The sequence below is a fragment of the Athene cunicularia genome (assembly GCF_003259725.1).
Source record: "Athene cunicularia isolate RWA chromosome 12 unlocalized genomic scaffold, athCun1 chr12_part1, whole genome shotgun sequence".
Lineage (NCBI taxonomy): Eukaryota > Metazoa > Chordata > Aves > Strigiformes > Strigidae > Athene > Athene cunicularia.
This window is the reverse complement of record NW_020799116.1, coordinates 22,415,700-22,542,393: the sequence shown is the minus strand read 5'-3', so window position 1 is coordinate 22,542,393 and position 126,694 is coordinate 22,415,700. Positions and strand designations below refer to the sequence as shown.

Genomic DNA, 126,694 nt, shown 5'->3' with positions numbered 1-126,694 from the left:
GCACCTGCGGCGTTTCCTCAGCCCGCGGCGGGAAAGCGCGACGCGGCGGGGTCTGAGCGCTGCCCCCCGGGGCCGCTCTCCCGAGGGAGCCAGCAGCCAGGCCTCCCCTTGCCGGTTTCACGTTACTTGGGGTGTTTTTCGGAGTGGCCCAGCGGTGTGGGAGCACAAACGGAGATAGTCGCTGAGGAGAAAGGCTGGGCTGTACAAACCATCGCTGGTGTTTTTTCTACAGTAGGGATGAAGCCCGCTGGAGGGGGGCTGTAGCGGGAGGCCGGGGCTGCCGAGGCCCTGAGGGGAAGATCCTCCTGTGGGGAGGCTTCCCGCCATGGCTGGGCGCCCCGCATGCGCCTCGCACCCCACGCGTGCCCACCCTGCCTCCCCCCTACTCCACGCGTGTGTGCCCGGCCCCCACACGCCCCGTGCGCTCACCCGGCAGCCCCAGGCCCGCTGTGCCACCCCACACGTGCTTGCCCCCCTGCCCCACGTGTGGGGGCAGCACCCAGGGCTCACGCTCATGCTGCTGGTGTAGAAGCAGCGCTTCCCTCGCTGGGGTCAGCAATGGAGGACCGGCGGCTTGGAGTTTGGGGGGTGGATGTGGAGAAGGAGGGATCGAGTCGCACACCTAGCTGAGGTGAGAGCCTCTCGGTGCTGCTGTAAGCTTAGGCAACACCCTAAGCCTGTCGCCTGTGGAAGATCAAGTCAAGTTTTTAAAAGATTATATCTTTCCTGGTTTTCTTTTGGAGGCCTTAGAGCTGAGCATGTGGGATGAACTCCTGGCTGGCAGCCCCCGCCCGTCTCACGCAGGGGGGAGGCCTGTGAGCTCACAGGAGGCAGGTCTGGCTTGCCTTGAGCTTTGGGGGCTAAAGGCAAATACCACAGTGTGTGCAGATTTAGAAACTGTGTTGTTTCTGTTAACACGAGGTTGTGAACTTCATGTTAAACAAGTGTTACCAAATCCCCATCCTTAACATACCAGAATTGTAATTTGGATCAGTAATGAGCAGGAGGTACCCACCTGAAATAAAAGTGGCAGTCAAGATATGTTTAGGATGATACTTCCATATGTGCCAGATGGATGCGTGTAGCAGTTTTCAGTTGTTGTTTTGTGGCTGACAGTTACTGAAATACATCTCACAGGGCTGTGTTTTTTTCTATACCAGTTTATTTGACTGATGGCCCTACACTTCTCATTCTGGGGCTGGTTACAAGCCTTTGATCTGTGACAACTTGCACACTTGAGGGTGTTAGCATGCAAGAGCAGTAATCAGAGTTTCTTCTAAAGTTGGCAGAAGTGAAATTACTAGAGGAACTGCTTGTGATTGTGTAATTTAATTTTTATTTGGGCTATTTTAGTGAAAATCAAGTATGTTTTTTTTCTTTTTCCTTACTCTAATCTTTAAAGGCAACTGAGTCTTTAAAAGGATTTGGTTTATGTGGTAAAGTACACTGTATGAAGCTAAAGACCAAACTTATCAAAGCACTAGTAAAATCCAGGAGGTGTAGACTCTTTCCTATTTTGCCAGCGAACTGCTAGGTGATGCTGAGCTGGCTGCAGCCACTCCTGCATGTGCCAAGTGCTGTCCAACTGTCAGAAGTTTGTAGACTTTTGCAAATCTCACAGAAATCTACAGATGAAAGGATAGAAGATTGTACTCCAGGGAAATACCAGATTTGTGTTTCTCTAATGAGGGTGATTTGTAGGCACTTTCAGAGCATGTTATATTGGTGCCAGTTGCCAGCCATGGATCGTATCCCTCATGCAGATAGGCTTCAACATGCTTTTCTATCCTCTCCCTATGTCTGCCCTTCAGAGATTAATTTTGGTTGAGAATTAAGGAAACTGTACCAACTTCATACAGAGCGTGTTGTCATTTTTTGTGCCGGGGTTGTAAACGTGTATTCACTTCTGCTTTGCAGGGACTGGCAGGATGTGGGTGGTAAAGCTCAACGTGTGCTTACAGAAGCATCAGAAGGAAGCAGTAGCTGTGTCTTTGTGTGTGACTGAGCAGAAGCAGTAATGCTCGTCGTGGTGCTCTGAGCACATTTGCTAGATTGCATCTGCAGCACTCTCCCTGTACATCCTTGCCCCTGTAGGCCTCGAACTGTAGGGTATTAGAAAGAAGCGTACTTTGGAGGGGCAGGCAACTCCACAGCTACTCGCTGACAGGTTTCCTGTACTTTCCTGTTAAAACTGTCTGTAATAGTGATTACTGGAAGGAGACCATTAAACTGAAGAAGGTAGGAAGTATCAAATGTAATGACTTCAGAAGTAGTGACTGTTCCTCACCCAGAATTTATAAAATGATGGGTGGGTTTGCATGCAGGAAAGCAGGGATTTGGAATGGAGATGATACGATTGAGGCCCTTTGTGTCTGGAGAGGGGATTGAGGTTGTGTAATACTGGTGATTGAGAGGTTGGAGGTAGTGTATGAAAGCTGTTCTAGTCTTACAGCAGCATCTGTCTTCAAAAGACGTCCTTTGAGTATTTGAAGGACTGCATTAGTCATGTCAAACATTCAGAATTACAATTTCATGAAAAGTCAGTCTATGGCATGTTGTGACCTTATTTCTTTCCAGTTTCCCTTTGGGGCTTCAACTTTACCTCTGAAAGCAGGAGATTTTCAAAGTGATTGTAATGGTGCCCGAAAATTCCAATGATTCAAAGGGAAAAGGTCAAATTTTATCATCATCCCAGCAGATTGGGAGCAATGACAAAATTATAAGCATGGATTTAAAGTATTTACTGATTTTCAAGATGCTCATGCATTCTGGAGTTTGGGTTGTCTTCATCTTAAAAAATTATTTTTTGGTGAAAGCTTTGTTTTCAAAGCATGCAGTGTTTCCATCTGTAAATATTGTACATGGTACTATCTTCAGGGATAAAACACAGTCTGCATGGATATATTTAGCATTTAAATTACATCTGTATTTATCTTTTAATTACCTTAATCCAGAAATTACACCTGGAAGAATAAAAGCATCAGAAGCAGAATTCTCTCCTTGAAATCTGCCTTACCATAATAAGGAGGGGGGAACACACAAAACAGAAAACCATTTTCCCCCAAGGTATACAGCATGGCACAGGGTATTTATAGTAGAAATTATCTGTAGTCTATAAATATGTTTCCATGTCTGTAGTGTTGTTTCATATCTTGTAGAATTGCAATAAATGGTGAGAACTGGTGGAAAGTTTAAACTTCAGAGTTAGTTTTGAGAAATAGTGACTGACTTTGAACCATTGACCATTCAAGTCAGAGGTTTTGCTATGGAAACGTTACAGCTGTAGAAAACTATTCAAAGGTAATAATGGCCCTGTACAATATTGTTTATTGCAAATATAATGAAGGAGAGTTTATTGCCACATTAAATAAAAGGGTTTGTGTGTGCTGCTGAAGTCCTCACTGAGGAGGTTACGTAACGCTAATTGCCATAGGGAGAGGAGCAGGAGTGGGAGACCAGTCAGTGGCTGAGTGGGTTTGAGCTGTGCCATGCACAGGTAGTGCCAGAGAGCCCAAGCCCTATACACCCTGCTGCAGTTGTAGCTGGCTGGCAAGGCTTATTTTCTAGCTCCTTCTCTTGTCATGTTTCTGATACTGGTTTGTAAATTGGTTTTATCACTCCATGGGATACATGTGGTGGCTTACGTGTTTTAAAAATATATATTAAATAGGGTGTTGCTGATCAGGGTCTGTTACTTTGCTGTAAGATTGACAATCTTATCTCTGATAATCTGGTCGTTTTGTTGTTTTGTGGATTACCTGTTTTACTATGAGTGTACAAAAATCCTGTCTTTGACTCTCACTGAAAAATGTTTTGTGTGAGATACTGATTGTTAATTTCCATATTATGAAATTACATCTTAAATAATGATTGTTATCTCCTGCTGTCTTTACCCCTTCTTTGGTTCTGCCTATAAGGCCATTATAGCAGCTAGTAAAATGTTCGCCCTCTCCCGGAGGTGCCTGCACTGCTCGCTGCGGGGTAGGCTGGCTGCTTTGCAGCCTGTGCTTTCCCACCGTGCCTTCAAGCTCTTGTTGATACCAGCACAAGCTCAGAATTGGGCTGAGATAGCCTTGTGGGTAAAGTGAGACGGGCTGTGCTGCTGTGCCTCGGGTCTGTGTTACCTGAGTATGTTGGCTCCAAACCAGAGCGGATAGTGAGTCTGTGGCATAGATGTTTTGTCAGAGTTGAGAAGGCAGAAGAAACAGTCATGTTTTTTCTCTTAGCTGATGTGTCAACCTTCAGTGCAGGTTTCTGCTGAAAAAAACTTTTTCTGAATCTGAGCGTAACTTGCCTGGGAAGGAGGACAGAAAGAGTAGGGACTGCTGTTGATTTTGGGCAGCTTTCATTGCTGAACACCGCTGAAATGTTTTAAGACTGTTGCTCGTTTTGGGTGTGTGTCTGATTTTATTAATTGAAGCTTTAAGGGTGTCTGCACGAGAGGAGGTTTAACAGAGTAGATAATTTGAAATAATGCAAAATGTGACATAGGTGTTTTGGAAGTAAACTGCCATTTGTTAATTTTCTAACTTGAAATGAGGCTAAGCTCATTTCAGAACAACTTGTGTAGACCAACCTTTATTTATTACATTCTCCTAGTTGTAAGTTGACTGTCACTAGTGTGGCATGCTATTTTCCTTCATGCAGCTAGAAAAGTTACAGAGATAAGCCCTTATGGTAAAATGCTTTGGGCCACCAGCTGATTTGACAAAATATCCAAGTTACAGTAGGGTTTCTGGGTTGGATTTTTGAGAACAGTTATCACTGTCATCTGCTTCTTCTGAGGTTAATGGGCATGCCAGCTGATCACTGTTGTAAAATCCCATGGGCAAACGCTTCATTCTTGTCTCATTCTGTACTGTGTGATGTTTCCATTTGCTTTTAAAGCAGAACTGTATGTAGGATTTTTTTGCTGCTTTTTGTTTTCCCAGTACAATAAGAAATCTCCTAGGAGAGGACTGAGTGAACAATAGAGAGATAATATGCCACTGTGTTAAAAACCCTGAAGAGTTGAGGGAGCTCTGCCAGGCTCCCTGTTTCCTTTGGAACATTTCCATTCCCATATCCTTGGTTCTTTGGGAATCTATTTATCATACAACTACAGCTGCTTGGATGCTGTTCTGGCTCTTGACATACAAAAATGAGAAGAGAGACAACAGTGTTGAGTCCCAAGAGTGACTGGAAATAAGGTACCTAATGTATTGGTCAATCCAGTCTTACCAAACTCTTTGAAAACCTTTACTAGCCAGTTTCCCTCTGCCTATATATCTGCCTTCGTGCCTGATAGAAATTATAAAAGGTTAGATCAACTGACAGGCATGGTGCATCTCTGCAAAGGTTGATATTTGCTAATTTAGTCAGTTGAGTTTAGTCTGAAGAGCTGACAAAAAAATGTAAAATGCTGAGGCAATAAGAATCAACAGATGCTAGAGTGAGGGAGTAATACTTGCCTGATGTTTAAACCAGCTGATAAATAAATTAAATATAATCCTTGAAATATTTCCATGTGATATTTATTACAGAGCAATCAGTTAAAAAAAAAAAAATGCAGGCACAGGTTTGAGTAGACCTGTAGATACAATCTTGGCACACAGCTTTATGTCCAGGAGGGGGCCGAAATCAGCAAGAGGACTGGCTGTCTTTATTGTGAGTGCCATTAATTCCTGAACAAGTAGGATTTTATTCTGAGGGAGATAGATATTGCGACTCTTGTGAATTCTTTTTCCTCGCCTCCTCACTCTTCTTTCCAGTGCTTCCTCCCCTGCCTTGCTCCTTCTAGACGCTGGTATGGGATGGAGAGCTAGTGCCAGAAATGCTTCCCATTGCTTGCTTCCCAGGATCTAATTTTGACCTCTGACAAGCCTAGCTCTCAATATCACACAATGACGTGCTGCTGAAGATCTGCTGTAATTGAGAGGTGATATAAATTGCAGTCTTTGATGTCATCTTAAAGCAAGAGTGTCTTTCATGTCCATCTAGGACACAGCAGCGATCCCTGTGTGTATTACAGCAGAGGAATGCCACCATAGTGCACAGCCTGTTCGATGAGTGCCTTATCCTTTCTGTACTTGACTCTGAACTGCATGTAGCTCTAAACAGAATATGCTTTTGCTATTGCCCAGTGATACTGAGAGGCCATTAAGAATGTCATATGTTATGGTGCAAAAAGCAATAGCCATGCAGATTGTTTTTTAATATAATTTAATAGTAAACCAAGCCTCAGAAAGGCTGTTTCACCTTCCCAGTTCAGATAATTGCCTAAAATAGCAGACATCCTATTGGTAATAAAACTAAAAATGTGCTTGTATTTAAAAAAAAAAAAAAGTAAGAAATTCACCTGATATTCTTACCTCCTATTTTAAACTACCGTTAGAGGCCAAATACTATGTAATCTCAGGTTCCTTACTCCACTGACAACTAAGAGTTAACTGGCCTTCAGCTGTAAAGACTTAAAAGTTCCTTCATAATTATGGAGTGTATGTAAGTTTACAGCTGAAATTTAATGCAAACTTTTAGTTTGTCTTTGTTACTTCCTTTTTCTAGTCTGAAAAATATCTTGTAATTAGATTTAGTTTTACAGCACTGCTGTTAGTACAAACTGTAGTGGTTACAGATTGTAATGCCTAACTGTATATTAAAAGAACAAATACAAAACAGTGAAAACCCCGTTGTGTTGTAAACATAATCAATTTCAAACTGTATGAATGCAAAAACCTCAAATTAATAAGAAAAAATCTAATGGCAGAAAATATTAAGTAGTGTAAAGAACTAAATAATAAAAATAAATTCTGTACATGTAATGCTTATTTAAAGATGCCTGCCACATGCTCAGCTAAAAAAACCCAGCCAAATAGAGGAAAAGCCCTACTGGTTGTGAATACTAACATTCTTTAAAAAAACTTCTTAGATGCTGGAAAACTCTTCTGTGGTTGCCAAAGAAGGGACAGAGTGACAGGAAAATAACTAATTCTTCATTCTTAAATTAATTGCTGTATAGTGAAGTAAATTGTACTACTAATATAGAAAATGAATCATATTATATTATAAACCCTACTATAAAAAGTATGCTCTCATTTGTGTACTTTGCTTAGGTATCTGGAATATAACGAACAATTTTCAGGCCTAAGCTTCTAATTGGTGTTTAAATTGTCCATTGAATACTGCTGTGGGTTGTTTTTTCTTTGATCAGGTAAAATACTCTGGAATTTTTGGGTTAGCAGTTGTTACTGTTGTTTCAGAATCCTTTACAACTAGTCTGTGTAAGCAAAACAGTTAGGAGCACGCCAATATTATGAATTAATAATGCGTTGAACTAAGGAATTTTGCCCAAGACACAGCTACCATACTGCTGTGCGGTGTCTAATGACCTGTACGCTGCCATTAGCATGCACAATTCAGAACGTTCTGACTGGGGGTTTGTGCCTTCAGAATGCAAGCTTTTGGGGCCTCATTGTTTGGACAGTGTAGTGTGATGAAATCCAGACCCCCACGTAGGGAACCAGAGAGCTGACACAAATGTATTTTTGTTTCATGTGAAGTTTCTGTGAGAAATGCAGTGTTTGCTTTCTTACTGACTGCTTTGAACCAAAGGGATTTTGGTGTCTTGCACGACTGGATTTGTCTTCAGAATTGTGCTTTTTTACTACTTAAGGTTGAAAACAGTATTTGGAGTTTTATTCCAGTGATTACAGCCAGATTGGTCCGTGCTGAGCTGGACTGCAACCGCTAACTCAAAGACAGCTATACATCTTGTGTTATGTTATTTTTTGAAATTAATACAATTTTAGTGAACAGGAAATTTTGTTCTTCACTATTTTGAATTGGTTGGTTCTTCCAGTAATAAAAGCAGGTAAAATCTACATCTGGGGAGAACAGCATGCATGGTATTACTGTTTGATTGAAACTTTCCCCCAGCTCCTTGCTGAGTTAGAAGGTTTTCCCCATAGATTACAGGGAAGTGTGTTTGAACATCCTCCAGAAGAAAAGTCTAAATCAATCCAGCTTCACCATTTTTTTCCAGGTGGGGATCTAGTACAGATAATGCAGTGATTTCATCAGAACTGCTGTCATCATCTGGAGAATGAACAGCTTTGTCATCAGTGCCTTCTTTCATTGCATCCCTGTGAAAGAGCTTTGCCTCAGGATCCTTGAGCAAACAGCTGTGCCTGTTTCAGGTGCTTAATTCATTAGCAGCTTAGACAGGGTGCTGGGCTCTGAGTTGGAGTCCAAGCAGGCTGCCTTTCTGCCTACTCTGCAGTAACTCCTGCAGGTGTGTAGCATGAGTGAGCAGTCTTGTAGAGCAGCCACGACCCAGTTTTCCAAACCTGTTAGTCAGCAGCTCATCCCAGTTCGGAGGGGTGAGGCTCTTTAACTATGTGCAAGAGGTATGGCCTGCTTCAATATTTTTATTGCTTTGAGCACTCTACATTCAGTCTTCAGATGTCTATTGCTGGTATCTGAAATTTCAAGAGACTCGGTTTTTAGTGACTTTTAAACTTTTTTTTTCCTCATCTTGATATTTTTGGCACACAGGAAATGAGAACTGGCTTCCACGTCCATCATGAGCTTCCCACAAGCTCATTTCTGAAGCAGTTGACTTTAGAAAAGCCATACAAGTCAGAGCAGGAAGTAAGATGCAGGAATTTAGGTCTAAATTCCATGTAGGCTTACGTTTCACCAAAGATGATTATGCGATTTTGCATGTTTTAAACAGTGTTCAGCTAAACAGACTAAATCAATATTTTTAGTTTCTTGATTGAAATATGTTGTCTCTTACTTGTTGAGAGCCTCTGCTATAGCAAACAGGTAATTATGATGTTCTGTCATCAGGGAAGACGTCCATTTTTTTCAGAACTTAGTTTCAGACTTGTTGAAAAATGCAACTACAAGTGGCGAATGGAGCTTTAGTTAAAATTATTTTACTTTATACTTCAGTATTCTGTATGTGGTTTTGCTTGTTCCATGTCTCTAAGCTAATAAATAGTCAGGCCAAAAGCTTTGTAACTTCTTTAAGTAGGTGAGTATAGCTCTGAACTGACGGAATTGCGTTCAGCAGTGTCCATGCTGTGGTAGAGGGCATGCTGTGCTTGTCTGCCTGGTCTCTGGTGGGCTCTGGTCTGTGCTTTCACCTTTCCTCAGCCTGCACTTGCTTTTGCTGAAGTCCTTGAGGAGCTGTTGCAATCCAGCTCTTACAAAAGTCGGGTCCTGACCTTGTAGCATGTCTTATGTAAATTATTTTGGTGGCTTTTAAACCAGACCTTTGATTTCTGTCTAGCAGTAACTTAAATCCTGCTCATGCAACCACGTAATCTTGTAGGTCCTCCACCAGGCCGGAAGTAGCGAGCATAGAGCTGGCGGATCAGGATGAGCGCCAGTGTTCACAGAGAGCTGTTGTCCAGGCACGGTCCTCCCAGCCCACACGTCTGACAAGTATCATCTTTGCTGAAGACATAAGTAAGTTTAACTTTTGTAAGCACACCACTACTTGCTTATGAGCATCCTGGCATCCTCGGGAAACAAAGTAGAGAATTAAAAGTGCACAAACCAAGACATTTCCATTCATATGCGTAGTCATTTTAAACTTTTCATGGGCATGGTTTTTAATAATTTTTGTTAAAGGCCTCAAATAAATGTTAATGATATTAATGATACATCCAGGAAAATGGGTAATTCTTTAAAAAAAAGGGGGGGGGGTGTTGGCTGAAAATAATTTTTAGTAATACTTTTTATGTAGCACAAATTCAGATGTGGATTTTGCCTTTGAAAATTGTCTGTCTGTCATACAATATACGTGGTTAGTTTTTATAATGACAGGCAAAATCAGATTGTCTTGCAGTCACTAAATGAAGAAGTATATACGTCTGTCTGTGGGTAACAGTCATAGTCTAGGACATGAGCCATGTCTGACAGCTGCATTGCAGAAACTCTCAATATGTACTGAGAGAAAATGTCTGAACTGTTTGTGCAGACGAAAATCACAAGTTTTTAAGATTTATTGTAAAGTTCAGTGAGGAAGGGAACTGCTTTTCTTGCTTGCTTAGCCACAGTCACCACTTGACCAAGACTTTCTTAGTCAAGGTCATGACCTAGTTTCAGTTCCTTCAGTGTCTTGTGTCATTAGCTAAATTTGAGGTGCATTTTGTGTTGGTGCTCTTGATGAGCACGTCCGGTGTTGCTGATTTCATGTGTTCTTTCTGATGTTTCTTCAAGAGACTGGACAAGTGCTTCGTTGTGATGCTATAGTTGATATAATTCATGACATTCAAATTGTGTCCACAACAAGAGAACTGTATCTTGAAGATTCACCACTGGAGCTAAAAATTCAGGCTTTGGATTCTGAAGGTAAGAGATATACTAGTAGGAGGTAAAATATATATCAAAACCCTTAATTGTCTGATCTGTGCACTGGTTTCATTTGTGACACGGTTGAACGTTAGCAGCCAAGCTGATTAATTTAAATGGAGTTATCTGGATAATAGATTGAGTAACATTGTTTTTGTTAAAGTGTAAAATCTAGATACCATCTGAATAGGAAGATCAAACACTGATTTCCAACAACATTTGCTTGTCATTTATCCTTATTGTTCCAGGAAACTTAACTGTAGTGCTAAGGGTATTTTTAAAAAACAGAGTTTAAAATAATTAAAATAAATGTGTCAGCTCTTCGCAATTTTACATCCAGGTCAGGTGTAAGAATGTAATGGAAAAAGTCCCAAGACTTGTCCCATTGAAACGTCCCACCAGGATTTAACTAGGCTGAGCAAGGCTACATGGGAATGTGAAGTAGTCTGCTCTTTTTTTTCTTCTTTTGAGATGAGATAGTCTAAAGAATTTTGCAAAAGGACGTTTTATCTGGGTCCAATCAAGCATCCAACAGGATATTCAGAGATGTATCAAGAGCAGTGTGGGCAGCAGGTCAGGGAGGGGATTCTGCTCCTTCTACTCTGCTTTCATGAGACCCCCCTCTGCAGGGCTGTGTCCAGCTCTGGGGGCACCAACATCAGAAGGACACGGATCTGCTTGAGTGGGGCCAGAGGAGGCCACAAAGATGCTCAGGGGGCAGGAGCACCCCCCTGTGAGGACAGGCTGAGAGAGTTGAGGGGGTTCAGCTGGGGAAGAGAAGGCTCCAGAGTGACCTTATAGTGACCTTCCAGTACTTAAAGGGGGCCACAGGAAAGGTGGGAGGGACTCTTGATCAGGGGATGTAGGGATAGGATGAGGGGTAATGGTTTTAAACTGAGAGAGGGCAGATTTAGATCAGATGTAAGGAAGAAATTCTTCCCTGTGAGGTGGTTGAGGCCCTGGCACAGGTTGCCCAGAGCAGCTGTGGCTGCCCCCTCCCTGGAAGAGTTCAAGGCCAGGTTGGACGGGGCTTTGGGAAACCTGGGCTGGTTGAAGGTGTCCCTGCCCATGGCAGGGAGGTGGGACTAGATGAACTTTAAGATCCCTTCCAACACAAAGCATTCTATAGTTTTATGATGTTGAAGACCAGCCACTTACTGCTTGGATTAATATCCCTTAAAATTATTACAGAAACACTCACTTTTGGGAGGTACCGTTTAGGCTTATAAAAGTCAGTGCATTTGGACTGAATGCATAATTATTTAATAGGAGCAGAAGACTTCTTTTCATACTGTTTGTAGCATCAGAAAAAGAACCATGATACTGGTAAAAACTTCATGCTTTGGTTTCAACAACTGATTTTTTTATGCACACGTCAACATTCACACAAACCAAGTGATTTTTAGGACAACTACTTGGCTGAAAGGGAATTACATGTAAAGCATCTCTAAAAGGTTGAATTGTTTATTTTGGTAGTTAATGAGCCCATCCTACGTTTGTTTGTTTGTAAACCATGAATGCCAGGTTATGTATGGAAATATCTTAATAATGAAAGGTAATTTTGTTTTCTTGTAGTATTCATAGTACCATATTCTTGACTTGGCATTTCTGCAAACTCTCAAGCATGCTCAATGGACAAATTTTCCTTGGAAGTCACCCAAGGTAGAGTCTGAACAGGAGCAGTGGTGCAGAACCTATGAAGAATGTTATAATCTGCATCACTGAAACAGGTTGTTGATTAGAAGCTGTAGGACTAAACTTTGCAATCTAAGTTTAGGGTATCAGGATACACTTAGCTTTGAAAATGAGTTCCTTTTCACACAAATAACTTTGGGATCCACCCTTGGGAGACCTTTTGACAAATTGAACTTGTGGTGATCTGTCTTGGCATGCTTTAAAAAAAAAATAATTCAAGAGCAGTGGCAAGTTTATTGAAGGACATAATTGTTCAGGTAAAGTCAGAGACTTGAATAAGGGATTTTTGCACAGTTTTCTTATAGAATTCAGAAGGTGAAAAAATCAATATAAAATAATTATCCTGTTTAATGAATATTTGGAAAAAATCTGCTTAGGTTTGTGAAAACTTGCACAAAGCACAGCTGCCAAGCCTGTCACTGCAGTCTCTGTGAGAGAGATTAGATGCATTGTATCAGCTGTTGTAGCTTTTTCCCTGGTATGTAAAGTTGTTAACTAGGCCCTAGGGATGTACCAAGTGTGATTTGTTTGGGGCTGATAGTGATTATTGCATCTTACATTGCCAGATCATTGCATCTGGTGTGGGTCAGACCATTCATTAATGTTGATTATTCTACTCCTGTGAGTATCAAGATATCTTAAGGAATATTTTCTTTCCGTGTTCCTTTTCATACTGTCTGGTTATTATTTTCATAAGCTGTATTTTTTAATCAGTTACATCATTCAGATTGCTTTTTGTACATCTTTTTAATGAGCCACTCTAAATACAAACTCAATCCCCAAATACTACTTTTCAAAGATTACTAAAACTAGAGAGGAAGATGAGCATGGGGATCTTTGGCTAAATTAAGTATAGAATATAGAAGGGGGAAAAAAAAAGTCATGGTATATATTGTTTTCTTTTATCTTTTGAACTTTGCTCAAGTTATTTTATTATGACTTAACTAGAGGGAAATTAAGTAAGAGAAAGACCTAAAGATGTGAGTTTTCATTTCTTTGGCTATGAGTGTGCAAGGAACACTGGCTTCCTGCCTCAGTGATGGAGCAGAGCGCAGCAAGACAGGTCTCCATGGTAGCTGGGGTTTGCTCCAGCCTTGCCAGGTCTGCTGCCTTTCTGCTGAAGCATCCCAGCGGAGCAGCTCTGGGCCGGGTGACGGCTGTGGAGCAGGAGCACGAGTCACTGCCTGTGTTGCCACCCGCAGAGCCTGGGCAGGTAATGTTACAGCTGGCCAGGACACCTGTCTGCAGCTCCGGTGACAGCTGCATGATCCTGCAGGGAGGCACAGAGACACTATACAGTTCATGACAAGCGCTGTATTACCTGTCTGCTGCCCTGGGGGCTGCCTCTGGTAGGCTTAACCTGGAGAGAGCTGCTGCCCTTCGTGCTGCCGAGATAGCTGATCCCATCTTGAACTAGTGAGACCCTGCATCGTCTGGGGAATGCCTGTGATAGTTTGTCTTTGATAACCTGACTTTGCCTTTGTAGTGAGGGACCCCAACAGGAGCCAGAACATCCAGGCCTCAGGGTGGTTCAGAGGCTGTAAGAATAGTTTTGTGCTTTTGCTACCAGTTTGCTGAGGCACTGGCTGTGTCTGGGTGTAGCCTCTCCATGGTGTCACGCTGCGCCTTTCTCCACTGGCCTTGAGATTGTCAGCTGGAGCAAAACAAAAGAGTGTAATTCATCTTTGCAAAGCTAAAGCATGCATCATTAAAGAAAGTTAGACTTGAGTGCATGTTAAATAATCCAGTCTCAATCAATTTTAATTGTCTTGTGTGTTTAGAGTTTTGTGTTTAAAATCCTATTTATGTGGGAATTGGAACTATCTGTAGTAACTTGTATAGAAATGGGAGAAACAACTTAAGGCTGTGCATTGTGTTAACTTGTCTTAATATTTCTGTGGCTTAAAAATGTCAGATACCTTTAAGCATAAAAATTCAATAATAAACTTGCTTTGATTCTTAGTTTATTTAGATATAAATGTTAAAGGGAGTAACACAAATGAAAATATATTTTAAAATATACTGGGATTTCAGTTCCATATTTATTTGTGCTGGTGGACACTGCAGTTCAGAGCAAGACTCATCTTGAAGATTGTAACATCTTTCAGATTAGCAGCTCCTTACACTTAAATGTAATCATGATAAATCTTTGTTTTCACTCTTTCCTTTCTCTTTCTTTTTGTTCCTTTCTATCATTTACAATTTCTCATGTTCTAGTGGTTCACGGTTTCTAGAAAGAAGGTGCTCAGTTTGAGTTCTTTGAGTGAGGACTTATTCCTGTTATGGGTAAATCATGGTTGTGCTCAGAACCAAAACAATGTATGGTGAAAGTGCAGTTCATCAGTGCTGTGAACTCAAGCTACTCAAATGATATCTCAGATCCCTGTGCTTCAAAATGAAAGGTTGTTTCACAGGGTTTTTTTAAGTCCTGTTAATATCTAAGAAGTAGTAAGGCTGTTGTGGTCAAGGGGAAAGGAACTGCTGGCTGCTGAGGGTATCTTAGGGGCTGACATGTGGAGGATGGGTGGTGGTGGCACCTGCGCCTAGCTGGTGGGCTTTGTGAAAAACATGAAGTGGGATATGGTGTTGCAAAATCTGAACAGAAAAGCCAGTTAACAGAAACATCTTAAATTTGCTTAAGTCAGTAAAGCAAGGTAGATTGTGGGTTTTAACTAAATACCTACAGTGCTTCTTTTAGGGATAAGATAGGGAAATTTCCTAGGGGAAGAAGTCCGTTTGTGTTCCAGGAAGACTGTGCTTGTTACTTACTTTTGTTTTAATCTGATTGATTGATTTATAGGAAACACTTTCAGCACATTGGCAGGGTTAGTCTTTGACTGGACAATAGTAAAAGACACAGAGGCTGATGGCTTCTCAGACTCCCACAATGCGTTACGGTAAGTTCATTTAATTTGTCCTTGAAAGTCTTGTGTCCATTAAGTTTGATGTATATAAATATTTCCCAACATCTAGCAGTTCACTAAACTGATGCCTGAGATGATAATTACGGGTCAGTTGTTTCAGGAATTTTTTTTTAAGTGGCTACTCAACAGACTGGGCACTCTTACCCTGTTTAATTTAACAACCAGTAGTGTTAATGAACAGCCCAGGTAGCTCTAGTGCAACAGATAGAAATAAATAGATGCATTTGTTGATCTTTCTGGAACATCTTATGCAAAGGAAATATATATCTCATGATTTCAGCAGAGACCTTTTTTTTAATAGTGGTGTTTTGTTTTTTGTTTTTTTTTTTTAAGGGAAAAAAAAGTCCTCTTCCATTTCAGAAAGGACCTCTCTGAATGTTTTGGTCAACACTTAGTTCAGGTTTTGAAATAGCTTTTTGAAAGGTTTTTTGGAGTGGACCAAGTACCTGCTTGTTAGCTAGACAGAGCTCATGAGGCTAGGTGAAATAATTCATTGAAAGATATTCAGTGAGGGTATTCAATATGTGAGTCTTTCAGACAAAGCAATGAATGGAAAGCACTTGCTTGATAAGTAAGCCATGGTACTCATTTCATCATCCGTACTGACTCAATAAGTTAACTGGAGTCTAGAAATGCTGTATTTTGTGGAAATGTATCCAAAGGTCTTGAAAGTGCTTTTCACCTCACTAATGAGATAAGTGTTTTTCAGTGTTTCTTATAATAAAGAAATACTCCCTCTATTTAATGGAGGTGGAGTTCTTGCCCAAAAGTCAGAAAATTCACCTGTGGCAACAGTAGGAATAGAATCCAGATTGGTTTGGGGTTTTTTCCTTCTATATTTGTCACCAGATCATCTGCCAGCTCTGCTGTTTTGGTGTTGTTTTTTAAATTTCATTAAGCATGTAGTTTTCCAGTGATGACTTCAATTGCTCTTCAGTGGCTTCAAACAGAAATTTGAGTTTCCACCATTATTAAACTAACCAGAATTGAAGGCTACTTAGAAATACCTTCCATGGGATATTTTTCAAGTTGAACTTTCAAGAGTTTCATCTTTGCACTGGCACCAACTGGTGTCAACCCACCAGGATCCTGTTATTTAGCAGTATTATGTCAGTATTCATTGTATTATATGCCATGGTGAATGTTGGTAGAAAAAATGCCTCCCTGTAAACGTGACTTTGACCAGACTGCAAACACTTGAAGCATGCTTTTTTCTCACAAAACAGGTATCTGTCAAGAAGATAGATACGTCTTGAGTACAGCTTTAGTCAAAGCCTCCCTAACATATAGTAGGCTTGTAAGATGAAATACATTCAAACTCATGCACCAGACGCTTCAGTTACTTCAGAAGACATGTTCCAGCAAAATGCGGCTAGATTGCAGGACATAAACTAATGTAGGAAACTGTCTTCCTTGAGAGAACATGGCTTTGTTGATGATTCTATGACTAGCATGCAGGGAAATGATCTCTCTTAGAGAGCAGAATGTTTTAACTGTTGACTTCCATCCTCAAACCTATTCCAGATACATTGGAAACAGAGTAGGGGTAGCGAACAAGGCTCTTTGCTACTGGGTAAACACAAACTCCAGTTTTGCAGCTGTGGAGAAACAAATGCACAGCATTACCTGAGGAAAGCCCGTTAAGCCCATAATCCACTTGAAGCTGCAGGTATAAGTGTATTGCCCCTGCGTACAGTGAGAGCCAGGGAGTGTGCTAATTGTTTCGTGGGACTTACGATCCAAGTCCTAGTCCATATGGAGCTGCTTGTTTCAGTATAAGTATTTGCTGGAGATGTGATTTTAACCAAACTGTTAGCACAGATATAATAGCTTAAAAATGTTCCAATGGTGTTAGCTTTGCAAAACAAACGATAAACTGTCATAAATATGTTCATATTCATAGCTGCTCTCAATATGACTTTACTGGTTTTACTGTGAAAGCACACATAAAGTCAACAGATCATGTGCATACAGAAGCTGGCAACCTTTAAAACATGGTCCTCTTTCAACTTTGTCCTGTCATTTACCCATTCGTGGCAAATTTCTTTCTGTTGTCACATCTCATTGAAATTTCTGACAGTTACTGCAAGTATTCTGCTTATAGAATTTTTTCCATCATCATTTATTAAGTGCATCGTAGCTTGTTCATACAGGTTGAAGTATGTTCTGGTTTGTTAAGCTGTTACTTCTGTTACATAAGCTTCTTGGGTCTTCCACATCACTTGTTCCACAATAATGTAGAGAGCTTTTGCAGTCTACACCACTTTAAAAATTGGAGGGATCTTTACAGACAACATGTGCAGTCTTCTGATATCTCTTGAAAGCCAACAACAAGCTTCAAACAAACTTATCAGTCACAGCAATTAACTGCAGATATCTTGAAGAATTAGTAAAATTTGGATATCTGGTCCCAGGCAGACATCTTAAATTTTCTTTAAAATGGAAATAGCTGGGAATAGATGCTGCTACTGTTTCTCTGTGGGTTTACAAACATTGGTTAACAATTTTTCATTCACTTTTTGGTTCATCTTTCAGTATACTCAAGTTCTTAGAATCCACTTATATTCCACCTTCCTATATATCAGAGATGGAGAAAGTTGCCAAGCAAGGAGATACCATTTTGGTGTCTGGAATGAAAACAGGGAGTTCTAAATTAAAAGCAAGAATACAAGAAAGCGTGTATAAGGTAAGGAACTTGCATTCATCTTTGTTTTTTTTATTATTTAGTTTTACAGTCCAATGTTACAGGAGTACTGCCAGTTGGCTCTGCCGTACTGTTCCCATTGTGGATGGCAGTGCTGCGTCTCTGCTGTACTGGATTGACTCTGCAGCCCATACCACAAAAGATGGCAGTGCTGCTTTCATCACCCTGAAAGGGTTGGGGCTCACTGCAGTTACCTAACCTAGGATGGTGCATGTGCCAGGGAGCATTTCTAGACCTAACTGACAAAAGGCCCTGTGGTAGAGGAATACACTTCAAATACCTCTGTACAATTTTATTATTCCTGATACTCATTCATTTTTTATATATATATATATATATATATATATATATATATATATATATATATATATATATAAATATATAAAAAAACGACCATCATGCTGGATAAGGCATTGGCCATTTAGCTCTTTTTAACAATAACCAACTAAAACACTTTAGGGCTCTCTTTTCAGTAAATAAATAGCTAGAACAAAGATTGCTATATTGGATATACCTTTATTTCCCGTTGTGCTTGAAATGAGTGTCATAGGAATACTTTGTTAGTATCTAATTCTACCTCATTGGATTCTGGTCTCCAAGGAGGGTCTTTGGGATTGGGCTGTCAATGCTACAAGGGTGTTAAACAGCAGTATTGGCGATCTTCCCAGCTGTTATGTAGATCCATGCTGTTGCTTTCTTTGTAACTTGTGGTGACTGAGTTTTTCATTTAACTCTTAGCAGGTTTTTATCTTAATAAAATTTACAAACGCGTGAGAGATTTTTATAGTTTATTGCTTACAGAAACACGTGTCATTGCGCTAGGATCAACTTAGTAGTGCACCTTAAACCTTCTGTAAATTTTTTTTTCTGAGGTTCATCTCATATTTGCAGTCTGGTTTTACAAATTTCTGTGTTTATATGTTTTATTTAATGTTTTTGCTTAAAGCAGAATTGCCTTGGACTATCTAACCCATACCTGTAAGAAGTGTTGAATGGAAATATTATCTAAATGTATGTAATATTAGTACCATGGCACAAAAAGTAGTGCATGTTAAGAATTGTGGTTTTGTTACGGTTCTGTCTAATTGCGATGGATATATTTATGTGATGAGTTAGTTTGACTTTTGTTCTTGAATGCTTGTAGCTTGCTTAATTTTCTGGTTTTTTTTTTCTCTGAATTAATTTTGAGCTGAAACTGTAAGTGAAATAATATTGTTCCATTTGCAGGGGTTTTTTATGGCTTTCTGGTTAGTAGTGCCTTTAAGTTTTTCACTGCTGCCAGCCTGCATGTTTTCAGTGAATCTTCCTCAGACAACTATAATAAAATTTACACAATTATCTGTTGTATTCCTAATTTAATAGACCAATGAGTTTGACACAGATTACTTAGTGAATTTATAATGGATATGTTGTATGGAGGCACCATGTTTTACAGTAGGGAAAATAAATTTCTGTATGTCTGAATAGTCACTGTACATCCGTCGCCAATTTTTCTGTGTTCTCCAGAAAACTGAGCCAAAATGATGTCCATACAAACTTGTGGGTTTTTTTTTCTTCAGCCTTGCATGGTAATCACAGGGCAGATGTCTCTTAACATTCATTGCCCCTTGTGTTTCCCTGTTGTGACAGAATTTGAGATGATAATAAAAACGCAATTACAGCAAGTAATATTTTTCACTTAATCTATAAGTTACTGCTGCATGGTCTGTTTCAAACAAATGAGCTGCTTTAAATGTGTTTTTTTTCTCTTTTTTTTTCCTCCTCAATCAATAGCATGTACACCCTGCTGAAGTCAGGTTGCTTATTTTGGAAAACATCCTTTTAAATCCAGCATATGACATTTATCTTCTGGTAGGAACATCAGTTCAGTACAGAGTTCAGAAAATAAGGCAAGGGAAGATTACAGGTTTGTCTTTTTTCTTTTTTTTTAAAAAAACCAACCACCTTTTATGTGAATTTTTAACTATGAAGAAATTTTAAATTTTGTTTAAACTACTTTGTTTAATACTGTTCTCCTAAACCACACGATGATACAGCTGTTCAGTTTTTTCTGTCAAAAAATTTGTGTCTATAACAGATATACTCTTGCAGATTTGTCAAGCACATGAAGGTAAGGGTAACTTAGAATAGGAGCTAACACGACAGTTTAGATGTACTCATTTATTTCACATTGTCTAAGAAGCTGTGTTTGACTTTCTTAGTTAAATTGAATTTAGAATAGTAACGTTTCTAACAGAAAATATTTAATTGACAAATGGAATGCTGGTTCAATACCCACTACATGAGCTAGTAGTGCAGAATGGAGTTTCCGAAGTCATCAGTAACTCTTAGAAGGTAATTTGACCGCTTTTGAAGCTGGGAATTAATTGGATGTTAGGTCTGAACAGTGGGATGATATTCATTGGAAATTGCAGCTTCAAAGAAATTAAAGTTAGGAGAGAATCTCATTTTGTGTGTGTGTGTGTGTGTATGTGCTGATATCACAGAAATGCTATTTCTAAAAGACATTAAAAATAGTAATTTAATGTGTGCACTAGGCATCAGTAAAAATTAATCAGCAATAATTACCAGCATCCAAACACCGACACACTTGCTTTTACTGTTTCATATGTTGTCTTGGTTTTTGTACAGAATTAATGATGCCATCTGATCAGTATGAACTGCAGCTACAGAACAATGTACTTAGTCCCGAGGGAGATCCATCCTGGCCAGTTGCCAAGCTGGACCAGGCAACGTCAGTTGTAACTGCATTGCAGCAGGGACAAACAAACCTCGTACTTGGGCACAAGAGTATCCTTCCTAGCTGATGCTTTTCCATCCAGATGTTCATGGCAGGAGACAAACTTCCCACCCTTTGGAGCATAAAAAGATAAAATTACTCACATATGTACCAGTAGTCTTGAAAATCAGGAGCACCTGGTGGAGTCATAGGAAGCAGCACGGTTGTGAATTTGGTCTCAACAGAGCTGCCTGATGCTTTGAAATGTTCTAGGAAATTAGGTTGGCAAAAGATCAATTAAATCATGTCTGTTCCCCTCAGTCAGTGTGGGAATGTGATGGGGGCTTTATTTAACTTTTATATTTAGAGCATTATGTTCTTTAGTGGAATCTCTCTAAAATGCTCACTGACTTTCAGGATAGTGGTGGTAACATTTATTTTCACTGTACAATTAGCTTTAAATATCCAAAGAGGCACAAGGAGCCCCAGGAACAAGCTGATCTTTACTTGACTTTTGTCAAAACTTTTCCTTTACTGAGACTTCAGGTATTCGCATGCAAGGGGTTTCCAGACTACCAAACAGCACTATCTATGTGGTAACTCCCGGATATTTAGGTTGGTACTGGCTGCAATTTTCCTGATTGTTTAATGTAATTTCTTGCCTTGTTTTTGTATTTTTCTGTGTGTATATACAACACTTACATTTCTTGTATTACTTTTCCTAGACAAGTAATTTTTTTTCGTAAAAGTAGCTCAATGTGAAATAGATTTAATAGTGTATATTTATTTTCTTTCATCTCTGTATTCAGCAGCTTAAAACAATGAATGTGCATCTTCAGAGTGTGGGCACCAAAAGCAAAATGCTTATATCCGTTACATAAAGAGGCTGTTGGTTTGTGCTGTTCAATATTTCCTGTTTTGTAGGATTTACAGTTCATCCAGGTGACAGATGGGTCCTAGAAACAGGCAGACTTTATGAAATTACAATTGAAGTGTATGATAAATCAAGCAATAAGGTGTATTTATCTGATGTAAGTTGAAATGTTGATGTATTTCTGAGTGTCTGTCTCCTAAACCCTGGCTTCCTTTGAAATAAGTTGAGCAGTTTCTTATTTACATTGTGTTAGGACATTTCAAAGCCTGTTGTTTCTCGCCTTTTCCTTTTTTCCCTTTGTTTAGTTGTTGTGGTTTGTTTGTTTTAAACAAAGCACTCTGGGTCTTTCATGTGAAAATGTCCATTAGAGTCTTAAGTGCTGTAGAAAAAAAATGGAAGAAGTTGGACAGTGCACCTCAAACATGTAGCTTAGGCATTGCACTGGAAATTGCAAACATAGTGTAACTATTGGAGAGCAGTACTAATACAGTATTTTATCCCCCCCATGTTTAGGGGGATCAGCAATCCCCCCAAATAAAAGTATTGTCAGTTTTAGAAGCAATCTTTCCTGTTAATGAATGAGGTGTACAGTAGGCTTAACACTCCTTGGGGAGCTACTTGTTTTCTTTTAGTTCATGATGGGAAAAGCTTAGCTGATCAGCTAGCATTAAAACACTTCACTGGTGGTTAAATAAGATCAATTCTAGATACCAAATACTCATTGCCCTAAAAAAAAAAAAAAAAAAAAAAAAAAAAAAAAAAAAAAATTCATTTGCAAGCAGAAAAAAATTATTAAATAATGCTTTTCAGAATATTGGGTTTCTGCGAGTGATATTTGCACTTACTTGCTTCCTGAAATACAGATCTGAGATTCAGATAGATCTCAGAAGGAATGTGCTGTTGGGGCAATATAGTTGCATGTTCTTCCCCTTTTTTGTTTAAGAATGAGAAAATTAAGATGCTACTGTAAAATATTAATTATTCAGTGGTATAAATATTGGTAGTTTTCATGTTAAATTACATGTCACTGATAATTTTAAAAAGTAAATATTTTCTGTGGAGTTAATGCTGTGTCTAAAAGATATAATCTTGCTGAAAGATTGAAATTTACATAGGGAAAAGTTCTTAATCCATTTCAGACAAGTTACTTCGAATTGTTTTTAAACAATTTTCTCATTGAATTGTTGCTAATGTGTTTATGGCTGTCTGTACAGTATTAATGTCAGTTACCTGTGGCAATATCTATTTAATATTCTGATTTTAGAATATCAGAATTAATACAAAGCTGTCCAAAGAATACTTTGAGGTGCTGAAGTCATCTCTGAATGGATCATATCATTATGTGAAAGCAATAAAGAAGGGTCAGACCATTATTGATGCTGCACTGACATCAGTAGTAGATCAGGTATGTTTTTATAACTCTTCTGCTTTACTGGTAGGCCTAAAAATGATTTACTTGTGCAGTAGTGACTTGATAGTAGCATAGTAAAAAGAAACCTGAGAATTAAATGGGTCTAAGCTGTCTTTGTTTAAACAGATTAAGAACCAAATTCTAAAATCCTTACTTCATGAAAACTGTCAACTAAGTCAACAGAGGATTTACTTGAGTAAAGGCTGTGGGATTTTGCTAACAGGTGTGTGGCAAACACCTGTTAAACTAGTGGTGCACAGCACTGATTTGTTCTTTTTTCATGGTAGATACTTATGTGGGTACATAGTGTTTCCTTGTGCTGGTGCAAAGGTCCTCTCACATTCTCTGAGTGAATTTTACAATTTATTGTGGTAGGATCATCAGTGTCATACCCTGGCCTTGTTCTGCATTCAGTTACATTTGGGAAGTTTTCTGTCATTTGGTAAGTGATGTTAAACGCTGGAATGAAAATCTGCCAAATGTATCAGCCTGCAAAATTCTTCAAATTAATATTCATTAACTTTCTGCTAGTTGGGCAGGCTGCTGAATGTATGGCTAACTAGGGCACGTGGTGTGAAAGTGATTTGCTTTTGCTTGAACCTTGGAAAAATTCAGCACTTCAACCCATTTGCTGTGAAATTGTTTTTATGATTCTTTGAGTAGGATGTACTAGATCCTTGTGTATGATAAGCCACGCTTAATCTCTGCGTCAGAGGTGTGCTCTGGAATGAAATGAGATTTACGGAGAGCTGTTAAAGTTTTCCTTCAGAACCCCAGTTAGAAATACTATGTTGTGCCACAGCGTTGTGGCATTGAAATTATGGCAAAGTTGTCAAGGCCGGTATTTCAGGATGGGTTGAGGAGTGAGTCTTTTAGGCTGAGTTTTGTCTTCACCTGCTGCGGAGTAAAACGAGCAAAGAATAAATGCAGGTGTGGAGTTACCAAATTAATTCTCCAGATGAGGTCTCAGAAACTAGGAGTAGTGAAAGAATGTATTTCTGATTGCTGTTTGCCTTTTAAATTAATGTGGGCACCTGTACCTCCATAGTAATATTACTTATTTAATACAATAGCACACTTTGCTGCCATGAGCTGACTATTTGCTCACAAGTAATGCTGTTCACAAGTGACCCTAAATAGTTGCTTTCCTTTCTGAGATGTTTTCAACAGCTTGTGTATGTGTAAGGACTAAACATTATTCCTAGGAAGTACCGTGGTGTCATTTATAATACTGTGCTGTTGCTTTTTGCAGGATGGAGGTGTTCATACATTACCAATTCCAGTGCGAAACCAGCAAGATGTTGAAATATATGTTCCCATAGTGCTTTCACCCAGCATTTTGACGTTTCCTTGGCAGCCAAAAGCAGGAGTCTACCAGTACACCATACAGGTATGCCAAAGAAGTATCTAAAGTATGGCCCAAGAAGGCACAGTAAGGCCTGTCGCCACTTACACAGGGTTGATTTTGGATCAGACACAGTGGTATCCAAAACTTTATTTGGAGGAATTTGGTTGGATATTAGTTGCAGGAATTAATGTGTAGTTTTAAAAACCTACACAAAACCCCAACAAACATAAAAATTCCACTGGCTTTCAGCTCTTGTCTTTCATTTGCTTCCTCTCTCCCTCACTTATGCACCACACATGTATGCACAGAGTGGTTTGAAATTACAGAAAACACCCTAGGTACAAAGTTTAATAGTAATAATTTGAGGCTGCGATTTACTGTAAAGGGATGGAAATATGGGAGTATGAATTGGAGTGTGAAGTGACTGCAGAAAGGGCATCACAAGATTGATGAGCAGTGCCCTGTTAGCCTCTGACGTCAGTATCCTTCACTCCCTGCACAGCTCATGCTTATGGTACAAAGTAATGGGAAGCCAAAGGCCACCGTTTCACTTACGGAATGCCTTTCTAAAGGCTCTTTTTTCTTTTATTTCTTATGTGTGTCTTTGCTCCCATGCTGCCATGCTGCCAATCTTTCCATACACTTCATGAAACAGCTGGCTTGTATTCCAGTATCCAGAGTATAGTCTAACTGGAGAAAAGAACATTGTGCTTCCCCAGCCCAGACTCTCACTCGAGTACAATGATACCCAGAAGCTGCACTCAAGTATTTTATGGACAGTTGCTACCTCTTCCTTTTAGCATGAATTTGTGCTGAGTCTTGGATCTGTCTTCAGGTAAAGAGTATACAGAAAGAGGCAGTGGAACACACCGTGTCTGAAGTAAGCAAATCAATCTCATAGGGTTAAAATTGCATTCTCTAGTATAAATCTGAAATTAACCTCATTGATTTTAGCGCTCTCATCTATATTTTTAATTTCTATGGGATTACAGTTTGGTTTAGTTCATGCTATACCCAACCATACCAGCAGAGTGTGGTAAAAATTCTTAGTACAAATATGCATTTTCAGTATTTCATCATAACTTCTGCTATTTTTCTCAGTAAGGGGAAGTAAATGTGATTTTCTGTTTCCCCTCTTTTACAGTTCTATTCTTGTCTCACCTTATCTTGCATATATCATCAGATATCTCACTAGAGAACATCCCTTTATGTTCCTCCAGTAGTCTGTATCAGTATTCTTACTTTACTGTGATTTTTTTAATAAAAAAACAAAAAACCCTCTTTTCTCCCAGCATTTAAATTAGCTTGCATTTAATGAAACTGAGAGCATTTCCCCAATCTGTCCATTCAGCAATACTAGTGGTTGTTTACAGTAGCACACAGCTTGACTGTTGTTCCTGCCTGTAGATTAGTGTTTGCCTCCTACTCGATAGTTTTGAGTCAGGCTATTTTAAATTGGTGAATAGACTTTTTCTGAAAATAAGTTGAAAGGGATTTTTGGATCTAGCCAAATTCTGTTTATAGCTAAAGTAACTCCTTCCAGATGGTATCAGAATGACTTCTGAGTTTTACTTTGTCAGCTGTCTGTTTTTTTTGTTGGTTGCTTTGTTCATATTTGTGCTAATAAGATGGCTTCTCTTGCAAGTAAAAAAGGAAAAAAAAAAAAAAGGATGTTTCCTTCCTTCCTTCCTTCCATGCATTAGGGAAGTACCATCTTTGTGAAGTTAAGGATGTGGAGGCAAATTTTTTTTTTTTTTTTTTTTTTTTTTCCCCCCTAGTAAGGGCATTACTGTTACTGATAATGGTTTGTGGAGTGAAGTTCAACTAACAGGCTGTGAGTAATGGTTAGACTGAAATAGAAGCTGATTTACCCTTTCTCTCCTCAGTGCAGACTTAACTGCTAGAGGGAAGCATGTCGTAATGCATCTGGTTTGCATGGCAACAAGATATGACTCCGTTGAATTATTAAGAATTGGGGATTTCTATTTTATGTTTTCTGCTTATTTCTCTGTTTTAATTGAAAGTATGTTTACAAAACATTCTGAACTTCTACATTCTTTAACTGTTTCTTGCTACATCCCATGCATCTCTGTCACACACTGTTATCTATTTATCCATTGTCTTTGTCCAGTGCTTTTTTTCAACTTGCTTTAAAAATGCCTTATTCTTAGTACACCTTTTTGCACAATATTTGTCTCATCAGACACTTCCTATAACTTAACAACAATGATGTTTAAAACCTATACATTTTACAGCGTGGTAATGATTATGTTTCTTCAATAACTACTATTGCACATCTAAGAGGACAATACTCTGCTTGTGCTGGCAAAACGTTTTTTGGCCTTTCAATTTATAAAACATGAATCTGCAGCAGATATTACCTGGACCATAATATCACGTAACTAGTTCTTACCTTTCTGTAGAATAATTCCACTCACTTAAAGCTCTTCTATTCATGAAACAACCCCTCAAGAGCTGAGAGCTCTAAAAAAAGGGTGGGTTTTTCTTTTATGTTGGTTTGGGGTTTTTTATGGGAATCTGCATAATAAAGCTGAGCTTATAGGTTTGAGAGTTACAGACTCCTTCCTTGAAGAGCCATTGTGGGAGTGTAGCCTGTACGTTTCACAGCCCCTTGCAGTGCTTGTGGCAAGAGTGGACAGTCTATGACTGATCAGTTGATGGAGCAGCACTGTTTGTTGAATGGCTGTGGGTAGACATGCTGATTTTTAGCATAAAAATAAAGAAGTAAAGCCAAGAAGAGAGAGATTTTTTTTCTTTTTTCCCCCTCTTACCTTCTTTTCTCCCTGCCTCTCATGTTCTTTTCTCTTCCCTTTAAGATCCCTTAACAATTCCCATTGAAAGAAGCTGGTAGGTACAGAGTGTCAGGTTAGCAGCTCTGAGACCCAAAATCAGCACTTTGTCAGCAACAGGGAAACAGTGGAACTTTTCAGAAGTACAGTTGTCCCACATGCCAGGCCTTTGGTATGCTGGTGTGTGAAATGCTCTGCTGACTCTAAGCACTATCAACCACTGGGAGATGTGAGCATCAGACTTCTGCACTGGGAGGAAGATACCTGGGTTAGCAGCACTGGTGAGCATGTAGGATATGTTCATGAAGAAAACTGAAATGAAAATGAATTAAGGGTGGTAGTCTCATTTCTTACTTCTTGCTTATTTGAAAGTTCCGAGGTGTTACTTTACTTGCATTTCCTCAAAGATAGCATTTTTGCTTAGCATCTCCCTGGTTTTCCTGCAAGATATTCAAAGGCTTCATGGCTAAGAAACATGAGAACTATATACTTTTTAAAATATTTGAAAGATTTTTCTCTCTGTATTCTAGGTTCACGGTGGAAGTGGAAATTTCAGCTGGTCCTATTCTAACCAGGCAGTTGCTACAGTGACAGTCAAAGGAATAATGACAACTGGAAGTGATATTGGTGTCAGCATTATTCAGGCAATTGATGTTCAGAATCCATTGCATTATGGAGAAATGAAGGTAAAACTCTTATTTTCCCTCGTCACTCTGAAATACGACTTTTGGAAACAGTGAAGAAGCTGAGAATGCCATAGGCATTCATGAGTTTCAGTTTGTGCATCTGGGGATTCAGGCTCTTTCCACTGCATTAACTTTGCCCCTTCTTGATTTCCTTGGCAAATCTTTTTTCCTTGTTGAAAGTTTTGAGTGCAAGAAGGAAATACAGGTCTAGCCATCTAAGCAGACAAGCCAAACTAAAAATGCATTCTGCAGGGTGAGAGGGTGGGTGTTTTCCCTCAAAATAAAAGGATGTCAGATATCATTGAGATATGCAAGGAAATTCCTGCCAGCAGAAGTGACTGAAATGGATACACTGCCACACAATGAATCTAGATACGAAAGCTGGCCAAGAGAAAAGAATCTTTCAGGAAAACAAGAAGAAAATGGGAATGAAAAATATATATCCCAAGATTTTGAGTCTCAGTGCAAATCATACCCCGTTCTTAGGATTTGGTTAGGGTGAGCAGTGTGGTTTGGAGTGAAGTTAAAATAGAGGAACTGTGTGCATGATGTCCTCACAGGGAAGGATGTCCAAAGATAGACGAAGAAGCTGCTCTGGTTAGCACTGTAAATCTACAGTCTTAAATATTTTTTCTATAGAATGTTACTGATTTCAAAATATCTCTTCTGTGCTTTGGACACAAATACATTTCCTTAATGACTTTCTGTCAAGCTGTTAAGAACTCCCAGACCTGTGACATGATAGTGTAGAAACTAGTATGCTGTGTATTTGCTACTGTGAAGTGGTGCTACTCCACTACCTTCACAAGTTGAGGCATTTTAATTTAAGGTTTTAACTTGGTGTCTTTTATAAAGAGCTAAGCATTGGAATGGAAACGTGACAGAGAAGAGGAAACTTGCTCATGACCTCGGAAAAACTAAGAGATAGTGTACTGAGCACGTGTGAGCAATCTGGGATCCAGAGCCTGTGTTTGTCTTAACTGCATGGTCATAAATGAAATAGGTTTGTTTATGCCAAGTGGATGCTACTGAGGCTGGCAAACAACCTCCATCTGGCTAAGGCTTTATAAAGGTGATAGTCTTTGTTTCTGAGGGCACACAGGTTCATTTAGGAAGCACGTCCTGCAAGCCTGGGGGCAATGCACCTTCCTTACAGGGTACATGCCTGTAATTTAGCAACTGGTGGGGAGCAAGCTGATTGCATCAAATATACATTAGCTATACAAAATACCTCATAATTTCTAAGTATTCCCATCTGCAGCACTGCTGTGATTGTTGTAGTGCACTTCTGTTGCATCAAGGTCCCTTTTGACAAAAGTGTTAAAAAATGTGTTTGGTCAAGACTGCCAAGTCTGTCCCATTGTGAAGAGAGCACTATGCAAGCAGGTATCTTTCCCTTTTTTTTTTTTTTTCCCCCTTTTTTTTTTCCTTTTTTTTTTTTTCTTTTTAGTATGTGTGTTTTGGGAAAGATATTTCTAACTAAAATTTACATGGAACAGCTTCATCTACTAACTGGGTTTTTGAGGGGCAAATCAGCTTGGATTTTGTGCTCACATTATTTATGTCAATTCTACAAAATGGATTTGAGAGGTACTATAAACTTCATGCATAAAATAAAGTCTTAAATGCTTAAAATGACATGAATTAAAATTTGTGCAGAATTTAGTTTACAGACTTGCCCTGAAATTATTCTCTGGACAAAACAGGATGCTGCTTTTCAGCAGTGTGACAGTTACCAGTAGGAGATACAGGAATGAAGATTTTTTTCAGTTAAAACTTCTTATTCTCAAGCATAAATCAAAGGCTGAAGACAGAAAAAATACTCCCCGTGTGAGCTTTCAGAGCAGTGTATTGCACAATCTGAATAGGTTATATTTAAATGCCTTTGTTCTTGTGTTAGAATTGCATTCTTTGTAGAATTAACTTCTGAAGAGTTGTATTTACTGACCTCAGCAAGCAAGTTTTAGGAATAGTTAACTTGTGTTCCACAAGGATTACAGTTTTAACTCTACCATAATGTTTGAATATTCTATCCTGAAACCATTTGCAGGTTGTTAGGAAATTAAGATATTACAAATGAAAAGATTTGATCATAGCAGTTGTTATGAAATATGTAGTCAGCCGGTGGTGGAGTCTTTTAACATTAATGGAAAAAGTAGCAAATCAGAATAATAAATAAAACAGTTAAGTCTTGTTCATCAATATACCAGCTATAATAGCACGGCAGATCTATTTCTGCTGCTCTTATTTCTGAAAGTAATCCTTTTGATTTCAAGAGTATCTCTCACATAAAGATTACTTGTTGAAGCAGAAGGTTGTTAGATTAAGCAGTAGAAACTTGTTCACTTATTTTAGGTATCTGACACATTACTGTGAGGAAATGCTGAGCCCTGGACACCTTTAAAAATGTTTTGCCAACAGAAATGCAAGAAAGAAGAAGAAAAAAACCCCAAAACCACAAACACAAAAACAACAAACCAAAACCCTTTAGGAAATGTTTTGGTCATTAGTTTCCTTAACTCCTGCATATCTGCTGCTGTAAGTGATGGAGGCTGGGGAGCCTTGCTAGTTAGCAAGGTCTAGCTCCAGTATTTATGCCGTGAAAGTCAAGGTTGGATAGAAAGTCAGTCTCAGTTGGTGCGAGTACCTCCTGGGAAGATTATGTAACTTAGTCCACACTTTAAAATCAGCAAAGCAGAAGAGAGAATTACAGAAGTAGCAGTAAAAGGATCACCAAGCTAATGTGAACCTAGACTGTTATGGGAGAAAAGCACTAAAATAGTATCAAGGTTTTTCTGGTCCTGTTTGATATTTTTTTGTGGCTGGTAAGCACAAAAACTGTTGAATCTGAGAAGAATTTTTTCCAGCCATCAGAGGGAAGTCAGGAGCTGGCTAATTAATAAGAGGAAACATTAAAATAAGGAGAGCATATTGAAGTCTGTTTGTGGTGTGTGTTTTTTTTCTGGTAGCTTTTTGTGGGGTTATGTTCATGCATCTCTGTCCTGTGTTTCTTTACCTCCTTCAGGTGTATGTGACGGAACCTAGTGGGATGGAGTTCGCACCATGTCAAGTTGAAGCACGTGTAGGCCAAATACTGGAGCTACCACTGAGGATTAATGGCCTAACAAATGTTGAAACAGGCGAGACAGTCCCACTGAGCGACTGCTCACACTTTGATCTAGTTGTGGAAGTAGAAAACCGTGGTGTAGTCAGTCCACTTAAAGGTGATTTGACCCCCTCCCTGTTTTGAAAGTTAAATTAAGATCTTGGAAGTTAAGTCACGTCACACATCTTCTTTAAATCACTGTTTCAGTTGCTGTGTACAGTATTCCCACAGAGGTGCTTAACTTCAGAGGTGGGGATCAGAGTAGTTTTATTTTGAGGATGTATTTACTTTTTTATGCAGTACTTCCCCTTGATATTTTTGATGTTTTGGGGGACTCTGAGAGCATTTTGGCAATTATTTTATTGGATAATGTGCAGTCTTCCGTACTATCTTCCTACTGGTTTAGTATTCCTAACATGCTTCTGTAACAAATCTGATGTGGACCCTACTCATGAGAAAACCCATATGTTGTGTTTTGAGGTGACGTTGGAAGACTTAAAAGAACACCAGGATTAACAACTAATTTGCCCAAATTGTCCAGCTGCTTTCAATTCTATAAAGACATTGTTCATTGTTTGCTCACAAGGAACTAAGACTAAGCTGCTTAAATTTTGTCAAAACTCTGTCATTGCTAAACTCATTGCTTTAAGAAATGCCTCTTGTCATGTTTATTAAGAGAGTGGATTATGCATTTTATTTTTAAAGATTGCCATTAACGTTGCTGGGCTAAGTGGACACTGAGCAACATGCTTGTTCCTGTGTCTGCTGAATTCAGTATGTTACTCAGATGTACCATAAATTTTTTCCAAGTGTCTCTTGTATGGGAGCTCTTTCCTGTGCTCTTGAGCCGGTAATACCAGTCTGCGTTGTACCATCTGTTTTCCCGAGAGGCAGCTATTTTAAATGTCACTGTGTAGTATGCTGTTGTACTGTTTGTTTTAAAAAAAAGAAAAAACTAGACCTCTCCCAAACCCCAAGACGTTATGTAAGCAGAGAAATGTAATGTAAATACCTTACCTTCAGCTAGAGTAATGATGTATTGCCTACATCAGTTCAGGTTGGTCTGTGCAGGAAGGCTTGTCTAAGCAGTGTGACTTATGTGCTTAAACACAAGCCAGTTTCACTTTAGAACAGCAAGATAAAAATATTCAGTAAGAGACAGAAGTTATATTAGTTTGTACCAGAGTAAAGACTCATGTCCTGTTTAGAACAGTATGAAAATAAAGAAGTTTGTGAGACATGGATACTTCGGTAAGTGTTGAGTTTGAGATGAAGACAGTAGTGAAGATTTTTACCCATTTGGTTGGAGAACACATCTCTACTTACTTCTGGTGGAAATGCTGTTGTTGAGAAAAGCTATGTTGAACTTGTATTAAAATGCCTGGGCATTTCTCTCCAAATATGTATTTATATATTTTTAATTTATCTGACAGGAAGGCTTAAGCCAACTGCTGATTTTTGTAGTGGAGTCAGAGTAAAGGCTGAAACTCAAGGATACACAACACTTGTCGTTAGTTACACTCATGGTCATGTCCACCTCAGTGCTAGCATCACCGTTGCTGCTTATCTACCATTAAAAGTAAGTGTTTTCACTGTTTCTGAAGCAGTCCATCACTTAAAATGCCTTTACATGACAAATAGCAAGTTGATAGTTTGTAATGAGTGTATTAAAAAAAAAAAAAAAGTTGTTTGGTGGGTCACAGGAGAAAATATATGGCCTGTTTGGGGAATTGTGTTTTAACCCTTTCTCTATGGGGCACGTATATAGCAGTTTGCCTACAAGGACATTGCAAGCCAACTACAGAGACGCGAGTAGTGTGATAGTGAACTAACAGATAGTTGCAACTTCTGAAGTGGAAAGTGAATTTAATATCCTTGCCCATTTTTCAGACTTCTGGCAGAAGAGTCACAACTGCTGTCATCTGAAGAATTATGCAGGACAGTAATAGGACTCAGCCCTCATCCCAGTGAGGATGTATATCTTGTTTTGCACAGCACACCTGAATTAGTAAATAACTTTTCAGCAGACTAGATGAGTATAAAATTATGTGAAATTCAAATCATTTGTTTCTCCATTTTAATTGTTTAACAATTGACTTAATACGGTAATAAGCAGGCAGTCCCAGTGCTGTGTCCATAAGAAGTAGACCTAGCTTATGATTTTCTGCTTTCATAGTATATAAACTGATTTTTGCAAGAAGGCAAAGCTGGCACCAAAAATGTATGCTTTTTCCCTACAAATGGGAGAGACTTACTTCACTGTTGGACAGTTCTCTGAAGAAAACAGGAAGAACAAATGTGAATACAGGGTCAATATATGGAAATATGAAACAGTATGCTTATGTTATGCTCATCTTCAGAGACCTAGCACTGAATCTGCAAAGCTGAAGTCTAATACCTTTGACCATAGCTTTTTTCCCCCAAATCTGGAACAAAAGTTTGTGCAAATCCTACAAATTTGTGACTGTAATAATGATTTTATTTTTTAAATATACTTTCTGTCAAATATTTTAAGTAGTTGAGTATAATCATTTGAAGGTGCTGAGACATCTTAAGTGTATTGTGTAAACTTTCTATTATTGTCAGTAATGTGAGAGAGAGGAATAGTCCCTTCAATTTTCCATATATATGGTATCATTCACATTTATTAGTAAAACCCCTTGAGATGATGTAACACTGCTTTTCATATATAAACTTAAATTAGTCTGGGGTGCTTAGCAAAGTCAATACATGGTGACAAGGAGGGTAGATTAAGTGTACTTAAAAAAAAAAAGGCAACAAAGAATCTGTGCTTGAATATCTCAGTGAAGAATTTATTTTTCTTTAAAGTGTAGAATAATGATTTACACATTCTTTTCTCTCCTTTCTCTAGAATGAATTATTTATGATGCCCAGAAATGGAATGCAGCATTTTTCTGTCAGATATTTATTTAAATAAAAAAATAAATTATAACATCAGAAGTGGGAGAAACATAAACAGGAGTCAAAGGGCAAACAGACACTTGATACGTAATCTCATAGCTTTTCAGTGGGTTTTTACCTTTTTATTATAAATATAACCACAGAATAAATGGAAGGAAAGAGGAACATTTATGCTAACCCTTGTCTTCTCTCTCTTCCTACTAAAATGCACCTATGGAGAGAATTGAACCATCCTTTATATTAGCTGCTGATTCTTCCTAAACCTAAGTAATATGTTGTGGAACAGAAGCTAGAAATGGTTATTGTATATTAAAATGCCAGGTTAATTTCTGTGATGATAAACAGCTCAGGCTTTCCTGGTGATGCACATCAATGTAGAATCTGTTGTGAAGGTTTGAAGTAAAAGTTGTGTAGGAGAATTACATGTGCAGAACTGTGCTGGAGAGAGCACTGTCAGGTGAAAATAAAATTTGACATTATTTCATTTATTTAAAGTACTGTCTGTTTAAAAAATGTAGTAGAATGCTGCCTCTCTGATGGTGTTCTGAAGAGTATATTAAGGGTCTTTCTCTTGCTGTAATTCTTCATGAAAGAGACATGATTAAAATATAGTTAAAACTTTTCTTTGGGTTTGTGGGTTCCATTTAATGTAATCTGACTTGACAGAATTCTTGCAGGTGATGCTAATGATTTTGGTACAAGTCTATAAATAACTATGTTTACAAAGCGCTGTGTGGGACAAATAGCCTAATCAAAGTAACAAAGATAGCTCTTCCATTAAGAAGGAATTTTCTTTTGCAAAGTATGACCAAACTATGTGTAAATAGAATAATTAATTTGTAATTAATTAACTGTTTCAGGCTATTGATCCTCCATCTGTTGCTTTAGTGACTTTGGGTTCCTCTAAAGATATGTTATTTGAAGGAGGACCTAGACCATGGGTACAAGAACCGTCAAAGTTCTTCAGGAACGTGACTGCTGAGGATGCAGAAAGTATTGGTTTCTCTTTATTTGGACCTCCTACATCTCGAAATAACATCCAGCATTGGGTTAGAGTGTCTTGCAGAAGCCTGGGAGAGCAAGTAAGTGCCAGAAGGTATTTGGATTGCCCTCCATTAGACACTTCAGACAGATTTATGATACCATATACCTTTTATATAACAAGTAGTTTTTCTAATAAGCCCATAAAGGACTTGGGTGTGTTGTTTATGCATTGTGATGCTGGTACAGGTTTTAGAGTGAGTGTTTCATAGCATTATGTTATGAAGTGGTTTATGATGGGTTTATTGCGGTATAAAGCCAAGTCACAGAAACCCTATGTTCTAGAATGTGTTAAGCAGATCCTATAAGTACAGCTTCAGTTTGCATAAATAGGATCATAGCAGAAGGTTGCTACAGTAAACTGACTCTTCTGTCTGACCTGCTCCTCTTAATCAAATTACCTTCCAGTGTGATTCTGTTTAGTCAAGCTCATGACAGCCATAAGAATTTACCGCTCTGATATTTGTACAGCCTTTGTGATAGTGGCTGTAGTCCTTTTCCACGTGATCTTGTTTTCTCCAACATGCAGAAGTGATTTATCTTGTGCTTTACTCGCCCTGGCCAGTCTGTAAAGCATTTAGCTTTGATTTAATGTTTTTCCTCCTGTAATTCTGCAAGGCCTAAGTGTTTTGGTTTGACTGCTAAATTGTTTAACTGATTTCCTCAGTGGACACTGTACAAAGTGTAGCTATTTCTGGAAATGCAAATTCAGAAGGGAAAAAAATATTTGTTGTTGTCTGTGACTGTGCATGCATTGGCTGTCTGTCCTCAATGTTGTCCAGAGCAGACCACATCTGTGTGGCTCTGGCGAGCATCAGTGCAAGAGTAAGGCAGGTAACCAGAGCTACCTCAGCAGGCTGGGATAGCCTTCCCTGTGTTTGTATCCACTTTTTGTTGAGGGCTAAAAAAGAAATGTAAAATAAAATGTAACATGTTCTTGAACACACTGAAATGACTGTACATATTGTCTTTGAGCTGTTCTGTTCTCACTGTGCAAGAAAAACACCTGCCTGTTAGCTTTTTAAGTTAGGAAAGATTTGTTGTTTGAATCAAGTTTGATCATAATAAACATGAATACCTAGCAAAAGTTCCCAGGAATAACACTTCGATAATGGAACTTTTCTTGAAATATGCCCCTCCTTTTACATCTTTCTTTGTCTTAATGGTTCTGTAAATCCCCAAGAATCATTATTTTTGCTTGTTCGTTCTGACATCAGCTTGAACTGATGTGTGAAATATAATATGCCTGAACTCAGTAGTCCTTTTCTCTTTCCTCACTTGCCTGTTTTCATAATTGTACAGGTGATTGCCTTAACAGTTGGAAACCACCCCACAATCACCAACCCTTTTCCAGCCGTTGAGCCTGTTGTTGTGAAGTTCATTTGTGCTGTCCCTTCACGACTCACTTTAACTCCTGTTTATGGAAGTCCTCAGCTTGACCTTTCCTGCCCTTTGCTGCAACAAAACAAGCAAGTGGTAAGGCTGAGAAGTGACAGGAAAAGAATGTGTTTATAACTTAAAAATCAGTGTTTGGACATCCACATATGAAATAAAACATCTGACTTCTTGTAAGAGTAGCAGTAACTCTGGTGTTAGAGGCCACACTGATAGCACTGTCTACTTGTGCAGAGAGCAGTCTGAATGTGAGTTTTCTACAGTGATCATTCAGACAGGTTTATAAAGGGATATACCAGAAAATAGGAGTATATGTAAAAGGATTTGGATTTGGGCTTCTCACAGAAGTGTCACTGTGAAGAAACCTTTCTGATTTATTTTGAGAAAAACTTATTTTTTTAATTAAAAAAAAAGGAGAGGGAAGTGGCTGTTTCTAGGGAAAGTACTTTCTCCCTGTATCACTTCATTCTAATCTAACTGTTCTCTTGGGTTTTACCAGACACGTATTATTACACAAGTGTACATTTGTCTTATTAGTAAAGGCACAAACTCTGCTGACGCGAAGATACCTGTGTAAGCATATACAGTGAGTAGTGTTCGGTGACATCAGATGTATCCAGCTTTGCAAATCTGAGTCACAGTAAATGGACTCTGCATATGTGCAGATTATTAAGCATAAAAAACTTTGTACTATACCCTGACGAGTGCTATCACATGTCTGCTAAGTAAACGTGTTCTGTCATGTTAATATTACCAGGCAAATATAAAAATCATCCTACTTTCATAAAACTGTAATGTGTATTGAGTTGATGAATCATTTTAAGTAACTTCTGTGTTACTTAAAGGAGATTTTTGTATATTACAAGTCACTTAAGAGTTCATCTATTTTCTTGCTCCATTATGTGTCAGACTACATCAGTACACTGCTATCACTAATGCATTTCACAAAATGAACACTAGAATTTTGAGCTATGTTTTCTGAGAAAGAGCGGTATTTTTCATTATTTCTTTGAATTCCAAAGATAATGTAGCTGAGCCATGTGGTTCAGTTTTTGTTTTAAGGTAAATCACTGGCTAAAAAACCTCACACCCTTTCACTCCCCCCCCCCGAAAAACCCTTTACAGTTGAAGTAGAGTTTAATGACTTTGCATTGATGGCTCATTTTAATGAACATTGCTCATGTGTTATAAATTTCATGGAACTTGGTATACTTTTTTTTCTCTTTTAATGATTAAAAAATCCTCTTCATCAGTTCAAAGTCTTAATTTGTTTTCAGGTTCCTGTTTCAAATTATCGCAATCCAGTATTGGATTTGGCTGTGTATGACCAACAGGGCAGTAAATTTGATAACTTCAGTTCTCTTAGTGTTATCTGGGAATCAACAAAAAAGTCCTTAGCTAATATTGAGCCTGATATGCCGATGGAGCTGACTCTGAAAGAAGATGGAAGCGGTCAAAAGAAAATGAACGGTATGAGTTAGTTTAAATGAGTGTTTCATTATTTGAAGGTCAGGATTAAATCTATTTGTTAATGTCTGAGTTTCATTTAAAAAATTACTGTAATCTGCAGTCATATTTCAGTTTCTCCTTAATATCCATTTCACATGTGTGCTATTTAAAAAAAAAAAAATAACAAAATCGCCCTCCTAAAACGCAAAACCAAACCCACCATACCCAGTGACTAGAAGCTGTCTTGAGAGAGAACATCCTTGTCTGTTTAGAAGGATAATGGAAGAAATAATCAGTGTACATTTAATCTTTTTCTTCACCCCAGTCAGATTTATTTGACTTTTTCTGTTTGATTCTAGGCTTACAAACTGTTCTAGTTCATAATGAGTCTGGGACAACTGCCATCTCTGCAACTGTAAAAGGATACCAGCAATCCCATCTCAAGGCAGCTAAAGCAAAAATACCGGTACTCAGAACTCTGTTTTTTTGTTGCCATTCTCCTCTGATGTTTAATAATGTACAGTGTGTCTATGTATTTATTTCCTTGGTGTATAGTAATGTAAAAATAAGGCAGCTCCATAGCTGATTCTGAAGACGGATTCATACCACAATATTTTTACAATGTTCATGGCTTTTCCAGCTTTGCTCTGCACTGTGTAGTGCTATCTGTATTAAATTTTTTTTTTTTTTTTTTTTTTTTTTTTAACCATTCGAGCAAGGGGATTACAAAGAATTGTTTCAGTTGGTTTTGTTTCAATTCAGGTTTTTTAATGAATTGGTGAATCTCTGCCTCTTGTTCTTCACTAAAGCAACCATGTGCTTAGTGCAGCTGTCACTGGGGAAAGCAAATGTATTATTTCCACTGCAAAACTCAGTAGAAAGGTTCTGCATGAGCAGAGCAAAAGCTGGCTGATAATTCTCATATGAACCATATGTAAAATCTGGGCTCTAACCAATGCTCTTGGTTTTTTTCTTCAGTCTCACATTGATTTTTACAGAAGAGAGAGACTATTCTTTTGTACAGTGCCAGCCATAAGCCTAGGCTCTAATTTTACAAATCATTAGCCACACCCTGAATTACTTTAGTTTGTAGATACTTGACATAGGGAAGAACAACAGCAAAATGGTGATGATGAACAGAGAAGGCAGATGTAAACAGATGGCAATTTTCTGTTCGTGTCACTTCTTTTTTAACTGAATATAAAACCAGGTTTCAGCCTTTGGAGCACCCTGACATGCATAGTAACTAACTCTTCAAATATCCTGCTTTGCTAAATTGAAGTTCTGTTTAATTTTGTTAAGGAAGATTTAAGTGGGTTTTGACTATATGCAGTTCTGAATGAAAATAGAGTTGAGACAAAGAGTAAAGTACAGAGCTAGAGTTTACAGTATTTTTAATTCAAGGCAGGTAGCAGATGGGCACGACTAATGTGAACTGTCCTATGGCCAAGATTTCTGTAAGAATGTCCACAGTTTGGCATCTGGATGGTAAATTTCTTTGGAAGATGATCTGTATTGCCGGTTGGTTCTTGTCTTTTCAGTGAGGTTTCCAGTCTGCTCTATTGGAAAATACAGTATAGGTGCCTTTACTTAATAAAAATTACTAGGTTAGAGACAGTTACTTTGTCACCCAAGATATTTGATTCTGTATCTTTTTTTTCTCTTAAAAAAATTGAATTGTAGTGAAAACACTTGATGTTCTGCAATCATTTTGTAAGTTATGGTGCTCTGCTTTATTAAAACAATATTAAATATTTTTTCTTACATTCAGAGATAGTTAGACAAGTAAATTCTATAGACTTTGCCTTGAGTTCAGAGAAGTTTGTTGTATTTCATTGTGGGATACATAGATGTAAAATGGCACCAGAGTTCTTTTGGTTCTAGTCTGTCTAGTAAGTTTGGGAGGAATCTCTGATAGTTGAAAAGTAGTTGTAAATACCACTTCTGGTACAGTTACTTAGGCTCATGTGTTATTTCTGTAAATTAATAATTTGTCTGCTGTTTTCAAATACATTAGAAATGGACTGCTATATTCTGCTTTCAAACCTCTCCGTACTTAAGCTTCTTTCTTACAGACAAAAATGCAAATAAAAATCCAATAGATGGTATATTAAGATGTCCTGATCATTGTTCCATTTTTAAGTGGAACATCTTATTATGTCATTAGGGAAAGATGACATCCTTTCTACATCAAGGAAATAATTCTACTAATTAAGTGAAATGGGTACATAATACTAACTTCCTCTAAAAACATTTTCTCTTTCTAAGCTAATGTTATTATGAGTAAATGATTAAGCTTGCATCTGGTCCAGTGTTTTATGTACTTTTAAGGAAGAATTTATTTTGGTGGCCATCTAGGAAGAATCCTAAAAAGATGAGCTTGAAGTAGAAGAAAACATTCTGTTCCTGTGCTTTATCATTTTGTATAAACTTATGTCTCTGAGTTACTATCCTACATATGTATGTTGGACTTGGTTAACTGATCCTGCTGAATCTTTAATGCCTAAGCCTTTCTCTTGGTCAGAGATGCAGAATACAACAGCATGTCCTGTGTATGACCTTACCTGTAGAAGAGAGCTAGCAGCTGAGTCAGTTACTAGATCTTGTGGACATTCTGGTAACCTAAACTTCTCCAGCTCTCGCTCTTTGTTCATCTGCTTTAATCATCCTTCCCTGCATATACAAGAGACTTGCACTGTTTTCTGACTCTTTAGTGTTTGCCGTAACAGCTAGAATTGTTTCTTTCAGTATGAACCTCTCCTACCAGTGTCTGCCACTATTGAACTGATATTAGTGGAAGATGTAAAAGTGAACCCTACTGATGTCTCCATTTACAATCACCCTGACATACAGGTAAGGAATTATTCTGCTACGTTCTAACTGCAGGGAGGAAATAATCAAAATTACATATAAGAATATCCATTTTAGCAATGTACTAGAAAGATAAAACCTAAATTTGGATGCTTTTTTGGTTCTGCAGGCAGAACTTTTCATCAAAGAAGGTTCTGGATATTTTTTCATCAATACTAGTGTGGCAAATATTGTAAGAGTGGCTCATGAGGAAACTCAAGGTATTGCTTTGGTGAGTGAAGTATTTTGTTATTTTGTGTCTTCTTTGGCCATCTGAATATGGTTCTGCAGTTGGTCATTTTCCAGTACACATGGATAGAGAGGCAGTAACTGAATCTTGGATGTGTTTGCCTGTCACAGTCAAGCTTCAGGCAGGGGTTCTTTACATTAGCATTTTCAGCTGTAGTTTCAGGTATAGGAAATTGTTTCACTACAGTTGTGGTGCATGTGTATACTCTCTACAAGATAAAAGCCAATACCAAGTTGTTTTTTAACCATTACAATTTTGCAGTACAATGTTCTTGATTTCATAAACACAAAATGATAAATAATGTGACAGATTTTTTCAGAAGCGTTATACAAAAGATTAATTGGTTTCTAGAATAATATTGGAGGATTTGTTGTAGGCCAGTACTTCTGAAATCTTCAAATTCTTCTTCCAGTGCTATTTCAGAATATTTTGCTGTCACAGCATTTCAACCTGATTTCATGAATAAGCATCTATTAAAGAGTTGATTTCTGATCTCCGTAATAAGTTTTTAATGCACTTTTCCCCTAGAAGATGCAACTAGACTACAGTTATGCTTGATTTCATGCAGGCCCAGGCTATGAGATGTGTTCTACAGTGAACAACAATAAAACTATGTATTTGCATTGTAGCTTTCATTATACAAGAATTGGTAGTGACACAAGTTGTTTAAAGAGGGATCTTTACAAACCTATGTTTTACAGATTTGTCTTGTAATGAATAATGTTGATGAAGTTGTGAAATAACGATGGTAAAGCAGGATTTTTTTTTTTTTTTTTTTTTTTTTTTTTTTTTTTTTTGTCACTGTTGAGAATATGGAAAATCTTGGTGAAGCATTTTGGTTGTGTCTAACTGTTGAAAATGCAAGGTGGAAATACTTTTCCAGTTGAGCCAGCTAGACATAGAGGTGGGGAAATATCATAAGAGATGAGCTTATTTTTGTACATTGTTTTAACTCAATTTTTTATTCAGATCTCCCTCGTGGGTTTAGCAGTGCTTTAACTGATGTATATAAGATAATTTCAGAATATAGCAGTGAACTTAAGTGGAATAGTGCCAGTACGATAGGCTTTGTGAAGTACATAAAGAGATTTATTTTAACTACCTGCCAGATTAAAGGAGTGAAAACTCCATTTTTTAACACATCTAAAAACCATTGGGAAAAAAACTCCAGAAGACCCCACATTTTCAAAGTTTGTTTGTCCTGTGTGTAATGTTTGTGTTAAATCCCATTATTGCCTGTGGATTTTACTTTCCATGGAAGCCAGTGGAATGGTCTGTGTAGAAAATCAGCAAGTTCATCTGATGTGCCAGGCTGATGCTATGGCAGGTATCAGTGGAGCCAAGCTGATAGAGGGTGGTTTGATAGTAAACTATTCTAAGAAAGTTAATTCAATCTATCTCGAGCAGTGATTCCCAGACTTCTTACAGGGGCTGCCAAGGATAAATTATATACCTCTTACTCTCCTTTTGACACAGCAGCCTTTCTGGGTGTGGGTGGTAGCATGGGGGAAGAATGAATAGTGTCAAACAGTGCAATACCCTGTATACTAGGGAGTCACTAGACACATAGTAGGAGATTAGAACTGAAGAGGTAGCTGGGACAGGAACAGTTTTCATAAGTTGTAGTAGCCCTGCTTTTCCTTTAGCCCTCCACTCTGGTAGTTTCTTTTTTTGGCCTCCCAGTCCAAACTGAGATCCATTACATTCTTCTTCCCCATGCTTGTGCTGGTTGCCTTCTCCTGGCCACATCACCTTCTCTGCCTTCCATGGCTGTGTGTTAATACATGGCCACAGCACCTGTATTAGCTACCCACTTTGGGAACTGCTACTATTCTGAAAGCTGACATTTATTAAAACTTTATATTCTTTTCTATTTCAAGGCAAAAGTAAGAGTGGTGCCCTCAAAGAACAAAATGTCAGCTCTTCCCACTGCTCTTACTGCTAATTCCTGTAGTGCTGCCAAGTAATGCTATGAATTATATTAAATTCCTTTGAACTGAGGGGCCTGGCTGTCCATGACCCCTTATTTCTTAATCCAGATGTACAGAGAATAGGACACCAAACATCTGTGCTGTCTCTGGCCAAAGGGAAGGTACCTGTGCAGGTGAAGAGAGTAGTTGGGATCACCCATGAATGTGGCAAGGCCTGGCAAATTGCAGGAGAACTGCAGAGGTGATGTGATCAAGGTGCAAATGCATGGCCTTGAGAACGTGTGTGGAGACAACCTTGGGATTGGTGCCTAGTTCTGAGGGCTGGTATTTGTCAGCAGAGGTCTCTTTTTCTTCATTGTTTGATTCTTGCTGTATTCTGAGAAGTGTAACAAGTGCCTCCTTTGGATAAAAAAATTAATAATAGTTGTATCCAAGAAACACTTCATCTGTCAATTGTCTTTTCCCAATTAGTTGGGAAAACCTACCACCAGATTTTCGCTATTCATTCAGATTAAAAGCCTTAACTGTAAAGTATGAATCTTGTAGGAAGAAATACCAATGCTTTATAAGCATAGTCTCTGCCCTTGATTTTTTTTTCCTTATTTTGTTTTTCACTTCACTAGGAAAAGTTTAATTGCTCTGAATGATTTGTTGTGGGTGTTTTGTCCTTCTGATGACAGAAGGAGAATAACAGGGTGCCAGACTGCTTCTAGATTATGATGTGTTAATTCAGTTGCTGCCCAGTTGCTGCTCAGTGGTATGATGCTTTTACATACGTTTTAACAGCTTTACTTTTACTTCGGTGGAAGAATTATCTGTGTCTAAGGCTTGGAGACTTCTGCATCCAACTGTGTCTTCCCTGAAAGTGATACAAATTTCATCCTATGAATGGCAGACAAATGAAAATAAGAAGTGCTGTAATAGAATTTTCTTTGGGCATTGCAGGTGCATCCTCTGCTTCCAGGATCAGTGACTGTAATGATTCATGACTTGTGCTTGGCTTTCCCTGCACCAGCTAAAGCTGAAATTTATGTATCTGATATACAGGAACTGTATGTCCGAGTTGTTGACAAGGTTAGTGGCTTTGAAACCAGCATTATTAGGTGATCCAGACTGCCCTGTTTCCTTGTGCTGATCATGAACATAAAGATGAGACATGTACAAGACAATACAATGTAGTGCTTAGGGCCCTCTGCTGCAGCTCTGTGACCTTAGAGAAGTAGTTTGATCTCACTGTGTTTCTGTTTCTCCCTCCCAAATACATTCTTCTAGTTTATAAGTCTTTCAGAGTATCAGGTGTCTCTTACTTGATGTTCTGTGTGGCAGCAGTCTCAACTTTTGCGTTTACATAGCAATGTTAATTCATAATTTATATGAACACACCAATTTACATTTCCTGTTATTTAAAGTGCATGACAGCAATTCTTCTAGGAGTAGGTATTGCCCCAAGGTCATTCTCCATATGTCATGTTTTAAAAAAAGAACAAAAAGAAGTCAAACTCATTTTACTTGCCAGCTTGGGTGCATCTTATACAAAATAGTGTTGATATTTCTGGTTGTTTTAATTATGTGCTTGACAGCTGAAAGACCTGAATTCATTTATTTAACTTGACACTAACCATAGCTGGCAGGGATTATTCTTTAAAATCAGTGCTAATCTAACCTTGGGGCTCTATCTCTAATACCCTACTAAAAGTGTAATACAAAATAAAATGAAAACGTTTATGCTAATAAATAAGAATAGTTTAAATGAAAAATAACTGGATGTGACTGTGTTTCAGGTGGAGATTGGAAAAACAGTTAAAGCTTATGTCAGAGTTCTGGATGACTCTAAGAAACCTTTTCTGGCAAAATACTTTGCTGTCATGGATCTAAAACTAAGGGCAGCATCGCAGATTGTTTCACTTGTGTAAGTTAATGGGTTTTTTATTAATCTACAAATATATTTATAGGCAGAATAAGCAACAACTAAGTAAAGGTATTGGCTTGGAATCATGGTAGTATTCACTGAGTCTTTATTTTATTTTTGTAAAGTTTTAGTTACCTGTTAAATGGTAAAAAATAGTAGTCAGAAAAATTGCCTAAGCTAACAGTCTAAAGCTTGTTGACTGAATGAGACTGGATTCATATGCTATAATATTTCATGGAGCCTTATTCATCTTGGAAGCTGTGATTTGGCAAATAATGTCAAGTGAAGAACTCTGTGAAGGCATATCAGATATTATCAAACTCATTCTGTCCCTTAACCTTTTAGAAACAGGTAGGCTAAATCATCCTATTGCCTCAAAGCTCCTTATTTTGCAAGCTCTAACACAATGATTAAAATCACAGAAAAAAGATTTTTTTTTTGGACTGTTGTTTTTTAGTGTTGAGATAATGAGTAAAAATCATTCTGCTTTGTAGGGGGAAGTGTGTGTGTGTGTGTGTGTGTGTGCGCGCGCGCGCGCGCATTTGCATACACAATACAGTACTTCTTGGCTGTGTCTATCCCACTCCGTTAAATAGTGTCAAAGTATGTAATCAGGGCTGTGCCAGTATTGTCCATACTGGTCAAACTGTTGTTAGTGGGCTCCCTGGTGGAGTTTTGATCTGTACCAACACTCTTGTTTCATTTCAGGTATTTAATTTTAAGACAAAAGACAGGCTACAAAGAGCCATTTCATGATGTTACATGCAGAAATGTGATAGTTACCCTAACTTTGCTTAAGAGATAGTCATCCTTATGATAAAACTGCTGTGCACTATATCAGTCCTTTGCATTTGTTATTCATATAATTTATTCAATGAACATCTCTATTTTTACATGTTTCATTACTACAGCCCACTCAGTGAAGTTCTTGATGACCATACTGCTGCTTTTCTAGTGCATGGGATGGCCATTGGTCAGACTAGTCTTATGGCAACTGTAGCTGACAAAAGAGGACAAAGAATCAACTCTGCTCCACAACAGATTGAAGTAAATAATTCCAGATAAAATATATGCATAATAATCTATGTTATGACAGAACAGGAACACTATATTATAGTTAAATTATAGCATAGTAACTAATTTGCAAGAAAGAGTAAACAGATCATCCTGTCCAGAAGTTACCCAAATGCTGGTGTGTTTCAGATTTCATAGTGTTTTTTAACTGCAAGTGATGAGTTAAGTTTTTGCATGCTCAATTCACTGTAATTAAGCAATTGAAGACCCGGTTTTACACTTGCACATACTGTCTTGTGACATAATTTGATTGGAATAGTGTGAACACAAGTATTCATATTTCTATTTTTAGGTCTTTCCCCCATTTAGATTATTGCCAAGGAAAGTAACCCTAATTATTGGGGCCATGATTCAGGTAAGCCACCTTTGTACATATTTCCTTTCTTCTGTAATTTCTATTTTAAAATAAAAGTATGTAATTTATTTTTCAGGAGTAGATACTCAGCTTGGTAATTTAGCTGCATTCATATTGAATACTCCTCCTGACAAGAAAAATTTCATTCTTGAGCTCTCTTCCACTTTACTGTATTGCGGGATCAAAGGTTATGTGTTTATTTGTGTCAAAGGAGTGTCAGCCTTTCCAGTGTTAAATACCAGCAGAGCACCAATAAATCTGTTGCCTCCATGAAATCAAGCACAGTGGGCTGGTTCTACAAACTGAAACACAGAGCACAGTTATACCATGTGTGGTGAAGACATAGTGAGGTCAATTTTTCTGAAAGTTTCTGGGCTGGATGTAGCATCAGCCTATTCTATTCTACAAAGCACAGAATCCACTTTTGTGTTTAGCTTGCATATTTCCCTGTCCAACATCATGCAAGGACCAGTGTGCAGGAGAAATAAGCCCTGGGAAGGTTCAGACAGCCTTTTCTTACTGAAGACATTGTGGTGCTGAGCAGGGAAGGGGTGTACCCTGTAATGTTAACCAGAAGAAGTATCTGAGGTGTTAATTTTAGTTGTTCTGTGTGTTTTAACTATAGGTAACTTCAGAAGGAGGCCCTCAACCTCAATCCAACATCATATTCTCCATCAGCAATGAGAAGATTGCATCAGTAGACAGCACAGGACTTGTCAGAGGAGTGGCAGTTGGGAATGGAACAGTAACAGGAGTTGTGCAAGCTGTTGATGCAGAGACAGGGAAACTTGTTGTGGTGTCTCAGGTAATGTTTTATGATAGTGTTTGGGGCTGAAAGAGGCTCTCTAATGCATGGATTCATCCCAAAAGGGGTGAATAGACTTTTTGCATTAGTGATGTTATCTTGTGCACTTTCTGGTTTCCTTAAGGAGATGAAAAATCAGTGTTTTGTACCCCCTAGCTTACGAACTTACATGTGTGCTGACGCAGGTGATGCTTTCAACAGATAGCTAAATCTTGCTATACCTTAAAACAAAGTTATACTGATAAGCTGGGGAGACTTTATGAACAGTCTGTTATCTTTACAATTGATTAGTAAGTCTAGAAAAGCCTTTCTGAAACAGCAGGTTGACCTTGCCTGCATCACCTTACAGTTTAGCACCATCTTACGTCAGCCGAAGTCAGAAGGTAACTTGCCTAGGAAACACATTGTCTCTTAAGCTATAGACAGGCTGTATAGAAAGCTATCATCCTGTGCTGTGGTTTGAATCCATCCGTGAAGTTCAAGCAATGAATCCCTCATATTCCATCAGAATCAATCTATGTCTGCATAATATCCTACTGGCTGAGCGTGAGGGAGCTCTTGAGCAGCCCTGTAAGGGAGCACAAGTCCCAGGGACATGCATGAGACTCATAAGAACAGAACTTGGGCCAAATTTTTTGGCTCTTCATTTGAGGTCAAGGCAGGACAGCTGCTGCACACCACAGAGCTCTGCTGCTTGAAAGATGTCACCACAGGCCAAGAGGAAACAGTAATAAAAAAACCAAACAAACAAACAAACAAAAAACTAAATATCTGTGCTTTGTAGTGCGAGGGTAGCAGTCTGCCCTGATGCTGTGGCAGGACACAGAATGAACTTGAAAGCTAAATCTGCTGCCCGATGAGGTCCAGGTCTGACCCTTCCTCCCCAGTATACAGTAGGAATGAAATCTATCATGAATGTCGGGGTATGTGAAGAGGAGACAGAGTATCACAGATCATCCTTTTATTCTTCATTGTCCCCTTTGTTGCTTACCATTCTCATTTCCTTCTAATTCCCGCAATGTCTACCTTCAGGGTTTACTGATCCCTCTTCTAGGGTCCCCTATGATGTAGTCCCTTGCTGTCTGTCACCTCTCAGCTCCATCATTCATGTCATCAGTAATTTTGAGCAAAGCTTTTTTTTTTTTGGTATTTAGGTGACATTTTTAAATGCCTATCGATAAAAATTTAATGCTTTTGTAGTTTTTTTAGAGTTCTACTCAATTTTCTGTGATGTCACATGCAAATCACATGACAAAAGAGTGGATAGATCCTGAAAATGAAATTTAGTTTACATTTGATAAGTACTTACAATATCTTCCTTTTCTCCTTTTTAGGACAAAGTTGAAGTTGAAGTAGTACAGCTGACAGCTGTTAGAATTCGTGCTCCAATTACACGAATGAAAACTGGTACACAGGTTAGTTGATTTGTGATTAGCTTTTATTGCCTTAAAATTTTGACCTGCAAGCTCGTTTGTATTAGATCATCTGATAATACCAGTCCAGCTCTTAGAGTGTTCGCATGCTCTGAGGATGCCTCTGCTGCTGCAGGAATGAATGTGCTGTCAGTGGAGAAGCTCCAGAGCTGAACGTATTAAAACAGAAATTACTTTGTACACCAGAACGATATTCAGAAATTCAGGCTCTGCTGAAGAAGCATAATTTTAATCTGGAGAATAGTTGTCTCATCTTCATTCTGTTTGCAGTGGAGACTTTCTTCCTTTGTATGCTAGAAATCTACAGTATATCTGCTGTGTCCAGAACAACAGAGTGTTCAAATTATCTTTCAATAAGTCTATTTTTTAAGAGTCTGTATTTCCCCTGCTAGTTACTCAATCCAAGATGGCTAGTGATTATAGCTCAGTAGTCCCAGGTGAACTAATGAATTTGAAGAATAAAAATAAAAACTTGAAAATATCTTGGTTTGTGTTTATATGTTATGTTGTCTTAATTTGGAGAGTTGCAAGGAAAAGGTTGATGTCCAGAACAGTTAATCGGGGGGATCATCTAGACAAAGATGTAGAAAACTTAAGAGTGTATGACTTAGCTAAGATGAAGTGCTTTCATGCTAGAAATGAATTATTGAACTCATCTTTTCTAGTGGAAAACTGGTACTTGTTTGTTGGGTTTTTTTTGTAGAGCATGTAGCAAATGAGAGTAAATAAAGATTTACTTTTTACAAGTTGGTGATTATTGAGTCTTCTGCATGGTACATCCTTGCAACATTACAGCAGCCTAACAGTTTTCTTCATAAGAATTACCATTTCCTGATCAATGGATTTTTAAGTTTAATTATATTTGCTCTGTGCAGGTTTGATTAGCATCCTAGAATTACCTAAGAAGGTTGTTTCCTCTGTTTCTAGATGCCAGTTTATGTAATGGGCATCACCAGCAGTCAGACTCCTTTTTCATTTGGCAATGCGGTACCGGGGTTAACGTTCCACTGGTCTGTCACAAAGAGGGATACTCTGGATATCAAAACAAGACACAGTGAGGTAAATTGTGTGTGCATGTATGTGTACTTGCACGTATGTATATTTTGGGAAAAGGAAACTGCCACGTAACGGGAGTTGAGAAAATATTATTGCTTCCACTTACTCAAAATCAAAGACCAATTGTCAGCATTGGGTGTGGTCATTACTCTGTATCATTCAGTTCTTTCCATGAGTAAAATTTTAATCACTTTCTCCTGTCCAAGGCTTCTTTTCAGCTTCCTGCAAAATACAATTTTGCAATGGATGTTTATGGCAGAATAAAAGGAAGAACAGGCCTGAAAGTTGTTGTGAAGGTCCTTGATCCTTCAGCCAACCAGTTTTACAACATGGCAAAAGAACTGTCCGATGAAATCCAAATTCAGGTAGGTGATGTTCCTCACAGTTACCATATTAATATCTATTTCAAAGCTTAAATAAAGTCTGTATTTGAAGTCAGAAATCTGAAATGCAAAGAGTAGTTCCAGCTTTGGTTTATCTTTGAGCCCTTACTCTTGTTTGTACAATATTATGCTGTTTAGAAACCTCCAAGTTCCCCAAGGTTTACAGTGAACAGTCACACACTGGTGTGAGCCTAAATGACATTCAGGAGCTAGTTTTTGTTGTAGATCACCTGAAATTGAGGTGACTTGGGTCTTGTGCGTAAGCACTGTTGGAGTGGTAGAAGCTGCTATAGTTCCCTTCTGTGCAACAATGTTTCTTGGGTTTAGTGCGTATCATACACATCTATGCAAGTATGTTAATTTGGATCAGAAATTAGCTTCTGAAATGAATCTTATGGTTGTCCCCACTTTCTGTGCTTCAGAAAGCAGTTTCAAAGTATGTGAACTGAATTCTTTAGATGGAACAAAGCTAAAAAAAGTGCTTGAGGAGTCACCTCATGTGGTCATTCAGTTCATGAGCTAAGGCTTGGGTGAAAGTGAGGTCTCAAAAACCATTTCACTTGAAAAATCTGCTGCTTTTTTCATACTACTTCATAATATAGCTATAGCCATAGAAACGAATGCTCTTCAGAAAAGTTTGTAGAAGATACTGCCTCCCATCCTCAAAAACTCATGTTTAATTTTCATTTTTTTAACTGTATATATTTTACAGGGTTTAAAAAAAAAAAAGTGTTATAGTTAATTGAGGGGGGGTTTTGAAGATGAAATAAACGGAAATAAAGTATTTGCTGTACACAACAGTAGGCTCTAAAATGCCTTTTATTTTCCAGGTGTTTGAAAAACTTCATCTAATCACTCCAGAAGCAGAAGCAGAGCAAATCTTAATGTCACCAAATTCCTTTATTAAACTTCAGACAAACAGGTTAGTGATCAGTTTTCATACTGTGGTTTGTGTCAACAGTTTTATCAAAACCATAAAGCAATTCTGTTTGAAGTAAGCTGTTCCAATCTTTTTAAAAAGAATATGACAGTACGTCCATATAATACACAACTTACCTGCTGATTTATAGTATCTTATCTGTACTATTGGGCTCTGTCAAATCTTATTTTAGTTAGATTGTAACTAGAAAAGTCATTCAATATTTGGAACTTTTAGGTCCCTATTTTAAAAAATGCTGAGCCAGTTAAAGCAGTAGCCTGCTTCCATTAGAGTGTTTTGTGGGCAATCAAAGCTTTATGGAATATACTTCTCTGTATTTCTTACACAGAGGCTATAACTAGATTTTGAGATAAAATATCCTTTCCAATGAAAGTCCTTTTTACGTAATATGTTTTCAAGAATGACATTTCAGACTCATTTCAAGCTTAAAATTTGATTTTCCTAGTATAAGAATGTGCAGATACAGACAATAGGCCATATGCTGAGGGCGAGGCTTTAGATGCTTTTACTTCTTAAGGGGATGGTTAGTTTCACTGGAGCGCCAGTGACCGTGGTCATTCAGCATCTGAATGCTTTTGAAACAGTTATATAGGAGTGCTGTCATTTGTAGCCACTTACTAATGTTGTTTTGCTATCTCTTCTGAGCAGTTTTTCTGATGAATTAGTCATTAAGTTGCTAGATACCAGTTTGTACATTTCTTTGTCCCATTATCTTCATATCCAATGTTGGAGTCCCTGTGTCTGAACTCTGCCATCAAAAACAATTACATTATTGGAAGGAAAAGGGCAACTAGAATCTAGCTTTAATGCTTTTTTTCCCTAGGATAAGGTAGAGTATTTCTATCTCAATGGAAGACACTGGAAGGAAGAAAAAAAAATAATTTACAGATCTTTTAGAAGATGTGATGATACTTAAAAACAGCTAATGTCTCAGAATGCCTACTAATTACAGTTCATGTATTTTCTCACTTTATTAATATGCAAATATGATGGTAACAGTTGTTCCAAAAATTAACCTTGTCGACAAAACCATTTCCAGGAAACTGATGAGACCCACTTAATCACATCTCTGACTTTAATACCAGCATTGGCCCTGGCAGACTAATCTCCCTCTAAATATTGTTTACAGAAAATGACTGCAGAAGCTGCGTATTGTAACCTTAGCCATTATTTTTTGGAATCAAGTTTACATTCATGAATGATGACACTGCTGGGCAGTGGATGGAGACTAGATCTCAGTACATGCCTAAACCCAGATAAGACTTCTTCCAAGTGAGTTTGAGACAGAACTTAAACTTTTCTCTTTAGATTAGAACACAGGCTTTTCAGCTTTTATTGCAGATACATGAAAAAAACTTTTAGATTTGCATAATATATTGGTGTAAATATCCATTTACACATTTAAGGGGGTCACCTGTTTTTTTGTTTTTCTGTTTTGTTTGTTTGTTAATTCTTAAGAGACCGAGTGGCTTCACTAAGTTACCGTGTCCTGGATGAACCAGAAAAAGTTCCTGTTGTAAAAATCGATGAGAGAGGTTTCCTTAACTCTGGGTCTTTGATAGGATCATCAACAATCGAAGTGATTTCACAAGAATCATTTGGGATCAACCAGACCATTGTAGCTGCTGTTAAGGTAGTATCATCTCTCTTTCTTTGCAGTTTTCAGTTCAAAGTATATCTTTACTACAACAGGGATGGTTAGCTGCATGTTTTGAAGTTCGCTTCTGAAAAATGTGAAGTATAGGAATTAATAGTTCCAAACTTTGGAAGAAATTTCAGTATACTAAACAATATGGGTATACATTAAATCCCAGCAAATTCTTAAATTTGGTACATTTTACAAAAAGGTCTTTGTGTCCAGGTGCCTTAAATGTTAAAAAAAAAAAAGTTTGTCAAAAAAAAAAAAAAAAAAAAAAAAAAAAAAGTTGATGTCATAAACATGCATTTTGCAGTGTGTGAAAAAGGTAAATATCATCTGGAATAAATAATATAAATGCGGCATCTGTTGTCGGGTACCTAAGTGTTACCTAGATATTCAAGATATTAGAGATGTAACTGTACAGTGCCCAAAAATTTCATTTTCTCTGCTGTTTCCCAGCAGTTCAGTTTTTGCATGTAATGAGAACGTCTGTGTGAACCTATCTTATTGGATGTAATAATTTAGCTGCTGTTGCCTGTATTTGGTGAGCTGGTAAGGAGCGTGTCCGAAGCTGCCCTCTGTGCCTAAGCTACACTGATGCTTCAGGGAAGGAGAAATTGGAAGCAAAACTCAGCCATTTGTTTCCAGGCTAATGAATTGTCTGTCTTTCTCAGAACTTCATCTGTTGATTGAATACTCTTATGTGAAGTCTAATGTATCTTACTGGTTGGGCACTTAGGACTCTAAGGGAACACGTCCTTCATTTCTGTTCAAAAGTCCTTGTGCCAAGAACTTTCTACATCTGGCAACATGAGCCTTGAGATACTCACTGCTCCACTTCCTCTTATCACTTTTTACTCTGTCAGCATCTTTCCTACATCCCAGCCAAAGGAGAAAGACACATAATTGAGGGCTGACTTCAAATTATTTGTAAGTTTAATTATTAAAATCACTGTGAAGTGGCTTGATGGGTTTTTTTCTTTGAATTTTGTTTTTTACTGTAATGTTCAGCTTCGTCTGTAGGACAACATGTAGGTTTGTTCTCCTTGGAGGAGAATGAAAAAAGAAATGGTGGTTTAGTTTCACTAATGCCACTCCTGCTGCTAGGTGGTGGCAGTGAATTTCTACAGCTCAGTTATAGATGACCTTGTTTCTTCCCTTCACTGCTAAAGACATCTAATGAGTTTGAGGTTGGCTCAAATGACCTTTAGTCAGCATACAGTGGTACCGAAGTTAAATTCCCCCTTTGTGCGTTCTTTCCGTACACAGGAGATCGCAGCACTGTGGAGTCAGTGCACTATGATATTAAGCTTGTGAGCTCTTTGTAGTAAGAATGATCTCAGTTTCAACATCTTGTACAAATGATTTGTTTTCCTGTACTTATTAGGACTATACTACTTTTATGAAAATAACATTTTTAACCTTATAGTAACCTCATGAGGTAATACAGTGCTGCTGCCTTTATTTTATGGATGAGGAACTAAGAGTTTGAGTGGTTTTCCTGAAGGTCACATATTAAAACCTGTGACGGAGCAGGAGATGAGCTTGAATCTGTTGTGTCATTGTAAGGTGGAGTTCTCTCCTTCATGTCGTCCTTCCTTTCATAAGTTCTTATTTTGTCTATTTACAACTGTACACAATTAAGAACCAAACTGCTGCAGCAGCATCACTTAACACTTAGACCTTCAACTTTGCCCAGAAAAAGACTATGCTATATAAGCTGAGGAGGACAGTGAAAGCAAGGCATGACAGTTGCTTAGCATGAAAGCAAGCTAAGCACTTGCTTGTATAAGCTGTACTCAATGGAATATTTATTTTTTTAAATACAAAATACTTTTAAAATGGAGATGCTTTAACAGTAAATAGCTGTTTTCATCAATATTGAATTTAGCAGTTGTCCCCTGTGGGACAGTTTTTGGATTTAAAGTGTAACAAGCTTGAAAATCTGTCAGGGAAATGGTGGTTTTGTTAGCCTGTAACCTCAGCTAGTTGGGCAGATGACTATGTGCACTGATATTTAAACTGACTATATCAGCCTGTAGAGTAGGCAGTTGTATATACTGATTTTCTAGCCACTCCTTTTTTTTCAGATTCACCAAAGATGATATTTGCTTGAGGCCAAATTTGTCCTTTCCTTTTTAAGTTTTGACATGCACATTTTCAGGTTGCAGAGTTTTATGTTTTAGCTGAGCCTCTTATGTCAGAAAAAAGGGATTTTCCTACAAGACAAGCTTGAGGGCTTCTTTTAAAGTAGTTTTCTATACATATTTAAGGGGTTTTGCTTTCTCTATCCTTCCATTATTTATTTCCCAACAGCTGTAACAACAGATATAGTTGTTTTTGTTGGGTAGTTTTGCTAGTTAATCTGGAAATGTTAAAGAGGAATAGTAATATGTTATTTAAAACAAAGCAAAACAGTTGTGAAGTCTTTGTCTCCAGACAAACTTCCTTCATTGGAGTGTTACTGCAATAATGTGGGGGTATGCACATATGGATAATCTAGCAAATGTTTCTAAAAAATTTGGAGCAGTTCCTGATCTCTGTCTTGGTTGAGGAAAAACATTGAGGCAACAACATGCAGCCTGCGGACCAGTGAGGATTTGTTGGACTCCAGTTCTGCCTGCTTCTATCTGTTGTACGTGCATCAGGACGGCCTGGCTGCAGCACCCTCCACCCAGCAGTACCAGGGCGAGTGTGCCCAGTGTAGGGTCAGAAAAACCACCCTAGCACCCAGGTCAAGAGGAAAGGTCATGAGTCTTGTTCCTTCCCACCTCTGGGAGCCCTGCTGTCAGACCACTGCAGGCCTCTTTGAGGGGCATCAGTTTGCCGTACAGTGTTGCTTGACAAGGATCACTAGGGAACAACTTTGCAGCTATTGCTCGTGTTTCCTCCACTGGGCAAACCTTCACTCAAACAGAGCTGAGGCTGTTGGAGATTGTGGGTATCACCTTGGCTTTCTCACCCAGTGTAAGGGAACTGGGGAGACAGTGACGATTTTATCCCCTTACTCTCACATGCATTGCAAATTACTCCTGTTCTAGTAACTGAGGAATGAATTACACTTTTTATTTCAAGATTTACTGGGAGAGAAGTGTAGGGGCAACTTGTCCTCCTGCATATCTAGGGAGTCTTAATAGTTTTAATTTATAGGATAATAATGTAGTCTCTGAAGTCTGTAAGGTTTGTTTCTATATCATTATTGCTTGCTTCAATTCCCAGTGCTATTAGAGAAGAAAACTGAGAAATATCTGTTGAGAGGGTGTAAGGAAGACAGAGTCAGACTTTTCTCGGTAGTGCTCAATGACAGGGCAAGATGGAACACACAGAAATTGAAACCTGTGAAATTCTGTCTGAACATAGGACAGTACTTTTTTACTGTGGTGGCTCTTGACCACAAATTACCCAGAGATTGTGAAGTCTCCTGAAGACCTGCCTGCACATGATCCTGGGCAACTGGTTGTATGTAACCCAGCTTGAGCAGGAGGGGCTGGACTAGACAATCTCCAGAGGCGCCTTTCAACCTCAACTGTTATATGATTCTGTGAAGCACAGGTGCTGATAACAAAAGCTCCATGTTTCAGTACTGTCATATGGCTAAACTTATCACAAATGGTTCATAAAGGAAGCTCTATATATTTGCATAATAAGAACACTTACAGAGCCATCAAAAAAGCAATTTAATCTTGCTTTCCACTTACAGGTCTACCCTATCTCCTACCTAAGAATCTCTATGAGTCCTGTTCTGCACACACAAAACAAAGAGGCATTATTGGCTCTTCCCCTGGGTGTGACACTGACATTTACAGTCAATTTTCATGATAACTCTGGAGATACCTTTCATTCGCATAATTCTGTGCTCAACTTCGCAACAAACAGGTAGGTACCTATCACTGGTGTTAATTACAGAGAACAAAAAAGGTCATAACCCAGCCACAGCAAGGAACAAAGATTGTTCCAAAGATACCGAGTGAAGATATAGCTTGGGCTGGGATTAGCAAAGAAAGGATTCCATCTCTGCAGTCTTCAGAGGCACTGTAGCAGAAAGAAGAGTTCCGGTTAGCAATCGATATTCTCTAGCAAATGGAAAGTTGCCCAGATAAGCATGATCCCCAGTGGGGCTTGCTGGGGTAAATTTCTGCTTTAAGTGACTCTGAATCATCAGTTTGCATACATCAGTAGCCTATATGAACAATTGATCTTACTAGTGTTTGCCTCATCCTGCCTCTTTTCTCCTAGTGCTTTGTTACACTGACTCACTTAAGTCTTACATAAGATGGTGACTGTTCTGGATTGGGGGCTCTCTCTTCAGATGTGTTTGTACAGCCTTTGCACAGCAGAGCCAAGCCTCAAAATGCCTTTTGGTCTCTGCCTCAAAGAGTAATAAATATTATAAAACGGCCTTCTTTGGTCATTAGTAAACAGTCACTAATTCCATTACTATAACATAGCTTGTTTTCTGCAGAGCACTTTGCACTTACAACACACTGATCATGATTAAAAGGGGGAAAAAAATGGATTGAATGCAAGATTTTTCCCATTTTCCTATTTGTATGTTCCGCGGAAATTTCTGTAGCATACGAATGTCCCTGAGAGAACGCTGCCTTAGCTTCTGAAATAGATGTCAAGAGATGCTTTGGCATAGGGCTAATTATTAGCTCTGGAGAGAGAAGCACTGCTCGTTAACCTCAGGTGCAGCACTGCGGTGACCCAGCTCTGCTGCTGTCAGGACCTTCACTGTCTCTGTGTGGTGCTGCCAGGGTGGCAGTCTCTGTGCTGGGTGCACTCACAAGTGTGTGTCAGAGCGTTTGGGAATGCTGAATTTTGGTAAACCTCAGAACTCGGTCAAGGGTAATTTAGATGTGTAAAGTTATGTATGGAAAGCTGCATATTCATGTTTAAATTTCTTTGCTTCTTAACTTCCTGCGAAAGGGGGAAAGAGACAGATGACCACGTTCTAAAGCTCTACAATTCTTAAAATTAGGAAGTAGTTCTCGTACATTATTATGGCCTCAGTATTTCCTCAACATAAGAATGTGAGAACTGAAATTTGCCTCCGTAGCACCTAAATCATATTCATATTTCTCTTATTTGGTCAGACTTCATTAGAAGATAACCATTGCTGAAAACAAGAAGTCAACCATCTAAAAGTTCAATACCTACTATTTATTGTAGAGATAATGACATTAGCAAACTTGCCTTAATATAAAAGCTTTTCTTTTTATCCTTAGAGATGACTTTGTACAGATTGGGAAAGGAGCCACAAACAACACGTTTGTAATCCGGACTGTAAATGTCGGTTTGACCTTGCTTAAAGTCTGGGATGCAGAACACAGTGGAATTGCAGACTACATCCCACTTCCTGTGCAACATGCCATTTTTCCTGAGGTCATAGATGTGGTGGTAGGTGATGTCCTCTGTTTGAGTACTTCGCTGACAAACCCAGAAGGTAAGCAGCACTTCAGTTGCTGTGTTTTTGCAGCTGTATAATTTGACATCAGTGTGACTCTTTCTCATTCTCAGAAAAACTAAATGCATAATTTACGATGTTTGTTCAGAATCAAATGTCACTGTTCTTGTTAATGATAAAAATAGGTTTGATCAACTCCTCTAATTTTAATTGTACCATGCAATGTGTCGCTTGTATTGAATTCATGAGTATCAGGCTTCAGACATTTCCATTCCATTAGCTTGAAAGGCTTGTTTTTCATGGGAATCATGCAGAGTCAGGACTGTCTAACTTCGCTCACTGTATTTGATTCTTAGTATTAATGGGCTTTCGTCAGAGTAACTGCAAGACAGTTTGGTGTTAGGCTGCCAGCCTTCCACCACATGAGACCCTAGAATCTAATTTCTGTGACTTGGGAAGTGTGTGTACCTACGCTACCCATGCAGTGGGTACATGCATACACACACCACTGTGATAATTATATGCTTCTGTTAGCATAAATTTGTTGAACAGTGTCCAAATGGTGTGTCTTCTCAGGTCTGCCGGGTGTATGGAGCTCCTCGTTACATTCTGTTCTTCAGGTCGACTCCAGGACAGGTGTAGCAGTGGCAAGGGATTCTGGTGTTGTCACTGTCTATTATGAGATTCCTGGATTACTTAAAACATACAGAGAGGTGAGGCGGCACTGTTAAATCCCACCACAACTGCTGAAGTCCGTTTGCTTCAGGTGGACTCTCACCAAAAATGTATTCTAGTGATTTTTTTGTAGTTATAAATATTTAGAAACATTCTTTTTCAAGGAAAAAGTAGTAGAAATGCAAATACTTGGAAAGTATTTGGTATGTGTCCAAACACAGCATGGGGTTTTTTAATCATCTGTTAAGGAGGAAAATTTAGTGTAATCGTTTCTATTTTTAGCCTATACTTTTCTTACATTGTAAATTTTGATCCCTTTGCTTGGCTCAGTTGTTTCCAGATGCTAAGCAATTTTTGAGTATGGCAGTTTTTATGAATGAAGTTTCACTGCAGGATGAGATGCCAACAAGAACTTTCTAAAGTGTTGTATGATATTGCTATGCATCACTGATCAGAAGTACTCAAATTATTTTGTTTATCTACAGTACAGTCGTACTGTTGACACAATTCACTGTATCAGCTAACATTAAGCACTAGACATTCTTTTAAAATTAAATGTAGGCACAGAGCTGTATGCCTGTTAACTTATGGATGTTGGGAGAGAGAAAAAACCCCATTTTTTCTATCTTGAATTGTCCTTAAAGGCAGTTCCTAAAATAAGAGAAATGTAGGATTTCTTAGAGAAACACGACCTCTTGGAGACTTCTGTTATACATTGAAGGATGTATGCGTTCCTCAATCAATCCAAACTGGTTTTGCCATAATTTTCATTTGTTAAAAAAGTTTTTGGTAATAGTGTACCTCATCCTTTTTTCAGATATTGATTAATATACCTCAGAGGACCACAGCATTGCATGTCAGTGGAGTGAAAACAAGCTTACAAGGAGTTGCAGCCTCAAAAGTGATAGTTTCAATTGGGGAGAGAAATAAAAATTTGAACGGTATGCTGAAAAAAATTTTTATGCTAATTGTTTATTGCATGTTTGTATATTCATGATAGGTCATTTTGGTTTGGGGGGGGGGTTGTTTGCTTTTAATGGTCTGTGAACCTGGTGTAGCAAGATCTGTGAACCTTTAGTTCCAGAATCACAGGAGCTCTAGAAGAATCTTAGGGCTATGTTACAGAATTTGGAGGGTGTTCAGGGGCACTGTTAAGATTTCACAACTAATAAAATCAGTAAATAATAGAAGTGTCATTTTTGATCATATCAAAAACAGTTAGTCAGAATCAGCTGATTGTTTGCTTATGTGTTTAATTGCCTTCTTGAAGTTACTGTTTTTTCTTATTGAGTGTGTTTAGTTACCATTCTTAAATCTTTCACAGAAATGATCAGCAATTAGAATCAATACAAAGATTAAGCATCATATTGTGACCTTTATTTAATAAACTCTATTGTGTTTGATTTTAGCTCCTTTTAGTTTTTAGTTTAACACTTAGCACTTGTTTAACTAGTATTTTATTGCACCTTATGTAAATTAGTAGCCTACGAAAAAAAAAATCTTGCCAGATAATAAAGTATAAATCAAGACTCCAGGGATCATACAAGTTACTCAACAGACACGTCTGAGCTGAAAATTCTCTGTAGTTTACTCTTCCAGTAAATTATTCCTGTGAAAAAAAACCCACAACATATAACATTTTCATTTGCTGTCTTTTGGAAATTAGACCTGAGATTGGACAGCAGTCTATAATTTCCAGCTATTTTAAGATCATCATAACCTTATGAAACTGTTTCAGAAGGTATCAGAATAACCTGGTATTTCAAACCATGGTTTTGCTTTTAATTAATTAAAAGTTAATTAGTTACAATTTTCTAATTAATTAATTACAGATTAATTTTTTTCTTCCCCTTAGGGGAGTGTTTGCCTGCTCAGATTGAAGCCATTGCTGAATTGCAACCACAGTCCCTTATCAGTTGTCATCTAGATTTTAACAATGATGCGTTTGACTTCCCAGCACGTGATATTTTTATAGCAGAACCTGGATTTGATGCAGTTTCAGGTAAGGTGAGACAAGATGCCGCACTCCAGGCAGAGACTTTGAATTCTGCTGTGGTTTAGTCCAAATGCCCTTTGGCACAGCAGATTTTCTTCTGAAGCCTCTGAGCTTTGATGTGTAGGATCTCAGGCTTCAGTGAGTTTTTAACCTGTACTCCCCTTGTTTAACTCTTTAGTTTCCTGCATGTGGCAAAAACATTTATTTGTTTTCACAGAAGGCCAGAAATCAGTGGCAACCCATTTCACATGTTTTTCAGAGCTGTGGTAGTTAAGACAGGAAGAGACTCAGCAGCATTCTTTTACTTGGGAGGGGGGAACATGCTTTGAGATGGGTTTTTTTTAGATTTTTGTAGGTACGTACACAGTCCGGTAGTACCTTGAGACAGAAGTGATGGTATTACAGAATGTAGACGTAATACACTGGTGTCACACTTGATAGAGCTAGCAGCTGCCATCTTGCACTCCAGCTGAACTGTACAAAAAATAGGTTGCCTTGTGTATAACAATTTGGAAAAGAATATCAGGCCCTGTATTTGTTAAACTATGGAAGCAAAACACTTTGTCCTTCAGCTGGCACAAATGAGCACTCAGGTAACAAATATTTCAAAACCGGATATCTCCGCAGCTGTAAACATTTAGTGTCTCTCTCAAGTGTTTTCCTGCCATACATCAGTGCCTTTACTGTACACTTAAATGTGGTGGAAGTGAAGACTAGGAATAGGAGAGTTTTACTGTTTGTGTACCAAGGATCTTTAGGTTTCACCAAATTATGCTCTACAGTTAAATATTCTTTGTGTTTGATGCTGCCACTGTTGTTACTGCAGTATAACTAACCTCAGTGATTAAAATGAAGGAAATAGCATAAATGTGAAAATTTGGTGAAATAACATTTTTAATTCTTTGTGTTCTGCAATTTAAATGTTTCTGGAATTTATCATGGTTTCAAACTTCCCTGCACAACCTGAGTGCTGTAATTTCTTATGAAAGGTAGAATTCTTATGTATCCACAAAACAGTATAAACTGGGTCTTAAAAGGAGGAGAAATTACCAGATACTGTGGAAATGGAAATAAAGTTGTCACAACATGATCAGTGTTTTATAACTACAACATGATTTTTAAAAGAACCAAAATACTATGGACTGTATAGAAATAACATTATCTGCTAGATTAGTCCCTGTACCCATTGTGCAAAACATACAGTAATAGTGGCTGCCTCTGTTCCTTTGTCAGGGAAAGAAAATAACAAGAAAACATCTACCCAGCAAGTTCTGCTTGGTACTTAATGCTTTGTATCTTCCATACTGTGGGAATTTTTTTACTATCTTTATTGCTCATAATAGGCAAATAGGTGCCATAAGAGACTAGAAACATGGTGAATATCTAACCTTTAAAGAAGCTTTTATAAATAATAAACCATGTCTCTGCAGAACTGATAATGGTAATGGTAACTGACTAAAATTTTAACATTAGGTGAAGAGAATATGAAATAAGATGTTAAATTTGTCTTCAGTGAAACCTTTCTATCAATATTAGCATAATTGTGATAGTCAAAGTGGAATTGAGTCTCACTGACATATTAAAATGAAATGTGACTAGAAACTGCTATTTTAGTGTTTTTCTCATGATATTTAGCTTGGGATAAGAAATACCTTCTGTTTTCACACTGGGTGTTTGGACCAGCAGACATACTCCCATTCACCTACACGCTCCTGATCTTGCTGTTTGTTGAATTTTGCCACTTTTTTTTAGCTCTCCTAAAGGTGTCGCAGAAATCTCACTCTGCATGGAGAAAAAATCATAAAGATGAGCAATTAACTGTCAGACTACTTTTGTTTCTCTAGGACATTACACCTGTTCCATCACAATGCACAGGCTTACTGACAAGCAGCTGAAGCATCTCAGCATGAGTAAAACTGCACTCAGTTACAGCTTCAGTCCAAGGCAGCCACTTCACTGGGGAGCAGATCAGCACTGAGGTGCCATTCAATCCTGGGTTTTATGCTGACCAAACTGAAATGCTTTTAAGCAACCATTACACAAGCTCAGATGTGAAAATATTTGGAGCCACTGAAATTCTTGATACCCTGGAGGTGAGTGCATTGCCAGAAAGTACCACAACACAGTTGATAGCATTTTGAACTGTTACCTGCAGCTTTCTAACCAAAGGCAGTCTGTGACACCTTTACCATGTCAAGATCATGTTACAGAGGCTCTCAAATAAACAACCAGCCACCAAAAAAAAAAAATTAACACATTTAACTAGGTCTCTGTAAATTCCAGGTTCTGATGTCTGTGAGAGGAGAACAGAACAACTTTCTAGGGTATAATGGCAACCCAAACTTCAGAAAAAAACCCACTCTCTAGGGTTTAGTGTCAACCCAGAACGCTTTATCACTCACCTGACAGGTGAGGGCTCTCACCCTTGAGGACCTGCTCAGGGCAGCATCCTGACCCAAGGGGAGAATCCTCAACTGCAGCTGCTGCTCCAGAGGACAAGCTCCAAATGGCTCCCCCAGGGGACTCCATTTACACCCAGACCCAATCTGACCTGTAGTCAATAGCAGCTCCCATTGGCCAGAGGTCCCAATTACCATGGAGCCCTGAGAACAAAGGCACTCAGGAGCTGCTACCCTTCAGCAGCCAAGAAGCTCTGCTTTCATTGGGCAGATGCACCTGCCACAGATTGTTCCTGAGATGATTTGGAAATACTTGCCGTGGAGTGTATTCCTCCTCAGTTTTCACTTTTGTGTTGGGGTAGTAGAAATGTATGAGGCTCACCTGTCTGCTAGCAAGGCTGTGTTAACCAGCTTGCAGGTAGGCAATCAGAAAATCTGCCTGATCCTTAGCAGCAGGGGTAGGTTCTTGCCCACTTGCTTGTTTTGACTGCCCATGGTTCATGTAGCTCAGTAAGGGATGCTTTGATTTTTGCCTGTATGGGATTAGCCCAGACCCACAGAGATGGCAGTTAATAGGGCGAGTTTAACAATAAACAGGAGTGACGTGCTCCAGGTATTACTGTAAAGTTGTAACCGAGTCCAACTCCTGCTGAGGGGTGAGTTTCTCTGTGTTTCTGTGGAATAACATAGTTCTGATACATGATCTGGAAGATGGATATGTGCTGTGCTCTCTCAAGCAGTCTATTTCAGGTTGGCTTTTTCCCTTGGCAGGTGAAATGTGGGTCACCAACAGTGAAGGCGTTTGAGAAGGAGAAATCCTACGGGCTGCCTAGTTATGTAGTCTACACCGTTAGTCTGTCTGATCCAAGAGTTTCAAGCCAGGGATCCTTATCAACCACTCTAACTGTCTCTAGTCCTATGACTGACCAGTCTATCACTATCCCAGTGACGGTGATTTACTTGACTGACAGAACCAGTGCACCAGTGAGGCGTAAGTTTATCTCTAGACTTCATATGCCAACATATAAACCTCTAACTTCCATTAATGTTCATGAGGTTATAAAATTTGTTGTGTTAAAACTGAGCTGGAAGCTAAGCTTATCAATTGACGTGTGAGCTGCTCACTGTGACCAGAAGACTTGAATACAATTGCTCGTTACGACTGAAGCTGGATGTATTTTCTTTTTGGGTCGGTGCAAAATGCTCTGTGGAAGTTGACGTGAATATTCCAGTGCTAAAGTGTCTCAAAGTAAATTTATTTTTGCTGTGCTTTTATTTACTCTAAAGCATGCCTTATTTTGTTATTTGTTTCTGTTATTTTGAAAACAGATGATCATTTCAGGGCTGAGAAAGTAAAGAACACGCTTAAGACATTGTATATCGATGTCAAGCTGCAAATTTTGAGAACTGCATTGAAAATAGTCACTAGAATTGAAGTCATATTATCGAAGTTGATCAAACTTATTTGCTATAATAAAAACCTTCTTTTGGCTATTTCAGGTTTAGTTAAGAACTGTTAACTCTTAAAGCAGATTGGAAAAGATGCTCTTTTAACTCAATATTGTCTCCTCTTAATTGACTCTACAGATGGAGCAAGCCTGTTCCAGCACTTTCTTGATTCTTACCAAGTAATATTATTCACTCTTTCTGCACTCTTAGCCGGGACAACTATTATGTTTATAGGTAAGAGAATGAAAGATTGCAGAATTTTTTTTTTCCATAAGTTCTTGCAATGTATTAGCTGTAAGATACAAAGGAATAATTGCCATATGAAATTATTTTGAATTTTGTTGTTGGTTTTTTGTTTGGGGGTTTTTTGTTTTTTTTTTTTTTTAATTTTTTACAATGTCTTGCAGCCTATTATGCAGCTTTCTCACCAAAAGAACAGCACAGTCATCCAGCATTTACCCCAAGGACAACTCCTCAACACAGCCAAAACAGTAAGCAGCTGTTACTCAGTTATAAATGAATGAATCGTTAAGTGGCTATTGCGTTTGAGTTGAATGTAGGGAGGTACTGCTGTATAGAGAAAGCTTGTATAATGAATTATATTAGAACAAGCACTGTGCCAGTTCCTAGGAAATTTGTTGCTCTTCCTCCTGCCTCACTTCCCAACTTCCCCTTTATTCATTGCTCATTTTTTTTAATGTCTTGGCCAGATTCAGCCACTTTGTGAATAAGGAGTGGGTTAAAAGTGTAAGAATTCATGCAGATTGCCAGATGAGTAGAGGAGAGAGGTCCGCAATTTTCCTTCTGCTGAGGGAAAGTAAAGTGGAACTCAGCTGCTGATACAATACATTGGGTTAACTGTGGTGTGTGCTGCATCTCTGTGCTGTCTGCATGCTGGGAGGGACTGTGAGCAGGGGCTAGAGCAAGGGACAGGGAAGGGCAGACATCAGGGGGCAAAGGACACAAGTCTGTAGAAGACTTAGTTGTGTTGCTTAGGGAATAGTTTGTTCCTTCACTGCTTTTGATCTTGTGGTCCTGTTTTATCTAATTTTTAATATCATATTTCTTGCTTATTTTACTTATTTGCAGTGTTGCAGAGTCAAACTTTCAGAAATATGCAAAAATTACCCATTCACTTGGAAGGTCTGTAATCAACAATGGCTGTTAAAACAGCATTGACATTATTATCGATATATTTCAGTTATGGTGAGCTGTAGTCCTGTTTGTAAAAACACATGCCTGATGCTTGAGATAAAATAATGCAAATTCAAACTGTAAGTTACTTACTGAGGTGAAATGTGTTGTGGCCCCCTTGGAAGACTTAATTATTTGATTAAAGTTCTTAACAGGAAGGATTTATTGATACTCATAAGATGCCTTTTCAATAGGCAATAAGCTAAAGGGGTTATTTCACTTTGAGTGGATCATTAGATTCGCTTGCCAGGTGTTCCAGCAGATGATCAACAGCAGTTATTTGTTTCTTACTTCTACCTGAGTATGATTGGATTTTTTTCTTCTTTTCCCCTGTGTTTTAGGTTCCTCTGTATCACCAGCGCTTACCTTCAGTTCTCAGTCCTCAAGCAGGAGAACAAGCCCATCATCCATGCTCTGGAGCACTGATTATGGTTCACGTTAGAGACAGCAGGACTTGTCTTCATGCACTAGGACTAGAAAATAAAAAAATAAAATTCAGTGCCTTGAACAATAGCAAATTTAAGAACTTTCACAGTTTCGATGTAATTCAAGACGTTTCTTGAATGTAACTAGCGTCATAATTATTTTTTTTATATATTTAGAGCTCAGTTTTTTTCTGTCAGTGCTTCAGTTCTCTAAAAGTTATCTGCTGTTCTATGCTCAGTTGACAAGGATGACTGGACAAAAAGCAGTGTTTGTGCTAAGCTGGCTTTCTTGCACTCTTCAAGCAACTAGAAGTTATGTCTAAGTGATAGAAGATTTTATTTACTTTTGCAAAAGTTAACTTTCTTAATGAACTTTTTAAAAAAGGGAAATAGAAAACCAGGTCAAATATGAGCCAAAAATATGAAGGATTATATATTTCAAAGAAGTAGTTTCTTATTTTGAGTTCCAAAGACTCAGGAATGTACTGCACTGATAAGTGTTCATATGTTTAGCCTTACAATGTGATTCATCACCATAATTTGCTGTTTTAACATTAGGAATGCTGGAACAACTGTGAATAATTTAGAGGTTTTTTTATAACAGCCACAAAAAAGAAAAATATCTTAGTGCGGCTTCCTTTGGGTACAACTGCAGTATTCCTTCCTTGTTATTGTAAGCACTTTTTTTGCACTGGGAATGTGAAAGCACGTGCCTTCTATCTAAGAGGACCTTTCTTCTGGTAGTAAATATTTTTAATGGAAGGCAGTTGTCATACCTGTGTTGTGATGTAAATATAAAACATTTAAATAGGTCATTTCACATATAGAAGTACCTCAATAGAAACTGAGCCTCCTTTTATTACCACTAGTCACCTGGTGCACTGAAACGTAAGTGGCTTATTTCACACTTACAGTGAGTGACCTTTTCAGTTGGTTCCATCTGCTTGTCTCTGGTGTATTCATGTACAAACTGATACAGCCACACCCAGAATCTTCATTTAAACTATACAGTAAGATATTACTGGTGTGACCAGGCTTTGGAATATTTGCACCGTAATATCCTACTACTAAGTGCTCATTTGTGAGTCTGTAAAATACAGTGTAGCATTTAACTGAATAAGTATTATGTTAATGTGGGGGTTTCCTTGGTTGACTCTGTTCTTTCTCTTGAGTGGCTAAGACACACAGATCTAAAATGCAGAATTCCGGGTACATCAGAAAACTCTGCTAAACCAGGCAGCTGATCACTGTGTGCTCACGTGTAGAACTTGGTTCCAATTCTTAGTCCTAAAATACTTCCCTGAGAATAGGAAAAAAAGTGTCTCAGTTGGAATCTTTTATTTTGAGGATTACAATCATAATCACAGTAATTTTTAATCCGCAATGAGTATTTTGCAGCTATCAGATAAGGGCTTTGTTTACATGTAACAAATATCACAGTTTTATTTGTGAATCATTTTCTAGCTCTCTGAACTCTCCTAAGGACCATAATGAAAGTGATCACAATTGTTCTGTTTCAAAGAACAAAATAATTCATGGAAAATATACTGCGCACAGAACTATGCGGGCAAATAGTCAGAGGAATGGAATGCGGACAGTTTATTGCGTACAGTTTTGGTTTCATGCAGTATTACAAAAAAGCAACATTGTTACTTGATACGTATTGAGTCTTGTGTAACTTATTGGCTAGCTTTGGAGAAGTTGTGCCTTATGCTCCTACTACTTAAAATTGACAATTTGGATGTAAATAATAATCATTTGTATCTGTATTATTTAATAAAGCTTTGTAAGATTCCTTTAGTACGCTGTTGATGAACTTTCTTGTGTTTTGGCTATTCAGAATTTAGCACAAGAATACATTATTTGTACTTCATCTCCTACAGCCCCTCAGTATGTGCAGTCATGGTTTTACACTCATAATTTTCACTTTTGTTGACAATGGAATTTTTTTTTTAATACTTGGACAATTTTTCATCTAGTACTTGCTGTCAGAGGCTTTTCCTAGTTCTCACTAAGCATCTTCAATTCCTGCTGAAGTCAGTGGTAGCTGAAGCAGCAGCTCTTCTGTCTTCCACATTTGTTCAAACTTCCCACTTTTTTAAGGAAAGACGTCATCTTTCTCCACTTCCTGTCAGAGAGAAATGAAAGGGTTATGAGTATCTCAGTGCCACTGTGATAAACATTTCAGAAATGCTTACAGGAAGGGTTTTGCTCTCCTATTCCTTCTCTTTCCCATTCAGCCTACCAGTCTGGCACTGAATGTCCTGAAAAATTAACTTCTCCAAGTGGTGGGAGTACTTTGGCAAATGCCCACTGTTTATAGTTGTAGTCTCCTGGCATGCATCTCATGAACTGTGATTTCCTACAAGCTAGAGCTAGCTGGGAGTTAAGGAAAAAAAAAAAAAAAAATTACAAAACAGGGAGTTGGTATAGTCCAGGAGCCAACCTGCTGCAAGCTTTTAGGAACTTGAATGGTCTGTTGGGTGACTGCTGTGTGGGTCGGATTTGGGGATATAAATTTTTCTGAGTATGTTGCTTCCAACGTAAAAATGAATATTTAAAACAATTTTAACTGACTAAAATGTTTGGGTGTTTTGATGCTGGGTTTTTCCTCTATTCACTTACTGCTTGTTCCAGAATGTTTGCTCCTCTGAGTGGGAGAAGAGTGGCTAGGAACGTGTATATATTAAGTTAGATGTCTTATATGAGTTGATTTGTTAAGTTTATTAGGTACAAAACAGTCAGTTGCTGCACTCGGATCCAGTCCTTGAACCCTTTGCATTCAGGAGGAGCTTTGTCTTGGCTGCTTAGTAAAAGCAGGATTTAGTGCATGCCAGCAATGGCAAAACCATTGTGTCTGTTCTTTGACAACATTTTTTTCTTTTTATTGGTCTGACTGAAACTTCATGAACTATGAAAACAGCAAACCCAATCTGAGTAGTGAAATCACTGAGCAAATTTGGGCTGTCCTCACAGCCTTGGGTGCCCTCTCTCTGAATGCCCAAGCAGGAGGGCTCTGTGGCAGAAACTGCCTGTAACTGTTAGGCTGATAGGGCAGGATCTGCTCAGGGAACAGGCTTTCTGTTCACAATTGAAAATACTTACCTGAAAACCCAATTCCAAGACTTTCCCCTCAGAAAATGGAAGGAATGCATGGAGGGAATTCATCCCTGAAGGGGAAGGAGATGTCACGCTAACAAAGCAGGCAGTGTTGGCTGAATTATGGTTAGCAGAAGATGTTCAGGTGTTTGGGAAGGAGGGAAGCATTAGGAAAACATTTAATAATATTATACTGAATCATACTGAATAATATAGAGAAATGTAACAGAAAAAATAGAGTACTCATTAGAATTACAGAGGACTATTACCATTTCTGAAATACCTTTCTTTACTAATTAAAGTTAGCCTCAGATTTCCTGTGCCTCTCTAAGGTAGAACTATTGAATGAAAATCTAAGTCAAACTCATGCTTTTTGGTAAAGTGGCTTGGATTGCTTTCCTGGCTACTGTCACCAGGTCACCAATAATGGGAAAACGCTTGTGGCAGCAGGCAAAGAACTCATTAAAATGGGATTGTTTATAACTGCATAGTTCCCTCGTGTGGTTCTTGTGATCTAAGGGGGGTTACAGGGTCTGCAGAAGCAGCAGGGTGTGCGTGCGAGCATCTCTGCACACCGGCCGAGTGCCGCAGCAGCACGCAGCACTGACTGTGTCTGCTGGGTAAGGGACAAAGAGCCTGGTTGCTAATCTAGGTTGTCTTGCTGTATCCAGAAAATTCCTACCCATCAACAGTGGTTTAACAGCCATGTTGCAGGGAATTATTTAATTAGATTAGCCAGACTAGATTAATATTAGACTTCAAACCAATCTACTCTAGTATGACATCTGCAACACAGCGTAATAGTTATCTCCCCATCTCCCCCTTAAAAAGCGAGTCAGGTACTGAATAAAATATCAAACCAACATTTTCAGTTAAGAGTTCTTCCTGGTTAGGAGCCAGGATTACTGTGTGGTGCTTAAGCAGAAGATTTTCCTAGGAGCAGGTATGCTGACTTGTTCTTTATATGAAGACTTTAAATTTAACAGGTGTTAATCTAGCCTCTTTGCTAATAACCGTATTTAAGATAATGGCATGATTCTCTTCCCTATTTAGTTGATGATACATGCATTCATTCATAAGGTACCTACATGTCAGTCATTCATAAACATCCTCTGAGGATTCCTTAGTACAGGGCTCTCCAAGAAGCATGAGGCCTCCTCCTTCCAGTTTCCCCAGTTAGAGATACAGCTGGAGGACAGCAAGGTCCAGTTGCTCTAGTTCTTGTCTCAGGCAGGGGAGCTCCTAAGAGAAAGTACCCAGGTAAAATCCATCAAAAGTGCCCTTAGTGCTGTAGGCAAAATCAGGGTGTATAGATAAGTTTTGGTAATTTCCTTAGCCAGTTTTGTTAATATAGATGCACCTTTATCAGAAAACCGTGGCCTACCATTGCATTTGTGACAGGCTGAGCACAAAGAGGTTCGTGAATGAGTGCCAGAGAAAGAGTCTTTAGGAAAAAAACAGTTTTTAAAAAATAAATCTTGAAGGTAGAGTCTTGCTCTGTGTTGTTATAAGGAAGCAGTAAGAGCACAGGGTGCCTTCTACTGTACCACTGCAACAGGCTCGTTAGCACGTAGATCCCTGCTTTTCCTAAACATCTTAGCCTTTCCTTGCAGGACATCTCCAGAGATCCTCTGCCAGCAGTATACCCGCTGTGTATAGATACCTGTTGAAGAGAGACTCTGAATCGTCGTTGTTCAACAGCATCTTTTCTGTGACATGCTGCTCGCACCTACACAATGCTGCGTCTCCTCATTTCCCTGTAATTGCAGTGAAACATTCTGATGTGGGAACTCCACTTGGCGAAGCCTGGAGATAGTGATTTGTTGACAGGCAAGGTGCATGCTCTCAAATTAATTCCTCTTCTTTTTAATGTTTTTCCTGGTAAGACAACTAGAAGTTTTATTCATGTGTTTAGCTTTATGTAGCTATGTTAGTCTGTATAGTGTTGGTGATAAAGGTTGTAGCCTTAAAATTCAGTCTGATCTCCACAACACAAACCCTCTACTTTTCTCTCATAATAAATGCATCAACTTTTAAGCTGGAAAAAAGGACATTTAGTAAGTAAAGGTTATCTGACTTAAGGTCTTCAGCTGACATTAAATCTTCCATATGTTATTTGTTTTACTGTCATTTTTATTTTATTGGCAAAATTCAAAAACTTATACTTTAATTTGAATGATTTGGGGTTAACTTTTCAGCTGTTAACTTCAATGAGACAATTTCTCTGTGTAAATGAGGTGCAAGATTTGGCGATACAGTTTCTCAGGTTCTTTTCCTGAAGCCTGCAAATTTAAAGCAAGAATGGGAAACTAATTTTTGTCCTTGATTCATATTTATCATCACTGTATTTCAGCTGTGAATTTACCAACAGTAAGCCATTTTCCATGTTTTCCCTCATACCACTTCTCCTTTTTATCTTCAGAGCTATTTTTATACCACTGCAGGTGGCCTGCTCCAGAGCTTTTTGTATTAATAAACTATTTCCTTCAATTTATAATGTCTTCACAATTCAGCACAGCATCTTGTTTCTCCGTGCAGTGTGCTGTCTCCATTTCAGTGCTTTGGGGTCTGTTTTGCCATAATTACTAAACAGATTGCAAGATGCAGTTGCTATTTTCCATTTAGCAGACGTTGTGTACATGTTTATAATTCACCCAATCATTCACTTTTTCTGAGTTCTCTCTTAGTTGCCATGTTATGTTTTAAAGTGCTGTTTCCATTCTGCTTATTCCAAAGAACTATCTTATGCCTCTTTTGCACTTAGCATAAATAAGTTTATTTTGAAGCTGTGTGTCACTTTTTTTTTTTTTTTTTTTTATTATTCCATTTTTCATAAGGGAGTGGTTTCTTACTGAGCAAATATGAGGTAATGTGAAGCTGTCATCCCAAATATTCCCCTTTTGTGTTAGAATTCTCTAACTTCCAAGAGTTATTCTCATTGTTGACACCCATTTTCCAGTGCAGACAGTGGAAAAAAAAATCTCAAGCATCTTAATGTTACATAGCTTTATTTCTAAATATAGAAAGCACCAATCCAGATATTCCAGTGAGTAAAGTAGTTGCATGGTACCTGCACATATCTCTACAGTCAGAACACTTTACTGACAGACTTTGATACCGAATGGAAGAGGCTGATTTACTTTTGCTGGTTGTCTTTTCCTAGCAAGCCTCCTACTAAGTGGCTGCTTCCCATTCATCTGATATCTTGATACCATGCCAAAGAAAAGCCTGGAATTTTAAGAGGCATTTCTTCTGCACCACCCTTCACAAAGGAAAAGAGACACACCTCCACAGAGTCAGTGTAAATTTAGTTTTGTTTGTGCTGTGGAGCTCACCTAACCCTTGTAGTTCAGCTGGTGTTCAGCTTCTGCTGCAGTGTTGTCAGACTGTTTTGAAACCTGACCTGGAATATCCCAGGGTGGAATTGGATTATGGACAGTGCTATGGCTTCTAATGTCACTGATAACCATACTGTGCTTGGGATTTCATAGGGAAATACCAAATGGGTTTACAGTAACATAAACAGAATATAGACAAAAAATCTGTAAGCTCCTTGAATTCTAAATTATTTTTATTTCCATCAAGGCTGAATTTTGACCTGTAAAGGGTAGGAAGGGAGCAGCTAAGAAACATTAAAAGACATTAATAGGAAATGTGATGAACAATCAAATGAAGGAATTGATTCTATTCTCTGTGAACATAAGAATAGATCAGAGGCAGTAAATTTGGTGGACTGAAAGAAGAAAAGGCTTGAAAACATGGATTATGATGGGTATCACAGGAAGAGTAGTTCCCTGAACATAGCTTTTGGCAAAGTGCACGTGAGAAAAGGCAGCATGTGTCCTAGACCTAATGTTCAGTGATGAGGTCTGAACTGCAGAAATTTCAAAAGGAATATCCTAACATGGAAGATGTTTGAGCCAGGGAGTGCTTCATCTGCTTTCTAAAGCCCTTGATCTGTATCTGGGTGGCAATGCTGGGTCGACTGACAATGCCTAGAAAACACATGGCAGAGTCCTACTAGCATCTCTCTTTCCACTTCACCCTGGAAAGATCAGGATCATTCTGCCTACATTTCTGAAGATCAGGGAATAAAGATGATGCTGACTTGTGTGTTTTCCTTCCTCAGAAGAGGTGTGCCTCCCCTAGGGAAGGATGGCTGTTCACTTGTAAGAGATATGGACAGAGTCAGAATCTTCTAGGAACAGGAAATACTAACCTGAGTTGCAAAGACTCTTCTCTAGTTATTAGGGAGCCTGTGTGTAGACATCTTCTGATTCTTGTCATTGTGGATGTTCTTATAAACAAGGATACATAAGAAAGAGCTTCCAGAGAGGCTGTTTTGTTTTTTTTTTTTAATTCCCCCCAAGTAACCCCTCTTACAGCAGATAATTAGTGAGGATGTCCTCCAGAGTGATCCACTCTGGAGATGGGAGAGGGAGATTGGCAGAGGGAAATACCATTTAATAAAAGGATGTTCCAGTGAAGATCTCAACACAAGTTAAAAAGTTAAATGGGCACTAGCCAGACTGGGCCTTGTCTGAGAGAGTAATCAGAGGAAAATCATGAGGATGCAATGGCTTCTTCACACAAAAGCAAGTCAGCTGGGCTTTCACGATCCAGCCTTTTAGGACTTCTGGAATCAGTTGGCATATCTGCAATAACGAAATAGTGAGACACTACAGTAATACAGAAATTCTATAACTCCTTTTCTGTGTGGAATGTTCTGCTTTCATCATGGAAGAATATGAGGGCCAGAGGAGGGGTGTGTGTAGAAAGGACGTGACCAGAGAGACTGTCTAAGCTATCAGGAAACAAGAAGCTTCACAGAGTTCTCTGACCCAGGAAACATTCCATTCCCAATTGTGCAAGCTAATTCCCACCTAGGGACATCCTTTCACATTTTGTATGTGAAAGCACCACATAACCTTACTGGAGAGGCAGTCCAGAAATCACTGTAACCAAATACTTCAGTCTTTGCCTATAACAATGGTATCCCTAGTAATTAATTTTAGGCCAACACGTGTCAACAGTTTACAGTGACCACCTTCAAAAAAAAAAAAAGAAAAAAAAATCAGAATTGTTCAGGTAACAACATCTGATGACTGAAATACAATTTACTGATAAACAGCCTCTGAAGTTCTGTAACTATTTTAAAATAATTGTTCCATATCAAATGTATTCATCTTTGAAAGAGACAAGAGGTGGGAGATGTTTTTGTCTTTTGTGGTATATGCTTTACTTAGCATATTCTCACAATTTTATTTTCTGAGTAGTAAGAAACTACCCTTAGTAACAAAATAGTGAAAATTGTCATATTGTACCCAAAAGGAAGGGAAAAAACTCATTTTCTAAAGTAATAACTTGTAATTTGACAGCATGAGTCATTTGTGTTATTATGAGTGAGTCATAAATAGAAGAGGCACTAAAAAGTTTTATTTTTCAAAATGTATTAAGGTAACAAAGCAACTACCTCTCACAAAATGTGGCTAATAAGACAACAAGCCATTGGACAGTCTGAGGCAAAGCTTATTTGCAATATTTAACAAGTTTACTCATTAAAAGTGATATTTTTATGAACTTCTTTTACTATTTTAAAAATAAAAGTAAAGGCTGTTTTCAATTATTTTTCTCTGTAAAAGCCAATTAGCCTGCCCTTAATGGAAACTAGATCAAACCTATAATTAGAAAAATCCTCCGAAGTCTTGAGTTTCAGTATTGTGATCCAGCTTCTACCAACAGAGATCCACACTTGAACTCTTCTGCCATGTAACATTCGCGTCAAGCCACCATGAGCGCAAACATAGCTATTAAAGATAATTTGGTCTCATTACTTTGTGATTGTTCCTGTGCATATTTGATCTTTCCCCTGATATGGGGATAAATTGAATCTGGGGGGAGTGATATTTCTAGCCTGGTTCTCTAAAGAAAGGAGGCATTTTCAGCCACACTGTCTCTGTGTATGTTTTCTTCCACTTGTTTTAATTTTGAGCCTGGTCCAAACCAATTTAGATAATAGAATGGGTATTTAAAGGATAATTAAGTTGACATCAGTTTTGCAAAACTTAATCCCTATGTAAAGAAAACTTTATCATTCTATTTTTAGTGCTGTGTAAGCTTAATATCCAGTGCCATAGCTACCATGCAACATATAAATAGAATCACTTGTGGAAAACTGTAGATTTAATGAGACAAAGCTTCATGAATGGTACAAATTAAACCAGTAAAGAATAAAGTCAGTAATTTGCATCTTACTATTGTTCTGCATCACTGAATGGATTTCATTGTTACTTGAAGTGTTTACCCATTATTAACAATAAAATCTGCAACAATGGCAGGCACAAAACCAATATCAAGTGGGAAAGAATGAACTTGAACAAAAGAAGTAGGAGAACACAAAGCAATGAAGTAAATCGAAAGCAAGTTTGAGCTAGAGAAAAAAAAAGAGCCATTCTTTGTGGAAGCAAACATGATGTTATGCAGGAAAAAAAAAAATCATTTTAATTGGTCTTGCTATTTAGTAATGAATAACGCAAGATAGCACTTGTCCTGCACTCCTGAACTGCTGAGCTTTTAGCTCCATAGACTTTTCTATATTCTCTCTCTCACACACGTTTATTAAATGAAAATTCCTTGTGATTCTGTGGCTAAAACAGTAAACCAGTACACTCCCCTCGTGCTGCACTCGGAGCACAGCCACTTGTGAGCTTCTCTTCCCAACGGATCCGGCCCAGCTGAAGCAGCATGGCTGTAATCGATGAACTTGTTAAGGGACCGAGAGGTTGGAGTCCTGTAACAACCTGTATTACAGATTTCCCAGCTGAAGCATGTGCCACCACTCAATTGCTTGCCATTCTTTAATTAGTCCGCTGCTTGTCTGATGTGTTTCCCATTTCTGTGTTTGCACCCTACCTAGTGATGCAGAAGGAGGGAGGGGGAATGAGCTGGTCTCTGACAACATCAGGGTATGCTCTCATGATACCAGTAGCCTAATTTCATTGGTTGTTTCTGTTATTCTCAATGTCCTCCAAAATTCACAGACAGGCTCATTTACCTTCCATTTGATGGTAAACATTGTTTTTGTATTCTCTTCTGAAGAATATTTTGAAATAATTAAATTGGATTGTGGTTTGGTTCTTTATTCAGTGGTTCTTTGTATTGCATGTATGTGGAGAAACTATTTGTCAAAAACATGGAAATGGTACAGTCTTATGAGTTGTCTTTTGTCTTTACACACTATGCAGGTTGACCTTAATGAGTAAAAAGTTTATTTACCAGCTATGTGACTAAAGACACATTTTAAAGAGCTCTAGTTCTAGCTATTTTGGCTGAATCAAGAGAATTATCACAGATAAGGTGTGATTTTTTTTTTATTCTTTGCATGCTGGAGGACATCGGAAAACTTGGAAACTGCTCTTAGCCCCCCTAAACAAAGGAGCTAGGGTGTGAATCTGACCGCAGTGAGGTAAAAGTTAACAGTTTAACCTGTGACTGACTAGGTAAGTTCCCTAACCAATCCTGGCTATTGTAATTGTAGATGGGTACGTGTACGAACACCCTTACCTTTCAACCTCAGAAAAGGCTGCAGTCTATGTATAGTACTTGAATACAAAATGCAGTGTGAGGGACTGAACATACATTATTCCCTCCACATAATCTTCTCTTCACAACTCTATCTTTCATTGTGACTCACTAGTCATCGTTGGATTTGAAGTTCATGGCCAGGTCCCGGTGGTAATTTGGAGTTTCATTCATTTGTTATATTGATATTTAATTTTATGCTGGTTTCATGCATCAATTCTAGCACAGTAAGTATCTCTTAGGGAGAAAAAAGAAATCTGCTGTCCCGAGCTTCTGACCCCAGCTGGTTCATTCTCACTGCCAACTGTTTCTTGCATGAGAGGAAAATGAATAAAATTAACAAACAAAGAAATATTTTCAGCAAACCCCCAAATATTTAAGGGTAAACATCCTCCTTGGAATGCCAGAATTTGATTCCAAATAAGCAGCTGAAGGATTATTTTGATAGCATTGTAGAAATATTGGTCTACTGGAGATGTTTACAGGTCAACTAGAGTATTTTGTGGGTTTTTTTGTAAGTATTGGGCTAGCGTTTTTTGGTGGCTGACTCCTTAATTCAGGGCATGCTGCCTTCATATAGCATGCACTATAATATACTGGGATTCTCATAATCTGTGTGTTACACATATATATACCACCGATATAGTTTCCATATTCTTCCCTTACTACAAAATATGTGAATATGAGTGATTTTTCTTTGCTGCTCTGATATGAGATTCCTCATCCTTCAACAGGAAGAGATTGATAAATTGAGCTATTGAAGTAGTAGATAGTAGTTGCTACCATTCTAAAATTATTTAATTGAATTATTAATAATTTACCCAGAGCTAACCTGAGGGAGGGGAGGTGGAGGACAGGCAGAATGTAGCTTAGGCATAAAACATGATACAGCAATTTCATTTTTCTTTCAACTTTACTGAGTATGCTTTTAAAATCAGGTATAGATCACACATCTGTTTGATTTTTAGATTTAGTATTGCAGTAACATAGTACAAAATGCCAGCATTAAGAACAAGGCAAAGGCAGCGTTGTGCATGGTCACAGAACACTGTAATGCACAGTCCGATTAAAGCAAATGGTCTTTGTGACCTCCACTGTGCAAAACAAGGCCTTGGATATAAAAACTTTTTTCTCACATTCTTCAATCAAAAATGCAGCAGTTCAAGATACTACTCAAAGGGGAAGACAGTCATGCAAAACCTAGGATTTTTTCTGTTAAGTTCATATATTCCTTTTGTATCACAAACCACAAAGATCTATATGTAAATGCAGATTTTAATATTTTTTTTTTTTTTTTCCTCCAAGAATGCACTGCAGTTTTGTGGACATAAAGCTCAGATTTTTTTGTCTGTGTAATGGTTCTACTGCTGAATGCAGGAACCCCATCTACTTCAGCCACTGATTTGCTTGTGTCTTTGCAAATGTTGCAGCATTTGGCTTTGCCAACCACGTGCAGAATTGGTGGGGTTTTTAAATGTTGACAATTGAAAAGTGTTAAGATATATTTCTATTTTCAAAAAGTAATTTTGCAAAAATCTGAACTTGCATTTATTGATTTATCTCTTTATTAGCTGGTCTACTTCTGGACAAGTTAACGTGGAGAGAATCCTCTCGTCAGCAAATTAGTAATATACCTAGAGGGGTCAGTCTAGTGGCTTTCATGGGAGCACTGGCAAAGGGACTACATGAGCCTGTGGGATAACACGGCTCACATTTACACCCACAAATCTCAGTAAGTGCAGAACTATCTAAAAATCAAGTTCTTCCTCTTTTTGGTTAGGAGACTGATGAAAAATAAATGAGGTACATGACTCTCAGAGTTCAGAGTCCATAATAGAGCTTATGTTCTCCTAGTGCTGCTCTGTTGAGAGTTCCACATTGCCTCTCGAGCAGAGAAATGACAGTTTACTGTTTGTTTTTTTTTTTCCCTCTAGCTTTTTTTTTAAACAGGCAAGTGTTTTAAGCAGTTCTTCTATAGCATCAGCCATTCCCTATTACCAAATGCCTCATTCAACCTGACTAAGCAGTTTTTACCGACTGGATTGAATGTCATTGACATACCGACAGTGTACAAAGAACATTTGCTTCCCATTCCAAAGTGCCATTCATTACATATGGATGGTATATTCTGCAACAGAAATTATTTCATTTGGTTGTAGCCAGATTAGAATGTAGTACAGTGTTGGTGTTGCCCTGATCAAATCCCCTTTCTCGCCAAAAGAAGTTGTTCTGCATGGTGGGTTCTGATTACTTTTCATAGGAGTAACACCTAGCAATCCAACTTAGATCACAAAAATAGGGAAACTGGTCTGTGCAACTTGCTTGATTATCTTGGGGCTTTTTTGTAATGTATAGATGGAACTATAAATCAACTGTCAAAAGAAGACAAAAACAAAACCAGCTGCCCCTAACTGTTCCCCAGCTGCTTTCCTTACAGAATGTGTATATACATTTAAGGACAAAGACTAGAGAATGATATAACATCAGAAAAGGGTAATTCAACCTTTCTGTTTTGCTTAAGCCTGATGTGCCAAATGTACCAAAATGTGTTTAAATGAGGCTTCTATTCTCATGTTTTCTGTTACATATATCCAGTCAGTTCCATGTCCATCAAAAAAACCTGACAACAAAAATATAATGGAAGTAAAGCTGAAAGATTAGTGAGCTCTCAAAAGGTTGGAATTTGCTTCTTTAGAAAATAGCACTACTAATAATCTTCAATCCTCATATGCCATCAACACTATAGCAAATGTGTTAAGCTTATGTAAGGAAATATATATCATAGACTTGACCTGAAATCTAAAAGTCAGACCGTGCTCTTTTCAGCTGGTGGGTTCTTCTTCCCAGCTTTAATGAATAGCCATATTTTTAATGTGCTTATTTCATAGTCCATCTATTTTTAAAGGAACTATGGTTACTTGATGTTTAAAAATCATGTTAAAGTATTGTGTAATTCAAATGTCGTTAATAATTCCGTTGATGCAGGAAGTGCAATCTAATACCACTCACTTTACTGCATCTATGTAAACTCCAGAAATTAGTGGTGGTGGTAATAATAATAATAATAGGCATTAAATTACAATAACCTCTATATTAAAATGAACTGAAATATCTGTGCAGTATGAAAATGATTGACTTTTTTTTTTTTTTTTTTAATAGTCATTAAATATAGCCTATCTGCTTGGAATTGTGTTTCATTTTTTTTTAAATCGTTTTCTGTCATTTTAGGAGTATGATCTCCATCTTAAGAAGATCTTTGCTTCTGATATTGACTGTGTGAAATTCTTTTCAGCACTTTATTTTTGTGGTCGAACATATGTTTGCAAGCAATATTCCTGTGAAAAGCACACAGTGCTTTCAGCCCTCCTTAACGCAATATATTTCACACCTAGGAAGAAGTTCTAATAAACAGACGTTTCTTATGCCTGCTGAGGTAATTAAGCACAACTAAATCCTCTTAAGAGTAAGAGCCATTTTGAGACGGGGAGGGGAAGCGGAAGGCTTGGAGACAAACCACCCAAGCAAGGCAGGTATGTTGTCCAACGGTGATATGGTTGAGGTGCATGATGAAAACATAGGAGGTACTTTCATAATTGGATCGTGATTAAAACAGTGAAGGAAACAACAGGGGAAAATATAAATGAGAACACTCACACTACTCCTTCAGAGCAGCAATCTTGCCTCTCAGCAACTTGGCACATCTTCTGCCTCTTCTTACTGAAGGTCATGTTTCCTCTGTCAGTCAATCTGTTTTGAAACATGAAGTTAGACAAGTAAGGTTTATCTTCTGGTCCTTACTTGGAATTAAAAGTGTTTCTCAACAATTTGCCTTTCCTCTTCCCATTCCACAGTTAGCCTCTCTGACAGAACTGTTCTCTTTCATGCTAACAGTGGTGGGCAGTGAGCTTTCCTGATGGGTTTGTATTTTATAATATCAAATAATTTATATTATATGTTGTTTGTAACAGAGGTTTGATCCTTTCCTGCAAATCCTTCAATTTGTGGAAGTTTTGCACTGTAAAACAGAACGTTTTGGGGTTTTTTTTCTTTTCTTTTTTTTTTTTTTTTCAAGTTCTATAATGCTGAATGTTTCTTGGAACAATTGTTAGTAATATACATATTTAAAATCAGTGCTGAGGCTCATGGCTCATATGTAATTATAGCTCATCGAGCCATAATTATGTACCTAATAGATGATCTGAGGTTATAGCACATAACTTGAAATACAACATTTTCCTTAATTTCTTAAATTTGATTTACAACACTGTTAAAATAACAGTCCTAGACAGTAAGATTAATTTCATGTCCTGTGTCATCTAATCTTATTTCATGCATCAGGCAAGAGAAGACCCTACCATAACGCTTACATAAACTTATTTTACTTTGTTATAAAATTATCTAAGCCTGTCATAATTTTGAGGTATTTCTGTACTGTGTTCAAGGGAAGGAATTTATTCTTCCCTAATGAGGTCAGATGAGATTAAACAAGCTACTTCCTGTTATGAAAATGAGTTTACATCTTAATTTTTAAATCAGTTGAAATGTATGTAGTCTCTTTTACATTGTTAAATACTTCTTGTCTATTACATTGCTCTTATCTAAAGTGTTGTTTCAAACTACCTACTACTTACACCTGCCAGGTACATAGAATAAAATCCTGTATGTTCTCTTCAGTTCCACTCCAAGCAATATTAATAGTGTAACATCTGTACAAGTCAGACTTTATCTCCCCGTCACGAAGCTGGCTAGTCCCCGTCAGTCTGATGTCTCTACCCTCACTCAGCCAGTACTGCTGTCATCACCATTCCAGACCGTATCCACGCCAGGTGATGGTCACTGTGAATCATGGTGCAAGTATTCTGTGGTTGTTCCTTTTTTTTTTTTTATTATTATTTCTGTGATCTGACTTAGCAACTCATGGTTTCATATTCTAGTTAGTGATGGTGTAAACCACTCCCTCTGGTTCCTATCATTCTTCTCTTTTAGAATAACTTTTTTCAGTTGCTATTTAGGAATGAGTATTACTTAACTTATTTCTGTCCTTGAATCTGTGAATTACCCAGCATACACAGCTGGGCACATGCTGGTAACAGCCATCCTTCAAGCAGTACTTGGAACGATCCTTTTTCCTGAGCTGGGATAAAGTATAAATATACCTCCAATGCAATGACTTATCAAGTAATAGGATTAACATAAGAGAAACTATTGTTCCTCAAGACATGTTAAAAGTAGGGTGAAAATACATCAGGTGCTTTCCAACTAGTATTTCCCAAGAGGCTTTGGAAGTAGAAGAATCCCAGTTCCAGCAGTGAGGCACAGAAGTAGGTGTGTGTAGAAAGCCCTGGTATTTTTCCTCCCAAATGGGAGTGGGGTGGGGGGGTGGGGAAGGGTAGTGTGTTCGGGTATTTGGAGAATACACTAAGACATAATCTGAATGTTAATTTGGGCATATCACGTGTTTGGAATCTGTGAACTTTAGATAAGTGACTTAGCACAATTTTTGTCTATTTCAGGAAACCTTTGAAGTCAACTATTTTCCTTCAAAACTGTGCAGGTTTTTTGTATCTACCTATGTCTGCCCTCCTACTTGAAGTCAGCATCTTTGTATATGCAAATACACATCCTTTTGTGCATTGCTCTTAATATGTCTGTCAGCAACACTCCTCCTTCTGATTTAGCAGGTGAGCTGATCTAATGACATATGAGCACCTGACTCCCAACCCTGTAAGCTGAGGGCTTCTTGCCAAATAGCATTTAATCTGGGCAATAGCATTCTTACAGACCAAGAATGATGTCTTCACATTCTTCAGACTTATTCAGATATCTCTGCAACCTTGTTCAACAACTACATCTTGTCATTTAGATGCCAATAAATGAGCTTAACATTTTGCCAGAGGAAGCTTTCTGCGTGATTCGGCTGTTGTCTTTCTGCTGATTCACCCAGTATGTGTAAGTGTAGCTATTTTGATATAGTTGAACTGAGTGCTGTGATGTACACATTCTAATGAAATCTGTCAAATGTCATTTAAAGTCATTATATGTGCTCTGCAACAAAGCAGGCAGAATTATAGAGTGGTATGCCTTCTGAGAATGCTATTGTAAATGTGTCAGAATTCATTCTGGCTTTTGCATGTAAGCTTATCTTTTAACAGCATCCTGCGGTTCTGATTAGCGATTGCTATCGTGAATTAAATCTCTTTGGTTTCAGCAATAAAATAAACCTTTTTATATATAGAACCCACTGTTGAATAGGAGCTTAAATATTTATTTCCCACTCTTCTTGCCAAATAATCTTCAAGGTGAAGCCTTTCTTCTGATGAGACAATTCTAGCAGTACAAGCCAGGTCTTCAGGCAGTCATGGTTTTAGAAATGAAAGTCAGCAGCAGCAGAAAGCAAGAGATTAATGTTACTCACCTAAATAAAACACTGTTGAAATTACTTAGTTGTATCTTACTACGATGAGCTCTGTGGTGATCCCAGTGGTGATCAGCACTGACCACTATTCCAGGCAACTTGGAAACACCATAGTAAGTAGCTTGACTTCACGTGTTACAAATGTACCGCCCACTGTGTTTTCACATAAGTTTCAGTCTGGTATTGGTAGAACACTCACAAAAAGCTCAGTTTCTTCGTAGGATTTTGTAAACATACAAAACATGAAAGTCTGGTTGTACAGTTTACATTTCTACAAATTAAATTCAGCAAGAGAAAGCAAAGGTTTTTGCATCTTAGGTTTACCATATGAATACTTCTAGGCTGCTTGAGGGTTGGGAAAGTTCCAGTTAAAGACTAACAAGCCAAAATTTGGAAATAGTTGGAATTAATCTTTGATGAGAGGGGGAAGAAACACTCTCTTTAAGAACTCTCTTTAAGAATTGTTTACATAGAAGTAGTATATAAGAAAACTAAAACCTTTGAAAATAAAATATTTTCACAGCTTCTCAGAAGTAGCCTCAGCAGCACAGTAGAGAAGGCGTTAAGCATTGCATTAAAATGAGATATAGAGAAATAGAAGACAGCTTTTACTTCTTAAGCAGGTTTGCATAACATAGTGAGACTAGCAAAGGAAATAATGTTAACAGTCGTCTTCTCCCATTTTATGGGAGCCGAGAGGTGTGGAATGAAACTCTGTGAGAGGACAGCAAGGAGGTTTCCTCTAAGTAGTTTAACTTAAAAATGGGAAGTTGCCTTAAATTCTGGATCTTCTTCCTTTCAGGTTAATATGGTATATCTTTGTGTGAGCCAAGAGCATTTGTTTTGCTGCTGTGATTTGGCCATAGAGTTTCTTTGATGCCAAGTCTCATGTATTGCCTTGTTCAGTTGTGCTTCAGGAGTTCTCTTAAGTTATCATTATAAATATCTCTCATTCCATCTGCATGAATAGATAGGACTGTACTAAGTCTGCTATTAATTTTTAAGGTTGTTTCATTCCAGATAAATAAAATATTTAAAGTGAATATTTTTTCAGCACCTGCAGCTGCTCAGAAACAGCACAGTATCCAGCTGAATTCAAGCAATAAGAAGAATTACCAGCTTAAAATATTTTCAATGCCAGTGAACTTGAGGAATTTTGTTGTTCTCTGAGAACAAGTAATTTATAAGTCACTGTTCTTTGAATACTTCTGTTTCTGTGTATATGTTTTAAAGGTGTATTGTACCTCTTATGATTGACTGAATAATCACCCATTTATATTAATTTGGTTTTTGTCTTGATTACCCTGCTGCTCAGGCTTCTAATTCAGCATACCTTTCAGTTGCCTTAATGTCTATACTTTCAGATAAGCTCTTATCATGTATTGCTTGGTCACTACATGCTATTTGAAATTTTTAGCAGCAGTTTTCCAGTATTTTGGGGTGGTGGTTTCTTTTGCATTTTGGAATTCAAATGTTGCAGTCTAGAACTAACAAAGCACATGTAGAAATCTGTGCTTTCTTTGTAAGTGATGGAATTATGAGAAGTGCCATAAACTTGTGGCTCCAACATAAGGAGTATGTCCCTCCCGCAGAGGCTGGGTCCTGTGATTTTGTGACTCCAACTGTTCATATACAAATGCTTCTGAATAACAGTTTTAGTCTTCATCAGCATGTCTTGATTAGTATGGCTACGCAAATCTGAGGGTACATTTGGTGACTAAGTTTCACTACATGGATTTACATGTGTAAAAAGACAAGTTTGTTCCTGGCATAGTAGTGCCTTGATTGCCTGCAGCTGCTGAATTTGCATGTGCCTTGTGGTCATTTTTAAATATGCAGAAGCATTTATTCAAAGTTCATAAATAGCTTCTAATTTTCTATGTAGTGGAAAATTATTTGAACGTGAAATCCTGAGAACTCATTTAACAGGTGTCCAAAGTGAGCCAAGACCCATGTCTTAGGCATTAAAGCATGTTGTGTTTGCCACCATTACAACATGGTTCTTGCCATCCCTTTGTTTGGCTTCTCAAGCTTGTAAAACAGTGCATGCTGTAGTACTCCCTTTGATTAAGTTTGCAGAAAGATGTCCCCAAGAAGAAGTAGATGTAAGTCAAGATCCATCATGGAACTGTTCGTTCTCCACCCTTTATGACTACGTTACAATTTACATCATATTGCCTTCCTCATAACATAACCTTTAACATTTTTATATTCTGTAAATTATGTTGTATGAAACATGACAAATTTTATAGGTTTTAAACTGAGGACTATTTGATGGATTTTCATGTGGAGAAAGGAGGGAAAGAGCAGTTTTATATCAAGCACTGGGTTAGTGGTTGATATAGAACTGTAAAGTATTTTGAACTCTATGTTAAAAAATTTGTGTGTGATGTAAATCAGAGTTGTTAACCTCATCTCATCATTGGGAAGGTTGAAGTACAGAGAAATGATTTGCCCAAGGACCCCCTCAGACCAGTGGCAGAGACGAAAATAAAACCTGTGTGTGACCTGAGTTCACTGCCCTGTCTATGACACGATCACACTGAAGAGAAAGAGTGTAAATGGAAAGCACTAACATAGAGCTTGTAATCGTACAGTGCCGTGGTCTGTGATACACAGCTCTTTTCAAGCCCCAGAGATACATTACTAGCTTTCCGTAGCAAATAATTTCCCTGCAGTGTTAAAAGACTAAAGCTATTGAGGAAACTTGTTGCAAGTCAGTGGTCAATAAACTAGCACCTGTTTTAAACTTTAAAATAATGAGACTACTTATACTTTCTAGCACATCTGAATATTTGAGTACACTTCAAGAATCAGTTAAAATTCCCCTTTCCTAACCATTAGTTGTGCATGAGAAGAGCAATGTAGGGCTCAGAAAGAGAAGATACATGCTGGTTCTTGACAATCCATACTGACAAGTATATGAGAGCATATCACAGCTAAGAAACTCACAGATCAGGAATTATTTACTGCAGCTCAGACAGGCACACTTAGTAGGGCAATGCCGTAACTCCAGTGCTGGTGTTTCTGACTTTTTGGAGTTCAGTGTAAAAGTTGGTATTTTATACAAAAGAGATGCTCTCACTTGCATCACATTTAGAAGTATTTTACTGTTAATACAATATAATTCATTACCCATGTAAATGGGAATCTCATTCCACTGTATACATCGCATTAGCAGTATTATGTATTTCAAATGAAAATATGTTTCTTAATCTGGTTTATGACAGTCTTGCCCAATGATATTTAAGTATGGAGCTATTTAAGTATCAAAGCCTGTTCTCTGGGATAAACTCCTGTTATATGTGTTTATTTTCTGCTTTCTCCTTCCCCATTTATTTAATTTTTCCAGTGGGGGAAAAAAACGCAAATGTTGGGCCTGATTCATCAAAGAACTTAAATATGTATCTAAAATTATGCCTAGTTAATTAGTTCCATTTAAAGTTGTTCTACTTCAACGCATAAACTTTTTAGCACACTGGTGTTACATACTAGATCAGTACTTTGCGAAGAGAGATCCATATGGAAATCATTTAACTGCATAAAATTTCAGTCTGTAATTCAAAAGCCTCCTGCTATGTTCAAAGCCCAAACAACAAAGCTTTTTTTTCAAATAAGTAGTTGGTATGTATGTATTCCTGAAGGATTTTGAGATGTTTAAACCAGCAGAAAATTACTCTCTGGTGGACAACAGGGAAAAGTATGACGAAATTTTACCAATATTATTTTTCAAAATGTAGACAATTATAACTAGACAAGAATAAAGCTATACAGTTAAGTAATGAGAGGAATAGAGCTACTCAAAGCTTAGTGTATAGCTAGTACTGAAGTAATTGAAAATATATTATTTCTCCTGTTATATTTAGGGATGAAAATGATTTAAATGGTAGTCTTTTTATCATTTTATTCTTACTGAAAGTAGTCAATGAAGTGGCATTGCTTGGTTATGAGGTGGCAGGCAAGTTCTTAAAGTTGAGAGTGATCTGTAAAGCAGGTCTGTGGCAATTTCTTGGACGTGAACAGTGTGTGCTGCTAGTGCTGTTTCTCTAATGGTCCTGGAAGATGCCATCTAGAAGGTAAAGGTTCCAGTGCAGACTCTTTGCAAGAGTGTTTCCTCCCAATTTAATGCTATGGTTTGTACCATCAGGTTGTGTGTGTGTGTGTGTGTATACACATGCATCAGGAGAGTGAGGAAGCCTTCCAGATGGAGATGACTTCAGGCCACTGTATGGCCCAGAAAATCAAAACAAGCACTACAGTTACATAACAGTTCTTTGACCTAACATTATTTCATTATTGCAGTGATGTAGAAAGGATGAGGTGTGTGGATTTTTGTGTTTTGTCTGTGATTTTTTTTTTTTTCCCCCAACACTAGAGCAGTAAAAACACCATAAAAAAATCTAGGAATGGTAACAACGTAGAGGTTTCAGCAGCATTGTCTGCAGAATAAAGTGTCTGCCTAGAGGGGAGAAAAAGAATTAAAATTAATCCTAGCTGTCTGCTGGGCTAGATTTTGTGCTATTAATAGATCTAGTGAGGATGTAATTGGAGTGTTTTTCCCAGTTTTGTCTATTAGAAAAACTAGTTACTGTTATTTAAAATGTAGTGCTTGGGATGGCTGGACAGCCTGTTTCATGTTAAGTGCACAGGCTGATGCTGGAAGAGCTCAGCTTTCCCATCAGAATGAAGGTGACAGTGGGAAGGAGTAGGAGGAAGGGTTACAGAAGTTTGGCTCTGAATTTACTGCTGAGAAAGACAGTGTTTACTATCGGATAACATTCCCATGTTAGCTATCCTTCAGTAAAATTGTTCTGGACGTTAATCTGAATGGAAACGCAAAATTCTTCCCAGAATGGGGCAAACACATGTAGCAATATTCAAGATTGTTCCACCTGAATTATCTACGAAAAGGTGGGTAAGAGCTCCTTGGTAAGATGTCCCCCCTACACAGAGCAGTCTCACCTCCACATACTGCTTTCAAGGATGTGATGTTGTGGAAAAGTGAATCTATATTGGCCTACACTGGCCCATGTGAATTGCAGAGCTTGGATGTCAGCATGATGTTCCAATGACTGGTACAGCTGTGCCTGTGGCACACCTGGATTGACCCAAAGTGACATAAAATTATATCCTTTGAACTCTTGTAATTCTTGCTGCTGAATCCCAAACAGAAATCTGGATGTCTGATTGTGCAGCACATGTGCATCAAGTGTGACACAGCATGACACATTCGACTTTTTATTATCCTCCTCACATATAAATCTGTGTCATATAAAGCAATCTGCAGGCAGCAGAGGACATTGTGGAAACATCTGAGCAAAACTATGAGCTCTAAAGCACAACTTTCTCCTGCAGACACTGTGAACCGTTCTAACCTGGTTGTTATTGTTATCTTGTGGAATTGTTATCTCGGTTAACCTTGAAAGTAATTCCAGCAGTGGGGAGAGCTGCTGAAAAAGACCCTGATATAAATTATTTTCTTCCCACATGGATGCTGTAAATACACGTGCACAGATAAATTAACCTTAAACGAAGAGTAAAATCTGGCTCATTGTAAGTCAGGGATAAAACTTTCAGGTTAGAATGTCACAAAATAATCCTTAGAGCATTGTATAGAAATGATAACTTGAAGACAATTAAAAAATAAATAAATAAATTCTGGAGCACTTGATGAAAAGTGTTGCCAAATAAATGCTGTGACCCTGAGATATGAAATGGTTACATGTCACATTTCCAGAAGTGTTTTTAGAAGTAAATCCTAGATTGTAGGAATATAGGCCATGTCCTCTATTCTGGAAGGCATGGTTTTGTTGTATATTGGATTTGGCAAATTGGTGAGATGTAAAACAACATCAACTAAAGAGTTGAACCCATGTACATGTTGATGTAGGTAAAAGCAACAAAATCTGAAGCAGTAATGCAGAGATATCTGATGAATTTATCCGATTCCTCCACGTGATGATAGGGTAGTTGGGGTCCTCACTGGAAAGAGGGGAGAACTGGTGTTAAACAGCTTTATTCACAGGCATCATTTGAATAATGATTAGAGATAACTTTTCTTCAGGTGGAGCAACCTTTTGGCAATCTACAAGAAGATATTTAGGTTAGCAAGACAGCGAACCAATTACTAGTCTGTAAATAGTATTACCTGCACAGTTGTTGAACTACAATTTAACTGTGCTTTTTGCTCTGCTGGCAAATTTACAAGCCTTCTGGGGATAACTTGCTTTAACTATTTGTTATTTGTAGGGAGGGCATTTCCCTGAATGCCATTCAAACACGCAATGATAATCACCACTGTAAGGAAACATTCGTTATTGCTATGACATGGCCCATGCCAATAAAATCTGGTGCTTGGGTTAATCAGCCTTGCATATTACGTAGAAAGTATCCCCTGCCTCTTCCTGATTAGTGTTCAGATCAGCTGTATAAACATGCAAGGAATAAATCATCCTAATTACAAGGTGTTTAGAAAGCTAGTAAGGTGGATTGGTATTTGTTGTTCTTTGAACTTTAGAATTATTCTGATAATCAGTATATTGTGTCTTTTTTAAGGTTAGAGAAAGTTCAAGATCTGCAGATGCATCTGGAGTGCAAATACCTAGCCCACAGAGTGCCAGCACCCTTAGCGAGACTTGATCTACTAAATGCTTTGAAACCTGGTGAAGAGCACTATAAAAGAACCAGGTGGTGTTTATTGCATGAGGGCTCTATTTATATGACATCTTTTCATTACATTTGAGGAAGGATTTGTGTCCTCTTCAGAATGTTAAAGACACAGTACTTCTCAGCAGTCTCTGATCTCCACAGCACTTCTACAGGTTCTTATTTTTCATGGTCTTTCCTCTACTTATTTAGGATTAATGTAATATAACCATTATTTTCCCATGTTGATTTGCATTCATCTTCCTTTTCATGAACGATGAATTTCTGCTGGGGGTTCCAGAATCATAATTTTAGATAATGTAGGTTAGACTAGAACCTAGGGCTATAGGGACCACAGATGATAATTTAGTCCTCCTTGCCATGCAAATGAGGATAAGGTAAACCTAGACTGTTCTTGTTAGCTGCTTTATTTAAACTCATTCGTAAGACCTCCAGAGAAGGAGTGTCTGCAGTCTGCTTTGATTACGCATTTGTAGCGTACTCGGGAGGCAGCCTATCTGAATGCCGTACTTACTAACACCTTAAATCATAGCCTTTACTTTGAAGGGTGATTCCCAGACGTTGCTTCACAAGCCTGCTCACGTATAGGGCACTGTGAGTCAGAGTCGCGGGGCATGCTATGAGCACAAGTAGGCAGCAGCACATATGATGTCCCAGATTTCCTTCAATTTTAAAGTACCCCCAGCTCTGCTTATGTCATGGTTAGACAGGTAGAGAAGAGTGGTGAGGTTTTATCGTTTTGGGAGGTGGGGTAGATGCTTGGTATTTAACTTCTCTTCTGCAGTTTAAAGCTGACTTCTTATATTCTCCTCAGCTGTCTTGTAGAACAATCGATATTGTCTTTACTACAATGTTTGGACAACTGACTTTCTTGATCTTCTCTCTTCCAGCATTAACAAACCTATTTCCTTTGGTTAAGATTCTAAGCAGTGCATATTTTCTACCACATTTATCACTTGCTCTTTAATCTGTACTTACTTTCAAAGTATGCAGCCAAATCCTAGATATAGCACTCCAAATGACGTCTTACTCCACAAAATAAACATGGAATAATTACTTCCTGTTTCTTGTGTATGGATCTTCTCTTAACACAGTCTATCGTCAGATGCTTTACTCTTGAGCTGCCAGAAACTCCAGATTTATTTTTCCCCACAGTATTCTGTGATCACTTATAATTTGCAATCATTTTTGTTCTTCTGTGGAGAGTTTTATTTTACTAACACTAAAACATCTATAATGGATGAAACAAAATGTAGTTATCTCAGTAAAGGGCTAGAAAGGAAAGCGGTGAGGGTAGCTGACTAGAAATCAGGGGTTCTCAGTCAGGAAGAGCAGATTTATTTCAGGCATCAGTGAGGGAATTCCTCAGCAGTGTGGAACCGCCAGTCTCTGAGCTTTGTTCCTGTGCTCCCATCCTACCGCTGTGCCCACACAGCTCAGGCGGAGGCTTAAAAGAGCTGTTTTTTCTTCCAGTGTAGCACCCTCATTCTTTGCTCTGAATTTAATTAAATGGCAGTACATTTATTAACCTGGAACTAGTACCTGCTTTGATTAGAAAACAAAACTGTGTTTTTTTGTTTCAGTGAATTTCTCTTTTCTCCATAGACTGCAGTTCAAAGTGCTACAGTGATGATAAACCTTCCACACATTCTAATTCTTGCAGAATGTGTCCCCTGCCACCTTAGTGAAAAGGCTGAAGAAAATAAATGTATTTAGCTGAGAGCCAGTCTTACTAACAGTTTATTCTTATCTGTCCCTGTAGTTCCCCTTTTGTTCTAACCATTTAAAACAGTCACAGGTTGGAAACAAAGCTAATGAGTAGAGCTGAAGAGGTTTACTGTATAACGCTCTGCTGTTGTTTCAGCAGCCAATTTCTCCAGCATGACCTGGAAGCACAGAGTAATTTGCTTCCTTTATAGCACTATAACTCTGGAGATACAGCTCCGAGATGGAAGTCCTGAACCCAAGAATTCTTTTATGCTTTGTATTTGGAAACATAGTCAAAATAAAATTAAGCAAAAACCAACCAACTACGCAAACAAACAAAACCTTAAAAACACACAAAGTGCTAGAGGCCTCTTTAGAAAAGCTGCAGGAAGATGGGGGAGCAACCGCAAATCTGGCCCAAACCCATGAGACATCAGTTTTTCCATGTGTGTTTTGCAGTTTTGACAACTTATTTGTAGCATCTGAGTGCATATACACATACATGTATATATATTTATATGTTTAAACTTACGTATGTTTGTCACCTTTTGTGTTCTAGGACTACAAGGTACCCCTGGGGTCATTGCAACAACAATATTTCATATAATTCCTTTTCAGAACAGAATATAAAGCAAATATAAAGACTGTAAGGAAGGAATTACCAGTTGTCATAACAAATATGTATTATTCCAGTAACTTAATTGACCACAGAATACTACTTCTCAGGATTTGAGTGTTTCTTTATATCAAGACAATCAAAAGTCATAGATACCAGTAATAATTCTCACTGCATGTGTGTATATATATATTTTTCTTCCTTTAAGTTTCTCTAATATTGTAATTCATGAAATCATAGCAACTCTCAGAACAGAAGTGCTAAGAGATCTTTTGGGGATAGAAAAACTCTAGAAGATAATACAGGGCTACAGATACTGTCTGCTTCTTTTGATCTAAAAAATAGCAAGAGCTAAGTGACATCGCTTATGCGCTCAAAGTCATCAGCAGGCTGTTGGATGACTTTTGATTCCACAGGCTTAGACAACAACATGTTTTAATACATAATTTTTAAGGTATTTGAGGAAGAAAATAAAATTTCTGGGGGTATCTAGAAGGAGGCATGTTCACATACTAAATAGGGTACATACTAAATACAGAGCTGAGAGTCAAATCCCAGTTCTGCTCCTTGGGTTAATCATGGACTTCAGGATGATATGGGGACAGCTGCAAAATGGTTAAGATTTTGCCAGTATTTCGAATGGGAATTACAGTTTCCAGTTGCATTATTTTCTTGCTTTCTTTCTCTCTCTTCTTCTCTCATTTTTTCTTCCTCTGTTTCTCTTTTTTGCCCTTTCTCTCTGTAAAAGGAGTCTTCTTAACAGTAAGAAAACCAAGGAGAGCTGAGTCCTGAATTTCTTCTTTTAATGTCTAGTTACTAATTTTGTTGTCTTCTCAGAATTTCCACTGTGTTGGATTTGGTTTTTTTTTTTTCCTCTCACTGTGCATCCCTACCGTTTTCAGTTGCCACCGAAGTGTTTTGTTCACAGTTCTAACTTCTTCAGAAAAGTCTCCCTTTGCATTATAATTTTATTATAGTTAATAACAGCACATCACTGACATTTCCTTAACGGTAATGTCTTGACTTGTCACATAAAAAACCCAGTGACTGTGTGAAAATCCCGGATGCCTCCTTCTTTCAGGTACAATAAGCATAAACTCTGGTTATGCACTGAGACATTTCATACAAATTATTAAACTTTCATAGCTCTTACCTTTCTGTTTTTAGAGCATTAGTGTTTGTGAGGTTTGGAACCAAAGGCCCGGAATTTGGTTTTACAGTTGAGATTTAGAAAAGCAAAGAGCCACACTTACTTGCTCACTGTGCCCTCTAGAAGTGAAGTAAAACAGTGTTTCTGAGATGGAGGTGGCTTTCATGTTCTGATATGCCCTCTGATATTGACTGTATAATAAGATATATTATATATACATATAATAATATTTTTGTAACACATCATTCTGTGCACTTCAGCACACAACATTAACCAACTGGCCTAAATTAGCTGTAGTCCTGTCCAAAGTTGCTGGAGTTCTAATGCAATTTTCACTGATATCAATGGAAATGTTTTCATCAATGCAGATTTAGTTATTTTAAATGAGAGTATAGTTCTGTCCATGCTCATTTGCAGATGTTTACCCAGACATTTCCTTAACATACTTTTGTGGGGTCTTACATTTCCTATGTTTTGATTTTTGGCTGTAAATGTGTTATGTTCTCTGGTTTTGATTATTTTTGTGTGTGTGTGTGTGTCAGAGTTGTGGAAGTTTCTTACTAATCTCACCTTCCTAATGATAAGCATTGGAAGGACATCAAAACAGGACTGTATCTTTGGAAATGTATGGCTTGCCTTGATAGCAGCATATCAGAGAATGTCAAGAATATAAAAAATTACAACACTTCTTTTGCACGTCAAACAACTTTCTGTGAAATGAATAGCTGAAAGGAATTTAAATAAAATTCTTCGATGCAGCAGTTAAGACAGAAAGTATTGAGAGGAAGGGAAATCCATTCTGACTGGTAGAATCCTCCTTAATGAAAATTGCTGATTCACATTCAGTGAGCAGACAGCTGTGAAGATTTAAGACATTAAATCTCACCAGCTGTTAATCACTCTCCAGCTGGCACTCATTGCCCATGGATTAGATAGAGCTGGCAAAATGTAGTATATGCCTAGGCTTCAGAAACTCACAGGTTGGCTTTTTAAGCAAATCCATCATTGTCAGTGGTTTGAATGAATATTCAGGACATAGATGAGTACACTTTCTAATCTGTTGGGGGAAAGCAGAACTACCAGAAGAGCAGGGCAGATAAGTAGGGCTCAGCGGTATCTTAAAATGCTGCAGCAACATCAGTTAAAACTAATTTTTTGACTAAAATTTTTTTTTAAATGAAAAGTGTGACTGTATCTAAACTGGGGAGCCTGAGGCTGCAGACCCAAAACTGGCAGTGTTCTCCTGTCACCCCCACTCCAGTGTTGGGTATAACACCCAAGTACACATTATTTTTCCCTTCCATTCTTGCTATAAATAGGTGGAAAATCAGTGCTGGATGCCAGAAGGGAACTTCAGTGTTCTTTGGTTATTTTATTTATATTGGGCTTAAAATTCAATACAAACACTCCATGGAGATTTTACTTACTACATTTTTATTTGATTCCCTAATTCTCACTTTTTTAAGGAGCATAAGTAAAGAGATAATGCAACCCCCCCAAAAAAGAGGGTCATTTTGAGTATTGAATCTCAAACAAGAGTCAATCATACACTGAAGAAAAGTTAAGAAGATGGTCAAGTAGTGTTTCAAAAGCAAGGGCCAAAATCCACAGCTGTTGCAACCTTGTAGTCCATTTAAAATCTTTCAGTGAAGCTGCGCCTCTTGCTGGCTGGTAATCTGTTTCCTTCCACAGCAGATTCACCTCACTTAGAGAGTGAACTTCATGTTCATGATAACTAACACAGTGTACCGGGAAAAGTCCATAATATTTCTTTTGAATCCTTCCTAAATTCACTGAGGCTTTTAATATAGCCCTGTAACGTAGAAGAATAGAAGATGCAATTTCCAAAAGCACCAAACAGGATTTTGAGCCAAAGGTTAGTTTTTTCAAATGACTTACTCGTATCAGAAATATCCAATCTAAAACAGCAGGCATCTGTGAGTGTAGGGTCATGACACTGAAATCAAGGTGGCATGCAGGATTCTTTCAAACTACTGGAGACAGAAATAGAATAACTAAGAAAGGTATTAAATTGTTCTGCCTTCAAATGGCAGTTTTGGTCGAAGTTTTATTACAACAAGTTTACCATAAGACACTCAAGTTCTTCTTTAGGCATTTAGTTTTCAAGGGCAAATTGAAGAAAAGATTCCTATTACAGAGAATATACAGAGAAGGCTATATCAGAGGGAAATAGAGCATATAGCCTTTCTGACCTACTCTGCAGTCCTTCTAAAATCAGAAGGTTTAAGGGTACTTGAAAATGATGGTATAAATATTCTACCTGCTTCACTGAGTATTTGAAAACTATAGTTCCTGTCTTGGGCTGCTCATTTGCTAGTTGCTTCAGAAAATAGGAGTCAGTAGCAAACACCCGTCACTTGCCAAAAACCATCTTGAATGAGGTAGGAACAAGTTGTAAAAAAGAGGACAAAACAGGGACCTAAATTTTAACAACTATTGTCTCTTGGTTTTTTGTGTTCAACTCTGACACCTGATTTGTAGTTTGGGAACTTTGCAAAATTCTGACCGTAATGAGGAGGAGTTCAGAGTTTTTCCTATCTTGTTCTCTGCTGAGAGAACTGGCAGCTGGCCACACTGCTCTCTTACTGTAAAGAGCTAAGACAGAAAACTGAAATTATGCCAGTTCCTGGTTTTGTTTTGTGGGGTTTTTTTGTTTGTTGGTTTGGTTTGGTTTTATTTTTCCTGCAAGTGCTGTGCTAAGCTAATTTTAAGTTATGTTTTGTATTGTATTAAAAATATGCTGGAGTTATGGAGATTATTCTAAACACCTGCTTCTGAGCACCAGATCTCAGTATAGCCGTGTTTTACGTAGAAAAGATCCAAAGCGTTTTACAAACTGGGAAGCTGGCCCCAAACACTCAAAAACTTCCCACGGGGCAAAGAAAAGCCAGCTGCACTGCAGGCTAGGTCACGAGACTGTAGATAGGACAGAAAGCAGATTAAGCTGGGCTGAGGTTTCTATTTGTATTGACTGAGAACAAACATATGTTGATGTAGAATGTGCTTGTACCCTGGGAAAAAATTAAGTTGTATTTCAAACATACCATTTTTATGGTTCTTGGCTTGCTTCAAATGGAAGTTTTCAACCATGGAATGATTCAGTACCTTCCTATTATTGTAGGCCAAGAAGAAAACTCAGTTTCAGAGGGTTTGCCACTGTTTTCTTATGTTGCTTCTTCAAAAACGACACTGGTGTGCTTTCAAACAGCTCCATGTGCTGATACTAGTTCAGATTTGAGGTAAATATTGAAGTTCTAGAAAGGAAAATACACATTCTATATATACACTATATATTGGCCCTTTGTGGAAGCTGTGTCAAGGTAGACAGAGATTTAGTATTTTGGGGGTCAAACTGCAGGAATAGTTTTTCAGAGCTCAATTGAGAATTGCTTCTCCAACTACTACTGCCTTAAGAATTTTTTAGAAGTGTTCACACTTTTGATGTAGTACTCTGTCAAAGGATTGTAGAAGTGGAGGGTAAGAAATAGGGATATCAAACAGTGTTGCTTCATCTTAAAAATCTAGTTTTTGCAGAGGTTACAATGCTAGAGCCAGTCTGCCTTACACTCATGTGATTGCTAGCTTTCATACAGTGGTGTCAGGGGATAATTGTTTTTTAAAAAGCACACTGTAAATAACAGCTGGAGCTACAAATGGATCCAGGCATTTTGATACTCGGTGTTAACACTGTCAATTTCCTATTTGGCTCCACAACCCAAAATGTTAGCAGTTCTGTTTCTGGCGTGGGGGCAGCTGTGACTCACAGTAAATAATAGGGTAAGTGGGAGATGTCTCAGCTGAACAACAGGACATGGCAGTGCTGTCAAATCCTGGCTATCACTAAGATTTAGTGTCAAAATTTTCTGTGTCCATCCAGTTTCACAGGCCTTCCCTCCTCAAAAAGAAAGAGGCCTGATTACAATACAAGAGGCAGCAGACTAATAGGAAATAGATGGGAAAATCCAGGCTGAAAGTGGCCTCGGCATGACGTCTAGTCCAAGACAGAGACAAGATAAACTTTCTGGAAAACCTCATCCAATCCTTGACTGTCCTTGTGGTGAGAACGATTTAATTTTTTTTTTTTTTTTATGTCTAGTCTGAGCCTCTCTTGCTTTAGGTTACATCCATTGCTTCATGTCTTCCCACAGTGCACTGCTGTGAAGAGTCTGGCCCCACCTTTTCAATAACCTCCCCGCAGGTATTGGAAAGCTGCTCTTAAGTTACTCTTAAGTTACTCCTGTCTCCTTCAGGCTGACCAAGTCTAGTTCCCTCAGCCTCTCATCACAGGGGGATGAGCTTCAGCTCCCAACCACCTTGGCTGGCTCCCTGCTCAGCTCACTCCCATTTTGAGTGTTTTTTGTATACTGCAAAGCCCCAGACTGGAGGCGTTGTTCTAGATGCGTTCCAATGAGTGGTGAGTAGAGGTAAATAATGACTTCCTTCAATCTACTGGTGTTGCTCCTGCCAGCACAGCCCGCAGCGCCGTCCTGCTGGTCCCTGGGCAGCTCGCTGTCCGACCAGCAGATGCAGGCAGCCAGCATCACCTATGCAGAGCTGCTCCCCAGCCTCTATGTTTCTGGGGTTTTCTCCTTCCCTGATGCAGGACTTCACGTTTTTAATTCAATAATTTTTAAAAGTTCCTAAAGCTCATTCTTTCAGCCTATCTAGATTAATATGAATGATAATGCTGCCCTTGAGTATACCAGCAGGTTTTCCCCTATTTGGTGTCATCTGCAAACCTGACAAGAGTGTGCCCCATCACTTCTCTCATATCTTGATAAAGAGGTTAAACAGGACAGAGGTTAACACAGACCCCTGAGGAACTCTGCTTGTACTAGGCTTCCAGGTAGAATATGACCTGTTAACCACTATCTTAGCCTGAACAGTGGTTTATGTATCTAGTTGTCCATCCGTACAGTCCTTATTGTCCCATCTAGGAAACAAGGCTGTTGTGGGTGACAGTGTTGAAAGCCTTGTGAAAGTCAAGGTAAAGGACATTTACTGCTTTTCTCTTGTCCATTAAATACTTAAGTAAACAAATTTGTAATGATTTTACAGAATTAGAATTTTATTGTTTGTCCTTACAAGTGTTTTAATGAATCACTGACAGCTCCCTGACAGGCAGGGTTTTGCTATGCTTATCAGTAGGCACTAACTGAGGAAAGGGGAAAATGGTTAATTAAAAAAAAAACAACAACAAAACAGGCAATCATTTCATAGATGATAGTTTAGAATATTATGACCCATAGCATAAGTAATACTGGCACAAAGCTCACACTTAGGAGTTGATTTGAGGAAGTCTAACAGGCAGGAAGATCTATTTGGAGAAAAACTTAGGTTTTTGCTCTATCATCTGTTCATAGAAATGCTACTCTTCCATAAAGGAATCCAAGTTCAATGAGCTGAAGAAGAGGATGATCTTGAATCACTGCTGTAGGGATCAGGCCAGTGACTTTGATTCTGGTCCCTGCTTCAATTATGATGAGGAGCCTGGATCTACAGGAGCTGTGTAACTGCATGTTGCCTTGTGGAACCTACAGGAGGTTAAGCTGTATAGAGTATAAGCAGAAACTGTGTCTTGTGTTTTGACTCATTATGGAAAAAGAAAGATGGCAGGATGGAAAGGAGAGACCAAAAAGCCTTGCCTGACACTTGTGTTGGATTTCCAATGTTTTCCCGTGCTGCCCTTAAGCACACCTTTGAGCAATGATATCTGTTCTCTTTTTCCACACTGAGTTTTGATCTGCTTTCATTGTCTAACACCATGTATGAAAAATGAAAAACAAGTTACCTTGACATGCGGCCTTATGGCTACTTGTTAATGTTCAATCCCAATCAGCGAATTTCCATTCCTTCCTCACTTTAATGCAGCCTTCACGCTAATGTGTAGAGCCCTCTGTCTATTCTTTTCTCTGGTAACTCCTTCACAGTTCTTAAACATGCAATATGAAACAGAGAACCCTTGTAAGCTCCTATCCACAATTAATCAACTTACACACAGCAACAAGCCATGGCTGCTGCAATTCCATAGCAAAATACCTTCCAAATCTTTATTTTAATGAGTACAGTTTTGTGTTCAGGATGTATAAGCATAAATTTAGTATCCCTGATTATATAGGAAATGGAGGATAGCTTAACTGTTTTAAACTTCAGGATGTTGTTAAATAGAGGAAAAGAAAAGTTCCCTCCTCTCTTTGGAGTTTTTATTTGATGAGGTGGGATGACAACAGTGTAAATACAGATTTGATTTTACACAGACTTTCTAGTCGGGGCCTTTATGTTAAACTGGATTGCATTTAATAACTTCAGGTAGAAGGAATTTAAAACTTAGATGAAAAATTAATTTAACAGGCTTTTGCCACCAGAGGCCATAAAAAGTGCAAAGGTTAATGGCATGAGAAACAAAGGTCTTCACATCCTGATTAAACCAAATCCTCTCCCAGTCTGTTTCCTGTTCTCCATGGGGCATCATCACTTTTACTGTGATCTGCCAAAGTTGCTTTCTTTGTTCTTTATTACCCTTTGTGATAAAAATATTACACTATTCTTGTATATGCAAAGCTTGTGATAAATGCTCTGTGATTGTTTGACGCACAAGGAATGGAGAATTAAGGTTTCAGTCCTGAAAGCTGCAGATAGTGACACCTGGCATTTTTACCACAGGAAATCGGCTGATGTGCTACTGTTACCTGTAGTACGGATCATGCATGCTAATGTCATAATCCATTATAAAAGTCTCTAGAAAGAGAGCTGTGTTGAATCATTTTACCACTGTAAATCCCAAAATACGAAGACTTGCTCTGACCTTCCTGATCCCAGTTTGAGAGGGATGATTTTTTTGCTCTGCATCCAGCTTGATGACAAACTGTAACCAGTGTATAATAATAGCAGGTTTTGCACTATACTCTCCTCATCCCGTTGCAATGCATTGATAATATGATCCATTTCTTCCACTACTGCTTATTTTCAAGTCCCGATTTAGCTGTTCACAGTATTCTTTTAGAGAGGAATTAAAATGCAAAATATCTGAAGCAAACTATAGTGGACTCATTCCACAAGTGGTCAGGAATCATGAATAAAAACCCATAATACAACTGGTAACAACAGGCTAAGCACACTGAATAATTCAAACTTTTGTTCCTTTAAAAATCATTGTGTTCTTGAGGAGGTTCTACTTGACTGCAAAAGCAGGAGGTTAACCTACATGGTAAGAGAAGGATTTATCTGACTAGTGAACTTCCTTATTGGCATTCTTACATTAATGGAGGCTGGATAACAAGGAACTGGTGGTAAAAATATATTCTGAGCCAACTTCTTGCTTTCCCCCTATAATTCATTAAAAAATGTAATAAATGTTAAAAATCTGAAGACATCTGCTTTATGTTTTAAGAACAAAAAGTTTCCAAACTCTATTCAGAGAGTGGTGGAAACTAAGGGTACTTTTCTGAAGTATTAGTTAGCTCTTGTAGAGCACTGTCCATCAAAGAATTTACAATTAACCAGAAGAAACTGAGTCAGGGAGATGAAGCATGTCAGAATTCTCAGTCACTGAATGACAAATTCAAAGCATCTATTAGCATGTAATGATGAGAGCAGGACTGCAGATGATTTTAAATATATTGGTAAGTTGTTTAAATGATCTTTTAACTATTAGACTTGACTATTCAAGCATATTTGATTAATCCTTTATAAAACAGGAATTAAATGGATCCTTCTTTACTACTTCTTCATGGTATTTCAGTTCTTTTAAGTATCCTTGGATTTCTGAAGTGCCTATTGGTAATCCTTTCATCTGCCTGAGAGGAAGTCTGAATGCTGATAAGTGTTCATGTGCTAGTGCCACGTGTTTTGGAAGACAGCTCAAAATAAAGGGGGGTGTGTTTGTGCTTTTGAGAGCCTTTCCAGATTTGTTTCTCATGTCGTGATGAATGAACAGATTCTCAGTGGTTTTCTACATTAAAAAAAATCAGTTGTCAGTTTTTCACGATCTTATGTATAAAGTATATAGAGACAGATAAAAAACACAGTGCATTAAGTGTTTTCACAGATGACAGTGAGAGAAATAGAAAGAGGATTACTTCTCTTACTGGAGTAAAGCATCCTCTGTGTGTGCAGCTACTTGACCAAAAGGAAGGGTCTGAGGTTACTTTCCTACCCACCCCCCCTCCAAGGTTTGCACACTCTTTAACTGTGTTTTTTTGATGTTGCAATAATGTTCTTTGCCAGATTTCTTCCCAGAGGGCATCACTTCGTCTCTTTAGTTTTATCTGAGCTTATTGCAGTTCTCCATGACAGGATGTCTTCCTCTTGTACTGTCTGTACAGCACGTTGCACAGCAGCATCTGGTCTGCAAGGAGGATTCCTAGGCACGTGGTAATATCAATAAGGAAAAATAACTGGGAGTAAAGCTCTCAGAATTGAACAAAGATAGCTGCCACTTCCAGTTGCTGGTGTCTTTGCCAGTATCCTGGGATAAGACCTAAGGACTCATGCTCAACAAATGGGTGATACAAGGCAGCAGCAGGCACTAGTCCACAAAGGCATGAAGTCAGTAGCTCATACATCTATGAAACACTGCTTGTAATTACAAACAGACCTTTGAGAGGGTGGGTTGACAGGCGTAACAGATGCTTATTGCAGGTACAAACTCAAAACTTGATAGACATCTAAACCCCACCTACTTCATAAAGATAAAAGTGATGTATTAAACCCAGCAACAATAAAAAATTATTAATTCCAGGTCTCATTCTAATGCAGGGCACTATAGAGAATGAACTAGAATGGACCAGGTGCAAACAGCTCAGGGCTATCACTTCTGTATTTTGTATAAGTATTTCACAGAGCTTGTCAATACCTCATTTTGTGTCATTAGAGCTATATCTTTGCATATAATGAAGAGTAATGGATATCAGATATAATGTTTGTGGGAAGGAAGCTTATGAAATGAGAAGAGCAGAAGACATTTTTCATTAAGAATGCCATTCCTAAAGAGCATACTTAAGTCAGGGGATGGGAATAGCTAAATGTGGGGAAACAGCTCTGTTGAAAGTATTCTGTGTAGGCAATCCCCTTTATTTCACAAAACACTTGCTCATGAAAGTGAAGTACAGCTTCTGTAAGAGTGCTAGAAAACCTGTACCAGGATTCAGGTTGCACATCCAAAATCCTGCCCCACAGCATCAATAATAAAAATGTAAATGTATAAATATGTTGAGTATGCATTGTGCTTCACAGAGAGCATGCACTGAATGCTATTTGTTGTTCTCAGGTGCAAATTCTCTTTTAGTTATAATTGTTCCCTAACAGTTATGACTAGAACAGAGAGTACTGGGAACCGTAGCTCATGACCATAAGGGGTATCTCAACAAACGTGAAAGAGAGGACACAAGCTTAGGGGGAATGGGAGCAAAGTAGTAAAGGTGTCACAGTGAACAAATTTCAGAACACATTGGGAACATTGATCCCTATTCCTGTTTGTCCTTGATGATCCTCCCCACAGGTGGTAAAAGCCTGATTTCCCTTTATCCAACCAGCCTTAAGCCTGTAACTGTTGTTTCATTGTACACATATTTGCACATATGTTGCTACTGAATATGGTTACAGGGCATTTTAATTAACATTTCAGTAAGGGGGTGCCTCTAATTGCTTGTTGCAGAAGAAGGAGCCTCTGATACAGCGGCAGGCAAATAATGTATATACTGGGTTGAAAAGCTGCAGCAGCATCACTTTTTGGTGCTTTGGTAAGTAAAAAGTTATTGGTGCTTTGGTAAGTAAAAAATTATTTAAATTGTTAATTTATTAAATTATATTTTTAAATTATTTAAAGTCCTAGGAAGAAACTTCTTAAACCTGAACTGCAGCATTGGCAAAGGTACCAGTGTGAATTTCTTGACTCTGCCTTGCAGCCAGTAGGAGTTGTCTGGTTATTGGTGTCCGGCGTTGAAATCAGAATGTAGTTGCTACATTAGACCCATTTATAAGGAGTCACCAGACAGTTCTTTAAGTTGGAAAGAACTTGAAATTAGTACTTGCTTAGGCTTTATCCAGCAGTGTAATGCATTTCATTCTATCCCAGTACCTGACCAGGTGGTCAATAATGACACTAATAGTGTTATCTCCATTATTAAAGAATGTCTTATCTAACTAATATTATTAATTTACATGCATCTACTATAATTTGTGCTTTCGGGACTTTTTATTACCATATATATGGTTTTGTCTTTCCTTTGATTCTTCCTGACTCCTTAGACATAATGTCTTTCTTCGTAGGCAAAATGCCATTTTTATCTCTAGGCTTAAATTGTTTCACTGTTTTTTAGCAACAAAGGCAAGTTATAATTCTGACCAACAATGTGAGTCTGTCCAGTTCTGAACCTCCCACTGATCTCTGCTAGCAAGAGTGAGGCTGTTCTAGTTGTAAAATATCACAGTGCATTACACAGTGCTCCCAATAGTCCACTTCAGGCATAGAAGCAAGCAGTGGTTTTCATATAAGCTATTCCAAGTGTTCTTGGCATCTTCATATTTTGGAGATTTTTTTTAATAAAGGAACCATTATAATAGCTTGTTATTAAACCATTATTAAACTAGCTACAAAAATCTATTTCCCTTTCACCCGTTTTCATAGATTTTCTTACCTTGCCCATCTGTGACACGTTTGGGTTTAATGATACTTACCATGAACTGGTCACCTTTTCTCTGAGAGTTCTTCCTTTGTAGCTATCCAAGCTTTTTGAGAGCATTTGCTGAAATGTGACATTGAAATTCAAATTACTTCAATGCCTTTTATAGCTCCTGTAAATATTAATTATGTTTCTTAATTGTCTTTTTCAGTACTCAGGCATTTTATAGATTGGGAGATAGTTATTCCAAAAAGTATGTCTTGTTTATACCATACAGTTTGTTGAGAGATGGAAAAGTTTCTTTCTTCATAGTATTTAATTTTTTATTGAAGTAATTAAAAATATTAATTTTTGATTGAAAAAGCTACACCTAGACATTTCAGCTCTGAAATGCTATTACCATGTCTCATGGGAATTATAGCTCACGCTTCTCATTTGCCTATTCTCCCATAGGGCCTGGCTACCCTTTGGGACCAGGAGACACTGTCACACTCTGTAATCCCAATGCCTTTTCTTTTAAATTGATTACTATGAACAATGCCCATATCCATTAAAAAATTCCTCTTATTCCAGCCTGTTTCTCTACATGAGTGAAGCTATGTAGTCAAAATGCTATGACAGATCCCCATTTCCATGGCAGTCAGCATGCTCTCTGTCTTGATGATTATTATTTACATATTACTTTTAGAAAAGTGTGTTGCAGTACTTTCCAAGTTCAACTTCTACAATCAGACTATTAACATTTTCTTCTTGCAGACTGTGGTTTGACTGTGTTCAACATTGTTCTACAAACTGTGACTGTATTTATTCCAAGTAGAAATTGTTTCTTCTAGTAAATCTCATGTTTTCCAACTGAAAGAATGCACAAACATTTTGCTCTCAACAGGGATTTTTTTCTCGCTTTCTGGGCTTTATTTCTGTGAAGAGTTGTGCTAGTAAATAAGACTGTTCATTCAGATTCAAGTATTCTTTTTCAGAGATCTCAGTAGAAGATGGTCTCAGGAGCCATCAGTGACTCCTCTGTCTGCTACACTTAGGTGATCCTACAGGATCCTACAGGAGCAAAGATTAAGGAGGCAGGGTTTTGCTTCCCAGAGACCAAAGAGACCTAGATAAGGATTTTACTGAATACAATTATCTAACTCGGTCTTCAGCAGAGCAGGGATCATCTCAAACATCACCCAGAGAGGATGTAAAAACAGAAATCAGGAAAAAGGAAATACCAAAGTATGGATCACTAAAAACAGTAGGGAAGAGGAAGAACCCAAGATCTTATTTAAATTTCTGATTCTGAAATAAACAATTTTAGAATTATATATCTAACTGTTGAACAATGAGGTATGGTTTTGGTGTTATGCACACTTATTTATTGCATGCATACTATATGTATAATAAGGCACCTTGACTTAAGCGGTATATGTAGATATTGGCTGCTTCTTTTGTTGCAGCTGTTGGTCTTGTGAACATTCAAGTTTCCTATCCCGTTCCTGGCAAATGTAAGTTTATGTGTCTGGCAACAAATAACATTTATACAATGGGAATGTCTGAGTATATAATAATCCCTACCCTCATTATTTTGTTAGGTTTAGATTCATGAAAATGAACAAAATTACTTCTAATTAAAAAGCTTTTTTGGATGAACACAACTTCTTATACTGCTGTCTGAAAGAAATAATTTTTCAAGGCAGTATGCCTGCTAGTCACTTTTTTCTGTGCTTCTGAATGGACTTAAATGACCAGATCATAAATCTTGTGTCATGTACCAATGCTGATCTGAGAGGAGTGTTATACATTTTATGATATTTTCTTTTTTCACACAAGTACTGTGATTTCAAAAATCCTGCTGCTATTTAGGTGTTCCACATGATAAAATAGCAAATCTAATTTTTATTGAAAATAAATGGTAGCAAGGGATTAAAAATATAACTCGTAGGAAGTTTTGGATTTGTTTGTTCCAGTTGAAGAACCAGTTAGAGCTTTAAATTCAATATCTCAGAAACTCCTAGTGGTAGGAAAGAATACTACCTGTAGCACTAATTAATCTGAGCAATGTTATGCAGTATTGTGTTTATATTCACAGCTAAAGAGATCAGACTTTAAAATAGTGTTACTGGAATTATTCCTTTTTTCACCCTTTGTGTTCTCCATCCTTCTTCAATTCTGATACCTCTCATTGCCTACTTTCTCTCTGAGCTATAGCTGAAAAATGGTGATAGATATTGTTTGAAGCATTTCAGAATATTTGTTCTCATAGGCTTTGAAAATAGTCTGTCCTGAATTCAGAAGGGCTGGGCACTAGCACCGTCATTTATACTTCTTGGAAGAAGAAGGTGTTTAGAAAAAATTGGTACCTTATGAAAACTCATCAGCTAAATTCCAGGCCAACATGAAGAGAAAGAAAAATGAGATGTCATTAAGAATCAGAATATGGAGACTTTGATCTGCAATGATCTGTGATGGAGAAGACCCAACCCATACCTGTGAACTCACACCAGAGACTTAAACACAACGTGTTCACATCCCACCTAAGCACTCTAACATTGTACATGCAGCTCTCAAGTGAGTATCTATCTTTTCGTTATGAGAATTTGGGTAAACAATCATTGTGTAATGAAATATCCACAATTTTCACTGCAGCAGATGGACTACATTTATACATAAACAGGCTATACTTAGGGCCTTCTGCAAGATCCTGATTCAATTCAGAGTGTCAAAGTGAAGCTGAATCTTTTTTCCTTAAAAAAGAATGAATCAAATTCCATAACATTCATGCCCCCTTTCCCTCCCACCCCATTCACTATGAAAAATATTAAAAACTTAGCTTCATCCTGCTGTGAAGAGAAAAATGTTTAGGATCAGGGGAAAAGTAATAGATTTGGAGCCAGGGTCAGCAGGGGGGGACATTTGCCATCAGCTCAATCTGAAATTCAGTTAGAAACTCCTTAGGTAAAAAGCTTAAGTGACCTTTGGGGAAAGCCAAGACCAGCAATCAGTATACAGGGCAGCAAGTATAGTACCATGGATCTGCTATGTTTTCAGAATTCCTAATCATGTCTTTGTCCAAATAGTTTTTATGAAAAAATTTCACATGGAAACCCCCCCAGACCGCTGTCCAGGAACTTCATTCTTGTGCATCAGGGAGCACGACACAGCTTGGCATTAAAGCAGCCACGGAGACATCACAAAGATTTGACCCCACCTGATGATCTCTATTTAGCTATAACTTCCATGTCTCCAAGTTCCCCACTCCAGAAAGGAAATAACAATTTTATTCATTTACTCATCATTCAGGAAGCTGTGGGGAATTGAACCCTGGCACCCCAAGTCGCAGAACATCCTTCCTCTCCAGATACTGTAGTTCAAATGTGGTGTCAAAGACAGGGTAGAAAGCAAAATTCCACCTTCTTCTTTAAAAAACAGGAAAAGTGGGGTTCCCTATGTCATACTGTGTGTTTCTTGTCTTACTGGAGAGTGAATTAGCTTTTCTGTGTTGATTTTACTTTGCCTCTTACTACAACTGGAAATCCTGGAAAGGCTGACCTAAATCTATAGAGAAAGAACTGATAAACACATACATGGTTTTACTTTTAACAGATATGAGTAGTTTCACTATTTCAGGGCATGCTGATAGCCTGTCAGTGGAAAATGTATGCTTTGAAAGTCTGATTATGATTTATCTTCATGTGAAACCTAGCATGAATTTCCAAAACATTTTTACTTTATGATAACACTCTTTTTTATTTTACTTCCTTCCATTGTTATATAGAAAACATCACCTGATGAGTGGCTACAAAACACAGCATTAAAATTTCTCAACAATAAATTTTGCTATGCACAAGCGAAAAATAGTTTTATGAGATGCCACATGTTGGAAATACTCATTTTACATATGTTCACCAAATAAATTGCAGTGAAGCCACAAACTTTGCATTGTTCGCTTTAGCCATGAAGTGTACATTTATTAGTGGTGTCTAGGATTAAAAATCACCAAGCGTTCTCTCAGTTTCTTGCTTTGATAGGTGAAGAGTTTTCAACAAGAGAATAATAAAAGTTGAAGAATTAATTAAGAGAACCCCACAGGGATGATTATGATGAACCAGAAGGTTTAAACATCTGAGAGCAGAGCAGTAGGGTATTCTTAAGAAACACCTTCCATTTGCTGTGTGGTGGTAGTTGCTACAGAACTGCAGAAAAAAGTCCTCAGAAAACAAACAGCATAAATGAATATGTGTAAATGGCTTTCTAATGAAAAGAAATTAAGTAATGCCTCATCCATCCTGAGTTCTTGGGTGTAACTGAAAACTTTTCCTACATTTGCAGAGCTCAAAACTTTTTTATTTATCTTACTTTTTTTTTCAGCCAAGCATAAAAGTTGGGATGACACAAGAAAATAAAGTGTACAAGCAACCTGGAAGCCAGACATTCTCTATGCTAACAGTTTTGACATTTTGACTGAAATGGACGGCAGAACCAGTCTATGTCACTATCTGAGCAAAGGAAGTCGTTTTTGGCAGCAGCCTTTTAACTTCGTGAAGGCTGGTGATGATATACTGCTCCTGAATAGGAAAAAACATACAGAATCAGTGGGTGAAATTGCCACATTTCTGTTAAAAGGAAGGTTATAGAAATATTCCTGTAACAGCAGTTCCACTGGACACCTCTGTAATAAGGAAACGAGCTAGCTTTACAATTAATAGATAAAAAGAGCTGAGAAAACAATAGCAGCTCTACATCTGACTGTGACAAATTAAAAGAAATATAAAGTCCAATCACTAAGTCCTACCTCAAGCAAAATTCTTTTTGAAGCCATGGGCACTGGTGTTTGGTAAAAATGGATAATTGTAATGCCAGGTCCAATAGCACTTGTTATATTATCTACTACATTAAATCCCTGACAAATATTTAATGGGATTAAATCTGTCTTCTGCTCTAGATTTATGTAGCACTGTAAGGGCACAAACTTTATTAAAGCTCCATGTAATAGATATTTGAATCCTGACTAGAAAATCTCATTTTAAAACATCACATCAGTTTTACATTCTCTATTTTATTCCTATTCAATCATCACTTCCCAAAATATGTTCCCATTAATTTAATCTTTTTATTCACTTCCCTTAGCTTCAGCAACTTCTAAGGTACTCATTTCAGCAACTCGACGCTCACATTCATACCACACGCTTTATACAGATTTTTACAGAAATTATTCTATGCCTAGCAATGAGCTGTACTTCCTCAATAACTGTTAAAATCAACGAGACTTGACATATTCAGTGTGAAATGGAGACTCCATTTCTTACAGGTTTATATTCATATAACAGCTCCTCTCTCTGTGTATGAATTTATGTATGGGTAAGTATACATAGAGATTTTCCTGTGAAAATCAGAAATAGGACGTAAAACTTATCTCCACTTATTTTCTGCTTTAGTCAGCAAAATACAGTATTCATGTATGAAAAGGCACATATTTGCCTTCTCTTTATTTTGTTCTACAAAATTAATACATGCAGCAATTACGATTCTTGTCTAACTGCAAGCAGGCAAGGCATCTTCCCTCCCTTAGGCCACTCTGTAACCAAATGTACTTTGCAGGGTACAGTTTGATTGCATGGCCTTTTGTAATTAACATCTCTGCCCATGCTTCAAGCCCCAAAGAACCAAATGACCTTGTATTCAGAAGGCGGATGTAAACATTCAACAGATGCTTTAGAACTTGGGGGCCAAAATCACAGTTGTGCACTATTTGAGCAAACATGCCTGGTAAAATCAACATACAATTAATTGATTTGCTGACTCAAAACTCAAGAGCTGATTTGAACAGCCTACAGTTATGCAGATTTTTTTTTTTTTTTGCTACCAGCTGTGGCCATAAATGAAATTAGTTTGGTATCTATTAATATGTATTATGTAAAATCGGGCCAAAAGCTTTACTGTGCACTCATGTTCTGTAAACCATTAATAAGCTTTGCACTGTTTTCACTTCTGAATTAAAAGAGAGGGAGGGTAAGTCTTTCTTTCTTTCACACAGCCCTCTCAGTTGCTTTTAAGTATCTTCTTATTGTCATACTTACCAGTAGATAAATTCTTGCTGGTACTCCCTCAGCAGATGGAATTTACACCCTCCCTGTAGATGGTATAAGCATAGTAGAAACTATACAGAAGTACAGCCATATAGGAAACTACTATATAACTACTATATAACTACTATATAATCATTACAGCTACACATATCAACAGATGAATGTGACATTGCCATCTTTTTCCATGGTTCACAGATACTTTTTTTAAAATTTAAATGTAGAGCATAAACTTCAAACGCACTGGGCTTCACAATGTTTGTAATAATGGTGTCAAACCAACTATTTTATGAACCATGAGAACTTTTTAGTCCGTTGGCATCTCCTTAACTAAGACAGTATTACTGCTGCCTGAAACAGAGATGTTACATTAGCTGAGTATCTATGCAATGTATAAATTACGGCACCTGTCTTAAATAGAAGTTGGCATTATGCATTGATGAATGAACTTGTGCACATTTAATTTAAATGGATGATCAGAATTTTTTGAAAATTAATATCTATCTTTCCAGGAAATTTCCATGATGTTAAATTACATTCTGAAAAGCATACATGAGTAATGTTAGTGTGTATCACTTCATAAAATTAGCATTTCCTGACACAATGGAGCCCCTGAAAACATCAACTGAAAAAACAGATTGTTTAAGATCTCCTGCTTTAGTTGAAATTCTAAGAAAAACTTTTGAGGTGAAAATACTTTTTACTTCACTGTGTCAAACTGCACAATGCAACAAATCCTTTTGCTGTGATTGTATGCGCCAGTGGTGAGATAGATCCAATTACTCATACATATCATAAATTAAAATTCTAACGATTGTCAGAATCTTGCATTTTTTTCCCTAATAACACACATAACAGTACAAATTCCACCCTAAGACATTTACTGCTTACAGCAAGTAGAGGAAATATTCTGCAGCAAGTCAAGGTTTCATGCTTTTAAAAAGATGTAAGAGCTCTTATATGGATGATCTGAAATAAGAACTAAGACCTAATTTAAAATACACTTGCAATTGCTATGGACGTAACAATTAATCCATACAGTGCATATTGAGGGTGGAGGGTAAGGCCAGCTTTTAAACTATTTATAGCAGAACTCAGAAATTACACTTTGGCCTATTAGGTGAAAGGCAGTTTATAAAGGCAGTTGCTGCTTACAGAGCAACAACTGCAGCCTGAAGTCAAGCAAAGAGACTGACAGTATATTTTTTAATACTAAGTGTATATATGTCTTGCAGCAGCTACTTCATGACATCACTGACTCTTTTGGGGATTAACAGCTTCAGGGTCTGAAATTACAAGACAACATCACATTAAAAACAAACTCTGTTTCATTACAGTAAAGATCAGTGTTGTTTTGTGAGGGCTTGAAAATTTTAAGATACTGAAGATAAACAGAGGCAGCAGAAGGAAAAGTAACTGAGATCCTTAGATTTTAATCAGTCTTAAATGTTCTCTGGAGGTACCTAAACAGATGTGGTTGTTAAGCTCTCTGTATCAACAATTCTGCTCAGTAGTTAAAATACTCCCAAGGAACTACTTCAGAGTTAATTGATGCAGTGTCCCTCTTAATAGTAGATGAGAGCTGGAAAACAATAGCAAATGTGAGTTCTTTACTCAGGTGATGGAAGGAGACAGCTCCTCAGTTCCCTGCTCGCAGACCCAAGGGCTGGGTTTAGGCTACCTCTGTCTCCATGCCAGGTCTGTCCAAGCTCTAGCCCAGGCCCTGCGGCACAGGTATCCTTGGGCTCGCGGTGTGCTCACCAAGGACCTTCCCAAGCGCTTCAGTGGTTACTGCTAAAGAAACACAGTGGCAATTATTTTTCCATAAGCTCCAGAGCACAGCATATAGACACAAGAATCCTCATTGTGTGCTTGGGTCTGAATGGGACATGGACAAAGACAGTGAACGCTCTTTCCAGAATGGGGGTTTGTGCCTCAGTGATCTGGTAGGATTCCAGATCTGAATCTCCCAGTTCTTACCTGGGGAAAACTTTCAAAATTTACAAGTTTCTGGAGAAAACCTTAATGGACTATGCTAGAATTTCCTTGTGTTGTCCTAATATTGTATCTTATTCTTTTCTCTGGCATGGGGATTTTAGCCCTTCCTGCTATGATGATTGCTGTTGCTTATGTCCATGGGCGTTCTCATTAGTACAGCGCAAACACTGTACTTCCTGCCTGCGCTGCAGCCTTTTGGCTTTCTTAGCTACAATGCTTAGAAAATTAGTACAATTTTGCAAATAAACTATTGTTTTACCTCATTATTACTAAACAAGGAAACCAAAATATTGGAGAAGTAGATGAATTAATTGTTCCCTGAAGGGTTTCCCCCCCCCTTGTTTTTTCTCTTTTATTCTTCATTTAATGTTTGAATCTAAACTTGAGTTCATTTTGTAATGCTAAATGCTACTGACTGTAGTTTTATTCTATGGAAAACATGTTTGTTACTTTGACTGCCAGGGAGACATTTTTACAGCTATGTCATTAAAAGTTCTCTCTCAGCTTCCTGTTCCATGATATTGTTTTCCTCCCACAGCACAACAGACTTTTCTACTCAAGCCCGTATCATAGAAATACAGTGATGGGAGTCTTTGTGGATGTTTCTTCATCTTACCAAACTAATTAGGGTAACAGCGCTTTTCCACCTTTTTAATGCTTCTCTTTCAAATCATTGCCACTTTTCTCCTGAATCATTTTGTTCAGGGGCCAAGCGGAAAAAGCTCCATGTGGCTCCTGGATCACAGTTTCAGAACTCTGGTTGCACACAGACAATTTTACCATGCCCAAACCTGCTTCCATGCCATTCTCCTCAGCCTCACCCCCCCCATGAGTGCTTACACATGGTGCAGTTACACGGCTATAGAAATGATGGCATTAGGATCTGAGCTGTTACAGCCTGATAGGTGCAGCCGTCACAGTGTGATGCATGACAGCACCATGTCACCTCTCTGTCCCTCCCTGAGTCAGACTGCATTTTTAGCAAAGAGATGGTGGCCTTTGAGCAGATTGTTTTCCAGCCTGGCTGCCCTCTAACAGTTTGCCCTATTTGCCCAAGTCAGTGGTGTCAAGTGACAGTGAGGAGCGGGGAAGGCTGCTGGATGTTTTCTCCATTGGGTATTCTACGAGACCCTCCTCAAAAATAGTGCTGCTATATGGTTGACTCATGTTCTTTTTGCTTGACAGTACCTGTTGACACTTATATATGTGAATGATTCAACTAAATGTGCTCTCCTCCCTCTCACTTATCACTGCATTGAAATTGGACATTCTGCATATGAAAATTACAGGTTACTGTGAGCTCTGTTCAAAAGGGTGATTCACAGAACAGCATAACAGGCAATTGTTGCTGGCATCTCATGATGACTTCATCCCTTGCTGTTGTTTCAGCCACAGAAAGAAGCTTTATCTAGGATGGGTTTCTGACCCTTCACACAGATATTTTTTTTTTTATCCTTTACTTCATACTTGTCCATGATCAATCCTTATTTGGCTGTTTTGAATCCTTAAAAGCATGAGAGTAAGCAAGAGGTTGTACCCTCAGTCTTGCACCAAATGCTGGAGGTCGCTTTTCTCTTATTTCCTTGAACGTCCTTGGGCCAGACATCAGTGTACTGAGCCACTTTTGCAGACAGCTTTGCATCACGCTGTGGAAAGTCAGGAGATAATATCACCTTGAAATGGGGTCAGCCACACAGCTGAAAGACACAGCTGCACCTTGTCTTACGTACTCAGCAGCCAGAGGGAGGTGAACAGCACTGACAAATCCACGGGGTGGGATGGTTCTCTCTGTTGTGGCACGACAGCAGAAAAAGTTGCATGTTGAGTCAGCACTGGAAACACAGATGGTTTAGGAGGACCAACCACTTGGCTTTCACTCCTATTCAATGCACGGCTAGAAACATGATAAATAGACGTAGCTAGGTGTGACCATCAGCATCCTCAAAAAAAATCTGCTTGATGAAATACGCTTAATGGTGATTCTTAAGACTGAAAAAACGTTTCCAGCTAGAATAGGACTTTTTCAAATCAAAATCAGGTTATCTGCTTAGTGGGGCATTAATCAGTGACCTGAAGTTACACACTCTGCAGGGATCATTTGTATGGGTGTTTACATATTAACTGAGTTTTTCACAGGTATTCAAGCAGCTCCTTTTAAAAACTGTAACCCAACACCAAACTCTGTTTCTTAGTCAGCAGCTCGGCTTCAAGAACTGACATCTAGAGACAAGGATAGAAAGCAAATCCACCTTATTATTCAGTCCTCTCTTCTCAGAAGGATTTTGTAACAGAAGAAACACTGCCACACAGCATATGTCTTCTCATGTCTGAACATTTCCTTGCATACTAAGAAAAGAACATGGAACCTGTGTTTAAGATTCATATGGGTGATACTGGCCAAAATATGCATCGCTATGGAAAACTGTACTTCCAGATATGCATATACTTATGACAGAGGCCAAAATACCCCAAGAAAACCTTTCCACAAAAAAAAAGAAGTCCTAAATTTTCCTTGAGAGATGAATCTCAAATAGTTCTCCCAAAGGATTTTTCACATTTCCATAAATGTCATTGTAATAATAATTCAAGTATGAAATCTGTTATGTCTTGGCTACAAAACCTAAAGGTTTGGGATATCTGTAATAAGTCATGTATACCAAAATTGACCATATATAGAATAGAACAGTTGCAATACAGTACTGTGTATTTTCCCTTTATTAAGGAAAAAATGTTTTTCCCTAAAAGAAGGTACTGAGTAGTCCATTAGCAATAATTGCTGAATGGGGGCATCTTAGGTACATGGCCAGGAAGTTTAAAAAGTTTAATATTTTTTTTCCTTGATGAAATTTGGAATTGTTACACTCTAATATCTGTACTAAAATGACATTTATCATGGTATGACAATCCGTCATGGACCAAGTTATATTTTCACTCCAAGTTGTCCCGTCTTTGTGGGAATTTTTCCAACCTAGACCGATCCATGTGTTATAACACAGACTTGGTAGCACATATCTCCTCATGAGAATTGCATGGTTAAATCCCTTTGCGTTCTGCTGGAAATTTACCCCTTAATAATGCTATAAAACATTTTGTGCAGATTTAATTTACTTCTGCCACCAGATGGCACTTGTAGTGGGTTTATGTTGGGAAAATAAGTGTATAAGCTCTCTAAGGCAAAGCATTAAAATCAATTTAAAGCAGAACATTGTTTACAAACAAGGATTTTGCATAACAAGGGACTGCTTTCTTTGCCACTTGGATTCTGTAAGAACTGATATGCAGCGTTTCATCAAGCAGCATATTTCCGTTCTTCATTTTAGAAGGAATGATATGCATGTGCAGACCTTGTCAAGAATTCTCCATAATTTTGCACTGAAACAGTGTAAGATGAAGAGTGTCTGAATTACAGTTTTGCTGACCTTGAGTTCATAACGTGATGCTGTAACTGCTCTGAAGTGGAATCTGGTTGAAGAATGATATCATCCACCTTTCTGATGAAGAATAAAAAGGAAAATGGGAAATGAAAAAAAGGGGAAGGGGAAGAAGAGTAAAAAGGAAGGGGAAGGGGAGAGGGAAGGGGAAGAGGGGAAAAAAGGAGGGAAAAATTTTAAAAAAGGAAGAAAAAAAGTCTCTTGTCAGATTACAGCTATGGTTGCAGCAAGCAGAAGAACTTTGTTTATGTCATTTTTTGAGTTTGAATATTATAAAGAGAAATCCCTTTTTGCCAGGCATTCTCTGAAATGATAGTGCATAACAAAGCAAAGGCCTGCATGATTTCATAAGCTGTGTTGTTACACTGGGTGGGATTTAGCTTCAAGGACAGTGTTCACATTAGGTAAAAGCTCCATGCTTACCCTCCTGGCATATACGGCAGATGTAGTGGCAGAGATTCTGTGAGTTTAAAGGGGAAAAAAATTAACAGTATTAGAACAGAAACCAAAAAAGGAATGGGTTGAAGCCTGCTTGCAGTTGCAGGCTACACCTTTCTGAAAACCCTTCTTGTTCCCAGGGACTGAATTTATTTTATTCTACATCTGAAGTTCGTGGAGATCTATTTTAAATGTCAATTTATAGCTATTTAAAATGACAATTTATAGCTATCATCAAACAAGGAAACACAACAATGACTTCTTGACAACCAGTTTTTGAAAATCCTCAGCCGGAAAGTGAATTTTTGCAATGTGAAAGATAAAGTCAGAGTCTTCCCAGACCATACATTAAAGTAACGGAAGAACTATGTTCCTCAACAGATCTGAGTAATACAAATACAACTATGAAATATCTTCTTTACATTGCTTTTTGGAAAATATCTTTTTCAGGTGAAAGCTAGACCTAAACATTAATAATGCATGTTTTTCCTGTAATAATTCAGCACCCTAATGCAGTAAGAGACTTTTAAATGCCTGGATCACTGACAGGCAAAACAAAGCTCACAGTGAACAGTCCTGTCATAGTATTCCTCTAAGACAGGTTTCAAGATCACTCACCCCAAAGTATTTGATTAGTGCCACTTCTGCGCTTCAGTAAAGAGCTACTCACATGAATTAATTTAAGACACAGAGGATAGTTCTTGATTACATGGGGCTATGAAATATAAAGCTCAGTACAATAAAAAGCTTTATACAGAGATTGTGATTAGCTTTCCCATGTGGGAAACGGATCAGATTTATCACATAATTTAAACTGCATCTTCTCTACTAAGAAGGTAGAAGCATTTCCAAAGGTAGAAATTCACTTAGTTGTCAATACAGAGAAAATAAAGTCTCCTGAACCGGTGGAGGATCAAAACACTTATGAAGAAAATGGAATTCATTCCTATGTCCACTCCAGAAGAGCAGAGGGAGAGGTTTAAAAAGTTAACACACTTCTTCAATCCAAGTTCTTCCTTTATGACTGAACCCTGAAGTGTGGATGAACACTGAGGTCCCCACAGATGAAGGGAAGAATCTACCACATCACATCCTAAAGATTTTGTTGTGTTTGGACTTGGCTACAAACATAGATTAGATACTATTTTCTTCTTCCCTGTTATTTGGGTCCTTATATTCCTCTGCAGCTATGTTAGCTGTCTTGGATTTTGTAAAACATTTTCATTTGTTCACAGATTTTGCCTGACTTGAACGAAGGACAATTTCAAGGACACTTCCTACCACCCAGGCACTGCATTTCTATATATGATTCTCACTATGTGTGGTATTTCAGTAAATCTCTCCAAGGCTGTAGAAGGGTAAAAAGAGGGCATGTGCACTGTCCACACAAGCTTCACAGAACCTGGGAGCTGAGGAGCCTGGGCACAGCAATTTATCTTTGTGTGATTGCTATTCTTTAAGAAATCCCATGAAGCAAATTACTTCAGAGAGTTCCCGCGTTCAGAAGAACCCACAGCAGTTTGTCACAAACTCCCAATTAGTCCATTCCATATTTTCAAAAGCCTAAGATCTCAATTCCTGTGGCGGGACTGGGAATAAACTAGATTCGTCATTTGTACTAAGAACTTCTTTTGATATGGTGTTTCTCCTTGTGTTCTAAGAGCCTAGCCAAGAGGCAACCTCTAAACATCTGATTAACACTTTGTTGGAGATCTCAAAGATGATCATTATTCTCCTTTGGATAAATGACCCAGTTTAATTTTGACAAAGCAATATGCACAAAGCAGACTTATAAAAAACCCACAGCTAGTTCTTTTTGTATTGCATTTCCAGAATTTACATCTCCACCTCTTCTTTGGAGAAGTAGCATATTCCTTTTTTACTTTTCCTTTTGAGAAGAATTCCAGTTCATCTTTAGAGTGAATCAAGTACTTTTGCCTTCAGATACTCATTGACAGGGTCAGTTCTGGAATTTCCTTTGTCTTAGAAAAACTGTTCCCTCTGCCAGTCTGTAATCCCCCACATAAGTGTTCACTGAACATTCTGCTGCCACAATATTTTGTCATTCCATATGACAGATTTTCAGTCTGTGATAGAGTCTCCCCTTGAGAGATGATTCAGTTATGGAGAAAAGGAAAAGAAAAAAAATCCCTTCCAAAAGCAAGTACATCTCTTTAAAAAAAAAAAAAAAAATCAACTGGAAAGAACCTATCTGGAAAAGCTTCCAGAAATTACGACATTTTTCTCAGATCTCTAAAAAGAGAGCAGGATCAATGCTTTTTAGGAGTACTGATCCAAGTGAAGCCTTTACTCTGATCGTTCATACTCACCAACCCTGTTTGCATGACCAACTACTAAGAGATGGGGGATGCACTAACATTCATGTGAAGCATTTCAATTGTGAGTTTTTAACACTAACAGGAAATGCGCAACAAAAGCCACATAATCTGCAAGGACAACATACCCTTGAGACTAGAGTGCCCCAAGTATTCACGTTTTATAGCCCTTGTTTATGCAAGACTAGATTCTGATTGCAAGAGTAGAAAAAAGTAAACAACAATAAAAAAAAGCTTTTTTGCCACTATTTGGCAATTATGAAGCAGCAAATATATTTTTTCATGTTAGCTTTGACAGAAATAACTCCCTTATCTTTAAACCTCCATAGAGTTCGATAGAGCTTAACTACATTGCTCTAGGGCTTCCCAATGCAGTTGCATTATAAATGCTCATAAAATGGAGAGGCTGACGAGTTACAAATACTAGTCTGAAGATCAAGTGATAAAGTATTTTCCACAGCTTCTAGGCTGAAATTGTAAATAACAGACTAATGATACAGTCCCGCATCAACACATTTCATCCCCTTCTATATACTTCTGAACAGTATGAAAGAAAAGGGATAAGAAAAGGTTGATCCTGTCTGACCTTAGCATTTTCTTGTTCGGTTTTTCATTTCCTGATTGTGAATCTTTACCTAAGACATCTTGAGGTTTAGCACTGTTTATCAGGACAAGAAGCAATTGAAATTGATTTGTCCATATTGTGATGTGTTTTCTTTTTTTGAAAAGAAGAGTTTCCAGTCTGCATTTGCAGATCTATTTTTAAGTATTGCTGCAAATAAAAGGAAAGAACTTTTTTTTCTCAGCTGTTGTCAGTGAAAAATCTGGGGTATGATTTTTACTCCTTATTTAGAAATGAAAGGTTATTTCTCCTCCTCTTCACATATACATATACACTGTCTTGGACAACAATATATTAGTAGTTTCTCCCTGGAAAAATGTGTTACAAAAATCTGAACAACTGCAGACCATTAAGAGTGAAAATATGGCGAGTCAGAGCAAACATAAACTCTTCTAATTGTGTTAGTACAAATATATCTTAATGACCACAGGATCAAAAATTTACTAATTTTCTCATAACATATAAACTACTGATGGGCAGATCAGTTTCTCATTTTCACCTTTTAAAATGTTTCTTCACTTTTTCATTCAGGGTGGGGACAAAGAGTAATGTACTCTGTAAATAAACATACTGTAGACAAGGTAACAAATATTCTTCCACCCTTCAGGTAAAATTGCCACCCACTTCTCTTGCCCCCATTAATATTTAATGATGAAAAGCTATCCTGTGTTTGTTACAGGTCCAGATTTTAAAGGGACCCTTTTTTCCCCTAGCATGTAGGCAGCTAATTTTCATCATGGAAGCTCATGTTAAATCTCGCTCTGAAGGACACTGTCTAGATCTGTGAACTAGCTGTGCCTTGGGTTGCTCCCTAGTTGCAAGACACTGCAGTTTCCACGGCATTGTTTGGGATCTTTGCCTTGTGCCATTTCATTTGTGGAAAAGCATTTGTAGCCTCAAGGTATGCTTCAGAGACATATGCATCAGAGCATCCATTCCGCAGATATAGAGATGGAAAATTGTTGCCTGTTAGGACAGAGTTTGGAGATGGACTTGAGATTAGTGGGACTCAGTAGCAACCTGTAATTATTTGATAGTGACCTGTTTTAGTTAATGACTACCTGAATTAACATTGCCCATTTTAATGTATGTTAGCAGCTAGAAGAGTAAAATGTTACATTTATGTACGTTAATCTTGACAGCAGATAGTGCAGCTGTTCTAGGGATGCTGTACAATTAGCAAAAGCGGGTGAAATGGTCCACATCACTATTAAAACCGGTCAGATGTACATAACATTATACTCAATTAAAAGGTAATCTGGACTGTATGAAAGGATCAGAACCCAAGCCTTCATGATTTATATGTTGTTGCAATTCATACGAAATGAATAAACAGTTTTTTTTTTCTCCCAAGTTTTGTTGGTGACAAGGATTCACTAACACATCCAAACAAACAAAAAACCATTATGGATGGCAGTAACAGATGAAGCCTCTGTCATAATCTTCATTTTCAGTTACCTAAGTGCTTTCTGACTGATCTGCACATCTCACTGAATACTAGCAGTTTTAAACCATTTATAGGAATACAAGACTTCAAATGAGAATATATAACAGCTAGGAAGTATGGAGATGTATGCTACCTAAAAGGATAGGCAAGGCTGAATTTTCAAGCATTCAGAATTTATTAAATGGTGTAATTCAGATTATCCATGAAAAAAATTATTCTATTTGGTCATATACATTATGTCCTGCTCTCAAATTATTTGTGATTTTATCCATTGGATTCAGATGGAAGATACAGAATACATATTGGAACCATTTGATTTTTCAGAATGTTTCCCTATTTTTCAATTTTTTTACCACTTTAACTTCTCTTTGAAGGCAAAACTATTTTCCTAATGTAAAAAACATTACTATGTCATCTAAGTGAGTTTCTGTTCATAGCATCCTAGTAAGCAACATACCAATTACAGATGTGAAACGAGAACAAGAAATTAATGATAAAAATCATTAGTTTTCATCAATGTAGGTGTCCAATTTTGCCTGTGGCAAAATAAGTATTTCTGAGGACTTGATATTTTATCACAGTTGCTTTTTCTGACTTTTCCCTAATTTCTGTTTCACGGTTGTTTAGAAAAGAATAGAATATCTGATTTTCATGTTTTCTCATAATCTTATTCTGAAAAGCAGTGTTTGCTGAAATTTGACAAGATAATTCAGTCTGAAGAATAGGGTAAGCATGGAAAAAACAACTCCAACCAATTAAAATACAGAACAATGGTAGAATGGAAATGTATGGAATCAAAATGGAATACAACATCTTAAAATGGAAAATAGTGGGTGAATGTAACTGACAGCACAGGTAAATACACCTTTAAGTAATGTTTTTAAAAAAACCACATACAAACACCTCCAGCACTTTTATATGAGCAAGTTTGCTTATTAAGTTTTTATCCAGAACAGACTTCAAGAAAACTTTGATTTGGGATTTTTTGAATATTGAAATGCTTGTATTGGATATTTAATGTGATATTTTATCGCTTTATAAGATTGAAAAAGAAGCATGCTGCAATGAAATAATCACAGGAAATGGTGATGAAACATTGAAATGAAGTATTTTAGCATTTGGCATATCTCCTTGCTTTCAGTGAATTTATGATGTTGTAATTTTGGGAGGGTTTTGTTTACTTTCTTCTTTTAGTTTTCAGCTTTCTAATCGGGTGTCTAAGGATTTTTGTCCCTGCCAATAAGCCTGTGCTGTTCATTTTTAAAGTGTTTGAGTCTGCCACTTATCTGTTCTTGACACTAGGTATTTGATATTGTAGCATATATTTTTCTCCTTCAGTTTATACTACAACTTAAATTTTATGTCTTAATGAAAGGCATCCTTCATTCCAACTCTGACTTGGCTTCAATCTCAGTTTAAGTACCCAAAAATTATTTTATGCACCATTTATAAAATAACTTGTTTAATTAACAGAGGGACAATTACAGCTGTACTCAATTTCATTATATTTACTGCTAAATTAGAGTTATAAGTTCAGTTTAGTCCACTTTTTAAAATTACCACTTTCACAGCAAAATTATTTCTGGATTGAAATGGTCTTGTTTGGTTTCACTCTGAAAGATTAATTTGAGTAGGAAAAAGATTTGCAAAACTATTCCAAAGCTGTTCTTAAGCCCCATTCTCAATATGAATGATCATAAATTGAATTTTAAACAATCTTCTTTACAGCTTTTCTGTTCTTATAACTGGCCATGAAAAACCCTAACTAAGAAGCTTAAGTAGCTCAAGGTAAATATATACCCCCAGGAAATTTAACATAATTAGAAATCGTGTTTGTCTGACCACATATCAGAAGTAAATCTCTGTGTAAGTTCCTCTCTCTCCCTGGCTGAATGGATAAGCACTCATCCATTGCCACAGTGCTGCAGAAGACAGTGACATACACTTCCACAGATATTTAGCAGAAGCGTGCAGCTTTTGTTCTTGTGGTGATCTGCCACTACAGTATTTCCCAAGGCCTTTGCACCACTGATACCCAAGGGTTTATGAAGCAGTTTGCAGCTCCTCTAAAGATCACACCGCGTGCTGCATTTGCTCTGCATGGTTTTATACCCCTTCCTCCCACTTTGCTACAACGCAGCATCTGTCCCACAGCCCAGCGTATCAGCGCACATGTCCCCCAACACACAGTAAGCCTCGCATTCAGTGCTGCTGCCACACCACACTCCCCCCCCCAAAAAAAAAAAAAATTATGAACCATCTTTTTAACAGCATACTCCTTCCTTTATAAGCCCATCACTGATTCTTCCTCTTTCCCCAAAGCAGCAAAATATTCCTTGCTAATTTATTCCACCCTTTTATATTCAAGTTGCTTGATACCTTACATTAACAGTGCTTTTTATTTTACAGGACAGAAAGACACAGTCCTTTCCCAAGGAGTTTGCACAAAGGCATGCGATTTTTTCCCTGATACCACTTACCCAAATAAGATATATAGATAGAATTCACAGAAACTAACAAAAATACAATGGAAATGTTTCTACGAAAGGCTCATTAGAGTTAAAGACCTGGTTAAAGTCAGGTACTTAGATGGATCAAGTCTGGACCAAAGTCTGCAGGCAAACTTCCAGATCAAGCTGCACAACCTGGAAGAGCCAATTTATCATTTCTTACATAAATCAAATGGCAATTCATACAAACACTAATGATTGGTACCCTCAGAATCAGAATTCAAAAAATTAGAATTGAACTTTCTACTGCCTTGTGTTTATACCTTAATATATGGTCTGGAATTTTGTCATGCTTGGCTTGTGGTATTTCTAATAGTTTATAAGTTGGTCAGGGTAAAAACACAGCCTAATTGTTCAAGTGCCATAAAAGCCATACAGACATCATCTGGTGAAGCAAGCAGTACTCAAAAATAAAGTGCAGAAAACTCCAGGCTGACCTTATAGCCGGCCAAGTATTCTCCCTTTTTAGCAAAGGGGTTGAGGAACATAGAGCAAGTCTCAATACATTACATTTACCTAATGAAAAGTTAAATGGTATTCTGATCATATTTTACAAGGGATTATTGCAAAAAAGATTTGTGGTAGGAAAAGGCATAAGGAATTTTCATGCTTGTAAGCAGAAATCAGATATACTGGTAAGAGAAATAAGATGTCAGGCTTTAAAAGTGGATTATACGTAACCAGGAGAGGGGAAAGAACAAGCCAGAAACACCACAGTTTCTAAAAGACTTCAGGACTTAAGCTTGTGCTTTTTTTTTTTTTTTTTTTTTTTTTTTAGAGTGAGGTATCAGTCTCCTGGGCAGTACTGGAGCAATGGCCCAGGTCAGCAGTGTAGATTTCTTTGCCTTCTTTCTCAAAGGAATCCCAAAAGTGTGCTGCACGAGGGCTACAAAGAATATCAGTTTTTCTGGTATTACTCAGCTGATTCCCCATCATCAGCCCACTGGAGATGAACAAGCACTTCTGGGTCCACAATGACCCAGTGATCTCAATTATGAGATAAGGAACATGTACGTCATGTACTAGGACACATGAAAGAGGGTACATGCATGTGGTGTGAAAGAAGCTGGTACCTGCACATAAACTCTACTAACAGGATAAACTCTAATAGCAGGATAAAATCCCTTAATGTATAAACACAGTGTAGCAAAACCGAGGAGAGAGGGAGAGAATTCAAGGGCAGAAAGTGTAAGAGAGAAGTGCAAACAGGAAGGAAGCAGCTTCCAAGACATTTTTTTTTGAGAGAGATGGAGAGCAGAGTTAAGATTGAGCACAAATCACTGCATGACTTCTGGGTCCTTGTTTTTTATATTACACTGACCTAATTAATTTTACATGGAAAATATGTATCAGAGGCTTTTCCTTGGTCTTACTTAGAAAAAACTACTTCAGCTGTTTACTCACTCATGGCATTGTTAGCCACTCCAAACCACTTTTGAAATAGTAACATTTTGTGACTAGTTTTTATGCAGTACAATAAACTTAAAACTGACAAAACATCCAAGTTAGACATGTAGCAAGCCTGGTTTTCAGAACCAGACAGGTGAACGTGCCTGATCTCTATTGGGCATCCAGTAGTATACCGTGTCCCTCAAGAAACAGAGATGTCTCTTTGAACCCGCTCAGAATTTGGGCCAGACATTGGAAGGAATACCCCTACACTCACAAATGTACTCTGCAGGGTATCAATTTGCTAGAAAATACCAAGACTTGAGACAGACTAAAGTTAAGGGCATCCTAAGGTTTTTCAAAGCATAGCAGGATATTTATGTATTGCTAATAATAAATTAGTAAGAGATTCCTACTTGCCGAACGAGCATCATTTCCTTTCATATTTAAATCTTCCTTGGCACTTTCCCAGGCAAAAATTAACAATGTGCTGCTTAGCTTATAAAAATGGACAGTCTGAGGTAAGATGTTAGCAAGTAATATAAGAATGCTATTTTGGTAATTCTCATATTTAAAAAGGTTAGGCTTGATGTCACTTAATTTTCTAACTGAGCAAATCTGAACAAGGTAGATCTGCTTTTACAATCTGTGTCTTACACAGAGACAGAGATTGAATATATTATTGATTCTATGAATATGCTTATCTTTTGAGTTTACCTCTTCTTGTTAATTCAGAGTGTGATGAAGCACCCAGGCCTTCCGAGGCTCCCAGAAGCAATCCCCTCAGAGTACTCCTTCCTGAGTGCTGAGTGACCACAACGTGCAAAACACATCAGTAACATGGTCCAGGAAGCCAGGTGCCAACCCGAGGGCCTTTCTGTGGGCTTACTGTATTTTTCAATCTAATTTATGTTTTTCTGGGAAAAGTGTTTCCAGTAGGTTTGATTTTCTCCATGTCATCTATGGGAAAGCACAAGCAGCTAAGCTTCTGACTGGCAGGTCAAGGTCATTATCTTGTTATTGGTATCCTCTCAAAACCCCCTCCAAAATCAACCAGACAAAAAAGAGAAGCTGCCCCTTCAAAAGCTGTTACTCCTCAGTTAACTCATCTAACAAGACTGTAAGCCACTGAACATACAACTCTGCCATGAAACTAGGAACTGAGGAGTTTTCCTGTAATCTGTTAAAGGAGGAAAGTAATCACACTTAAACCAGCTCCTGCCTCTTTAGCAGCATTGCATGGGTCCCATGAAGTCAGTAATTGCTACCTAAAAAGATGTTTTTCAAACAGATACTGGTTGTACTAACTGCTGGTGCTCCAGTTCAGCTGTCCTTTCTGTGAAATGCTTAACAAGCTTTTATTGTCTGCAGATGCATTAATGAGTTTTGAGTGTCTTACTTCGCATTTTATTTTGCATATAGGAAGCAAGTTCACTTGCTTTATTTATCGATTTAACCCCTGACAAATATTCTAGCTGCCTCAAATACTACTGTGCAGGTTGCCTCAGAGACATGGTGATAAGCATTTCTTTCCACAGAGTAAACTGTTCTTCATCAACTATATTCTAAACAAGTACTACTTTGAAAAAAAAAAATATTTTCAACAATTCCAATGAAAAATACTGGTCAAGTTACTGGAAAAGAAACTTGGCCTCTTCATAGAGCAGCCAAAGACTTTTCAAATGTGAATTCATGATCCCCACTAGGACTGGAAATCAGCCTTTCATGCTTCAGTCACTTTGATAGTCACAACAGCCCTTTGTAACAGTTTTGCCAGTAACTTACTTCTACCTGGAATCAGAATGGATGTGAACATCGCCAGACCCACCTCTGTGCCTCTAGGCTTTGAGCTCCCCTCATGCCCCTTGCCTCCATACTGAGCAGCAAGAGGCAGGGGGGAGAAGCTGGGACGTACAACCTCCCCTTCGCAGGTCCTTTCCAAAAGCTTCAACCCCTCACACCAAGGTCAGATGGGGAGAGCCCAGAGCCTCCAGCCCCTCAGCAGGCACGGCCGCTGTTAGCCCCCCGCTGCCTGGCTCCGCCGAATCAGCCAGACCCCAAACCCCACATCCTATAGGGGGAGAGCCCACGCCGGAGGAAAGGGTCTGTGCTTTAGTGACAGCAGGAGAAACTGCTCCAAGAAAATTTTACGGATTGAAAACCGGCAAAGTTTAAAGGTAGAGAGAACAGGCAGAAAAATGAGAAAAAATTAAGGAGACATTGAGAGGAAGGGAGGAAGGAGAAAAGCACGTCTTGACCTTCCTCTTCCCTGCAATCTCTCCCTGTTTTCTGTTCCCGGCTTTCACAAGCATTCCCAACACGCATTTACTTGGGATGAGGCAGGACCCAAATCCCGGCAACTTTCCTCGATGCAACCTTAACGGGCCGCCGTGCTGGTTCTCCGGGGGAGGCTGCGGATGTCACGGCTGCCGATGGGAAGGCGGGAGGTCCCCGGGCCTGGCTGCGGGCGCGCAGCGAGAGCCCCCACCCCACGCAGCCAGGGAGCCCACAAGCAGCATCCACCCACCCAGGCAGGCAGGGTCTCCTGGAGACAAGGGGGGAGGGGGATGACACAGATAGACACGGGATGATTCAGGGGAGCAGTATTCCTCAGCTGAAGGTGGCCCTGAAAAATCTCACTCCCCACAGATATGCACGTGGTCAAAGGGCCCTGCCCAGGACCAGAGTCCCGAAGTGGGCTGTCTCCCAGCTTCCCCACTAAACCCTGCAGGCTATGCCTCAAAGCAATACAACTCTGCCATAAATATCCCAGATTAATTCTGATCCCAGCATCAAATCCACTTAGGAGACTTAAAAGCCTCCAAGTCCCTGGAGCTGCCTGCCCAAAGAGGGCTCCACAAATGAGTCTTGGGCTGGAGAACAGAAATATTATCAAACAAGGCAAGTCATTTGTACAATTTTTAATAATGTCTTTTGCAAGAGACAAATGGGACAAGATAGCGGAGCTGATGTCTTG

At 38.1% G+C, this 126,694-nt stretch overlaps 1 protein-coding gene across 1 annotated transcript; it reads left to right on the top strand.

Moving 5' to 3' along the window:
• The first annotated feature begins 8,373 nt into the window (after nucleotides 1–8,373).
• LOC113484938 (nuclear pore membrane glycoprotein 210-like) lies at nucleotides 8,374–66,853 on the top strand. Its single transcript, XM_026857627.1, is given in 41 exon segments — nucleotides 8,374–8,384; nucleotides 9,317–9,453; nucleotides 10,210–10,341; nucleotides 14,837–14,933; nucleotides 17,496–17,646; nucleotides 19,438–19,570; nucleotides 20,296–20,454; nucleotides 20,930–20,998; nucleotides 21,308–21,414; nucleotides 22,522–22,662; nucleotides 23,921–24,058; nucleotides 27,357–27,512; nucleotides 30,538–30,736; nucleotides 32,052–32,197; nucleotides 34,401–34,622; nucleotides 35,884–36,057; nucleotides 37,254–37,446; nucleotides 37,785–37,891; nucleotides 40,174–40,278; nucleotides 40,406–40,507; nucleotides 43,402–43,530; nucleotides 44,238–44,365; nucleotides 45,277–45,412; nucleotides 45,732–45,794; nucleotides 46,420–46,599; nucleotides 47,934–48,014; nucleotides 48,960–49,091; nucleotides 49,295–49,453; nucleotides 50,302–50,393; nucleotides 51,870–52,044; nucleotides 55,751–55,926; nucleotides 57,279–57,496; nucleotides 58,034–58,170; nucleotides 58,950–59,073; nucleotides 59,988–60,134; nucleotides 61,973–62,051; nucleotides 62,053–62,221; nucleotides 63,299–63,518; nucleotides 64,115–64,210; nucleotides 64,384–64,467; nucleotides 65,512–66,853. Coding segments are annotated over 41 exon segments (5,505 nt in total). The 3' UTR covers nucleotides 65,613–66,853.
• The last annotated feature ends 59,841 nt before the right edge of the window (nucleotides 66,854–126,694 follow it).